This window comes from Bufo bufo, chromosome 2 (assembly GCF_905171765.1).
Source record: "Bufo bufo chromosome 2, aBufBuf1.1, whole genome shotgun sequence".
In the NCBI taxonomy this organism is placed as follows: Eukaryota; Metazoa; Chordata; class Amphibia; order Anura; family Bufonidae; genus Bufo; species Bufo bufo.
The window spans coordinates 595,775,762-595,919,940 of record NC_053390.1 but is presented as its reverse complement, the minus strand read 5'-3'; the positions used below and the strand labels follow the sequence as shown (position 1 = coordinate 595,919,940).

Sequence of the window (144,179 nt, the reverse complement as noted above, 5' to 3'; positions counted from 1 at the left end):
TTGACTTGGCCATTGCATAACATTCCACTTCTTTTCCTTAAAAAACTCTTTGGTTGCTTTTGCATTATGCTTTAGGTCATTGTCTATCTGCACTGTGAAGCGCTGTCCGATGAGTTCTGAAGCATTTGGCTGAATATGAGCAGATAATATGGCCCGAAACACTTTAGAATTCATCCTGCTGCTTTTGTCAGCAGTCACATCATCAATAAATACAAGAGAACCAGTTCCATTGGCAGCCATACATGCCCACGCCATGACACTACCACCACCATGCTTCACTGATGAGGTGGTATGCTTAGGATCATGAGCAGTTCCTTTCCTTCTCCATACTCTTCTCTTCCCATCACTCTGGTACAAGTTGATCTTGGTCTCATCTGTCCATAGGATGTTGTTCCAGAACTGTGAAGGCTTTTTTAGATGTCGTTTGGCAAACTCTGATCTGGCCTTCCTGTTTTTGAGGCTCACCAATGGTTTACATCTTGTGGTGAACCCTCTGTATTCACTCTGGTGAAGTCTTTTCTTGATTGTTGACTTTGACACACATACACCTACCTCCTGGAGAGTGTTCTTGATCTGGCCAACTGTTGTGAAGGATGTTTTCTTCACCAGGGTAAGAATTCTTCGGTCATCCACCACAGTTGTTTTCCGTGGTCTTCCGGGTCTTTTGGTGTTGCTGAGCTCACCGGTGCGTTCCTTCTTTTTAAGAATGTTCCAAACAGTTGTATTGGCCACACCTAATGTTTTTGCTATCTCTCTGATGGGTTTGTTTTGTTTTTTCAGCCTAATGATGGCTTGCTTCACTGATAGTGACAGCTCTTTGGATCTCATCTTGAGAATTGACAGCAACAGATTCCAAATGCAAATAGCACATTTGAAATTAACTGTGAACCTTTTATCTGCTCATTGTAATTAGGATAATGACGGAATAACACACACCTGGCCATGGAACAGCTGAGAAGCCAATTGTCCCATTACTTTTGGTCCCTTAACAAGTGGGAGGCACATATGCAAACTGTTGTAATTCCTAAACCATTCACCTGATTTGGATGTAAACACCCTGAAATTAAAGCTGACAGTCTGCAGTTAAAGTACATCTAGTTCGTTTCATTTCAAATCCATTGTGGTGGTGTATAGAGCCAAAAATGTTAGAATTGTGTCGATGTCCCAATATTTAATGGACCTGACTGTATGTATATACAGCTAAACCTGCCAATAACCTTAATACAGTTCCTATGTTTGTGTGTTAAAGACAAAAACTTCATGTTTGGATGTCATAAAACCAGGGCTTTTTTTCTGGCGGAACGCACCGGAACGGCGTTCCGCCACCTTTTGACATCGCAGCCTGCGATGTATCAGCGGGGAGGGACTGGGGGGAGGAGCTGGGGGCCGGTACGTTCACTGTGCTCCGGCCCCGCAGCTCCAGTAGAGACTTATAAAATGTGTAATTAAATGAAAAATGATTCATGCTGCCCCCTCAGTAGTATAACTTTCAATATATTGTATTCACAGGGCTACTGTTATCGTAATGCAGGCCGGCCGGACACGAGCGGCAGCGTCACTGACTGACGTCACGTGCCTGCGCCGCCTACTTTATGAATGAAGTAGGCGGCGCAGGCACGTGACGTCAGTCAGTGACGCTGCCGCTCGTCTGCCCGGCCGGCCTGCATTACGATAACAGTAGCCCTGTGAGTACAATATATTGAAAGTTATACTACTGAGGGGGCAGCATGAATCATTATTCATTTAATTACACATTTTATAAGTCTCTACTGGAGCGGCAATGGTGGGTCTGTGGATGACACTGTTATGGGGTGGGGGTCTGTGGATGACACTGTTATGGGGTGGGGTCTGTGGATGACACTGTTATGGGGTGGGGGGTCTGTGGATGGCACTGTTATGATGTGGGGGGGTTTGTGGATGGCACTGTTATGGGGTGCGGGGGGTCTGTGGATGGCACTGTTATGGGGTGGGGGGGTCTGTGGATGGCACTGTTATGGGGTGGGGAGGGTCTGTGGATGGCACTGTTATGGGGTGGAGGGGGGTCTATGGATGGCACTGTTATGGGGTGGGGGGGTCTGTGGATGGCACTGTTATAGGATGGGAGGGTCTGTGGATGGCACTGTTATAGGATGGGGGGGCTGTGGATGGCACTGTTATGGGGTGGAGGGGGGTCTGTGGATGGCACTGTTATGGGGTGGAGGGGGGTCTGTGGATGGCACTGTTATGGGGTGGAGGGGGGTCTGTGGATGGCACTGTTATGGGGTGGGGGGGTTTGTGGATGGCACTGTTATGGGGTGGGGGGGTCTGTGGCTGGCACTGGTATGGGGTGGGGGGGTCTGTGGATGGCACTGTTATGGGGTGGGGGGGTCTGTGGATGGCACTGTTATGGGGTGGGGGGTCTGTGGATGGCACTGTTATGGGGTGGGGGGGTCTGTGGATGGCACTGTTATAGGATGGGGGAAGTCTGTGGATGGCACTGTTATAGGATGGGGGATCTATGGATGCCATCCCCAGATCCTCCACCCCATAACAGTGCCATCCCCAGATCCCCCATTAACAGTGCCATCCCCATCTGGGGGGTTTCTTTGCTGGGCTGGACTTTTATAGCCCCCCCCCAAATTTTACTTGCATCCCTGTTCTCTAAAGGGGCGGTTATAGGGGGCGGTCCTAAGGGGTGGGTAGGGGGGCGGTCCTAGGGGGTGGGTAGGGGGTGGTCTTAGGGGCAGGTAGGGGCGGTCCTAGGGATGGGTAGGGGCGTGGCCAGGGGAGGGTGGTGAGTTCCACCACCTTTTCTCTGAGAAAAAAAGCCCTGCATAAAACTGTTATATATTGTGTTCACTCTAATTCTCCGGTCATGTGATCTGGAGCTTTGTCTTGTGGCTTTTGATCACCAGATCAGAAAGTCTCGCGTTACTTGGCTTGACTAAGAGCAAGTCACATGACCTCTATTCGTGCATTGGCACAAGATTTAAATAGCTTACCGATAATCAGACCAGCCCTCCACTCTATCTTGCACGCCGATACTACCGCTACTCTGGCATCCTCACTACACCATGATGGACATTTGCTTTAAGGTCTCCCACCGTAACAACAAGTATTCATCCCTGGTGGCATGCAAGTAACCGGCCGTGATGGCCGAGACTAGCATCAACCATTTGCTTATTGGCGTTATATAAATAGCGGTTTCTCCCATATATCGATCACAGTGTGGGCGTATTCAATTATCATACTGTATATTCACATTGTGTATCGCTCTTTTTTTTGCAGTATGACATCTGCACGGGGAACTGCATTTAACTATAACATGCATTTATACTTTAACGCCATATGTGCCATTATTGTGTTATAGTTATGGGACGTTTTGTACTGTGGGGAAACACCCAATGACACTTAAATTCTGTGCATTATCCATTGATATTTGGCATTAGCTTTATGTTTCTATCGGATGATTACTAGACCTGGCCCTGATTCATTTGAATAAGTAAGATACATATGTGAACAGCTTGGTATTTATAATCAGCATATAATCAGCTCAGAGAGTATGTTGGGTCTCAACCAGTCACATATTGGATCACGGTGGAGTGGGAATCATACCTTTTTTATCTTAGGGAGTAGAGTTGAAGTCAGCTTTATCTTTGTAACTTATACTGATCATTAGTATTTAATCAGGTTAGTGTGAAGACATTTGGTGTAGGTTTTGATTAAACTTGCATCAGCTTGACCTTGATATGTAATCAGCATGTAATCAGCCTACAGAATATGTAATCAGCAATTAACTAGCTCATACAAACCGTTTGACTTAGATATGTATTCAGCACGCATTTAACATATATGGTCAATTAGTTGGACCTAGATATGTATTCAGTATGTATCCAGCCTATATTGTCAATGTTACGACATCTGGTGCATAATTAACCACGTACTAGACCTCTGTCGTTGTAGGCAGGGTCTATAATCTTAGGATCAGATATAGGGGCAGTGCCCAAGATCTACATTATCTTTACCCTTGCCGACAAGACGATGGACCAATTCACATTTGACCGTGATAATATTGTTTAGTTGTTATTTTGGGGTGTTTTATATGATATAGATCCTAATAAAGGTTATGTTTTAAGAGGGATAATCTGTGAATTTTAATTATTATATTACCTCAATGATTACACCCTTTGACGGGTAATTGTCCTAGCTGTGAGTTCACAGAAGCAGAAAAGATAATATGCCTTTAAGATTCATTATATAATGAAAGGAAAGCTAGGGTAGCGTTAAGGCCTGACAATTAGTGCCAGTGATGTGAACGGCAACACAGCTAGTCGGAAGCCTCCTCCTAGCGCTGTAAGGGCTCATTCACCTGACTGCGCCACGTTTTGTGATCCGCAAATTATGGAGCCACAAAACATGGATGCAGCCCATGTGTGTTCCGCAATTTGCGAAACGGAATGGCCGCCCATTATAGAAATGTCTATTCTTGTCCTCAAAACAGACAAGAATAAGAAGTGTTCTATCTTTTTTGCGGGGCCACGGAATGGAGCTACGGATGCATACAGCACACGGTGTGCTGTCCGCATTTTTGCGGCACCATTGAAATTAATGGGTCCGCACCTATAGCTGGCCAGCTAAGACCTGTGCTAGGTTGCTAATATAGCTTATACAGTCAGGTCCATAAATATTGGGACATTGACACAATTCTAACATTTTTGGCTCTATACACCACCACAATGGATTTGAAATGAAACTAACAAGATGTGCTGTAACTGCACACTGTCAGCTTTAATTTGAGGGTATTTACATCCAAATCAGGTGAACAGTGTAGGAATTACAACAGTTTGCATATGTGCCTCCCACTTGTTAAGGGACCAAAAGTAATGGGACAGAATAATAATCATAAATCAAACTTTCACTTTTTAATACTTGGTTGCAAATCCTTTGCAGTCAATTGCAGCCTGAAGTCTGGAACGCATAGACATCACCAGACGCTGGGTTTCATCCCTGGTGATGCTCTGCCAGGCCTCTACTGCAACTGTCTTCAGTTCCTGCTTGTTCTTGGGGCATTTTCCCTTCAGCAAGGGAAATGCATCCTGAATCGGATTCAGGTCAGGGGATTGACTTGGCCATTGCATAACATTCCACTTCTTTTCCTTAAAAAACTCTTTGGTTGCTTTTGCATTATGCTTTGGGTCATTGTCTATCTGCACTGTGAAGCGCTGTCCAATGAGTTCTGAAGCATTTGGCTGAATATGAGCAGATAATATGGCCCGAAACACTTTAGAATTCATCCTGCTGCTTTTGTCAGCAGTCACATCATCAATAAATACAAGAGAACCAGTTCCATTGGCAGCCATACATGCCCACGCCATGACACTACCACCACCATGCTTCACTGATGAGGTGGTATGCTTAGGATCATGAGCAGTTCCTTTCCTTCTCCATACTCTTCTCTTCCCATCACTCTGGTACAAGTTGATCTTGGTCTCATCTGTCCATAGGATGTTGTTCCAGAACTGTGAAGGCTTTTTTAGATGTCGTTTGGCAAACTCTGATCTGGCCTTCCTGTTTTTGAGGCTCACCAATGGTTTACATCTTGTGGTGAACCCTCTGTATTCACTCTGGTGAAGTCTTTTCTTGATTGTTGACTTTGACACACATACACCTACCTCCTGGAGAGTGTTCTTGATCTGGCCAACTGTTGTGAAGGATGTTTTCTTCACCAGGGTAAGAATTCTTCGGTCATCCACCACAGTTGTTTTCCGTGGTCTTCCGGGTCTTTTGGTGTTGCTGAGCTCACCGGTGCGTTCCTTCTTTTTAAGAATGTTCCAAACAGTTGTATTGGCAACACCTAATGTTTTTGCTATCTCTCTGATGGGTTTGTTTTGTTTTTTCAGCCTAATGATGGCTTGCTTCACTGATAGTGACAGCTCTTTGGATCTCATCTTGAGAATTGACAGCAAAAGATTCCAAATGCAAATAGCACATTTGAAATTAACTGTGGACCTTTTATCTGCTCATTGTAATTAGGATAATGACGGAATAACACACACCTGGCCATGGAACAGCTGAGAAGCCAATTGTCCCATTACTTTTGGTCCCTTAACAAGTGGGAGGCACATATGCAAACTGTTGTAATTCCTAAACCATTCACCTGATTTGGATGTAAACACCCTGAAATTAAAGCTGACAGTCTGCAGTTAAAGTACATCTAGTTCGTTTCATTTCAAATCCATTGTGGTGGTGTATAGAGCCAAAAATGTTAGAATTGTGTCGATGTCCCAATATTTAATGGACCTGACTGTATGTATATACAGCTAAACCTGCCAATAACCTTAATACAGTTCCTATGTTTGTGTGTTAAAGACAAAAACTTCATGTTTGGATGTCATAAAACCAGGGCTTTTTTTCTGGCGGAACGCACCGGAACGGCGTTCCGCCACCTTTTGACATCGCAGCCTGCGATGTATCAGCGGGGAGGGACTGGGAGGAGGAGCTGGGGGCCGGTACGTTCACTGTGCTCCGGCCCCGCAGCTCCAGTAGAGACTTATAAAATGTGTAATTAAATGAAAAATGATTCATGCTGCCCCCTCAGTAGTATAACTTTCAATATATTGTACTCACAGGGCTACTGTTATCGTAATGCAGGCCGGCCGGGCACGAGCGGCAGCGTCACTGACTGACGTCACGTGCCTGCGCCGCCTACTTTATGAATGAAGTAGGCGGCGCAGGCACGTGACGTCAGTCAGTGACGCTGCCGCTCGTCTGCCCGGCCGGCCTGCATTACGATAACAGTAGCCCTGTGAGTACAATATATTGAAAGTTATACTACTGAGGGGGCAGCATGAATCATTATTCATTTAATTACACATTTTATAAGTCTCTACTGGAGCGGCAATGGTGGGTCTGTGGATGACACTGTTATGGGATGGGGGTCTGTGGATGACACTGTTATGGGGTGGGGGTCTGTGGATGTCACTGTTATGGGGTGGGGGGGTCTGTGGATGGCACTGTTATGATGTGTGGAGGTTTGTGGATGGCACTGTTATGGGGTGGGGGGGGTCTGTGGATGGCACTGTTATGGGGTGGGGGGGTCTGTGGATGGCACTGTTATGGGGTGGGGGGGGGGTCTGTGGATGGCACTGTTATGGGGTGGGGGGGGTCTGTGGATGGCACTGTTATAGGATGGGGGGGTCTGTGGATGGCACTGTTATAGGATGGGGGAAGTCTGTGGATGGCACTGTTATAGAATGGGGGATCTATGGATGCCATCCCCAGATCCTCCACCCCATAACAGTGCCATCCCCAGATCCCCCATTAACAGTGCCATCCCCATCTGGGGGGTTTCTTTGCTGGGCTGGACTTTTATAGCCCCCCCCCAAATTTTACTTGCATCCCTGTTCTCTAAAGGGGCGGTTATAGGGGGCGGTCCTAAGGGGTGGGTAGGGGGGCGGTCCTAGGGGGTGGGTAGGGGTGGTCTTAGGGGTGGTCCTAGGGTTGGGTGGGGGCGTGGCCAGGGGAGGGGGGTGAGTTCCACCACCTTTTCTCTGAGAAAAAAAAGCCCTGCATAAAACTGTTATATATTGTGTTCACTCTAATTCTCCGGTCATGTGATCTGGAGCTTTGTCTTGTGGCTTTTGATCACCAGATCAGAAAGTCTTGCGTTACTTGGCTTGACTAAGAGCAAGTCACATGACCTCTATTCGTGCATTGGCACAAGATTTAAAAAGGGTACCGATAATCAGACTAGCCCTCCACTCTATCTTGCACGCCAATACTACCGCTACTCTGGCATCCTCACTACACCATGATGGACATTTGCTTTAAGGTCTCCCACCGTAACAACAAGTATTCATCCCTGGTGGCATGCAAGTAACCGGTCGTGATGGCCGAGACTAGCATCAACCATTTGCTTATTGGCGTTATATAAATAGCGGTTTCTCCCATATATCGATCACAGTGTGGGCGTATTCAATTATCATACTGTATATTCACATTGTGGATCGCTCTTTTTTTTGCAGTATGACATCTGCACGGGGAACTGCATTTAACTATAACATGCATTTATACTTTAACGCCATATGTGCCATTATTGTGTTATAGTTATGGGACGTTTTGTACTGTGGGGAAACACCCAATGACACTTAAGTTCTGTGCATTATCCATTGATATTTGGCATTAGCTTTATGTTTCTATCGGATGATTACTAGACCTGGCCCTGATTCATTTGAATAAGTAAGATACATATGTGAACAGCTTGGTATTTATAATCAGCATATAATCAGCTCAGAGAGTATGTTGGGTCTCAACCAGTCACATATTGGATCACGGTGGAGTGGGAATCATACCTTTTTTATCTTAGGGAGTAGAGTTGAAGTCAGCTTTATCTTTGTAACTTATACTGATCATTAGTATTTAATCAGGTTAGTGTGAAGACATTTGGTGTAGGTTTTGATTAAACTTGCATCAGCTTGACCTTGATATGTAATCAGCATGTAATCAGCCTACAGAATATGTAATCAGCAATTAACTAGCTCATACAAACCGTTTGACTTAGATATGTATTCAGCACGCATTTAACTTATATGGTCAATTAGTTGGACCTAGATATGTATTCAGTATGTATCCAGCCTATATTGTCAATGTTACGACATCTGGTGCATAATTAACCACGTACTAGACCTCTGTCGTTGTAGGCAGGGTCTATAATCTTAGGATCAGATATAGGGGCAGTGCCCAAGATCTACATTATCTTTACCCTTGCCGACAAGACGATGGACCAATTCACATTTGACCGTGATAATATTGTTTAGTTGTTATTTTGGGGTGTTTTATATGATATAGATCCTAATAAAGGTTATGTTTTAAGAGGGATAATCTGTGAATTTTAATTATTATATTACCTCAATGATTACACCCTTTGACGGGTAATTGTCCTAGCTGTGAGTTCACAGAAGCAGAAAAGATAATATGCCTTTAAGATTCATTATATAATGAAAGGAAAGCTCAATGACACAGCAGAAACAACAAAAAACATAGAGTTAAACTGTTGTTGCTGGGCAGGAGTCTTGACCAATCACAGCCAGCCTCACACACAGCCTGTTTGGGAATTTTCCCTAGCAGGAGCTGCTAGAAATCATTATTCAGCAAAGAGAGAAACTGAACAGACATTCACTCCACTAAGAGCTGTGTTTTATGGAAGCAGATAGGCTAAAATAGGTATTTTAAACAGTTATATAATGTTCCTACTGTTAATATAGTGATTAAAACTGTATACTGAACCAGTTAAATGTGTGTTTACTTACTGTTCCACCAATTGCAAACTACAAATACCATACAAACAATTGCAACCATTCAAATTCCATATTGCAATCCAAATTGCATACAACCATACCAGATCATACTCAACCAATCTGCAAATAGTTACTGCTAACTGCATACTGCAAATTGCGATCAAATTCAGCAAGTGAACTATTAGTTAGACCTCAGATATACCTCTCAGAGAGATCATAAAGTGCTTAACCCCTTAGGGACGCATGACGTACCGGTACGGCATGTTTCCCGAGTCCTTAAGGACCCATGACGTACCGGTACGTCATGGCTTTAAAATGTGATTGCGGCGCCGCGGGGGTTAATCGGAACGGGATGCCCGCTGATATCATTCAGCAGGCATCCTGTCACAACGCCGGGGTGGTCATGTGACCCCCCCGTATCGGCGATCGCCGCAAAACGCAGGTCAAATCAGACCTGTGGTTTGCAGCGCTTTCTGCATCAGAAACTTTAAAATGCCCAAAATATAGATTTTTCACCCCCCCTGCACCCCTGAATGATTTTTTTGCCGGCGGGTGGTGCAGGTGGGGGGGGTTGCAGGCGGTGCGGGCGGTGCGGGAGGCGGGTGGTGCGGCAGGCGGGATCGCGATCCCCCGCCCGCCTCCTCTTAAATATTCATTGGTGTCCAGTGGGAATACCAGAGTGTCAGCACATTGCTGACACTCTGGTATAAACGGCTGACATCTGTGCTGTGATGTCAGCCGTTTAACCCTTTCCATACCGTATATAACCCGCTGTATGGAAAAGGTTAACAGTCAGGGAGCTCCCTCCCTCTCCCATCGGGGGGCTGCTGTGCCTTTGCAGCCCTCAGACAGGATGGGGTAACAGAGGGAGGGAGCCCCCCTCCTTACCCTTCCCCGTCTGCTCAGTTGTGGCAGACGGGGAAGGTTCCCATGGCAACAGGACGCCTTCTCAGGCATCCTGCTGTCCATGGTGCTGAACAGATCTGTGCTAAAGGCATAGATCTGTTCAGACAAAGTCTAAGTAAAATACAGTACAATACATTATATAGTGTACTGTACTGTATTATGCAGACATCAGACCCACTGGATCTTCAAGAACCAAGTGGGTCTGGGTCAAAAAAAAGTGAAAAAAAAAGTGAAAAAAGTAAAGATAAAAAAAAACATATTTATCACTGAATAAAAAATAAAATACAGTACACATATTAGGTATCGCCGTGTCCATAACGACCTGATCTATAAAACGGTCATGTTACTTTCCCCGCATGGTGAACGCCATAAAAATAAAAAAATAAAAACTATGAGAAAATGAAAATTTTGCCCACCTTACTTCCCAAAAAAGGTAATAAAAGTGATCAAAAAAGTTGCATGTACGCCATAATAGTACCAATAAAACCATCATCTCATCCCGCAAAAATCATACCCTACCCAAGATAATCGCCCAAAAACTGAAAAAACTATGGCTCTTAGACTATGGAAACACTAAAACATGATTTTTTATTTTTTTTTATAAAATCATTGTGTAAAACTTACATAAATAAAAATAAAGTATACATATTATGTTCGCCGCATCCGTATCGACCGGCTCTATAAAAATATCACATGACCTAACCCCTCAGATGACCACCGTAAAAAAAATTAAATAAAAACGGTGTAAAAAAAGCTATTTTTTGTCATCTTACGTCACATAAAGTGTAATAGCAAGCGATCAAAAAGTCATATGCACCCCAAAATAGTGCCAATCAAACTGTCATCTCATCCCACAAAAAATGAGACCCTAACTAAGATAATCGCCCAAAAACTGAAAAAGCTATGGCTCTCAGACTATGGAGACACTAAAACATGATTTTTTTTGTTTCAAAAATGAAATCATTGTGTAAAACTTACATAAATAAAAAGTTGTATACATATTAGGTATAGCCGCGTCCGTGACAACCTGCTCTATAAAAATACCACATGATCTAACCTGTCATATGAATGTTGTAAATAACAAAAAAAAAAATCGGTGCCAAAAAAGCTATTTCTTGTTATCTTGCCTCACAAAAAGTGTCATATAGAGCAACCAAAAATCATATGTACCCTAAACTAATACCAACAAAACTGCCACCCTATCCCTTAGTTTCTAAAATGGAATCACTTTTTTGGAGTTTCTACTCTAGGGGTGCATCAGGGGGGCTTCAAATGGGACATGGTGTAAAAAAAAACAGTCCAGCAAAATCTGCCTTCCAAAAACCGCATGGCATTCCTTTCCTTCTGCACCCTGCCGTGTGCCCGTACAGCAGTTTACGACCACATATGGGGTGTTTTTGCAAACTACAGAATCAGGGTCATAAATAATGAGTTTTGTTTGGCTGTTAACCCTTGCTCTGTAACTGGAAAAAAAAAAAATTAAAATGGAAAATCTGCCAAAAAAGCGAAATTTTGAAATTGTATCTCTATATTCCATTAAATCTTGTGCAACACCTAAAGAGTTAACAAAGTTAGTAAAATCAGTTTTGAATACCTTGAGGGGTGTAGTTTCTTAGATGGGGTCACTTTTATGGAGTTTCTACTCTAGGGGTTCATCAGGGGGGCTTCAAATGGGACATTGTGTAGAAAAAAACAGTCCAGCAAAATCTGCCTTCCAAAAACCATACGGCGCACCTTTCCCTCTACGCCCTACTGTGTGCCCGTACAGTAATTTACGGCCACATATGGGGTGTTTCTGCAAACTACAGAATCGGGCCAATAAATATAGCATTTTGTTTGGCTGTTAACCCTTGCTTTGTTACTGGAAAAAATGGATTAAAATGGAAAATTTGCCCAAAAAATGGAAATTCTGAAGTTTATCACCATTTGCCATTAACTCTTGTGGAACACCTAAAGGGTTAACGACGTTTGTAAAATCAGTTTTGAATACGTTGAGGGGTGTAGTTTCTAGAATGGGGTCATTTTTGGGTGATTTCTATTATGTAAGCCTCACAAAGTGACTTCAGACCTGAACTGGTCCCTAAAAAGTGGGTTTTTGAAAATTTCAGAAAAATTTCAAGATTTTCTTCTAAACTTCTAAGCCTTGTAACATCCCCCAAAAATAAAATATAATTCCCAAATTGATCCAAACATGAAGTAGACATATGGGGAATGTAAAGTAATAACTATTTTTGTAGGTATTACTATGTATTATAGAAGTAGAGAAATTGAAACTTGAAAATTTGCAATTTTTTACTTCATTTTTGGTAAATTTGGTATTTTTTTATAAATAAAAATGATTTTTTTTTTTACTTCATTTTACCAGTGTCATGAAATACAATATGTGACGAAAAAACTATCTCAGAATGGCCTGGATAAGTCAAATCGTTTTAAAGTTATCAGCACTTAAAGTGACACTGGTAAGGGACTCAGGCTGGGAAGGTTGATCTTGGGCCTCAGCCGAGGCTTGGATTCAAGGTTGGGGTCCCTGTTTATGGGAGCTCCTACTAACACAGCCTACCCCAGCAGGGGGGTGGCTCACACTCACTAGAACTTTCCTTCCTCCCTCTGAAGTAGGATGTGGGAACATTCCACTCCTCCTCAGATAGGGGGAAGCTAGCCTGGAATGGTCTATTCCAGCCTAGGAATACTTAACTAGCTATGATCCTGTTACATACTGCTGCCACCTGCTGGTGTACATTGAGATTACAGCAAATACATCAAACAGGCCTAGAAAATGCACATTATGGAGAGAGTGATGCAAACTTATACCAGATGACAATATACATACACTTAACATTATGAAGCAGGGGAACAGAAGTTTAGTGACATACTTTAGGATGTTACATACCCTGTTACTTTAAGTGAAGCCGTCCTCGGCGTATGCTAGGATAAGAGGAATAAACTCTGGGTACCCAATATGATACAAAGCACTGCGTGAATATACATATAAGACATTACATTCGTGGCCAAAAGTTTTGAGAATTACATAAATATTGGAAATTGGAAGAGTTGCTGCTTAAGTTTTTATAATAGCAATTTGCATATACTCCAGAATGTTATGAAGAGTGATCAGATGAATTGTATAGTCCTTCTTTGCCATGAAAATTAACTTAATCCCAAAAAAAACTTTCCACTGCATTTCATTGCTGTCATTAAAGGACCTGCTGAGATAATTTCAGTAATCGTCTTGTTAACTCAGGTGAGAATGTTGACAAGCACAAGGCTGGAGATCATTATGTCTGGCTGATTGCTTTAAAATGGCAGACTTGACATGTTAAAAGGAGGGTGATGCTTGAAATCATTGTTCTTCCATTGTTAACCATGGTGACCTGCAAAGAAACGCGTGCAGCCATCATTGCGTTGCATAAAAATGGCTTCACAGGCAAGGATATTGTGGCTACTAAGATTGCACCTCAATCAACAATTTATAGGATCATCAAGAACTTCAAGGAAAGAGGTTCAATTCTTGTTAAGAAGGCTTCAGGGCGTCCAAGAAAGTCCAGCAAGCGCCAGGATCGTCTCCTAAAGAGGATTCAGCTGCGGGATCGGAGTGCCACCAGTGCAGAGCTTGCTCAGGAATGGAAGCAGGCAGGTGTGAGCGCATCTGCACTGGTGGCACTCCGATCCCGCAGCTGAATCCTCTTTAGGAGACGATCCTGGCGCTTGCTGGACTTTCTTGGACGCCCTGAAGCCTTCTTAACAAGAATTGAACCTCTTTCCTTGAAGTTCTTGATGATCCTATAAATTGTTGATTGAGGTGCAATCTTAGTAGCCACAATATCCTTGCCTGTGAAGCCATTTTTATGCAACGCAATGATGGCTGCACACGTTTCTTTGCAGGTCACCATGGTTAACAATGGAAGAACAATGATTTCAAGCATCACCCTCCTTTTAACATGTCAAGTCTGCCATTTTAACCCAATCAGCCTGACATAATGATCTCCAGCCTTGTGCTTCACTTTTGGAAGATGGCCTGGTGTCAAGAAGGGCAGCAAAGAAGCCACTTCTCTCAAAAAAAACCATCAGGGACAGATTGATATTCTGCAGAAAGTATGGTGAATGGACTGCTGAGGACTGGGGCAAAGTCATATTCTCTGATGAAGCCACTTTCCGATTGTTTGGGGCATCTGGAAAAAGGCTTGTCCGGAGAAGAAAAGGTGAGCGCTACCATCAGTCCTGTGTCATGCCAACAGTAAAGCATCCTGAGACCATTCATGTGTGGGGTTGCTTCTCATCCAAGGGAGTGGGCTCACTCACAATTTTGCCCAAAAACACAGCCATGAATAAAGAATGGTACCAAAACACCCTCCAACAGCAACATCTTCCAACAATCCAACAATAGTTTGGTGAAGAACAATGCATTTTCCAGCACGATGAAGCACCCTGCCATAAGGCAAAAGTGATAACTAAGTGGCTTGGGGACCAAAACTCTGACATTTTAGGTCCATGGCCTGGAAACTCCCCAGATCTTAATCCCATTGAGAAATTGTGGTCAATCCTCAAGAGGCGGGTGGACAAACAAAAACCCACTAATTCTGACAAACTCCAAGAAGTGATTATGAAAGAATGGGTTGCTATCAGTCAGGAATTGGCCCAGAAGTTGATTGAGAGCATGCCTAGTCGAATTGCAGAGGTCATGTAAAAGAAGGGCCAACACTGCAAATACTGACTCATTGCATAAATGTCATGTAATTGTTGATAAAAGCCTTTGAAACGTATGAAGTGTGTGTAATTATATTTCACTACATCACAGAAACAACTGAAACAAAGATCTAAAAGCAGTTTAGCAGCAAACTTTGTGAAAACTAATATTTGTGTCATTCTCAAAACTTTTGGCCACGACTGTACATAGACAAAATATTTAACGGTTTCCTCAAGGTTCCTGCCCGCTAGAGTAAGGTGTCCAACACATAGTTTCCTTCTCTTGGTATAACCAGTGAACCTATAACTGCACAAAGCAAACATCACTGACTGACTTTGTATGTTCTGGCCCTAAAACATCAAAGAAAGCATGGGGGTGTCTTTACTCCGTAATCCCACCATTGTGTAATGGAATGCCCGCAAATGAAAGGGTGGCTTTATCCTGTATTCCCTTCCCTGCATCATAGCCTGAAGAAATTTGGCTTATAGCACGATCACTATGATGTCTATGAGGAAGCTAGAATATATGGCTCTAAGGTTTGAGGCGCCTTACCTTAGGCAAACGCTCAGAAGGGGAGAAATTTATCGTCTCCATGTCTTCTGAAAGTCACAGGAGGAGGGCAGTACGTTCCCATGGATCTCCTGGAAATGAGACACCTCCGGATGGGAACAATCTGGAACATAAAAGAAGCGGGAAGTAGCAGCCTAGGGCTTCTAACGATTCCCGAAGCAGCAGGGGTACCTGTGAAGTAATTAGACCTGTCAGGACTTACCACTTGGTCCTACCCTGGGTACCTATGGGTATATATCACCGGGTGTAGGCCATTAGTATTCAATGTCCCTCTGATGACAGTCCATATGAAGGGGGAGAGAACAAGAGCTGTAAAAAGGCACACTTTAAGCAAGTTGCTACATTTTTGTTAAGTGCAATGATCACAAACAGTGCATAAGTTCACATTGTGGCACCTAGAAAGATACTACACACAATGGGCAGGATACTTAAACGTTACATAACTGTAAACTGTTACAATAGTGCAAAAATATTAAAGTAGGAAATCACAAAGAGCTCAGGTATCATGTTTGAGTCTTTTCTTTGGCACAAAGAGCTCAGGTATCACGTTTGAGTCTTTTCTTTGGGTGCAAGCTTTTATGTTGCAAACATTTGATATAAAATAGTGCAAATTTTATAAGTGCAAGGATAGGCTCAACAGTAACTGGAGTCCATATTCCTGGAAGTGCTTGAAGTTGCAGAATCCTCTGGAAACTGATAAAAGTTCTTTGCAATCCACAGGGCAAAATAGTTAATTGTAATCCAAAGGGTTAAAATGTCATAAAATAGCAGCAACAGGCTATCAAGTAACCTGAGAAAGGGGATAAAACGGTTAACTTGGAGATGAAAGGGTTAAGTGCTGATGGGGGGAGTCCTAACTAGCATGACCATCTGGATGAGGACAAACAATGGCAACCTGGAACAAAACGGTTAAAACACACAAAAATGCCAAACAGGTCCTCACCCGTCAGGTAGCAGTCCACGGAGTGGCTCCCAGAACAATGTCACTTGTTGGTTTTCTTTATGATGGGGACACCTTACAGGTAGGTGTCCAGCTCTTCATCACTGCTAGAGCTGCTAAACCTCATCAGAGGTTGCTCTAGCCTCTGCTGGTAGCTGAGGGTAGTGTTGGTAGTGGTGCGCCACTGCCCTCTACCGGTGGCTGCAGGGATTGGCTGTGCCGACAGCCTGGAAAATGCTGCAGTGGCTTGCTGTAAACCGGAATCCACAGCCGCTGCAGGAGCTGGCAGAACTTCCGGCTGCATGGGTGCAGGAAGAGCTGGAGCAGTTTGTTGGGGCTGCTTCCAAGGGATCACGTAGGGGGGCATGAAGCATGGCTGGACCTTGGGATTAAAGGTCAGGAGGCTGTTATTGATCTGTCCCACTCTCAAGGTTGGTGGTGGCGACAGGTCTGGAATCAGAGGTGCAGGTTCAGGTTGGGACTTCTCCCTGAAGTGCATGCGACCATCCGGGGCCTCCTGTAGACAACGGGTCCTGCCCGCAGAGCCTGGATCCTCCTGCTAGGTCTCTGGGGTAATGGCAGGGGAAAGTGGCTTGTCCAGGAGTGTGACTCCGGCGGCAAAAAGTCCTTGCATGGACCGTATGGGGGTAAATTCAATCTGGTCCCCTGAGTATAAATTATGCCGGGCCTGGGGCAAGTAGTGCCTCTTCACGGACCTTCGGCCTACAAACAGTTCCGTGCCGGAGTGACTATCCTGCACAAAACCCACCCCTCATTCCACTGAGAACCACAATATGGTCCCAGTTCTTCTAGTGAGCTTGGGGTCTCCGGGCTGGGGGTTGTCAATCACCTGCTTGACCCATTCTTCAACCGCGGATTTATATTCCCATGCGGTCTGGGCGAATGCAGTTATCTCATGGGGTACTTCAGGGTTAAGGCTGCGGAGCTTCTCATAGCTGGGCGGCGGAGTGGAATCACCAGCCGCCTCCGCCGCACCAGTGGGTGGTAGTGGCGTTGCAGGCCTCAGGCTGATGGCGGGTGATGGGGTCTCTGGACGTGGCAGAGGGACGGACACGGAGCGGGCCGGGGCCTCAGGGAGCGCGGCAGCTCCTACCTGAAGTTGCGACCGGGCGGCCAGTTCCGGTGCCTTCTGCTGGGCTTCTCGGGATTCTGCTGGGCTTCTGCTGCTCCGCAGACTGGTTACTGACTGGGGTGGCGACGTCAGCGACGTCCTCCGCAGGAACAGGCACGACGTCCACTTCCATCCTCATAGGTGCGTCGCCTTCTGCTGGAGCACTTGATAGGGCGGAGGGATCCACAGCCTCCGGGAACTTGGTTAAGTCCGAGTCTTTGTCAGCAGGAACCGGGACTTCAATAGCGGTCTCCTCCGGAATGCTGGGCAAGGTAAGCGGGACATCTGTCTTGGCTAGGGAGGAATCCACGGCCTCCGACATGGTAGCGAATACCGAGGGCCCACTTTTCTTTATTATCTGTGAGACATGGATCTCAGGTGGACGCTCCTCATATACCGCTTCTCCACAAATTGCCATCTGGTTCCACCGAGGTTGAGGAAACGCCATCTTAGTGACTTCTTCCCTCCGGCAGATAGCAGGTTCTAAGGACGCAGCCCAGGGGGTGGAGATTTTATCACCTCTGCTTGCACTAGAAAGTTCACTGGGGGCAGTCTCACTTTTTCCCACTCCCAGGGGGGCGTATTCGACATCTTCGCGCCTTTCTTGAAAGGGTGTTGCTAGATTTTCCTGCTTCTGGGGGGCGTAAACAGCATTTTTGCGCTCCTGAGAGGGCGTTCCTTTGTTCCTTTGTCTCTGGGCATGAAGATGAGGCGCCATTTTAAACGAATATGGCGAATTCCACAATATCGAATTAACTCTTTGTATGCAGGAGCGCACGTCTAGCGCTTTCTTGGCACAGCAATACAAGTAAGAAAGTCAATTTTCAGCAATTTTTGCACAATCTTCAGCCCTTATTATACTGTGAAACATGCGGTTTTAAGTCCGTTTTTAGCGCACAATTGGATGCAGTTCTGTTGTTAGGGATGGACACACAATTCAATCCGATCCTGTTTGTGACGCCATTTGATGCAATGAGCAGGACACTGGGTCAGTGGGGATGCTATACAGTGGGTCAGTTTATATGTGTATAAGTTTGTGACGCCAGTTGCAGCTTGCGCAGGTACTGTAGCAGGGCCCTTTAAGATGTAATAAGCTCATGTACCAGGTGAGGAATGCCAGAGGGGGATATTGTCTCTGTATAGTAGGTATAGTAGTGTCAACGGTGTCTCCTACCTGTGGTACGGCTGGACTCCTGTATCCCAGCTCACATGCAACAAATTGAGTGCTGTTAATAGGAGTAATTGAGGAATGATGGGATTCCACACAGATAATAGGGTCAAACTTGTCTTTACTTGGTGATATGCAGCTTTGATCCATACAGTGTACAGCAATAGTCTAGGGTCCCAGCAGGTTTTGGCAATATGTGGCAGGAATTTATAAGTATTCTGCATCTAATGATATGCCTAGTAGATCTGGCCGGTATCTATATTCTGCTCTGTCTTTAGTCTGCTTAGTTTGGGCCTGACTAGCTGGTGAGGTAATTATCTTCTCTCTGTCTTAGAATCTTTACTTACAGGACTGCTCGCAGGGTATGATGTCTTCTTCCTGGAGATCTATATGTCTGTATATGGCTGCTTTCTTGGTCTACCAGCTGAGGTAAGGGACTCAGGCTGGGAAGGTTGATCTTGGGCCTCAGCCGAGGCTTGGATTCAAGGTTGGGGTCCCTGTTTCTGGGAGCTCCTACTAACACAGCCTACCCCAGCAGGGGGGTGGCTCACACTCACTAGAACTTTCCTTCCTCCCTCTGAAGTAGGATGTGGGAACATTCCACTCCTCCTCAGATAGGGCGAAGCTAGCCTGGAATGGTCTATTCCAGCCTAGGAATACTTAACTAGCTATGATCCTGTTACATACTGCTGCCACCTGCTGGTGTACATTGAGATTACAGCAAATACATCAAACAGGCCTAGAAAATGCACATTATGGAGAGAGTGATGCAAACTTATACCAGATGACAATATACATACACTTAACATTATGAAGCAGGGGAACAGAAGTTTAGTGACATACTTCAGGATGTTACACAAGTGCTGCCAAAAACTACAAGGAAGAAGCTAATAAAAAAGTACACTGAATTAATGTTACTGATATTTAGTATGCGCAAACGTTATACAGGAGATGTAGCGCTGGTAATGTCGCTGTCACCAGCGGCCAAACAATTACACTGAATGTCAGAGATGTTTAGGCTGCGCAAATGTAAAATAAAAGATGTAGCAGAGGTTGTGTCACTATCAGAAGCGGCATTAACAATTGCACGCAATTTAGCGTAGGTTGCTCAAATAATATATATTACAGCCAGATACAACTATAGTCCTTAAAAGGACTTTTGGGTCTCTAACAAGTTTTTTCACTAAAATATTACTATTTCACTCCCTACACTATGTGTCCCTTCTTCAGCACAGCTCTCCCTGACTAAGACTGAGCCGAACACGTGTCATCGGTGCTATATAGCACCCGATGATGCGTTCCGGCCAGCAAATCACTGTAATGCCAGTAGCCAACATGGCTATGGCATTACAGTGAGTGCCAGTACCTCCACGCACATTTATTGGCTGTGTAGCAACCAACAAACGTGCAGGGAGGAGACCCGAGTAAAATTAGTGTTCGGCAGAGCATGCTCGCCCAACACTAGTTGTGATGCCAGCACCATGTGTAACGCCCCAGAGGTGCATTACCACTATCTGCTCCCCTCTACTATATCCTACGGTTAACCTAATGACATCCCCTGTATTAATTTCCAGGGCCTGCAAAATGTGTATTCCCATTTCCATTAAACTGTAATGTTTAAGTGTAATGTGCCTGGTTCACCAGCAGATGGCAGTATAAATGGCAGAGCTACCTTGACTAGAATGTAACCTTCTTTCCATTTTATTTTCCCCCTCTAGGGAGGAGTTTAGCTAGTTAGAAGTCAGAATAGAGTACCCCCTGCTAGGGGAAGGCTGTGTCCAAGCCAGCCAGAGCACCTTCAGCTCTGCTTGATCAGGAGGCCAAAAGCCAGGAAGAAAGCCCCCTGGAGAAAGCTAAAGACAGAACAGACTACAGAAAGTTAAGTATAGCAGAAAAGAAAGGAAAAGATTCCTATTTAATCCTGTCAATACAGCAGAGCCAGAGAGCAACAGATGTAGCAGAGCCGAGTGTGTTTGCCTGCCAGAATGTATGCCAAAGCCTGCTGGTAACCAAGACAAAGTTGGAAGCAGAGGTCGCAATAACACCTGTACAAGCATCATTGACTCCTGTACAGGCCATTTTACTCCCTGTAAAAAGTCTAAGGCGTACCAATACGCCTTAGACTTTTCCCCCACATTCATCAGCGCAGTGAGCGCTGTGAACGGCACAGGCAGCGCAGTGATGCTGCCTGTGCCTGAAATAATCAATAGAAAAGCTCCGTATGGCAAGGAGCTTTGTTATTGGTTGGTATGAGTGTGCGACGGATTGAATACAGGTCTTGCAGCAGGGGAAGCCGTCGGAAGCTGGAAGGAGCAGGGGCCAGCTCCCATGGGTGGCTGTAGTAAGGAGAGCAGGGTGCGCTGGAAACATGGCAGGGCCACTGGAGAGCTAAGGAGCAGCGGACTTGCGTGACTGGTCTGAGAGAAGAGCTGCCCCCAGGCCTGTGACCCCCCCGGCCGTGTTGTGGCAGAGAAAAACCTGACCTGTCTGTTGTCAAGTAAGTGATTCCCCCCTCCCCCAATCATGGTTCCGTCCAGTCTCCCAGTTCTCTGCATACCCCTCTGCTTCCTCGTCCTGTCCACCTTGTTATCACCCCATAACCAGCACCCCCCTCCGGCTGCAGGAAAATGAGAAGCATAGTCTCTAAGTGTGTGCAGAATAGTTATCATGAGGACGTGACCTACAGAAATACAAGGGGAGACACAAAATCTAATAGGATTTTCCCCCACACTAGTGAGCCTGCTCCCCCCTCCTCCTGTCACCCACTAGTGACCCTGCTTCCCCCTCCTCCTGTCACCCCACTGGCCATCCATTGCCATGTCCCCCACTCCCCCAGTGCCATCAGATCAGCCCCTCCATGTCCCCCGGTGCCATCATATCAGTCCCTCCATGCCCCCCGGTGCCATCATATCAGCCCCTCCATGTCCCCCGGTGCCATCAGATAAGCCCCTCCATGTCCCCCGGTGCCATCAGATAAGCCCCTCCATGTCCACCATTGCCATCAGATAAGCCCCTCCATGTCCCCCAGTGCGATCAGATTAGCCCTTCCATCTCCCCCAGTGCCATCAGATCAGCCCTTCCATGTCCCCCAGTGCCATCAGATTAGCCCCTTCATGTCCCTCACTCCCCCAGTGCCATCAGATCAGCCCCTCCATGTCCTCCAGTGCCATCAGATCAGCCCCTCCATGTCCTCCAGTGCCAGCTGTCCCCCTTCAGTGCCATGGCCCCAGCGCGAGTCAAATAAAATACTTACCTTTCCTGTAGGGGCACCGCTCCACAGCAACTTCCTTTTCTTCTCCGCGCGCTGCACTGGAACCTGATGTCACACAGAGTCGGGTTATAGTGTGCGCTTACGTGCACTATGACCTGAAGATGTGTCAGGAATCAGTGCAGCGCGGTACGAGCCGGCGGGTGACCACGGAGCGGTAAGTAATAGCAAGCGCTTCACTCCAGCTCCGTGGTCACATGACACAAATGAATCCTCGAAACCAAAAATTTGCATCAATGATTTTTTGGTGTCAAATTACTTGATTCAATCGAGTAATCGTTTCAGCCCTACTGGTGACCCTGCTCCCCCCTCCTTCTGTCACCCCACAGGGAAGAAGCTGAACAGACTCAGTCGACTATCATGGAGTCTGTTCAGTTTACGTTTGTGAATTGTCTTTTTACCAGACCAAAAAGTGCTGCATATAAGGCTTTTTTGTTTGGTCTTTTGACAGAATCTGCAACAGAGGCTCCAAACGCAGCCTCAAATGCAGATGTGAGCAAGTGTAGGCCTACGTATTATGCATTTGAATTACTGAAACTTTCGTACTCCTCCTCGGGTAAAAATAATCCTCAAAAATGGTCAGGAATATTTTTACTCTTCTGGAAAAAACGTAGTGCGCCTCTGGTTGGAAGATTGTTTTCTGATGAACGTTTATTCAAGTAAAGCTGTTATCAACTTCAATGCAAGGTCTGGACTCCATTTATTTCATCATCCCCTTCATCAACTATCCCTTTTTCTGCTTCGCACGACAACGCCTGGGGTTCCAGCGTATCCAGGTAGGAGCACCGTGACACGTGCAACACCATTAAGGGACATTTAGGCCCCCTACACCACTCCGGCATTTCTACACTGGGTATCACCACCTACAGTATCACTAAAAGGGGCCCTGTGCCCTTGTTGCTTCATTACAAATGGCGTCAAGACAAAACTATTGACCTTTTCCCTCTTAAAGGGACCCCCTAGCGGTGGCGTCCATGCGCCGCACATGCAATGCAAATGTAATGTGGTATAATGAGACCGGTGTTGGTACAACAAATCCACAGTATTTTACTGAAGCCGGCCCACAGATGATCCACACAAGCACTATTCACATGAAATGCAGTCTTTACAGCCGATTCAAGTAGTTGCCAAAGGTTTTATATGGAGGCTAGCTTGTCTCAGACTAAAATTGGTGTCTCTGTAATCGTACTGACCAGCAGAATAAACATAACATGTCATTATTCCCACACAATTATAAAATTCAAAAAGCAATGGCAGGATTGCCTTTCAAAAAGTGAAACTAATTTATGAGGTGTCACAATCTGTCTTAGGCTTCCTGCACACGACCATATCAGCTTCTGCGGTCCGCAAATTGCAGATCTTCAAAACACGGATATCTGCAGAGTGCATGACGCCATTTTTTTATGACTCCTGCAGAAATGTCCTATTCTTTTCCGCAAAACGGACAGGAATAGGACATGTTTTATCTTTTTTGCCGGGCCGCGGAACAACGGTGTGCTGTCTGTATTTTTTACAGTCTCATTGAGGTGAATCAGTCAGCATCCAATCAGCAAAAGCTACGACTGTGTGCATGAGCCCTTAAAAGCATGGAAATTCAAGTGTAGAAAATAGTGTTTTTTTCCAAATTTGCTGTAAATTTTGGATTTTGTATAAAAAAAAAAAAGGTAACACATTATTGACTCAAATGTAGCGCTAACATGAAGTACAGTGTGTCAGGAGAAAACAGTCTCAGAATGGCCTGGAAAAGAGGAAGCATTACAGAGTATGACACATGTCAGATTTGCAGAAATAGGCTGTGACGGGAAGGTGAAAAATGACTGTCAGGAAGGGGTTACACTCGATACTGGTGTATGCTCTTTGAATCCTGCTCAGTGGCTATTGTATTGTTTCAAGTACAACAGGGTCTGTGGTATTGTTTCTGTTTGTAGTGTATTGCCTGGACCATCTCCACCTGTTACTTTCCTACAAAACAGGTTTTTGCTTTCCAGGATGACAGTCTCGATGAAAAGTTGTCTGCGAGGCAGAACCGAGGGTAGGAGGAGTTAGATCTGGGAAAGTATGTAAAAAAGGGCACAGAATCCCGAGAGGTGGGAGTGCACTGCCAGTGACTATCAGCATTACACCCATTGCTCAGGCAGACAACATCACACAAGCAGATAGCAGGAGATTACTGGGACCTCAAGCTGTGGTCTCCACCTGGACATCTGGCTTGTGGCTTCATTGTCCTGCATATTACAACCTAAGGAGGAGTTTTACCTGCCTCTTATTTTCACCTTGATCTCAGTCATTTAGTGGGCACACATCAAGGACACTTTACGACTTCTCTGCCTACTGATCCTATTGCCTGTGGAAACCTGATCAATCATATGAGGTAAGACACCATCCTAGTGTATTTCATGTAACTGTTACAGATATTGAATTTTTTGAACCCATGGACATATTAAGGGCTTGTTCACATGACCGTGCCGTGTTTTGCAGTCCGCAATTTGGGGAACGGAACGGACGGCCCTTTATAGAAATGCCTATTCTTGTCCGCAAAACGGACTCATAATTTTTGTGGGGCCATGGAACGGAGCAACAGATGCAGACAGCACACGGAGTGCTGTACTCATCTTTTGTGGCCCCATTGAAGTGAATGGGTCCACACCCGAGCGGCAAAAAATGAGGCTCGGATGCGGAACCGGACCACGGTCGTGTGAATGAGCCCTAAGAATGTATTTAACTCAGTGATATAGCACTGACATATTCCGCGGTGCTTTACAGACATTAGCATTGCTTTCTGTCCCCAATGGAGCTCACAAACTAAGTTTCCTATCAGCGGGGGAAAAATGTGAGGTGGACTGTGGTTTCTATGGTCTACTAAAAGCCAGTTTTGATAAATCTCTCTCAGTATGGCTAGAAACTACAGTACCCGGAGGAAACCCACACAAACATAGGAAGAATATATAAACGCCATGCAAATCTTGTCTGTGGTCAGATTCGAACCCATGACAGCACGGCAAGGTGCTGCCTACAGGTCATTTTCTGCACAGAAAAAAAAATTCTGTAATCTCATACACTTTGCTGGGACGGTACTCCCCTGTGGTTTTTTCACACGGGAATCAGTGCTGAAAAAACACTCATATTCCACAATGTATGTAGCGCCTTAGGGTATGTCAACACATGACGGAAATGCTGCTGATATTCTGCAGCCTTTTTTGCTGAAAATCCACATCAGAAAAAATGCACCAAATGGTATGTTTTTTGTTGCAAATTTCATTGCATAAATGCTGCTGATTTGACGTAGGTTTCTCTCTTTGCAATGGCGTTCAAGCAACCAGTCCTGTATGGAGGCTTGCTTGAAGTACTCCAAGGGGATTCAGCACTCTGCCTAAGGGCTCATGGACACGGCCGTGCCCGTATTGCGGCCCACAAACAGCGGGTCCGCAATATTCGGGCATTGACTGTGTGCACCCCGCATCACGGATACGGACACATTCACTTGAATGGGTCCGCTATCCGGAAGGTCCGGTGCGGAACGGAGGCTTGGAACTCCGTTCTCTCTGTGCCTCCGCACTGCAAAAAAGTAGTGCATGTACTACTTTTTTGCAGTGAGGACAGATCACGGACCCATTCAAGTTGAATGGGTCTGGATCCGTCTGCGGAATCCACACGTATGTTGCCCGTACATTGAGGACTGCAACTTGCCTTGTGCATGAGCCCTAAGCGGCATTTATCACACCCAGCCAGCATCCTACTCCGTATTGACGAGGGGCAAGCACCCTGCAACAGCTGTCTATGGATGGGTATCTGGCCTGGATATATTCCCTTGTCAAATCCCAAGGCTTGTTGGAAAGTCGGATTTTGACTCATAAGGAGCCACTTCCAAGAGGTGGTGCTTGTGAGATGATTCTCTTCCTTGCATAATCTTTGTATTGCAAAGGGTAAAATCTGCGGCATAAATTGACATAATGCAGATTAAAAATCTGCACACGGGTCAATTTCTACAATAGATTCTTTCAGATATAGTTTTATTTGGTTTTACTTGGTATTATTTTTTTTCAACTTGTGACTTGGTTTCAGTGGATAAGTCATTTACCAGGGTATGAATTTATGGGGTCGTTTATCAAACTGGTTTAGTTGTCCATAGCAACCAATCAGATTCCACCTTTCATTTTCCAAAGGAGCTGTCAAAAATAAAAGGTGGAATCTGATTGGTTGCTATGGGCAACTAAGCCAGTTCTACTTTACACCAGTTTGATAAATGACCCCATCTTAGATCACAGTCTTTATTCATTGTCATTACATTTCTATATATTACTGACCACTTGTAGACTACTAGATATGTATTTGTAAGTATTAGCGATTAATTCGGCTACTACTTTGAACCTACCCCCATTTCTTTGTAGTTACATGTCATCATTCTACACACTATTTTTGAGTATTGCTTAAAGGGGTTGTCCGGGATCAAAATTATTTTTACAAAATACATTAGTTAATAGCTGTTTCAAGGTCCCCCCAGAAGTTTTTATGTATTTTCCAACTTCAGCCGGGCTCCGACAGTCCCCCACTGCTTGTTGACATCTCTGTTTATGTGTGCGGTAACTTCCTGCCGCACTGCTGTAAGGGTGTAAGCAAGATTTACCAATGTTATTGAATGCAGAGTGTAAATTGCCTGCTATAATTCGTTTGGTCAGTAGATGGCAGCAAAGGACTAAGCTACATTGACGTTTACCATAGAGAAAATTCTTATATACATTTACCTTGCAAAGTCAAAATACAGATAATTTAGGTGCAGGCTAGGACAGAAGGGTTATGGCGAACTGTAATTGCAGTTTTGAGACTGCACTTGGCAAATCACTTCCTGCATCACACTCTCCCCAGGAAAGTGAGGAGTTCTGGTGCAGAGCAGGAAGGGGAGTGAGTCTCTGCTGTGTAATGCTGAGGACATCAGGAAGAACTTGCTGTGGAGCTTGGAAGAGGAATTTTGGCTTACAGTGGATTCTGACTACAGCCCCGAGGGAAGATTCAACGTGATGAATACGGGTAGCACATAGCTGTACGGTCCAGTTCTGGAGTGGACCAGGGGAACAAGGAAAAGTACCAAGAACTTACCAAACCACCAAAGAAACTGTAAGTGCGGCTCTGCCATGTCACACCTCGTTGAACTGCACCAGTGACACTTTGGGGATATATAAGAAAGCAGCAAGATACAGACTTCACTTTGTTGGATTACAAATAGTATTGCGCAATACTTAAGGGTGCACCCCAAAGACAAAGCTCGCTCAGGAACATTCAGGCGCAGCCAGGCTGCTTTATGGACTGTGGGGGAATATTTCACAATAGCTAGTTTAGCGTTAGGAAGTATTACTGTTAGGCCCCTTTCACACGGGCGAGTATTCCGCGCGGATGCGATGCGGGAGGTAAACGCATTGCACCCGCACTGAATACCGACCCATTCATTTCTATGGGGCTGTTCACATGAGCGGTGATTTTCACGCATCACTTGTGCGTTGCGTGAAAATTGCAGCATGCTCCTCTTTGTGCGTTTTTCACGTAACGCAGGCCCCATAGAAATGAATGAGGTTGCAAGAAAATCGTAAGCATCCGCAAGCAAGTGCGGATGCGGTGCGATTTTCACGCACGGTTCCTAGGAGACGATCGGGATGGAGACCAGTTTACTATGCATTCTGTATTCAGAATGCTATTATTTTCCCTTATAACCATGTTATAAGGGAAAATAATACAATCTACAGAACACCGATCCCAAGCCCGAACTTCTGTGAAGAAGTTCGGGTTTGGGTACCAAACACGCGCGATTTATCACACGCGAGTGCAAAACGCATTACAATGTTTTGCTTTCGTGCGGAAAAATCACGAGTGTTCCCGTAACGCACCCGCACATTTTCCCGCAACGCCCGTGTGAAAGAGGCCTAACTCTTTGATTTATGCTCTGTTGTTATCCTGTTTATATATGCCTAGCCACTTATCCCTTACTACTGTTCAATAAACTTTACTGCTGAATAAGAACCGTTGTCTGTGTCTATGTGGCATCGTGTACCCTCTGTACCTGTGGACCTAGCTCTCGGTCTTCTTTCACTGCCTTCTGGGTCCCAGAGCAGCGTCGCACGATTTCTGGTGTCTGTCTGCTCCTCCGTGCATCCGCCCCCCCCTAATTTATATGCCGCCTCCTTCAATGATGATAAAGCGCCCTGCCCGGTGATGTCACCAGACCAGAGGGGCGTGGCTTAGCGCAGTTTGTTGCCGCCTAGTTACCGCCCATACATGCGCTGTGAATAATTACTGTGGCTGACGGTGATGTCACTGGGCTCCTTGTGAAGTGGAAGAAGAGGCTTCGCTCTGCAGAAAGGGACCAGGTACGTCACTGACTCTTAGAAAAATTTTACTTTTGGCTGAGATTTTGTGAATTGCAAATAGGGCATCAGAAATGTCTGTTAAAAGGTAGGACATGCATGAGTGTAATATTTAGGGGACTGTTGTGCACATACAACAATGTCTCCAATCCCGGAAAACCCCTTTAATGCCATCTGCAGTCCCCCACTGTTTTGTGGATATTGCTTTCTTTTTTATCCTAATGTTTTCAATAAACATTTTATTTTTATACTACATTTGGTTGGTGCATGAGTTTTTTTTTGTTATACATGGAGTCAGGAGGCATTCTACCTGGAGACATGCACTCTTCGCAATCTGCACAGATTGAAGATAAGAATTTAGAGGGAGATTTATCAAACTGGTGTAAAGTAGAACTGGTTAGTTGCCCTAGTTTCCCCCAAACTAATACTTTAAAGACATTAGTAACTATATAGCAGAGTCCATTGTGAGAAAGTAATCTTAATGTATTCTAAAGGAAGAGACTGCTGATGATCCTGCCATCCCCGTCAGGCCTCTTGCACACGAACGTTGTGTGTGCATTCCACTTCATGGATGCGGAATCATTCACTAGAATAGGTCCGCAATCACGGAGATGCAGAACGGAAGCACGGATCGGAACCCCACAGAAGCACTACGGAGTGCTTCATTGGTGTTTCTGTCCGTGCCTCTGCACCACAAAAAATAGAACTTGTTCTATTTTTTTGTGGTGCAGATGGATCACGGACCCATTCAAGTTGAAGGGGTCTCTATCCCTCCCGGCCGCCGCACGGACGTTGCCCGTGCATTGGGGACCGCAAAGTGTGGTCTCCAATGCACGAAACGGACCCACAACGGCCGTGTGCAAGAGGCCTAAGCCAGTGCAAATTCTTAGTGATCTCACTGATGTGTAAATCTGTGAAATGGAAGAAAAGTTTATCATTTTGCAAAGATTGTGTAAGACCAGTCGTTAAGCAGGTTCTATATAGCTGTGGCTACTGGGACTTTATAACTTAAAGTTCAACGTTCAGTAAGTAGGGTTTGTGAAATGCACATGACAATCTCTTTCTAACAAATCTAGAACCAGCCCTGTACCTCACATGGATCCAGAGATCTCCCCATTCACTGCTCCAATAGTTCTGCTAGATTCTCTTCACATGGGCAGCTCAGGGGACATGTCCTTTCTGCTGCAGCTCCCTTACTGTAACTGCCACAGCTTCTAACAGAATGTATTGCTGGTAGCTAGGGATGAGCGAGTAGACTTCGGATGTTTCGCATAAAACTTAGTTCTAATACTGTATGAAGTAGGACCTCCGTACAATATTAGAATGTATTGGATCCGATGAGCCGAGACTTCATAAATTAATTTGTACTGTAGAAAAACATTTCCCGAACTCGGGTCTGGTTCCAAGTGGTACTTTGGAACCGAACCCGAGTTCGGGAAATAGTTTTATACATTACAAATGAATGTACTTCTCCTGCTCTGTACACTATTAGAATGAAGTTTTATGCAAATTGGCTTCGGATATTTCATCCGAAGTCGATTCGCTTATCCCTACTGGTGGAGATTTAAATTGAGCATGTTTTACCAGCTCAGCGAGACGGACAAAAAAAATAAGAAAAAGAACAAACAGCAGGTGGCGCTATATAAATACTTTTTCTTTAATACCTCAGTGGCTATAGGAAAGTATGCAGATCTGGGTGCTAGTTTGAGAAATGTAGAATATGTTTCGTTACACAACCCCATTGCCAGAAACATTACAGTGTAATAATAAGAATAATAAATGCACACCTTGTCATAAGAGGGTGAAGAGATCAGACTTTATTTAGGTCATTTCCAATACTCTATCCACATTTGCAATATATCCCTGATCTTTCCTCTTTTTTTTAATCCATTTTAGGCTACTTTCACATTTGTGTTGTTAATTCCTCTGCCAGATCTTAATACTGGAATTAAATGGATCAGTTTTGATTTTCCAAACCAGGATGCGTCCATTCCGTTAGGGCTCATGCACACGACCGTATGCCCTCCGAGACATATGGTCCGTGAGCGGGCCATATGTCACGGAGCAGCACGCATCGTATGATCCTATGAGTGCAGGACAATAGCCCCGCGGGCGGCCCGATGCGCACAGTATCATAGTAACCTATGATGCTGTGTGCTCCCGTGTGCACCATGTATGCCGCTTTGGGACATATGGCCCGCTCACGGACCGTATGTCTCGGAGGGCATATGGTCGTATTCATGAGCCCTTAGGATGAAGTTGTGTGAAATCAAAACGGCAAAAACAGATCCCTCACTAAGTACATTGAAAGCCAATGGGTGATGGATCCATTTTTTCAGGCTCCTAACGGATCTCTTTCCATTCAGAATTCTAAATGGATCTCAATACTGGAAAACAATAATGCAAGTGTGCCTTATTCCTCTAGCCCTTTTATCCCCTCACCTCACACAGGTCTCCCAGGTTTTTTGATAGTTACGCCAAAAAATTATTAAAGCACCTTTAATTACATCACCTCCAAACTGTTGCAGATCATTACATACACCCACCGCATCAGCCTTTTCACAGTGACATCTATCTAAAAAGAAGAATTACATGTCCTAGCAACCATCAGTGAAAGACGCTTTGCACCTGGATTGCATCTGGATGCAATGTGTTTTTAACGGAAGTTCACTTCTATGGTGCCAGGGCTGCGTCAAAAACACAGAATATACAACCTGCTGCGATACTCATGTACACAGACCCATTGAAATGAATGGATCAGGATTAAGTGCAGAAAACTTGCTCGTGTGAAAGAGGCCTTAATAGTGTTGGCAGGTCGTGTTGAGCGCGAATATTCGAATCGCAAATATCGCTACTTCGAGAATTTGTGAATATTTAGAATATAGTGCTATATATTCGTATTCGCGAATAGTGTTGATTGCAAATTTATCACAAATTTATCGCAAATGTCTGCAATATATTTGTCTGAGCTTAGCAACAAACATCCCTAGAAACCAATAGGAAAGTTGCCTACCCTTTAGTGTTGATTGCAAATTTTCGTATCGAGAATTTTCCAATTGCCGATTTTCGCAATCAATACAATAATGATGAGATCACAAATTCTCAAATTCGCGAATATTTGCAAAATATCGCAAATTCGAATACTGCCCCTGCCGCTCATTGGCAGGGGATGAGCAGCGAAGAGTAGCAGCTGCGGTGATGGCGGCAGCAGACATATGGTACATGTTGGCAGGCAGACAGACATCGGCAGTGGCATGATGGCAGTTTTTTTCTGCTAAAACCTTGACGCTTTGGAGCTAGGTAACACTGAATAAGGCCTCATGCACACAAACGTATTTTCTTTCTGTGTCCGTTCCGTTATTTAGTTTTTGCGGACCATATACGGAACCATTAATTTCAATGGGTCTGCAAAAAAACTGAAGTTACTCAGTGTGCATACCATTTCCATATGTCCGGATTTCCGTTCCGCAAAAAGATAGAACATGCCCTATCATTGTCTGCATTCCGGACAAGGATAGTACTCTTCTATTAGGGGCTAGTTGTTCCGCAAAATATGGAATGCCCACGGACGTCATCTGTAGTTTTTGCGGATCCGTTTTTTGCGGACTGCAAAATACATACGGTCGTGTGCATGAGGCCTAAGTGTAAGTAATTATAGTGTTTTTGAATGTTTGATTTGTTGAAAAGCCTAAAGTTTTCCATAGTTAGATCTTGGTCAGGGAAGCCCCAACAAACTACAATAAAAGAAGCGCTGATCAGACAAGTTGGATTTTTTTTTCCACCCAGGGGTTTCCGAACAGATAAGCAGCATAGACGGATGCCAGCTGACACTCAATCTATGTATTTTATTGGCTGATAGCGTTTTGGCTGTTGGCCTGAAGATATCAATAGGCACATTATGACACCATAAAATACGTTAATAATTGACTCTTCTTGTCTTGAAACACTTGTAGATAGCTATATCTATAACTTACTACTTTATCATAATTTATGTTTTCTTTTTATATTTTGCTCTCACACTTGTGTGTGTTTTGTCAGGTGTCAAACACATTATTGCTGTGGATCGTAGGGGCTAGACAATGAGAAGCATTGACTGTAGAATCATGCCGGTCAGGACTGGAAAGATGCTAAGTGTGAGGCAACACTTTTTGGGGTGTTTTTTAAGGCTCTGTGTGAACCTACCCTGTGTATTCTAAAATCATAACAAAATGTGACAGATAATACTTTTCTACTATTCTTTTTTGGATCAGTTCTTGAAGACTTCTGTACCCTGGTGATTTTATGGCATGTTCTGCTCTGTTTAGTGCCTCTAAATCCCCATCAAAATCAGACATTTTTAACATGTTGCGTCATTCCATCAATTACTGTCTATACTGTATGTTTACATCATCTCCAGTGAAAGGCACAATATCATATCTGTGGTACTGTCAGTTATATTATAATCCATATTTCTTTAGTACATTCCAATCTGTCACCAGTTTCCTGCTGTCCTCCTCACTCACATGCCAGTGAGTCCCCATATTCATGAGCTCATGGCTCTCCCCGCCCTCCTGCCTCGGACAGGTTTTTCCATATGAAGCGGCAGCAGGTGGGCGGGAAAAACCAGGAGCTCATGAATATGGGGACTCACTGGCATGCGCTGGAGGTGTTCAATACAAGACTTTGGTAAAATGGCTGGATCAGTTAAAGAAAGTGACCCAGCAAAGGGGACCTGTCACTAATTTATGTTGTCCTTACTTAGAACACCATAAAACTGGTGACAGTTTCCCTTTAATAAGTATCTCGGCCACTCAGCGATTACTCTGTTTATCTCCACCATTCTCAGGTTTCGCATGTCATTCTCTCAGTGACCTCTAGCCTGTTTTTTTTTTTCTATATTGCTCTCTATCAGCCTTCATCTGACTGCCATCTTCTAACTGTCATTTCCCTCTGAACGTTGGCCTAACTCCTTCTATCTCACCCCCCCTTCCTCCATGGGAGTCTCTCACACGTCCATACTCACACTTCTGCCCTCCCTATGGTTGCTAAGGTGAGATTTTATTTGTCTATATATTCCCAAGCCCCACTTTAAGGTTCCAATCACCCAACTGCATTTTATTTTTATCGGATGAGGACCCATTCGTTTCAATGGGACCACAAAAAAATGCGGACAGCACACCCGTGGGCTGTCCACATTTATATGTCTATTCCGCGGTCCCGCAAAAAAGATAGCACATGTCCTATTCTTGTCCGTTTTGCAGACAATAGGCATTGTTACAAGCAAAGAAACGGATGCAACATGGACGTAATCAGTATTTTTGCGGACCGCAAAATACATACGGTTGTGTGAATACACCCTAACTATATTGTGCACACTTTCAATTGCTTGAACCAATATAGACGGTAATGGACAGTAATTGTACAGTATAGACAGTAATTGACGGAATGATGCAGCACGTTAAACAGCCAATATCATCACCCATACTTTAATACAATAAATACAGTACAATTATTACTACCCTCTTAAATATAGATTCTCTATTAGGTCCCTTATATATCTTATAAGTTGGTGTTTCCCTTCCCCTTAGGCATTATTGTAGCAGATTTCTTCGAATGTTTTATGTGCTTCTGCTGGCCTAGAGAGCGCAGTAAAGGAAATAGCACAACCTACAGTGATAGATGCTGATTAAAAATCCTCATTACCCATATTATCTCATTAACTTATAAGTAAAGTAAAGCCACAAGGAGCTAAACTGTAGCTATACTATATACGACTAATTTCAACCCTCTTAACATAGATGATATGCACATGTTCTCAGCAACAGTCATTTAACAGTTCAGCAGATCAACTTATATGATATCGATATTGCCATTGCAACAGGGTCAACAATACACTGAAAAGTTCTGTTCTTATATGTTGAATGAATGTTCTTCTGATGAACTAAGGTTTTGATGGAGCATTTGTTACACAAGGCCCAAAAATTTTGTTTTCAGTTTTCTAAGGCCGTGGTGTGTTTTGCGGTCCGCAAATCACGGATGGCGTCCGTGCGCGTTCCGCAATTTGCGGAACGGCACGGACAGCCATCAATATAAATGCCTATTCTTGTCCGCAAAGTGCAGACAATAATAGAACGTTATATTTTTTTTTAGCGGGCCACAGAACGGAGCCGGACAGCACACGGAATGCTGCCCGCATCTTTTGCGGCCCCCATTGAAGTGAATGGGTCCGCATCCGAGCCGCCAAAACTGCGGCTCGGATGCAGACCAAAACAACGTCCGTGGCCTAACAGGAAGATCTTTCGTCCGACTACCGGCCGATCACCAGTTAGGTAAAATGATTGCTTGTTGCTGCATTTTACCAGACGAACATTCGTTATAGTTGAAATATTCCACCTTTATTAACGGTCGTTTAATATGTATGAGCATCTTAAGCTATATGACGCTTGGGAAAGGATTGAAGTCTTTCCCACTTCATGCTGTTGTAAAAGAAGGTCACTATTATGATAAGATCCATTTTCTAGCTGATGATGTGCCACTTTTCCAAACTAAATAATGCATAGTAACACTGTGATTGCACTTATGTAGACACTCCTGAATAGTAATATAATTAGGAGCAATAAAAATTTAATACAAGAATTAAATGTGATGCATCCATGCTATAGAATTATGGGTTTGTCAGCTTCTCCATTCAACATTGACGTCAAGGAGACAAATACCTTGGTGTAACCTCATTTGGGGTCGACTTACAACAATCGCTGTGGCTTCCCTGCGCGATTCTTATCAATGATCTTTGGCTCATGAATTTGTACTGCGTTTAGTCTATTGACTTTGTACTTTTCTGTTGACTTTTGCTGGTATATTTTATTCTGCACAGAAATATCACTGTGTGGTATTAACGGATGTGATAGCGGCTTGCCATAGCCAAGGAGATCTTTTTTTTGTCAAGTTAATAAATTCGAATGTTCACAATCTAAATGGCGTTGCATATTATGTTTGATAAGTTTCAAGATCTAAAGAGGGTTTGAGGAGTTTAGTTTGAAGAAAAGCTCCTAAAGTCTATTGAATGGCAAAGACAACCATACAATATTACTTTATCCTAATGCATATAATTGTGAATCAGATCAGAAATTGTAAAGGTGCACATGACCACAACCCTGCTTCTCAAACTGTTGCACATTAAAGCTACATGCACACCACCGTATGTTTTGCAGTCCGCGAGGACAGCATAATATAGTGACAGACCTGCTGATTTCAGCCGTCCATCTGTACAGTGATGTCAGTCAGTACTTCAAGACTACTGACACGGTGAACCCCACAGCTGACCAGTACGATGAGGGAGATGAGTCCAATGGTGCTCATTGTCTTCACCCTACCCTGCCTCTGGACGACGACCGATGACAGGATTATGGCACAAGCAATGGGGTTATGGCACAAGAAATGGAAGGTATCTGTATTGCCTGTAGGTGGGGACAGACACGGACAGAGAGCCCTGACCTAGAACCCAGCCCACTTTCTCTACCTGCTTTCAGTTCAAGCCCTCTGTAGCAAGACCGCAACTGGTGAAGAGACAGACAAAAACTAAGAGACAAAAACAACACACAGGGATAGTGGCACAAAAATGAGTCAGAACCAGGTGGACAATGCAGTACAAAAATGATAGACAGAGAGTAGTCAAAAGACAAGCTGGGATGAACAGTACGAATCAAGTGAGACAGAGAGTGGTCAGAAGACAACCTGAAGTCAAAGGCACAAATAAATCCAAATGAATCCAAGAATTAACCCACTGCTAATCTGTTGGGAGAAGCAGAGCATTACATCCTGTTGCGAAGGATTATGTCGAGTCACCAGGGAGCGTGGCTACGAAGTGCGTCTCTCCCGCTGTGGTCACGCCAAAGCTGGACATCTCGCCGCTGGAACCTGGATAGGTAAGTTTGCGACAGTATCCTTATTTTGCGAATCAGTGATATGGTCGAGCGCATGAGGCATTATTCTGATTTCATATAGAGGTAAAAGGATTTTTTTCTTCTGGTGCATTTCATACAAATCCATCTGTAAAAAAATAAAAATGTAAATATGTAGAATGATCCATCAGATGCAGTATGAACAGTGCTATTCTGCCCTGGAAACATTGAGCTTCATTAAAACAGTAGGAAGACAGTCTGCCTATTTGAATTTTGATAAATGAGGCCCATTGATTCTAGGGGAGAATAGCTGCATAGTAATGGTACCAGAGGGAGCATGGGACACGGGCAAGCTGAGTGCATGGGGTCTAATACATAGTGAAAGTGCTGTTGATACTTAAAGGGGTTGTCCTACAAAAAAATATTCTACAGTTTTCAAACCAGCACATGGATCTGAATACTTTTTGTAATTGCATGTAATTAAAGATTTAGCATAGCCACTGAGCTATTCAATAAAATCTATCTGTATAGCGCCACCTGCTGTTTGTTTTTTCTTATTTCTTTGACCTGCTTACGGAGATGGCCCCAAATGCTCGGTTTCGTCCTTCGACTGCCTCCTGAGCTGTGGTAGGGAGAGCATGGACACATCTCATCAACTGCAGCAGAAAAGACACTCTCCTTGAGCTGCCAGCTGTATATAAATCTAGCAGAGCAATGAATGGGGAGATCTCTGGATCCATGTGAGGTACAGGGCTGGTTCTAGCATTGTTGGAAATAGATCAGGTACTAATAAGATGCCTAGTTTTCTTTTCTTTTTCAGATTTTTTTTTTTTTTTTTACATTAATCATGGGATAACCCCTTTAAGCTGGTATGACCATTTCACTTAATTTTTTTAAACATAAATAAATGTCTTACTTTTTCTTCGCTGCTGTTAATTTACTAGCTGATCAGGCAGAGCCCCCATTTATTGAATGCCTTTCAAGTACCATACAAAAATCATATCCGCGCATTGCTTTTTAAAGGGGTTCTCTGGCCTAAAACTTTATTTTGCTAAAAAAAGAACTAACCTGTGGAGGAAAGAGTATTACTAATATACTTACCTTCCACAGTGCAGCTGTTCTTGCGATCTGGATCTTGGTCACGTGGTCCCTCTAGCCATCTTTTCTCTTCTTCCGGACAAAGTCCGTCTCCCTGTCTTCCGGTCCTCTCTTCCTTTCTCTAGCAGGAGACTGTTTGTCACTAATGACGTCACTGCCTTCTGCTGGAGAAAGCTCCGCCCGGCCGTCTACACAGCGCACTAGGCTAAATGCTAGTGCACATGCACAGTACCGCCATCTGTACCGTACAGGCTTCTATGTGAAGCCTATATTTACTCCTGCATAGTGCGATGTAAGCAGAATGGCACAAGAGGGGCACAGAATGGCACTGTTATGGGGGCACTGTGGACGGCACCGTTATGGGGGCACTGTGGACGACACCGTTATGGGGGCACTGTGGACGACACCGTTATGGGGGCACTGTGGACGACACCGTTATGGGGGCACTGTGGACGACACCGTTATGGGGGCACTGTGGACGACACCGTTATGGGGGCACTGTGGACGACACCGTTATGGGGGCACTGTGGACGACACCGTTATGGGGGCACTGTGGACGACACCGTTATGGGGGCACTGTGGACGACACCGTTATGGGGGCACTGTGGACGACACCGTTATGGGGGCACTGTGGACGACACCGTTATGGGGGCACTGTGGACGACACCGTTATGGGGGCACTGTGGACGACACCGTTATGGGGGACCTGATGATAACACACTGTTATTGGGGTCCTGCGGATGACACACTCTTATGGATGCACTGCAGATGACACACTGTTATGGGAGATCTGCGGATGACACAATGTTATGGGAGATCTGCGGATGACACAATGTTATGGGAGATCTGCGGATGACACTTATGTGGGATCTGTGGATGTCACTGTTATGGGCGCTCGATATAAGTAATAGGGCTCGTACACAGAACCGTATATATTTTGCGGTCTGCAAGTCGTGGATCCACTAAATGTGGTTACTGTCCGTGTGCGATTCACATTATTTTGCAGTCCCTTTGAGTTCTATGGGTTTTAGATCTGCATTATGAGGACCAGAATAGGACATGCTCTAATTTTCACAGAACTGACACACGGATGTGGAAAGCACATGGATGTCGGTGTGTTTTTTACATCCGTATGTCAGTTCCAGTAAAAACAGAACATGTCCTATTCTGGTCCTCAAAATGAGCACCTCGAATCCATCAAACTCAATGGGACTACAAAAATGTGGATCGCAAAATGGATACGGTCGTGTGCATAAGGGTTTAGATACACAGCTCAGCAGGCAGGATCATACTAAATGGGATTAGATACACAGTTTAGCAATGTCAGTGATGGGATTAGGTACACCGCTCTGCACGCTGTATCACACAGGATAGGATTAGATACAGATGTGATTGGATATGATGCGTTCATCACACTCTGGAGATGGTGAGGGCAGAGCCTGTGGATGGGATTAGATACATAGCTCAGCAGGCTGTATCACACATTATAGGATTAGATACAGATGTGAGGGCAGAGCCTGTGGACGGTCAGCGATGGGATTTAGACACTGGGTGATAAGTAGATTCATGTCTCTGTGCAGAAAGATGGACACAGGAGTTATAGTTAGTGTAGCAGCTTCATGCAGAGCACTGTGGGGGGCGAGTCCAGCCTGTGACTCATCACTGTGCAGTGCAGCCAGGCTTGTGTATCAATAAAGTTATGTATTCAACAAAACAAGAAGGGAAGTAAACAGACCTGCCAGGATAATGTGATGTCTTCTAGGGGGGGGGGGGGAAGGAAAGCTCAGACTTGAAAAACTGGTATTGGGGGCCTATGTTTGCATGGTGAGGGGTGTTAGGAGCATATAAAAAGAATTTTGATTTTGGGAGCAGACAACCGCTTTAATACATTTTTTAGATATTTTAGTATAATTAAATTTATATTTGTCAAGTTTATTAAAGGGAGTCTATAACATCATTTTCACCAATATAACTAACAGCATTGCCCCACAGAAGATTTCAAACACATTCCAAGTGTATATAGTATATATTTTGTGTCTTTATTCCATGTCCAGAAAAAGTGCTTTTATTCTGCTGGAAACAGCTCCCAAGTGTCCGGCTGGACGGGCTTTGCTGTTCCAAGTACCCAAAGCAAACCAGATTAAAGAAGGAGGGCTGCTTTAGCTGCTCATATTTTGGGATTGGTAGCAGCTAGAGATAAAGGCCTGGTCTTGTTTGAAAACTTTATATGAATTATCCCAATCCCAAGATATGAGCAGCTAAAGGCCTCCTTTATTCTGGTTTGCTTTGGACACTTGGAACAGCAATGCCCGCCCAGTTTACACATGGCCAAATCAGATTTTTTTTTTGGGGGGGTGATGGGAGGCAGGGTAGCATTAAGTTTTACAACTCAAGTGTCATGCTTTATTTTTATATGTCCTACCTACAGGAGAAGGAGATAACAAGGGATTAGATGATATGTGTAAAGGACTGTTCACACAGTTTTCTACCAGCTGAATGTTGTTGCAGGCACTGTGCTGAAATGCAGCTTAGTCATTTCTGCCTCCCATTCTTTTCAATTGGGGGCAGTGCTAAAGATCCCAGAGTGGCCGCAACCACACCAAGAAGGGAGATGTCCTGTGTCCATGCAAAAAGTACACTGAAAGAAAACCACTGTGTGAACAGCCCCTTAGGTTATAAAGAGTTTTTCAAAGCATTATTGGTACTAATAGGATGGGGTTGGTGTAGAGGGGCATTATTAGACATTAATGGGGACCTTATAAGGAAATAAATACCTAGGACACTATGAGGAGATATACACTGCTCAAAAAAATAAAGGGAACACTTAAACAGCACAATGTAACTCCAAGTCAATCACACTTCTGTGAAATCAAACTGTCCACTTAGGAAGCAACACTGAGTGACAATCAATTTCACATGCTGTTGTGCAAATGGGATAGACAACAGGTGGAAATTATAGGCAATTAGCAAGACACCCCCAATAAAGGAGTGGTTCTGCAGGTGGTGATCACAGACCACTTCTCAGTTCCTATGCTTCCTGGCTGATGTTTTGGTCACTTTTGAATGCTGGTGGTGCTTTCACTCTAGTGGTAGCATGAGACGGAGTCTACAACCCACACAAGTGGCTCAGGTAGTGCAGCTTATCCAGGATGGCACATCAATGCGAGCTGTGTCAAGAAGGTTTGCTGTGTTTGTCAGCGTAGTGTCCAGAGCATGGAGGCGCTACCAGGAGACAGGCCAGTACATCAGGAGACGTGGAGGAGGCCGTAGGAGGGCAACAACCCAGCAGCAGGACCGCTACCTCCGCCTTTGTGCAAGGAGGAACAGGAGGAGCACTGCCAGAGCCCTGCAAAATGACCTCCAGCAGGCCACAAATGTGCATGTGTCTGCTCAAACGGTCAGAAACAGACTCCATGAGGGTGATATGAGGGACCGACGTCCACAGGTGGGGGTTGTGCTTACAGCCCAACACCGTGCAGGACGTTTGGCATTTGCCAAAGAACACCAAGATTGGCAAATTCGCCACTGGCGCCCTGTGCTCCTCACAGATTAAAGCAAGTTCACACTTAGCACATGTGACAGACGTGACAGAGTCTGGAGATGCCGTGGAGAACGTTCTGCTGCCTGCAACATCCTCCAGCATGACCGGTTTGGCATTGGGTAATGGTGTGGGGTTGCATTTCTTTGGAGGGCCACACAGCCCTCCATGTGCTCGCCAGAGGTAGCCTGACTATCATTAGGTACCGAGATGAGATCCTCAGACCCCTTGTGAGACCATATGCTGGTGCGGTTGGCCCTGGGTTCCTCCTAATGCAAGACAATGCTAGACCTCATGTGGCTGGAGTGTGTCAACAGTTCCTGCAAGACGAAGGCATTGATGCTATGGACTAGCCCGCCCATTCCCCAGACCTGAATCCAATTGAGCACATCTGGGACATCATGTCTCGCTCTATCCACCAACGTCACGTTGCACCACAGACTGTCCAGGAGTTGGCAGATGCTTTAGTCCAGGTCTAGGAGGAGATCCCTCAGGAGACCATCCGCTACCTCATCAGGAGCATGCACAGGTGTTGTAGGGAGGTCATACAGGCACGTGGAGGGCACACACACTACTGAGCCTCATTTTGACTTGTTTTAAGGACATTACATCAAAGTTGGATCAGCCTGTAGTGTGTTTTTCCACTTAAATTTTGAGTGTGACTCCAAATCCAGACCTCCATGGGTTGAAAAAATTGATTTCCATTTTTTATTTTTGTGTGATTTTGTTGTCAGCACATTCAACTATGTAAAGAACAAAGTATTTCAGAAGAATATTTAATTAACTCAGATCTAGGAAGTGTTATTTTTGTGTTCCCTTAATTTTTTTGAGCAGTGTATATACAGTACAAGGGCACTATGAGGACATGTATACAGGGAGCACTATAAGGCTATTGTAGATAATGGGGTATCTAAGGGGGGCATTACATGTCCAGGGGGGCACTACAGATGGGCATTATAAATACTGCGGGCACTGTGGGGGGCATATTATATACCGAAGGCCCTGCAGGGGTTGGCATAAAAAAAAGCCTATGAAATTGATCTGTTTTAATGGCCATTACAAAGTGATGCAGAATGGACGATAAAAATGAATAAGCGGACAGAAAATGTATACATACACTGATGCAAAATGGCCATGAAAACTGTCACATGTATGTACAGTAGCCTTGGTAAAAAGTAATGGTGCTCATCAGAAATGAATTAACACATCTGAGATGGCAGGTAACAGACGTGCGGTGCAGAGGGGAGGGAAGAGGAGTACCCTTCCACTAGGGAGAGGGAGGAGTGGTGACCCCTAACTCATCTGACACTGGCACCTGGCTGCCTGACGTCCTTAGATGGGCTGCTAACCTGTACGCCGATCACGTGCCTTGTCCCTGGCTTACCCTGAAATAAGCCCTAGGTAGTGTGAATAGTGCAGTGGGAGCACTAGTCCTCACCACTGACACCTAGGGTAACAACACAAACACAATCAACAATCCCCCAAGGGAGACAACAGGAGTCAACTGGCAATCCAACAGCTCCAGTTCCAACGGCTCCACAGCAACAGTTGTCCACCTCAGGTCAGAATAGGAGATCTGGAAAGAAGGTCTATATCTGGCAACAAGGGAAGCAGAAAGGGAGAATATATAGTAGCTGGGAATGGCTGACAGAAGAGCTGAAAGGCAAAGCTACAGATTCCTAAATGGGACAAAAAGTATCGCAAGCCTAAGCAGGAAAATCTGGACCGGAATCCATTCTCACCATTAGGTCATGGAGAAATCCCTTGAGAAACCGAACTCGTAGCCACCCGCTGCGACCTTCTGACCACAGGCACAACAGGGGTAGTGATAGGTCGTGACACTCTTGTGACATGAATGGACTGCATAGTTCAGATTTCCCAGAGTTCCCCTACAAAGCTCAGGTTATGCTATAAGGCAGTGTTCCTCAACTCTAGTCCTCAGGGCCCACCGGCCGTTAAGTTTTTCCGGACTTGCTTAGTATTTAGCAGGTGATAAAATTAGTGTCAATGCATCAGGACTTACCACAGGTATTCATTCTGTGGGATATTCTCAAATCATGACCGACAGTTGGGCCCTAAGGACTGGATCTGGGGAACTTTGTACATTTCTCAGAAGCTTCCATGATGAATTTAGCTTCTCTTTTCTTGTGTGAAAACCATCATCTTCTCTTACCTACAGTACATAAAATATGTTTCCAGTGTCTTATTCTAAGTGTTTTTCCACTCACAAATGTTCTCTTTTCTTATGCTATTTTCCTGTTCTACTGGATTTTAGCTACTTGTTTATAAGCAAACACAACTTCCAGTTCCATGTGGGTCCTAAATATACAGTAAATCAAACCACAGACAGTATCACAGATGCCATCTGTGTATAGTCTATTTGTTACTAATCCATTGCGTAAAAAATTCATTAAAAGTTGTGTGGCGTAAAAACATCACAAGTGTTGTTACATGCGACATTTTGTGACAAAAGTCTCAAATTTTGTGAGCCTACTCATACCACTTTTGAAAGTGGCGTGATAAATCGGTTAGGTTTCAATGGCTCAGTGCCCGTGCTGTGGACCATGCAAACCCATTGACTTGAATAGGTCCTCAATCCGCAACATACGGCCAAAGATAGAACATGTTCTATCTTTTTGCGGTGCTGAGGTATGACCAGGAAGCCCACGGAAGCGCTTCGTAGTGTTTCCGTTGGCTACCGATCTGAGCCTCCACTCCGCAACAGATAGGTGAAAACACTGTTAATGAAATTTATTTTATAAGCCATGTTCTGTTTGCTTATTAAGCATTTTTTATCACTGAGCTGTCTGACTTATTTCAGTAAGACATTGCAATACATGCAGGATAATAGTTGCCAATTAAAACCAAATGATAATTAATGTGACAAAAAAAATGTTGTGCTATTATATACCTGGGTCTGATTGTAGCTTCAGCGACCTGATCTGGTGATAATTCGCATTTTACGACATAACTCCTCCTAAATGGATTTCTGGTTTGCACCAACATCCTTTAAAAGGGTTTCCCGGTTACTGATAATGATCTATCCACACGATAGTTCAGCAATATCAGATGGCAAGCATGTAAACAGTGAAGAGAATGCAGCGCTTGCAGGAGTGCTGCGTTCTCTTCATATGGCTGATTGGTGGGGGTGCTGGCAATCGGGCCACAGTCAGTCTGACATTGATGACCTACCCTGAAGATAGCTCATCGGTATAGGAAAATGGAAAACCCCTTCAAGCTCCATAACAGTCTCATAAATTTTTGAAAAAACCTCCCAAAATTTGTATTCTTTTTTTTTACTTGAAGGTTTAAAGTTGGAACACAACTCATGTGATTTAAGTGCATTTTAAACCCTTAGTGACATAACTAATATTTGCCTTAAAGAGGACCCGTCACCACTCCTGACATGCCCGTTTTAATAGCTTTATGCATTCTCCATGTAATTCTGGAGCATCCATTCTTATGTCTCTATGTTGTGCCATTCCTCTATTATTTCTACTAGAACTTATGAATGAATTGCAATTAGCCTTCAGTAAGGGTACAGGGGGGGGTAACTAGTTGGGGGCGTGCAGACCCACTCTATCCAATCAGTGCTGCCATTTTCAGACTGTGCAGATACCCTCCCCCAACTGGTTACCTTCTCTGTACCCGACGGAACCGTTTTCACTGACACAATCTGACAATAGAAAACGGATCTGTCCTCCATTGACTTTCAATGGTGGTCAAGACGGATCTTGGCTATGTTAAAGATAATACATATGGATCAGTTCTGAACGTATGCAGCCGGTTGTATTATCTGAACGTCCATGACGGAGCCGCACAAAACGCGAGTGTGAAAGTAGCCTTACTGAAGGCTAATAGCAATTCATTCATAACTTCTAGTAGAATTAATACAGGAATGGCACAACATACATACATAAGAATGGATGCTCCAGAATTGTTATTACATGGGGAATGCATGGGTACTACTTGGAACCAAGACTTCGCGAAGCAATAACTCCGGCTCATCGGAGCCAATACATTCTGATACTGTACGGAGCTCCTGCTCCGTACACTATTAGAACAAAGTTTTATGCGAATCGACTTCGGATGTTTCATCCGAAGTCAATTCGCTGATCCCCAATTATTTCTTTGGGGGGAGAGATAAAAAATAAATAAAATAAAAACAAACCATAGACAAAGACGATAAAAATTGTAATTTTACTTTTGTGGGAATTTTTATTTTTATGGTGTTCATCAATAACATCTGTGGGTCAATATAATTATGACGATGCTGAATTTATGTTGGTTTTATTACGTTATAATAGTTGCACCGTAAAAACCCTTGTTTTTACAAAATCGGTTTTAAGTTGCTACATTGGAAGACCCAGAAATTTTTTTTTTTTTCTGACAACATAACTGTGTGAGGGTTAGCATATTAGATTCCTCTCTTGAGAAATTCTTTATTGCTATTACTGTAGCATGAAATGGTCATCGCTATAGAAGCGGTAGGCATATTGTGTGGTAATGAGAGAATATTTTTTGATGTTTGTGTGTGGGGTGCAAGTGTTTGGTGTGACTTATTTGATGCCCAGATCTGGATGATCATCAACGTCTGGGTCATGGTTTTAATACATGGCCTAATTTGCCACAGAAGGGTGATAAGATGTGCGCTCATCTTCTCACTCCTTTCCTAAAAAAAGACCCCCCTCATATGTCCTAATGAGAGCACAGTATGCTCTCTGATTGATGGAGGAGAGAGGGATAGGTAGATTGCACAGAAGTCATGTCCCTTCCTCTGGGGTCATGAAAGTGGAAGTTTTTTTCTCTTCTACTGCAGGCTGTCAGGCCCCCTGGCCCTCCTCCTCCAGGCTGGCTGAGATTACAGTCACCTGAAAGGCAGAGGCCTGCTTTAACCATTCACATGTTGGGCTGTCTAGCAGCTAGATAAGAAGATAAGAAATATGAAAAAGCTGCATGGAGATGGCCATGTGACCACAGCCTAGAACGGAATATAGGAGCAAAAAAATGAAAGTATTATATTACAGAATTACAGCTACATTCATAAATGATCATTTTAACCCCCTGAAAGTTTTGCTCAAACTCTGCTATGGCTTTCAGAACAGGACCTAATGGTTCAGCTGGTGCAGAACTCAGTCAACAGGGTGAGGAGCGGAGGGATGCTTTAACCCTTTATATCTCAAGTTCGAAGTCAGGAGTGAAAGCAGCTGGAACCTGCTTTTACTTTCAGCTGCTACCACTCCCAACCCGATTTCCAAAGTATGAGGAGATAATGCAATTCTGATCTTGGCGTGAAAGAGCTGTTACAATGTTTTTTTTCTCAGTATGTTGATGGCCATCCTGTCAGATCTGTGGGGCCTGACTCTCAGCACTCACTCTGATCAGCTGTTTGAAAGGGCTGTGGTGCTTATGTAAAGCTGCAATACCCTGCACGCCAATATTAAGTACATGGTGTGCAAGTAGAGAGACTACAGGAAACAATGAAGGTTCTGTAGCACTTGCATAAGGTCCCATCTAACAGCTGATTGATGTGCCAGGAGTCCGAATCCCACTGATCCGATATTGGGGATAGGTCATCAATATCTACCCGGTAGAAAACAAGAAAAGCATATGCTCTTGGAGATTTGTTTTTCACCTGTAAGGGATCGCTCTCTCAAGCAGGACAGCGATGACAGATTCCTCCTCAGACAACCAGCAACCCCAACGTACGTTTCACGCAAGCTTCTTCAGGGGGAAGTGTGTATGAAGCTTGCGTGAAACGTACGTTGGGGTTGCTGGTGCACCACTCAGGTACCTTTTTATGGCTTTGTAGTGAACTATTCAGCTTTAGTTATCTATGTACTCTGTGACATTTGCACTATGCACTTTATATTTATATTTCTTGTACAGTGTATGATATTTCTACTCAGTTTTTATAGTTCTGCCTGATTATATGCATTTTTGACATCCTGTTTGGCCCATATGCATAATATATGCTATATATACATATTCATTGTTTGAATTCATCTGCCATTTCAGGATTAGTCCTCAGTTGTGCTCCATGTCATCTTGTGTGCTCCTTGTTCACCATCATACTGTTCCCCATGTATATTTTATTGTCATTTGTCTCGTATGGAGACGCTAATAAAGTTTATATATAATACTTTTGAGTGCTAGCCCTGTCTTTCTCTTTTGGTGTATTACTATGCGTGTTGGCTTTGCACGGGTACTCACTATTGTGAGTCATTTACTATTGGTGCTGATGTGATCTAGCTTGTATAGAGGCTGGGTCACATGGTGCACCGGCCAATCACAGCCATGCCTTTACTAGGCATGGCTGTGATGGCTTCTAAGTGCCCACAGCTTAAAAGCTTGTTGATTGGCTGCCCTGCAGCCTTTCAACAAGTTTTATTAAATGCCCGAACACCAAACTCAAACCCGAACCTTTGCTGCAAGGTTCGGGTCTGGGTATTCGAACTCGCAAAGTTCAGTACGGACCCGAACTTTGCTGTTCAGGTTCGCTCAACACTAGTAGTGACACAAGGTGTGCCATGAGTTCAAGGTCTTATGCACGTGAGGGTATTATACAGCTATGTACAACCTCTGAGCATGTATGGGAGGCCATACTGTAAACTTTTGCCTCCCATATAAAATTGGAAGCATAAAGAGGTGATTTCTATTAGATTCATATAGAATTTGCCCAAATTTGCTAACATAATGCATACAGTATATTGTATACCTTATTCACATACACTGGAAGAAAAGCTGGAAAAATCCATGAGACTAATGAGCATACACATTTTCTGGTGGAGTTTACTTGGAAAAGTTATGGATTAACCACTAGCCACAGAAGAAATCCTAGTGTCAGCTTTAGATTGCTGCTGCAGATCCTCTTGTTAATGCATATCAGATTTACCACAGGCAAACCCTCAATTTAGGCCTCATGTCCGCAAATCATGGATCCACTAGTAGCTATATAGTGAGCCTAATGCTCATCCAATGCCATAGCCTAATATAACTAAATAAATGGATGGCTCTTAAAGGGGTTGTCTCACTTCAGCAAATAGCATTTATTTTATAGGGGCGATAAACACAAGGCATTTACTAATGGATCGTGATTGTCCATATTGCTTCCTTTGCTGGCTGGATTCATTTTTCCATCACATTATACACTGCTCATTTCCAGGGCTTATGACCACCCTGCAATTCAGCAGCAGTGGTTGTGCTTGCACAATATAGGAAAAAGCACCAGCCTATGGGAGCTCCCACAGTCCCGGCCACCAGAGAGGCCAGCTCCTTTTCCTACAGTATGCAAGCACGGCCACCACTGATGGATTGCAGGGTGGTCATAAGCCCTGGAAATGAGCAGTGCATAATGTGATGGAAAAATGAATCCAGCCAGCAAAGGAGGCAATATTGACAATCACAATACATTAGTGATTGCCTTGTATTAACTTTCTATACATAATTAATGCTATTTGCTGAAGTGAGACAACCCCTTTAAGGCTTCACCATTAGGGTAAAATCTCATCTGCCCATAAAATTGTTCAATAGATTAAAAACGATAAGTCTAACACAGTTATAATAAAATTAACAACAATTGATAGTTAATTCTGTATTATTTATGTTGGTCAACATTGGTGTTACCAAGTAATGTTCAAAAATTCACGTTCAAAGTGTTCTTAATAATAAAATATTTGGCAATAATGCTCCACTGACCACTTAGAAGTTCACACTGTCCTATATTACTGATTTATATATTCCATCCCCAGAAGGTTATTGGAGCGATGTATACCATTTGCTGAATAGCAGAGATGTCTTGGATGTTCAGGCCTTTAGGTCTGTATAACTGGTAGACTTCATTCATATTTTGGGACTGGTGCATGCACACTGGCGGTTAAAGGACACAGAGTCCATGAGGATCAACTGAAACTGTAGTTGGTAACTACTGTGCATTCCACAAAGGAGTTGTGAGTGTGCAGTGTGAAATCTCAAATAACAGCCATTTTTAATCATTACAGCCTAGGCTGTATGGCAAATTATGCCATCTACTGTACATGACATCAGTGTTGAACTGGCCTACCAAAGTACCAGAGGATCCTCCGGTGGGCCCAGGCTTTGACACCATATTAAACCCCAAAGATCCAGAAGGCAAAAGCATTTGGACCTGCCTTTGGAGACAATAACTTGCCACTAGGGACTATTTCTTTAAATCAAGATCTATTAGACTTTATTGATGATATAGGGTTTGGGCTCTAAGAATAATTTCCTTTGGTGGGCCCCAGGAACCCCAGTCTGAACCTGCATGTCATCGTTTATTACAAGGTTGCCCTAGATCTAGGAGCTACTGACCAAACTGTTTTAGTAATTTGTGCTTGGTACTTCTCTGTAAAATTTCCATCAGTACAGAATATAATTCTAAATTGATTATTGTTTTGCTTACATTGTCTCTCTTTTTGACAACAGCCATGAAGTCTACTGCATCTGTTACTCTACTCTTGTGGTTCACTTTTGCAATAGGAAAGGCCGCCAAAATTATCATTGTTCCGCCAGTATTGTTTGAAAGTCACCTGTATATATTCAAGACGGTGGCCACTGCACTACATGACAAAGGCCATGAATCTGTCTTCCTGATTTCAGAAGGAAGGGACATACCACCATCGAGTCATTATCAAGTTCAACGCTATCCAGGGATATTTAACAGCACCACATCTGATCAATTTCTCCAGTCTAAGATGAAGAATATATTTTCTGGGAGGTTCACAGCATTAGAAATGTTTGACATTCTGGATCATTATTCGAGAAATTGTGATATAATGGTGGGAAACCAAGAGCTGATGAATCGTTTAAAAAAAGAAAACTATGACATGGTGATTGTCGACCCAAATGAAATGTGTGGATTTGTCATAGCCAATATTTTGGATATAAAATATGTTGTATTTTCTACTGGACTATGGTTCCCTGTTGAGGTTGGTGCCCCCGCACCCTTATCGTATGTCCCAGAGTTCAACTCACTCCTCACTGATCGCATGGGCTTACTGGAAAGAATAAAGAATACAATAGTTTATTTAGTTTCTCGATTTGGAATAAATTTTATTGTCTTACCAAAATACGATAAAATAATGAGTAAGCACAACATTCTGCCTGCAAGATCCATGTATGAGTTGGTACAAGGATCCTCTCTTTGGATGCTTTGCACAGATGTTGCCCTGGAATTTCCGAGACCTACTCTCCCTCATGTTGTCTATGTTGGAGGAATTCTCACCAAACCAGCCAACCAGCTACCACAGGTAAGAACTGGATAATTTGAAACGATGCATGATAATTTTGGCCTTAAAATGACTTTTACTGCTAGTTTCAATAATAGTAGAAAGATTAATCATAATTTTGCTGTCACATCAATGGATAATCCAACCGATACAGTATTGCCAGCCTTGCTTGGAATTACCCGTACACTTTAGTGCCGTCTACATACTGAATAGTTTTCTGTATATAGGAACCATCAGAAAAAGTACATTTAATACCTTTTATTATAACTCATTGTAAGTATTAGGCCATACATTAAAGCAGAATACCATGAGTGATACTTAAAGGGGTTGTCTTATCATGGCCAATTGTCACGGTGGGAAGTGGGGGAAACTCCCCACCGTATTATGCGAGCTGTTACTAAGCCTGGACACAGGGAAAAGGTGCAGGTCACCTCCTACTGCCACCCTAATCCTTACCCTGATCTCCTGACCATATGAGCGCCCCCCTAAAGGTGGGAGGGCTCATACACTGGAACCTGGATACTGCTGACCCTAACGGTCCCTTGCATAGGGGTCAGGAATAGGAGACAACCGGTTCCTCAAGGACACAGATGAACCGGAGTCTCCAGTGGCCTAGTAACAGATGGAAGAAAGATAGAGCCGCAACTGAACGGCAGGTAAGCACCAGGTAAAACAACACACCAGAACAACAAACACTTACCTGGCACAGCAAAGATGGATCAACGACAACCAAACAACCTGGAATCTCCTGCAAACACCGGATGCAAGCTGGCTCCAGGCAAGGCTGCTCCTAAACTTTAGGTTCACCCCTCCGGGAATCCAATGGGGCCCCCTTCCGGAGGCAAAGACAGACAAGGGGATGACTAGTAACCATGCCAGGCATAACACCAAACATGCGAGACATAGTACACCAAACAAGACATCACCACACACCCATAACATAAACCCACACCAAACACAACAACAGGTAAGGGTAGGGGATAGAACAAAGAAACAAGGGGGTGACATTGATGTTCAACTAGGATGGCCCTAAGACTGGACAGATGGCATCCAGAACCATCAACACTGCAACACACACACACACACCAAGGCTGGAGACAAAACTCAATCTCAGGCTCAAAACACAAGGATAAATAGAGCCTAGAGTCCACACCCAGTTCCACACCAAGGAAGACATTAACCCCATGACCACCAGAAGGAGGAAACAACTTAAAGGGTAAATGCTCACAAGCATAAAAAGCAACACGTTGCCGCAGGCTACAGCTAGCATGGCAACCATGTTACAGCGCACACCAAAGGCCGTGACAACAATGGGGACAAAGGCCGTGACAACAATAGGGACATATCGCTAGGATGTGCCCCCATTGTCTTATAGGTACGGGTACCACCACTGGGACCCACACCTATATCGAGATCGGAGCCCCGCAAGTGAAGGAGCGCGCACTGCGCATGCGCAGCCCCCTCAGTTCATTTTCTATGGGGCCGGCGAAAATAGCCGCGCGCTGGCTCTGCTTTTCCGTCGGCCCAATATAAATGAATGGGAGCGGGGGCCACGCATGTGCGCTACGCTCCCATTCACTTTTATGGGGAGCCGGCTTGGTGTTGGCTGGACCGGAGTCCTCCAGCCACCACATTGCGGGGCTCCTTTCTCGATATAGGTGCGGGTCCCAGCAGTGGGACACACACCTATAAGACAATGGGGGCATATCCTAGCGATATGCCCCCATTGTCCATAATGATACAACCCCTTTAAGACCTTATTCACATTTCTGTTTTTCATGGATGTGTGCTATCCGCATTTTCTCATACCCATTAATTGTAATGTGTTTGTTCACATATCAGTAGTATTTCATTGGCCACAGATCAGTGGGAGACATGCACTACTTTGAAGTCTTTGTGTCTGTGAAAAACCACTGACACAACACGGATGGCATCCGTGTTTGGTCCATTTTACACTGACCACTGGTAGGAGATGCTCTAGAAATAAATTTTCAGCTGAGGAGTGTCCGTGGAATACGTATTGCACATGGAGGGCAAAAAACACTGAACACACTGACCAAACACGGATCCTTCACAGACATCTTCACAGATGAAACACGTATGGATGTTCCATGGATGTCAAACTGACATGTAAATCTAAACAAGGCCTAATTGTGGTTTTATCCGCAAAGATCTGTGTTTGGCCCGCGTGTCCATTTTTTCCCCTCCTTATGGCATCTGTATTTCACGGACATTTCTCAGTTGAAAATTAATTTCCAGAGCATCTCCTACCAGTTTTCAGTGAAAAGCAGACAGAACACTCCATCCGTGTTGTGACTATTCATGGACCCATAGACTTCAATGGGCATGTTTGTTCCACATCACAAATCAAAGTAGTGCAGGTCTCCATGGTTTTTTCACTAACCCACGGTCAGTAAAAAACTACTGATATATGAACAGGCACATTAAAATCAAAGGGTTCCAGAACAAAATACAAGTGTAAAGCCGAATGCACACGGCCGTGTTCCGCGGCTGTGAGCGGTCCGTGGTATGCCAGCCTGGATTGCTGCTGACAGCAGGAGCACACGGCGTCATTGGTTGCTATTGCGCCGTGTGCTTCATGCCGCCGCTGCACTACAGTAATACACTCATATGATCTATACAAGTGTATTACTGTAGTGCAGCGGCGGCATGAAGCGCACGGCGCAATAGCAACCAATGACGCCGTGCGCTCCTGCTGTCAGCAGGAATCCAAGCCGGCATACCACGGAAAGCTCACGGCCGTGTGCATTTGGCCTAACTCATATACTCCCAAATTGGAACCAACATTTTATGCATTTATTTTCAGGCTCCAATCTTTTGTTAGCTTTTTTATCTATGGTAATTAATCTATAATTTCTATTAAATGAAACAATATATTATATTACTCTATATGCATTTTGATGCAATATTTTTCACATCATATTTGAACACAGTAAAATGTTTTAGAATAAAAAGCATTCTGTCCGGAAGATCATTGGATACACCCCAGGTAGGAATTCAAGTCTATGTAGGAGAGAGTTAGGGCTCATGCACACGACCGTTGTTGTTTTGCGGTCCGTTTTTCACGGATCCGTTGTTCCGTATCTGAGTTTTTTTTTTCTCTGATTTAAGTCCTCTTCTGTTCCGTTATTCCACAAAACATATCCGTATGGTTTCCGTATGCGATCTGTTTTTTGCGGATCGGAAATAGAAACAGTAACTTATTAATCACCAAACACATGAGCAATATGGGCTGGGCATAGCATTTCTACAGTATGGATCCGCAAAATTCGGATGAAATACGGATGACATACAGATATGGTCTGTAATTTTGGCGGACCCATTGACTTGAATGTGGCCTCGGACTGTGATTTCCGGACAATAGGACATGCACTACTTTTTTGAGGAACGGAAATACGGAAACGGAATGCACACGGAGTACCTTCCATTGTATTTGCGGATCCATTGAAGTGAATGGTTCTGCATACTGTCCGCAAAAAAACCCAGAATGGAAGCGGAAAGAAAATACGTTCGTGTGCATTCGGTCTGCAAAAAACGGATCCGCAAAATATACGGATGACGTCCGTGTGCATTCCGTATTTTGCGGAACAGAGCAGCTGACCCCTGATAGAACAGTACTATCCTTGTCCGTAATGCGGACAATAATAGGACATGTTCTTTTTTTGCGGAACGGAAATACGAACATACGGAAACAGAATGCACATGGAGTAACTTCCATTTTTTTTTGCGGACCCATTGAAATGAATGGTTCCGTATATGGTCTGCAAAAAAAACGTAACAGACACGGAAAGAATATACATTCATATGTGCCTGAGCCCTTAATGTAACTCAAACTGTCCTTTGGCAATAAATGACTCACACGGTTTATTAAAATATTCCATAAAGAACATACAAATAATTGCCTTGTCTTTTTGTCACAAGTTTTCAGATCAAACATTATATCTCACGCTAAACTAAGGTTTAACCCCTTAAGTACCGGGCACATTTTTGGTATTGCATTTTCGTTTTTTCCTCCCCACGTTCCAATAGCCCTAACTTTTTTATTTTTCCATTCACATAGCCATTTGTGAGCTTATTGTTTTTGTTGGACAAGATGCATTTTTTAATAGTACCATTTAATTTAAAACATGTCTTTTAAAATGGGAAAAAAATTCTTTGTGGGCTTAAATAAAAATAAATAAATATATATATATATATATATATATATATAATTCCACTAAGGTTTTTGGGGTTTTGACATCATGGTGTTCACTGTGCGCTAAAAATGATATGACTTCCTTATTCTGGGGCTCAATATGAATTCAGCGATACCAAACTTGTACAGTTTTTTTTTTGTTTTACTAATTAAGGCCTCATGCACACGACCGTTGTGTGCAACAGTGTCCGTTGTTCCGTTTTCCGTGATTTTCTGCGGACCCATTGACTTTCAATGGGTCCGTTGAAAACTCGGAAAATGCACCGTTGTTCATCCGCGTCCGTAATCCGTGTTTCCTGTCCGTCAAAAAAATAGGACCTGTCCTATTTTTTTGACGGACAATGGTTCACGGACCCATTCAAGTCAATGGGTCCGTGAAAAAACACGGAGGCAAACAAGATTGCATCTGCGTCCATGATCCGTGTCCGTAGGCTACTTTCGCACAGATGGATCTGCAGATCCGTCTGCAGAGAGCTTTTTCAGATATGAGTTTTCACATCGTGAAAACTCAGATCCGACAGTATAGTCTAACACAGAGGCGTTCCCATGGTGATGGGGACGCTTCAAGTTAGAATATACTAAGAACTGTGTACATAACTGCCCCCTGCTGCCTGGCAGCACCCGATCTCTTACAGGGGGCTTTGATCCGCACAATTAACCCCTCAGGTGCCGCACCTGAGGGGTTAATTGTGCGTATCATAGCCCCCTGTAAGAGATCAGGTGCTGCCAGGCAGAAGGGGGCAGACCCCCCTCCCTCCCCAGTTTTAAATTCATTGGTGGCCAGTGCGGCCCCTCTCCCTCCCTCCCCTGTATTTAACTCATTGGTGGCCAGTGCGGCCCCCCTCCCTCCCCTGTATTTAACTCATTGGTGGCCAGTGCGGCCTCCCTCCCTCCCCTGTATTTAACTCATTGGTGGCCAGTGCGGCCCCCCCTCCCTCCCTCCCTCCCCTGTATTTAACTCATTGGTGGCCAGTGCGGCCCCCCTCCCTCCCTCGTATTTAACTCATTGGTGGCCAGTGCGGCACCCCTCCCTCCCTCCCCTGTATTTAACTCATTGGTGGCCAGTGCGGCCTCCCCTCCCCCCCTAATTTAAATCCCCCCCCCCATCATTGGTGGCAGCGGAGAGTTCCGATCGGAGTCCCAGTTTAATCGCTGGGGCTCCGATCGGTAACCATGGAAACCAGGACGCTACTGCAGTCCTGGCTGTCATGGTTACTTAGCAATTTTAGAAGCATTATACTTACCTGCGCTGTCTGACCGGCCGGGCGCTCCTCTTACTGGTAAGTGACAGGTCTGCGCTATAAGCAATGCGCCGCACAGACCTACCACCAATGATGGGGGGTGGGGGAGGCCGCACTGGCCACCAATGAATTAAATACAGGGGAGGGAGGGGGGTCTGCCCCCTGCTGCCTGGCAACACCCGATCTCTTACAGGAGGCTATGATACGCACAATAAACCACTCAGGTGCGGCACCTGAGGGGTTAATTGTGCGGATCACAGCCCCCTGTAAGAGATCGGGTGCTGCCAGGCAGCAGGGGGCAGTTATGTACACAGTTCTTAGTATATTCTAACTTGAAGCGTCCCCATCACCATGGGAACGCCTCTGTGTTAGAATATACTGTCGGATCTGAGTTTTCACGATGTGAAAGCTCATATCTGAAAAACCTCTCTGCAGACGGATCTGCAGATCCGTCCGTGCGAAAGTAGCCTACGGACTCTGATCACGGACGCGGATGGCAATCTTGTTTGCCTCCGTGTTTTTTCACGGACCCATTGACTTGAATGGGTCCGCGAACCGTTGTCCGTCAAAAAAATAGGACAGGTCATTTTTTTTGACGGACAGGAAACACGGATCACGGACGCGGATGAACAACAGTGCATTTTCAGAGTTTTCAATGGACCCATTGAAAGTCAATGGGTCCGCAGAAAATCACGGAAAACGGAACAACGGACACGGATGCACACAACGGTCGTGTGCATGAGGCCTTAATTAGTAAAACAAAAAAAAAAACTGTACAAGTTTGGTATCGCTGAATTCATATTGAGCCCCAGAATAAGGAAGTCATATCATTTTTAGCGCACAGTGAACACATGATGTCAAAACCCCAAAACCTTGGTGGTATTATATATATATATATTATTTTTTTTTATTTAACCCCACAAAGAATTTTTTTCCCATTTAAAAAGACATGTTTTAAATTCAATGGTACGATTAAAAAATGCATCTTGCCCCACCAAAAAATATGAATGGAAAAAGTTAGGGCTATTGGAACGTGGGGAGGAAAAAACTAAAATGCAATACCAAAAACGGGCCCGGTACTTAAGGGGTTAAACCTTATTTTAGCGTGAGATATAATGTTTGATCTGAAAACTTATGACAAAAAGACAAGGCAAATATTCGTATGTTCGTTATGGAATGTTTTAATAAACCGTGTGAGTCATTTATTGCCAAAGGACAGTTTGAGTCACATTAAGGGCTCAGGCACATATGAATGTATCCGGTAAGCAGTCAGTTCACTCGAATTCACCTTTTCTCCAGGGAACCTTATGAGAAATCAAGGTGCCGCCAATAGTGAAGTACAATCACAAAAGGTTCCAACTGCAAGGTTTTTATTATACTCACAAGATGGATAAAGTAACAAGCAGTGTACACAAATCATTCACCCGACCCGGGTTTCGCTTTAGGAAGCTTCGTCAGGGGCATCTACTCCGCCTACATAGAGGCGGTCCTTATATACCTGCCGTTGATAAGCTACTACACCTTTTTAAAATCATCATAGCCCTTACGGCCCAATACAAAAAATCCGTAAAATACATCAAATACAATCATAAAACAAATATCACAAAAAGACCTCCTTTGGGTCACCAAATTACTGGTTTAACTATATTGCAGACCAATCTGGATTACTCCAGACTAATCGCATATAAACATATAAATCTTAAACCATGCGATCATATCGATCACATCCGAAGTATCATACATGATCGCATGGTTAACACAATGGAGAAGGGCGGTACTAGGTATAATTGACCAAGGTTTGTAACCAACTATGTAGGTGGTGACGTTTCAGCTATCCATGAATGAGGGAATAGCCTCTTAGGCTGGTTTCACACGGGCGTAGCGAATTGGGGTCGGATGCGTTCAGAGTGCGTTCAGTGAAACTCGCACTATTTTGCAAGCAAGTTCAGTCAGTTTTGTCTGCGATTGCGTTTAGTTGTTCAGTTTTTTCCGCGCGGGTGCAATGCGTTTTGATGCGTTTTACACACGCATGATAAAAAACGGAATGTTTACAAACAACATCTCTTAGCAACCATCAGTGAAAAACGCATCGCACCCGCACTGACTTGCGGATGCAATGCGTTTTTCACGCAGCCCCATTCACTTCTATGGGGCAAGGGCTGCGTGAAAAACGCAGAATATAGAACATGCTGCGATTTTCACGCAACGCAGCACTGATGCGTGAAAAACAACGCTCATGTACACAGACCCATTGAAATGAATGGGTCAGGATTCAGTGCGGGTGCTATGCGTTCACGTCACGCATTGCACCCGCGCGGAAAACTCGCTCGTGTGAAAGGGACCTAAGAGGTGTGTTTTTTGTTTCATTGGATAGATATTGTGCCTTTAAGGTGGGTGGTTAGTGGTGAGCAGGAGAATGTTGTGTGATTAGGATGTGATCAGTCCAGATATGCTTGTGTATTTACCCTGTGAATTAACCATGGGATTGCTGGTGCTAATGTTATGTGATCCAGTTATTTTATGCGGATACATGTGATCAGTTTAGATATAGTCCTGTGTTAATTATAAGAATGTTGGCACATGGGATTGGTCCAGATATGTCTCTGTGTTAACCATGCGATCATGTATGATACTTTGGATGTGATCGATATGATCGCATGGTTTAAGATTTATATGTTTATATGCGATTAGTCTGGAGTAATCCAGATTGGTCTGAAATATAGTTAAAACAGTAATTTGGTGACCCAAAGGAGGTCTTTTTGTAATATTTGTTTTATGATTGTATTTGATGTATTTTACGGATTTTTTGTATTGAGCCGTAAGGGCTATGATGATTTTAAAAAGGTGTAGTAGCTTATCAACGGCAGGTATATAAGGACCGCCTCTATGTAGGCGGAGTAGATACCCCTGACGAAGCTTCCTAAAGCGAAACCCGGGTCGGGTGAATGATTTGTGTACACTGCTTGTTACTTTATCCATCTTGTGAGTATAAGGCCCCTTTCACACGAGCGGTTCACATGAGCGGTGATTTTCACGCATCACTTGTGCGTTGCGTAAAAATCGCAGCATGCTCCTCTTTGTGCGTTTTTCACGTAACGCAAGCCCCATAGAAATAAATGGGGTTGCATGAAAATCGCAAGCATCCGCAAGCAAGTGCGGATGCAGTGCGATTTTCACGCATGGTTGCTAGGTGACGATCGGGATGGAGACCCGATCATTATTATTTTCCCTTATAACATGGTTATAAGGGAAAATAAGAGCATTCTGAATACAGAATGCATAGTAAAACAGCGCTGGAGGGGTTAAAAAAATAATAATCATTTAACTCACCTTAGTCCACTTGTTCGAGATGCCGGCATCTCCTTCTGTCCCCTTTACTGAATAGGACCTGTGGTGAGCATTAATTATAGGTCAAGGACCTTTGATGACTTCACTCCGGTCATCACATGGTACGTCACATGATCTTTTACCATGGTGAATCACCATGGTAAAAGATCATGTGACGTACCATGTGATGACCGGAATGACGTCACCACAGGTCCTGTTGCTGCACAGAGATCAGATGAAGCCAGAAGGAGTTGCCGGGCCGCAAACAAGTGGACTAAGGTGAGTTAAAGATTTATTTTTATTTTTTTAACCCCTCCAGCGATGTTTTACTATGCATTCTGTATTCAGAATGCTATTATTTTCCCTTATAACCATGTTATAAGGGAAAATAATACTATTTACAGAACACCGATCCCAAGCCCGAACTTCTGTGAAGAAGTTCGGGTTTGGGTACCAAACACTCGCGATTTTTCTCACGCGAGTGCAAAACGCATTACAATGTTTTGCACTCGCACGGAAAAATCGCGGGTGTTCCCACAACGCACCCGCACATTTTCCCGCAACGCCCGTGTGAAAGAGGCTTAATAAAACCTTGCAGTTGGAACCTTTTGTGATTGTACTTCACTATTGGCGGCACCTTGATTTCTCATAAGGTTTCCTGGAGAAAAGGTGAATTCGAGTGAACTGACTGCTTACCGGATACATTCATATGTGCCTGAGCCCTTAATGTGACTCAAACTGTCCTTTGGCAATAAATGACTCACACGGTTTATTAAAATATTCCATAACGAACATACGAATATTTGCCTTGTCTTTTTTCATAAGTTTTCAGATCAAACATTATATCTCACGCTAAAAAAAGGTTTAACCCCTTAAGTACCGGGCCCGTTTTTGGTATTGCATTTTCGTTTTTCCTACCCACTTTCCAATAGCCCTAACTTTTTCCATTCATATAGCCATATGTGAGCTTATTTTTTTGTGGGGCAAGATGCATTTTTTAATCGTACCATTGAATTTAAAACATGTCTTTTTAAATGGGAAAAAAAATCTTTGTGGGGTTAAATAAAAAATAATAATATATATATATATATATATAATACCACCAAGGTTTTGGGGTTTTGACATCATGGTGTTCACTGTGCGCTAAAAATGATATGACTTCCTTATTCTGGGGCTCAATATGAATTCAGCGATACCAAACTTGTACATTTTTTTTTTGGTTTTACTAATTAAGGCCTCATGCACACGACCGTTGTGTGCATCCGTGTCCGTTGTTCCGTTTTCCGTGATTTTCTGCGGACCCATTGACTTTCAATGGGTCCGTTGAAAACTCTGAAAATGCACCGTTATTCATCCGCGTCCGTGATCCGTGTTTCCTGTCCGTCAAAAAAAATTATCTGTCCTATTTTTTTGAGGGACAACGGTTCGCGTACCCATTCAAGTCAATGGGTCCGTGAAAAAACACGGAGGCAAACAAGATTGCCATCCGCGTCCGTGATCCGTGTCCGTAGGCTTCATTCGCATAGACGGATCTGCATAGACGGATCTGCAGAGAGATTTTTCAGATATGAGTTTTCACATCGTGAAAACTCAGATCCGACAGTATATTCTAACACAGAGGCGTTCCCATGGTGATGGGGACGCTTCAAGTTAGAATATACTAAGAACTGTGTACATAACTGCCCCCTGCTGCCTGGCAGCACCCGATCTCTAACAGGGGGCTGTGATCCGCACAATTAACCCCTCAGGTGCCGCACTTGAGGGGTTAATTGTGCGTATCATAGCCCCCTGTAAGAGATCGGGTGCTGCCAGGCAGCAGGGGGCAGACCCCCCTCCCTCCCTCCCCTGTATTTAACTCATTGGTGGCCAGTGCGGCCCCCTCTTCCTCCCTCCCCTGTATTTAACTCATTGGTGGCCAGTGCGGGGACTCCGATCGGAACTCTCCCCTGCCACCAATGATGTGGGGTGGGGGGGATTTTAATTAGGGGGAGGAGGGGAGGCCGCACTGGCCACCAATGAATTAAATACAGGGGAGGGAGGGGGGCCGCACTGGCCACCAATGAGTTAAATACGAGGGAGGGAGGGGTGCCGCACTGGCCACCAATGAGTTAAATACAGGGGAGGGAGGGGGGGCCGCACTGGCCACCAATGAGTTAAATACAGGGGAGGGAGGGCCGCACTGGCCACCAATGAGTTAAATACAGGGGAGGGGGCCGCACTGGCCACCAATAAGTTAAATACAGGGGAGGGAGGGGGGCCGCACTGGCCACCAATGAATTTAAAACTGGGGAGGGAGGGGGGTCTGCCCCCTCGTGCCTGGCAGCACCTGATCTCTTACAGGGGGCTATGATATGCACAAATTAACCCCTCAGGTGAGGCACCTGAGGGGTTAATTGTGCGGATCAAAGCACCCTGTAAGAGATCGGGTGCTGCCAGGCAGCAGGGGGCAGTCATGTACACAGTTCTTAGTATATTCTAACTTGAAGCGTCCCCATCACCATGGGAACGCCTCTGTGTTAGAATATACTGTCGGATCTGAGTTTTCACGATATAACTCAAATCCGATGGTATATTTTAACATAGAGGTGTTCCCATGGTGATGGGGACGCTTCAAGTTAAAATATACCATCGGATTGGAGAAAACTCTGATCTGATGGTATAATAGGGACTCCTGACTTTACATTGAAAGTCAATGGGGGACGGATCCGTTTGCAATTGCACCATATTGTGTCAACGTCAAACGGATCCGTCCCCATTGACTTGCATTGTAATTCAGGACGGATCCGTTTGGCTCCGCACGGCCAGGCGGACACCAAAACGACTTTTTCCATGTCCGTGGATCCTCCAATAATCAAGGAAGACTCACGGAAGAAAAAACGGACACGGAACTACGGAACCCGTTTTTGCGGACCGCAAAAAAAAACGGTCGTGTGCATGAGGCCTAAATAAAATAAAAACCTTTTGAAAATCAAGGAAAGGTGACTAAAAATGGCAAATCGCATGTTTTTCTTCTTTTTTTTCCATTATGGCATTCAAACGGGGTGAATAGGATTTCTACACTCTACATTCTGAGCTATGCCTTCATGTAGAAAGCCTTGGCAGGCCTGGAGCGCTTTAACAGCGTCCAGGCTGCCATGGCAACCAATCGAAGTCCTGCGATTTCACTGCGGGAGCTCCGATCGGAAGGCAGAGGGAACCGCATCCCTCTGACTTCACTTACAGGTACTGCGATCAGCGTTGGTCGAGGGGTTAAATGTCGGGGGCAGCACAATCGCCGCTCCCTGTCAGTGTGGCCAAGTGCTGGCTGTATGGTACAGCCGGCACCTACCGTGTATAGAGCGGGCTCACTGCAGAGGACTGCTCCATACATCCCCTGCACCACCATGACGTACTGCTAAATCATGGGGGTTGAAGGGGTTAAGAGATAATGACGGCTTGGCGATATTTCAACAATCTATGTTATCTCTCTAGGTTAGACTAGTAAAATAAAGCTTGATCTGTTCACCTGAAGGACAGATACTCAGAAATCCCCACTATGACATACATTTGTTTCAATGGCATATACAGTAGTGGAAAAGAATAGTAAGATTTAAATAATGATATGCCCACACTATTATGAAACTGCCATAGACAGGAGGGTGTAGCAGAAATGAATTTGTCGTTGAACTCTTTCTTTTTCTTTCAAACATCCTGCTCTCTATTAGGCCTCTTTCACACTTCCGTATGGCTATTTCAGTGTTTTACGGTCCGTTTTTCACGGATCCGTTGTTCCGTTTGGCATATATAGTATACAGTAAATACATAGAAAAAATAGTGCTGGGCATAACATTTTCAATAAATGGTTCTGCAAAAACGGAACGGATACTGAAGACATACGGATGCATTTCCGTATGTTTTTTTTTTTTTTTGCGGACCCATTGACTTGAATAGAGCCACGGAACGTGATTTGTGGGAAATAGTAGGACATGTTCTATCTTTTAACGGAACGGAAAAACGGAAATACGGAAACGAAATGCATACGGCGTACATTCCGTTTTTTTTGCGGAACCATTGAAATGAATGGTTCCGTATATGGAACGCAAAAAACGGCCCGCAAGACAGAAAAAAAAAACATTAGTTTGAAAGAGGCCTTAGGCTATACAATTCTTTCCATCTATGTATCTATCTAGGTATCGAAACAGCGGTTTTCTTAGAATTCATTCATCCCTATAATTTTTAACTGTGCCCCAATTTGCATGGATTAAAGGAGTTGTCTGGGAATACATATAGGGTCATTTATCAAATTGGTGTGAAGTAGAACTGGCTTAGTTGCCTATAGCAAACCAATCAGATTCCACCTTTCATTTTTGACAGCTCCTTTGGAAAATGAAAGGTGGAATCTGATTGGTTGCTATGGGCAACTAAGCCAGTTCTACTTCACCCCAGTTTGATAAATTACCCCAATAATTTCTAAAACAGACCAGAAGATGGGATCAAAGCCCGCGTGGAGGCCCAGAGTGGCGGGGAGCAGGTAAGTAGGGGAGGCAGGCTGCCAGCACCTGTTAGAAATTATGTATTCCCAGACAACCCTTTTAGGCCTAGTTCACACGATCGTTTTTTTTGCGAGTGTACGGGCCGTTTTTTTGTGTTCCGTATACGGTCCGTATACGGAACCATTCATTTCAATGGTTCCGCATTAAAAACGGAATGTGTTCCGTAAGCATTCCGTTTCCGTATTTCCGTTGTTCCGTTCAAAGATAGAACATGTCCTATTATTGCCCGCAAATCACGTTCCGTGGCTCCATTCAAGTCAATGGGTCCGCAAAAAAAACGGAACACATACGGAAATGCATCCGTATGTCTTCCGTATCTGTTCCGTTTTTGCGGAACCATCTATTGAAAATTGTATGCCCAGCCCAATTTTTTGTATGTAATTACTGTATATGTCATACGGAAAAATGGAACAGAAAAACGGAACTCAAAAACGGAACAACGGATCCGTGAAAAATGGACCGGAAAAAACTTTAAAAGCCATACGTTCGTGTGAACTAGGCCTTAAGCTCATGCTTCTTTTCTGTCCTTTAGGCCTTTTTCACACGGGCGTGTCCGGATTAGGTCCGGATGTGTCCCGGTGCATTGCGGCAAATCCGCGCGAGTAGGAACGCAATTGCAGTCAGTTTTGACTGCGATTGCGTTCCGATGTTCAGTTTTTATCGCGCGGGTGCAATGTTTTTTGCACGCGCGTGATAAAAATCTGACTGTGGTACCCAGACCCGAACTTCTTTACAGAAGTTCAGGTTTGGGTTAGGCTACTTTCACACTTGCGTTCGTGGTTCCGCTTGTGAGTTCCGTTTGAAGGCTATCACAAGCGGCCCCGAACGGATCCGTACGGCCCCAATGCATTCTGAGTGGATTCGGATCCGCTCAGAATGCATCAGTATGGCTCAGTTTCACCTCCGTTCCGCTCAGCAGGCGGACACCTGAACAAGTAGATTAAGGTGAGTTAAATTATTTATTTATTTTTTTTAACCCCTCCAGCGCTGTTTTACTATGCATTCTGTATTCAGAATGCTATAATTTTCCCTTATAACCATGTTATAAGGGGAAATAATAATGAACGGGTTCCCATCCCGACCGTCACCTAGCAACCGTGCGTGAAAATCGCACCGCGTCCGCACTTGCTTGCGGATGCTTGCGATTTTCACGCAACCCCATTCATTTCTAAGGGACCCGCATTACGTGAAAAACGCACAAAGAGGAGCATGCTGCGATTTTCACGCAACGCACAAGTGATGCGTGAAAATCACCGCTCGTGTGCACAGCCCCATAGAAATGAATGGGTCAGGATTCAGTGCGGGTGCAATGCGTTCAACTCACGCATCGCATCCGCGTGGAAAACTCGCCCGTGTGAAAGGGGCCTTAGGGGCCTTAATATCATTCTGAATACAGAATGCATAGTAAAATAGGGCTGGAGGGGTTAAAAAAAAAATAATAATAATAATTTAACTCACCTTAATCCACTTGTTCGCGCAGCCGGCATCTCTTCTGTCTTCTTCTTTGAGGAATAGGACCTTTGATGACGTCACTACGTCACATGATCCATCACCATGGTGATGGATCATGTGATGGACCATGTGATGAACGCAGTGACGTCATCAAAGGTCCTATTGCTCACAGATGAAGACAGAAGAGATGCGGGCTGCGCGAACAAGTGGATTAAGGTGAGTTAATATATTTTTTTTAACCCCTCCAGCACTATTGTACTATGCATTCTGTATTCAGAATGCTATTATTTTCCCATATAACCATGTTATAAGGGGAAATAATACAATCTACACTACAACTAACCCAAACCTGAACTTCTGTAAAGAAGTTCAGGTCTGGGTACCACAGCAAAACACATTGCACCCGCGCAATAGAAACTGAACATCGGAACGCAATCGCAGTCAAAACTGACTGCAATTGCGTTCCTACTCGCGCGGATTTGCCGCAATGCACCGGGATGCATCCGGACCTTAATCCGGACACGCCCGTGTGAAAGAGGCCTTATAGTATTACTCTTTCTGAAGTCTATCGGTGGACGTTGGCAGCCATCATATGCCAGATACATATGTAAGATTAGAATATCCACCCCGGTCCCAGCATCCTTTATAGACCAGAGCATGTTCCCCTCATGTCTGACTATGGCTTCGCTCACAAGTCGTCGTGAGAAGGGGCGGGGCCTAACACTGCATTCACTTCAATATTGTTGGAGCCAGATGCTAGATAGTGAATTAAGCTCTAAGTGCAGCTCACAGGGTGATTTCTGGGGGATAAGAAAGTATCCACTATAGGACAGCACTAGGGTGTATGCAGTCTACCAAGGGCCAGGTGATTCAAGTGAGCCAAAGCCTGGGCTCAGGTGGTCAGTCCTGGAGGTTTGGCTAATTTATATTATAGTGCAGTATCGATCTCTATTTTTTGAGTGCTGTGGGTTAAAAGAACCAGAGCCCACGTGCACTGTTAGAGATCGAAATACTTCAATACGTAGAAGCCTATTGATAAATATATCCCGTGGCATATGGATGAGTATAGGCATATATAGATAGTGTGGACTGGTTACCCCATACACCCTGAGCAGTTGTAATTAAAGCTGCAGATAGCCATCTTACTTTTATATGCGATTTCAATAAAAAAATTAAAAAAATTGGTTATAGTTAACAGATTTACAAACTGATAGGCGTTAACCTCTATATAATTCCTTCAGTTAATTATAGTGACACATACTCTATGCCCTCTGTACAGTATATAGTGACACATGCTCTGAGCACTCTGTATATAGTGGCATATGCTCTGTGCCCTCTGTATATAGTGCCACATGCTTTGTGCCCTCTGTATATAGTGCCACATGCTCTGTGCCCTCTGTATATAGTGCCACATGCTCTGTGCCCTCTGTATATAGTGTTACATGCCCTGTGCCCTCTGTTTATAGTGCCACACACAGTGCCAGTAATGCTAGTCCCACATGCTCTGTGCCCTCTGTATATATTACCACATACTCTGTGCCCTCTGTATATAGTGCCACACACTCTGTGTCCTCTGTATATAGTGCCACATGCTCTGTGCCCTCATTATACAGAGCCACATGCTCTGTGCCCTCTGTGTATAGTGCCATATGCCCTGTGTCCTCTGTTTATAGTGCCCCACTCAGTGCCCCTAATGCTAGTCGTACATACTCTGTACCCTGTATATAGTGCCACATGCTTGGTGCCAGTTATAAATAATGCCACTTATATGTACTCCGCCTTTATGTATAGTGCCTCTTATATGTGTCCCATTTATATATAGCACCTCTTATATATGCCCCTTGATGTATAGCACAACTTATATGTGCCTCTTTTATGTATAGCACCTCTTATATGTGCCCCCCTGTATGTATATTGACTCTTATATGTGCCCTCTTTATGCATAGCGCCTCTTATATGTGCCCCTTTTATGTATAATGCCTCTTATATTTGCCCCGTTCATATATAGTGCCTCTTATATGGCCCCATTTATGTATAGCGCCTCTTGTATGTGCCCCCTTTATGCATAGTGCCTCTATGCCCCACGTTTATGTATGGCACCTCTTATATGTGCCCCTTCATGTATAGTACCCCTTTTATGTATGGCATAGGTGCCCCCTGTAGGTATATTGCCTCTTATATGTGCCCGCTTCATGTATAGTGCCATTGTATGTGCCCCCTTCATGTATAATTCCACTTCATGTATAGTGCCTCTTACATGTGCCCCTTTATGTATAGTGCCTCTTATATGTGCTCCCTGTATGTATAATGCCTCTTATAAGTGCCCCCTTTATGTATTATGCCTCTTATATGTTCCTCCTTTTATGTATCTTGCCTCTTATATGTGCTCCCTGTATGTATAGTGCCTATTATATGTGCCCCCTTTATGTATAGTGTCTTTTATATGTGTTCCCTTCATGTATTTTGCCTCTTATTTGTGGCCCTTTATGTATAGTGCCTCTTATATGTGCCCCCTGAATACAGTGTACACACACTGTATTATAATAGTAACATAGTACATAAGGCCGAAAAAAGACATCTGTCCATCCAGTTCGGCCTGTTATCCTGCAAGTTGATCCAGAGGAAGGCAAAAAAAAAAACTGTGAGGTAGAAGCCAATTTTCCCCACTTTAGGGGAATAAAAAATTCCTTCCCGACTCCAATCATGCAATCAGAATAACTCTCTGGATCAACGACCCCTCTCTAGTAGCTATAGCCTGTAATATTATTACACTCCAGAAATACATCCAGGCCCCTCTTGAATTCCTTTATTGTACTCACCATCACCACCTCCTCAGGCAGAGAGTTCCATAGTCTCACTGCTCTTACCGTAAAGAACCCTTTTCTATGTTTGTGTACAAACCTTCTTTCCTCCAGACGCAGAGGATGTCCCCTCGTCACAGTCACAGTCCTGGGGATAAATAGATGATGGGATAGATCTCTATACTGATCCATGATATATTTATACATATTAATTAGATCTCCCCTCAGTCGTCTTTTTTCTAAAGTGAATAACCCTAATTTTGATAATCTTTCAGGGTACTGTAGTTGCCCCATTCCAGTTATTACTTTAGTTGCCCTCCTCTGGACCCTCTCCAGCTCTGCTATGTCTGCCTTGTTTACAGGAGCCCAGAACTGTACACAGTACTCCATGTGTGGTCTGACTAGCGATTTGTAAAGTGGTAGGACTATGTTCTTATCACGGGCATCTATGCCCCTTCTGATGCAACCCATTATCTTATTGGCCTTGGCAGCAGCTGCCTGACACTGTTTTTTGCAGCTTAGTTTACTGTTTATTAAAATTCCTAGATCCTTTTCCATGTCAGTGTTACCGAGTGTTTTACCATTTAGTATGTACGGGTGACTTGCATTATTCCTTCCCATGTGCATAACTTTACATTTTTCAGTGTTAAACCTCATCTGCCACTTATCTGCCCAAGCCTCCAATCTATCCAGATCCCTCTGTAGTAGCATACTGTCCTCTTCTGTGTTAATTACTTTACACAGTTTAGGGTACTTTCACACTTGCGTTGTTTGATTCCGGCAGGCAGTTCCGTTGCCTGAACTGACTGCCTGATCAGGCAAACTGTATGCAAACGGGTGTCATTTTTTCTGACTGATCAGGCATTTTTCAGACTGATCAGGATCCTGATCAGTCAGAAAAATGCCTGATCAGTCCGAAAAATGCATTGCAATACCGGATCCGTTTTTCCGGTGTCATCAGGCAAAACGGATCCGTTTTTTTTTTTTTTCATTTTTAAAGGTCTGCGCATGCGCAGACCGGAAGGACGGATCCGGCATTCCGGTATTTTGAATGCCGGATCCGGCACTAATACATTCCTATGGAAAAAAATGCCGGATCCGGCATTCAGGCAAGTCTTCAGTTTTTTTCGCCGGAGATAAAACCGTAGCATGCTACGGTTTTCTCTTTTGCCTGATCAGTCAAAACGACTGAACTGAAGACATCCTGATGCAAACTGAACGGATTACTCTCCATTCAGAGTGCATGGGGATATGCCTGATCAGTTATTTTCCGGTATAGAGCCCCTGTGACGGAACTCTATGCCGGAAAAGAAAAACGCAAGTGTGAAAGTAGCCTTAGTGTCATCTGAGAAAATTGATACTTTACTATGCAAGCCTTCTACAAGATCATTAATAAATATATTGAAGAGAATAGGGCCCAATACTGACCCCTGAGGTACCCCACTAGTGACAGTGACCCAATCTGAGTGTGTACCATTAATAACTACCCTCTGTTTTCTATCATTAAGCCAGTTACTTACCCACATACAGACGTTTTCTCCCAGTCCGAGCATTCTCATTTTATATACTAACCTTTTTTGTGGTACAGTGTAAAATGCTTTGGAGAAGTCCAGATATACGACATCCATTGATTCACCGCTGTCAAGTCTAATATAATATTCGGTAGAAGCTAGAATGCAGTGGGTAACAAAAGGTGTGATGTCACAGGCTAAATGTTGCTGATGTTCTTGTGGTAAGAGGTATAATAGATGTAGTATATACAGTAGTGTTGATCAAGCACCAAAGTGCTCGGGTGTTCGGGTGCTCGGGTCGAACACCTCGGGATGCTCGTGTGCTCTACCAAGCACAATGGAAGTCAATGGGAGAATGGGAGAACCCGAGCACTAAACCAGGCACCCCTTGCTCTGAAGAGAGGAGGGTGACTGGTTCATAGGAAAAGGTCAGAAATTGATGGAAACAACACCGAAAGGGTTCGCGAACAGCATGGGGAGGATGTCTGGATGGATCTTGGACTCCCAGGTCGCTGCTGGGAACAATGTTGTCCAAGTAATACGCCACTTTTACAGACTGACAATAATACGCACAAAACCGAAGATGAAATTGATTTTAGAGCAAAAATTGTTAGGAAACATTCTTTCCTGTATATTTACTTGTATATAAAGTGCAAGTGTTGCCAAAAATTACAAGGAAGAGGCACTCCGATACAACCTGTATATTACATAATGGAGGGCCTCATTCACATTGTGGTACAATTGTTCAGGTAGTGGGACTCCTACACTTACAAAGCCTATGCACTAAGTGAAAGGGCTTCCAAAAATTACAAGGAACAGTCACTCCAATACACCCTTTATTACACATAAAGGAGGGCATCATACAGCCTTGAAAAATTATGATTGATGTCCTGCTGGTGACTCTCAAAAACATTAGGAGCATGGGCCTGCTGGTGACCCTCTAACAGATTAGGGGTGAGGGCCTGCTGCTGAGCTGACCATGTAAAACATTAGGGGTGAGGGTCTGCTGCAGAGCTGACTCTCTAAAACATTAGGGGCGAGTGCCTGCTGCTGGTCTGAGCATCGAAAAAATTATGGGCGAGTGCCTGCTGCTGAGCGGTCCATTGAAAATATTATGGGCAAGGGCCTGCTGGTGAGCTGACCCTCAAAAACATTATATGTGAGGGCCTTCTGGTGAGCTGACCCTCTAAAAGATTGTAGACGAGAGCCTGCTGGTGAGCTGACCCTGTAAAACATTATGGTTGAGGGCCTGCTGGTGAGCTGACCCTCAAAAACATTATATGCGAGGGCCTGCTGGTGAGCTTACCCTCTAAAAGATTGTAGGTAAGAGCCTGCTGGTGAGCTGACCCTATAAAACATTATGGTTGAGGGCCTGCTGGTGAGCAGACCCTCAAAAACATTATATGCAAGGGCCTGCTGGTGAGCTGACCCTCTAAAAGATTGTAGGTGATGTCCAAAATGCGTAAAACACGTGGGTCACGGGAAAGGCAGCCTAACATAAAGTCAGCCATGTGTGCCAGAGTTCCAACAGGCAAGACTTTGCTGTCATCATCAGGATGACTTTCAATCTCCTCATCCTCCTCTTCTGCCCATCCACGCTAAACAGATGAAATAAAACTTTAATGGGTACTACCCTCTGTAGGCAACCATCTCCTGCTCCTCCTCCTCATCATCCAATTTGCTCTGAGAAGACCAACTGAGGGTGGTCTGGCTATCACCCTGTGTAATGTCTTCCCCCATTTCCACCTCTTCCACCAGCAAAGCGTCGACCTTAATTGTGAGCAGCGAGCGTGTGAGTAGACACAGAAGTGGGATGGTGACGCTGATAATAGCGTTATCGCCGCTCACCATCTGTGTTGATTCCTCAAAGTTTCTTAAAACCTCACAGAGGTCAGACATCTATGCTCACTCCTCGCTTGTGAAGATCAGAAGCTGACTGGAAAGGTGACGACCATGTTGCCTACTGCCCTCTGCTGCTCACAAAGCCTGGCCAACATGTGGAACATGGAGTTCCAGCGCATGCTCACGTCGCACAACAGTCGGTGAGCTGGCAATTGTAAGCGCTGCTGCAGCATTGACAGACCGGCAGAAGCTGTCACACGGCACACCTTCACCAGTTGCTCAGACAAATTGGGGTAGGTTTTGAGAAACCGCTGAACCACTAAGTTGAAGACGTGGACTAGGCATGGGATGTGTGTGAGCTTGCCGAGCTCCAAAGCTGCCACCAAGGTTCTAGGTTGAGTGGCGAGAGAACAGCTCAGTCTGGTCTCTTATCCCCTGCCATAGCTCTGCTGCGGTGTGCTGTTTGTCACCTAAGCAGATCAGCTTAAGCACGGCCTGTTGACGCTTCCCTCTGCAGTGCTACACTGCTTCCAGCTACCGACTGATGGCTGACTGGTGCTGCAAGAGGATAATTCTGAGATGGTAGTGGAGGAGGAAGAGGAGGAGGAGAAGTGGGGGTTGGAGCAAGGTGGTGGCAGAAACCCTGATGGAATTAGGGCCTCAATCCTTGTGTCATTACCCCATCCCAGGGTATGACTCGCTCCCGGCCTCCACAATGTTTACCTAGTGTGCCGTCAGGGAAATGTAGCGTCCCTGGCCGAAAGCACTTGTCCATGTGTCAGTGGTTAAGTGGACCTTCCCAGTAACTGCGTTGGTCAGGGCATGGGTGATGTTACGGGACACATGCAGGAGTAAGGCGGGCACAGTGTCCACAAGCCTAAATGGCAACATTTCCAGAGCCAGTAATTTGGAAAGTTGCACATTTAGCGCTATGGCCTGTGGGTGAGTGGCTGGGTATTTGCGATTGCGTTCAAATGCCTGGGGTAAGGACATTTGTATGCTGCGCTGGGACACGGAAGTGGATGCGGTCGCTGATAGTGCTTGCTAAGGTCCAGGTGCAGGGCGGGAGGCATCCTGGCCTGCGCCTTTGACAGGGGATTGGCCAGCATGTAACACAGGGGAAGAGGAGGCAGTAATGTGACCCGCAGACACAGATTGTGGACCCAGGCATTCGGCCCACCTATTACGGTGCTTTGATGCCATGTGGTAGATCATGCTGGTGGTGGTGAGGTTGCTAGTGTTCACACCCCTGCTCATTTTCGTATGACACAGGTTGCAAATTACAATTCTTTTGTCGTCTGCACTTTCCTCAAAAAAGCGCCAGACTCCGGAACACCTACCCCTTGGCAAGAGAGATTTCATCAAGGGTGTGCTCCGGGGAACAGTTGCAGGCCTGCCTTCTCCCTTTTGCCACCCCACTGCCTCTTCCAGCCTGTTGCGGTGCTGCGGATCCCTCCTCCTTTGTACTGCTATTCTTGCTCGGCTTGCCACCTTCCCAGGTTGGGTCAGTGACTTCTTTGTCCACCACCTTCTCTGCCACTTCCTCACTCTGGTTGTCCTCCTGACTTGTTCACCTAACAACAACCTCAGTTATTGACAACTGTGTCTCATCTTCATCATTAACCTCTTGAGACACTAATTGCCGTTGACTTATTGGCAACTGCGTCTCATCATCAGCATCCACCTCATGAAACACTAATTGCCGTTCCCCCCTGTCATCTTCTTGTGACTGTGGATGCTCAAGAGTTTGGGAATCAGGGCACAAGATCTCATATCCCTATTCAAGCGGGCTTGTTGAGAGGCCCAAATGAAGGAATGGCGCTGAAAAGAGCTCCTCGGAATATCCGAGTGTGGGATCACTTGTTTGGCAAGACTCTCCATGGTGGGAGGAAGGAGGATCAGGGTGAGGGTTGTGTTCACTAGACTTTTGGCTACTGAGACTGGACTTGGTGGAAGACAGGGTGGTGCTTAACCGACTGGAAGCATTATCTGCTGCAATCCAAACGACCACCTGGTCGCACTGGTATGACTTTGAGAGCGTTGTCCTGCGCCGCCCTGAAAACTGGGACATGAAGCTAGGTATCGTGGATGATTGTTTTTCTTGTGTTCTGGCAGCAGGCACAGTTTCACGCGCCCAGGGCCACAGCCTCTGCGCGCACCATCACGGCCACTTCCCTGTCCCTCACTGCTCGCCTTCTTCATATTAAATGTTATAGATGCTTGAAAGTATGTCACACGTACAGTAGCGTAGGATTTGTAAGTGTATGCACAAAAAAATAAAAAATTTTATTTGGGATGTGGAAACGTCACACAGGAGATATACCGCAGATAATGTCGCTGATGTCAGCAGCGGCTAATATAAAATTACAGGGAATGTCACAGGTATTTGGGATGTGGAAACGTCACACAGGAGATATACCGCAGATAATGTCAATGCTGTCACCAGCGGCTAATAAAAATTACAGGGAATGTCACAGGTATTTGGGATGTGGAAATGTTACACAGGAGAAATACCTCAGATAATGTCGCTGATGTCAGCAGCGGCTAATATAAAATTACAGGGAATGTCACAGGTATTTAGGATGTGGAAACGTTACACAGGAGATATGCCGCAGATAATGTTAATGCTGTCACCAGCATCCTTGTGTACAGATATAGTATATACAGCAGTATGCTGATATGTGCAGTACTAGGTATAAATTACACCTTGTATATTACATATCAGTACACTGCTGTATAAACTATTTATCTGTACATATTGCATATATTATACCTCGTAGATGACGTATCAGTACTCTTTGTGTATACTATGTGTAAGGTGCGAGCAGGGGTAGGTTCCTTACTCAACGACAGACATGCGGCGTCACTACATACACATAAATATACCATATACATGGTACACATAAATAAATACACTATATATACACTACACATGAATACCACCCAACTAAGTAGCTAAACTATCAACAGCGTGCATTAGGGTTTAGGTTAGTATTAGTGTTAGTATTAGGATTAACATTAAACCCCTATAATAACCTCCCTAATGCCCAGGCCCCTCATATAGATTATACTTACCCCGCTCCCTGGCACCTGCATCACTTCTGATCCCCGCAAGGCTCGTCGAGTGGCACTAATGCAGTGGCCAGGTACGGGTGGATAGGATAATATTCTGTACTTGTCGTGACGCCAATAGCAGCGTGCAAAGGGTACTATCCCAGGGCCCTTCCAAGGTGTTATAATGCACGTCCTAGATTAGGAATGCCAGAGTGGTGTAATGGCCTATAAGGTCTCTATAGTGTTGTGGTAGTTGTGTCACGGTGTCTCCTACCTGGGTACAGCTGGACTCCTGGCTCCTGGCTCACTTGCAATAAATTTTAGTGTAGTGATAGTAGGAGTAATAGAGGAACGTGACAGAATAAATGATGTCTAGACCTTTAGATGAAGTTCAAACGTTGCTTTACTTGAACTGACTTGCATCCAAGCAGTATACAGCTTTGGTCTTTTGGTCCCAGCAGGTTTTGGCAATGATTGGTAGGAATGTATACTTCTGCTTTATATGTGGAGCTTGCAGGAAAAATGTGGCTTGGTAGCTCTGGGGCTTGTCTGTAGTTTCTGCTCTCTTCATCCAGCAGATCTAAGGGTGCTCAGACTGGGTATATGGCCAAGTCTCAGCCGAGACTAGGTCCTTGCTGTCTTCCCTATGCAGGGGAACTCCACACAAACACACCCTACCCCTAGCAGGGGTACTACCTCTAACTTCCTTCTCCACCCATGCTGCAGGATGTGGGACCAGCCCACCTCTCCACAGAGGGGGAGCTAAGCTGCAATAATCCGTTCCAGCTCAGATACACTAAAAACACAGATACACTAAATACACTAAACTGTGACAAGTATCTTCCAATGGGTTGCTGCCACCTACTGGTAACCAGGCTAATTACATGAACAATTGCATTTAACATAGATCTATATGCACATTTGTGGAAGACCTGAGCAAAATCATATCTGATGACAGTATACAGGCTCTTAGAAGATAGTAGCGGGGTAGAGGCGTGTAGTAACACAACTCTTGGGTGTTACACTAGGGGGCTTGACCCCGTCGGGGCCTGCTACTGGCTGCACCCCCCAACACTGGCCATGTGGTGGCCGTGCTTCTGATCCCCCTCAGCTGAAGCTGCATCTCCCCGTCACGTGGATCAAAGCATTAGGCGAGTGGTCAGCCAATAGCAGGCCACGATGGGGACGAGCTTCCCTATCATCACGGGTGACACTAGGGAGGCTCGTCCCCATCGCACCCTGCTATTGACTGAATCCCCTCCCACCCCCGCCGCCGGATGTTTTTATCTGCGTGACGGGGAGATGCAACGGTGACCATGCGGGGATCAGAAGCGACCCAGGTGAGTATAACCTATATAAGGGGCCTGGGCATTAGGGTTGGATAACCCCTTTAAGATCAGTATAAGGCTAAGGCCGAGTTCACTCGAACGTGTGTGACCCGTGCCCGTGCTGCGACCCGCAAATAGCGGGCCGCAATGCACGATCGCCGGCCGTAGGTACATGTTCTATCGCCGGCCGTAGGACATGTTCCATGTTTTTGCGGAACGGAAGTACGGGACGTAACCCCACGGAAGCACTCCGTAGTGCTTCCGAGGGGTCCCGTCCCGCGCGGCCGTTCCGCGATTCTGGATTTGTGGACCCATTGAAGTGAATGGGTCCGCATCCGTGATGCGGAATGCACAAGGAACTGTGGCCGTGTATTGCGGCCCGCAATTTGCGGCCACGGATCACACACATTCGTGTGAACTTAGCCTAATGTGAACTTAGCCTTACACGGCCACAGTTCCGTGTGCATTCCGCATCACGGATGCGGACCCATTCACTTCAATAGGTCTGCAAATCCAGAACAGCGGAACGGCCGCACGGGACGGGACCCCTCGGAAGCACTACAGAGTGCTTCCGTGGGGTTGTGTCCCGTACTTCCGTTCCGCAAAAAGAAAGAACATGTCCTATCTTTTTGCGGAACGGCCGGATCGCTGACCCATTAAAGTGAATGGGTCCGCAATCCGATGCGGCTGACCTACGGCCGGCGATCGTGCATTGCGGCCCGCTATTTGCAGGCCACAGCACGGGCACGGGTCACACACGTTTGTGTGAACTCGGCCTCAGGGTTAGTGGTCAGAATTAGGGGCCAGTATTAGAGTTAGGCCCCTTTCATACAAGCAAGTTTTCCACGTGGGTGCAATGCGTGACGTGAACGCATAGCACCCGCACTGAATCCTGGGGTCTGTGTACATAAGAGTTTTTTTTTCCATGAATCAGTTCTGCGTTGCGTGAAAATCGCAGCATGTTCTATATTCTGCGTTTTTCACGCAGCCCTGGCCCTATAGAAGTGAATGGGGCTTCAGTGAAAAATGCATAAAGATCGGTTCCCCATCCCGATCGTCTCGTAGCAACCATGCGTGAAAATCGCACCGCATCCACACTTGCTTGCGGATGCTTGCGATTTTCACGCAGCCCCATTCACTTTTATGGGGCCTGCGTTGCGTGACAATATAGAGCTTGCTCATGTGCACAGCCCCATTGAAGTGAATGGGTCCGGATTCAGTGCAGGTGCATTAGAGTTAGGCCCCTTTCACATGGCCGAGAATTCCGCGCGGGTGCAATGCGTGAGGTGAACGCATTGCACCTGCACTGAATCCGGACCCATTCGCTTCAATGGGGCTGTGTACATGAGCAAATTCTATATTGTGCATTTTTCACGCAACGCAGGCCCCATAAAAGTGAATGGGGCTGCGTGAAAATCGCAAGCTTCCGCAAGCAGTTGTGGATGCGGTGCGATTAGTATTAGAGTTAGGGGCCAGTATTAGAGTAAGGGTAGGGCCAGGGGCTATTCATAGTATTCAGTATATTGGGCAGACTAGGTGGGCCAAATGGTTCTTATCTGCCGACACATTCTATGTTTCTATGTTTCTTTTGTGATTAGGGGTCAGTATTAGGGTTAGCGGTCAATTTTAGTGTTAGGGCGAGAATAGGGGAGAGAATAAGGGAGGACAGTCTATACTTACCTGTCGTGGCACTGTCCCACAATGTAACGATGCAGACCCAGCTCTTCTGGCACGTCTGCTCCTGTGTAACATCGCAGGCATCGCTATAACGTCATCGTGCTGCCTACATCACATGGATGTGCCGGGAATAGCAGGGCAGGAAAACATTGGTTCTTTTGTCCCACCGGCGCTGTTGCATGGGCAATTGTCCAGTGGACGTAATTGAGTTCAGGGGCCGCGGCCCTGAACATCTGGCCCAGCTCGCCCCTGGTTCTAACCCAGCTTTCCTAGCACCTTGAAAGGCAAATCTGCCTTGCTTTGACACTATTTAAAGCTTAATTCACATTTCCATCAGTGATTGTGAGCCAAAACCAGGACTGGAGCCTACAAAGACATAAGGTATAATGGAAAGATCTGCACCAGTTCTGTGTTTACAGCCACACCTTGTTTTGCTCACAATCACTGATGGAAATCACTGACCAAAACACTTCCGTGTGAATGAGGCTTTAACACCTTAAGGACCCCAATGTACGGCGCTGGTGGACGTCACTGAAGGACCAGCGTCATTGACCCGGCAGTCATTGAAAGCCGGGCCCCTGCTGCATACGCCGGCATCAATGAAAACAGGCATGCAGAGCATGCACGGGTGCCCTACGCATCTTCATCGGGTCCCCGTGCTGCAGTGACAGGGACCCGATGGCAGAGAAGGCAGCCTGATGTCTTCTATGGAAGCCTGTTAGATCCAGCCCTTAGGCCTCTTTCACACGACCGTATGGCTTTTTCAGACCGTTTTTCACGGATCTGTTGTACCATTTTTGTTTCCGTTGTATTTCCGTTTCTGTTCCGTTTTTTCCATATGGCATATACAGTATACAGTAATTACATAGAAAAAATTGGGCTGGGCATAAAATTTTCAATAGATGGTTCCGCAAAAACGGAATGGATACGGAACACATACAGATGCATTTCCGTATGTGTTCCGTTTTTTTTTGCATACCCATTGACTTGAATGGAGCCACGGAATGTGATTTGTGGGCAATAATAGGACATGTTCTATCTTTCAACGGAACGGAAAAACAGAAATACAGAAACGGACAGCATACGGATTACATTCCGTTTTTTTTGCGGAACCATTGAAATGAATGGTTCCATATATGGACCGTATATGGAACGCAATAATAAAGACCCGTAAATGAGAAAAAAAAACCTGTCCTGTAAAAGAGGCCTTAGGATGGGTCTCACAGGCAGGCATAAAAGCTGTCATGCAATGTATTACAATACAGGATGTATTGTACTACATTGAGAGGAGATCAGACCCCAGAAGTTGAAGTCCCATAGTGGAACAAAAATAAAAAAGTAAAAAAAAAGTTAAAGTCTTTTTCATAATAAAAAAATAAAGTTTAAAGTAAAAAAAATAAAAATTTCCCAAAATAAACCACACATAAAATTGTAAAAAAAAAATGAAAGAAATATATAAAACCAGACATATTGGGTATTGCCACGTACGTAACGACCAGCTTTAAAAAAATATCACATGATCCACCCCCTCACCTGAACTCCGTAGAAAAAATAAAAGCTATGCTAAAACAATAATTTCTTTGTCACCTTACATCACACACCAAGCGATCAAAAAAGCGTATGCCCCCCAAAATAGTACCAATCAAACCATCACCTAATCCGGCAAAAACTGAGCCTCTACATAAAACAATTGGGGGGAAAAAAAACACTATGGCTCTTAGAATATGGAGACATTAAAACATGATTTCTTTTTTTTTGTTTCAAAAATGCTTTTATTGTGTTGAAAAAAAAACAAAAAACAGACATATTAGGTATGGCCGTGTCCATAACAACCAGGTCTATTAAAATATCACATGACCTAACCCCTCAGATGTACACCGTAAAAATAAAAACGGTGTCAAAAAAGCAATTTTTTGTCACCTTACATCACAAAAAGTGTAATACCAAGCGATCAAAAAGTCATATGCACCCTAAAATAGTACCAATCAAACCGTCATCTCACCCCGTAAAAAATGAGGCCCTACATAAGACAATCGGGCAAATAATTTAAAAAACTATGGCTTTCAGAATATGGTGACACAAAAAAATGCTTTATTATGTAAAACTGAAACAAACAAACAACCAAGTAGTCATATTTGGTATTGTCACGTCAGTAATAACCTGCTCTATAAAAATAGCACATGATTTAACCAGATGAACATTGTAAAAAACTAAAAATAAAAACGGTGCCAAAAATCATATGTACCTTAAAATAGTACCAACAAAACTTCCACCTTATCCTGTTGTTTCGAAAATGGGGTCACTTTTTTAGGGTTTCTACTCTACGGGTGCATCAGGGGGTCTTTAAATGTGACATGGCAACTTAAAATTATCCCGGAGAAATCTGCCTTCGAAAAACCACATGGCGCTCCTTTTCTTCTGCTCCCTGCCGTGTGCCCGTACAGCAATTTACGATCACAAATGGGGTGTTTCTGTAAACTACAGAATCAGGGTAATAAATATTGAATTTTGTTTGGCATTTAACCCTTGCTTTGTTAGAGGATAAAAAAGGATTAAAATGGAAAATCTGTCAAAAAAGTGAAATTCTGAAATTTCATCTCCATTTTCCTTTAATTCTTGTGGAACACCTAAAGGGTTAACAAAGTTTGTAAAATCAGTTTTGAATACATTGAGGGGTTTAGTTTCTAAAATGAGGCCATTTATAGTTGGTTTCTATTATGTAAGCCCCACAAAGTGACTTCAGACCTGAACTGGTCCTTTTAAAAATTGGGTTTTGGGTTTTGGTTTTGCTTCTAAACTTCTAAGCCTTCTAACGTCCCAAAAAAAAAGTTGACATATGGGAAATGTAAGGTAATAACTATTTTAAGAGGTATCACTATCTGTTTTAAAAGCAGAGAAATTGAAATTTTTAAAAATATTTGGCAATTTTTTAAAAAAAATTATAAAGAAAAATGAAATATTTTGACTCAAATTTACCACTGTCATGAAGTACAATATGTGACGAGAAAACACTCTCAGAATGGCTTGGATAAGTAAAAGCGTTTTAAAGTTATCACCACATAAAGTGACACGTCAGATTTGCAACAAATTGCCTAATCCTTAAGGTAAAAAATGTCATGGTCCTGAAAGGGTTAAAGAGCGAGGAGGAGGATTTATCTTGGTAGATTTAGTATTTTGCAATCTATTACAGCTTTCCATGGCTTTAACTTAGCTTTCCCTTAGCCACACATTGCCTTAAAAAATAACTGCGCCCAGCGATAATCATTAATTTGTTACCCAGCTTTCCCAGGACCCTTAAAGTCAATTATGTCTTGCCAGGCTTAGACTGGCCCAGAGGGGTACAGGTGAATCTCCTGGTGGGCTCCTGAGCAAGGTGGGCCCCTTGTCTTCTACCCCCTGCACAAGTGACACATAACACAGTAGACTTACTGCACTACATATAGATAGCCAGTGTACACCATCTCAACCAGCCTAAGTTCATATAAAAAACTGGGTAGAATATTTAAGAAACTCCCATAGTTTATTATTATAGACACATTTATGTCTTATATAGGTATAGAGTCAGGTCAGCCAGTGTCCTCCTTTACAAGGGACGTGCCTTCTCAAAGTTGCTGCAGGGATAATCAATCATCTTGTAGTGTTTTGCTGCTGTGTTAACAGGTAATATTTGGAAGTATTCGTATGGTGGGCGCCCAAAATAAATTTTTCTGGTGGGCCCTAGACAGCCCAGTCCGACACTGTGTCTAGCTATGCTACAGTCTGGAGGATTTGTCACTGGGATTCTTACTCAGATTTTCCAGGCTCCTGGCAGGCAAATGCAGCTAGGTATTCTATAATACTGGGGATTTACCAATTCCTAAATAGGCTGATCTAGCATTCTGCATCCTGGGAAAGCTGGATAACAACCTCTGCGGGACGGTGATGGGGGTTTATTAGTTATATAAAATTCACACACTGCAGCTCCGATATGCTGTGTTCATCTATCATATGGTACCAGGGTTACATAATCTGTTGTCACCAATGCAGCTTTTCCAGGACCCTGAATGCCAAGCTGGTCTATGGTCTGGTATATGAAGGGATTTATCACTACATCACTCAATTTTAACACCATATTTGTTGGGGTCAAGTATTTTGTGCTAATTAAATTCTTAGTATATTTTTATGGCAGTCAAAACAAAATTTTTTAAGTGATGTAGAGTTCCAAAATCCCTGCACAGATAGGACTAAAGTGTTTTTCCCAGAACCAAAAAAAGGTGAAAAGTGTGCAATTGCTGCGGGTCGCAACTATCATGAGAACAGGGGTGTACTGTCCTGTCCCACCTTGGAGGTCCAGTGGTGCTGCAACTATGCAAAGTCTATGGGACAGACGAAGATTGCAGAGCACTGTTCTTGGCTGTCTCAGTCAGTAGACCTTGAGTGAAGCAGCAGTGACCATTTTTGTGATTTCCAGTCCATTCAAATGGGACCAGCAGTGGGCCATCTCTATACAAATATATAGCAATATAGTGAATATATTCGTTATTTAGAATTTTCACATAATTTTTTCCTATCTGTACAGTTGTTTGCATACTTCTCCCCGACAAGCTTCCCCGTCACCATGGGAACGCCTGTGGGTTAGAAAATACCATCGGATCTGAGTTTTCCCTGAGATTGTGAAAACTCAGATTTGATTGTATATTCTAACCCACAGGCGTTCCCATGGTTACGGGGACGCTTGTCGGGGAGTAGTATGCCAAAGTGGAATAACAGTACACATTGGAAACAAAAAAGACAAATATTCTAAATAACGAATTTATTCGCTCTATTGCTATAACTTCGTCTTTTAGAATATTACGAATATTTTAAAAAACGAAGTTATAGCAATAAGGCGAATATTCGTAAAATACACATATAGACTGCAACTTAGCTAATATAGTGCTATAGTATTTTTTTTAATAGTGTACATAAGTTCAGAAGAGGCAAAAAAAATTTGACAAAAAAAAAAAAAAGATTATAGCACTATATTAGCTAAAGTACAGTGTATATCTGTATTTTACGAATATTCTCTATATTGCTATAACTTCGTTTTTTAAAATATTACGAATATTCTAAAAAACTAAGTTATAGCAATATAGAGAATATTCGTAAAATACACATATTAGCCTAGCCATAGCCATAGGAAAGTTGCCTTATACAGTTAAAAGAAAAATCGCAATAAGCAAATAATTTAATCGCATATTATTCGCAATAAATAGAATAATGATGAATATTCGATTTAGACGAATATAAGACGAATATTCAATCGAATATTCGCGAAATATATCGCGAAATCGAATATGGCACCTCCCGCTCATCACTAGTATTTAGGAGCTTACTACAAACAGTTCATATAGTAAACTCAATAATAAGACACTATGCCATGAGTATGTAAGCTTTCCCTAGTGGTGGATGCAAGCAGATATCATTTTATAACAGACCCTTTTCCTTTTCCCCAATAAACTTTCCTTACCTAATACTGTACATATTCAGGTGAACTACCAAATTTATCACAAATGCTTTTTGTGCATCTTTTCATTTGCATTTTATTTTAGACATTTTATAGGGCATATTTTTATTCAGTCTGGCCACCATTTATAAGTTTTCAGAAAATCCAGTTCTACCCAAACCGAAAATATGTGGTGTCAGGAAAATGTCATTGATCAAAAAAAGCAAATACCTGTTGTTTTACCTGTTTTCTCGGTCAAAGTGAAATATTTAATTTGACATATTCTTATGACATGTGAAGTATTTGTACTCACTGTACAATAGAACCGCAAGGAATAACTAGATACGTTTTCACAGTCCATTTTATTTAATATGATTTAATTGTAAAGAGCTTCAGGTGTAGATAGTATGTTCACACGTACTTTTATTGTGCCATGAGATCAAAAAACAAAATTATGTGTGCTTCAAGGGTAACCTCACACATGGCTTACTTTCCAAAACAGAAAAATCTGCTTCAGAAAATTAAATATATACTCCTATTGGCAAAACCATACAGATACAGAAAATTATTAAAATTTCATCCACAGCATTTCTGCTTTGGATTCAATGCAGTGTGAAGTACCGTACCGAACACCACCTCAAATCCGTAAACCATATGTGAATGCACCCTTACTGATTTAATTTTTGGGTGTGTGGTTTTTGCAGGTGAAAGATCTTAAAACAGGTTTTTCATGTATTAAAAAATGAGCTTCTATTTCATAGTGGTGGTTTGTCCAGGTTTAGCTTCAAAGGTCTTTTAACAGCCTTCATATTCACAAACCAGTGGCCTCAAGTTTTTAAGTAATGAAGGTATGTGGTTTGGTTGCATGAGGAATGATACAATATTTTCTCTTCTCTGTGGGTTTTCTTGTGCTGCTTTAGATGTGATTTGTTCTCGAACATGCGATTACAGGCGCTATAGACATTTTCTTAGGTGCAAAATATTTTTAATCTTCTATCTCATTTACCTACATGGTTCTGATACTGATGAGTAGAGATTCGATTCAAAAATTTGATTCAGATGCTTCAATAAATTATTTAAGAAATTCGCTTCGCTCCAAATTAATTTGTCACGAAGCACATTAAATCATTTATATCTCGGCCTGCAGGGAGAGTGTATTTCGGTGTACATAGATGTGCATTGCAGCAACATGCATAGCTAGTCCTTTCTGGTATGGTATGGCAGGCAGGTCTCATACAGTATATGGACATGGGCATTGTTGTGCAGGCCACCAACAGTCCTAGCTAACCCATAGCTAAACCAAAAGAAAAGCATACAGCAGTCTATAGTTAAAAAAAAATAATAATTCAGTTCGAGTTCGGGAAACGTTCAGACAATACACTGGCTGCAGGGCAGGCCAGCACCTCCAAGGCATAAAGGGAAAGCTCAGGCCATGTGCCCAATTTGGAGACCAAGAAGTTGAAGGGGGCAGACCCATCAGTCAGTACGTGTAGGCGTGTGCACACATACTGCTCAACAATGTCGCACGTCCCCGTGACGTCCACGATCCAATTGGATATCTTCTCTATCAACTTTTAATGTTCTTTTCTGTGCCTACCATGGTGATCACGGGTAGCGGGGAATCGGGGTTCCAGGCCAGAGAGGGAGCGTGAGAAAGGGATACCACATCCAAGGGAGGTCAATGGATGAAATTAAATGTGATCGAGTGGAAATGTGGGGCAAAGTATTGAAGCAGAAGCTTCCAAGTAAAGTAGGGGGCGCGCAGCAATTACGCACTCCTGACTCGGGGAGGTAGTGACGATAAATAACAATACAGGACTCTTAAGATGCCCTGTTATTGTAATGATTAATAAAAAATTACAGGAAATGTCACTGTTAGACAGGAGAGGCCCTGCTGCTGCTTTGTTGACTCTAGATAACTTCTGCCTGATCGCACGTCCCCGTGACGTCCACGATCCATTTGGATATCTTCTGTATCAACTTTCGATGTTCTTTTCTGCGCCTACCATGTTGATCACGGTTAGCGGCAAATCAGGGTTCCACGCCAGAAAGGAAGCCTGAGAAAGGGATACCACATCCAAGGGAGGTCAATGGCTGCAATGTGATCGAGCTGAAATGTGGGACAAGTTATTAAAGCGGAAGGATCGAATGATAGGAGGGGGCCCGCGTCAATTAAAGACGAATTTTAGAAATTTAAGTCCCTGTCACCTATGAAGAGCAGGGTTTTTTCATCACAAAAATGGGTTAATGTCACCCACCCATGGAACATTGAAAATTTCGTGCCCTGTCAACTATGCAGAGCAGGGGTTTGTATACGGCAAAATTGGTAAAATGTCACCTGAGAATGTAACAGACTATTTTTGCAAATTTAGGTCCCTGTTACATAGAAACATAGAATGTGTCGGCAGATAAGAACCATTTGGCCCATCTAGTCTGCCCAATATACTGAATACTATGAATAGCCCTTGGCCCTATCTTATATGAAGGATGGCCTTATGTCTATCCCATGCATGCTTAAACTCCTTCACTGTATTTGCAGCTACCACTTCTGCAGGAAGGCTATTCCATGCATCCACTACTCTCTCAGTAAAGTAATACTTCCTGATATTACTTTTAAACCTTTGCCCCTCTAATTTAAAACTATGTCCTCTTGTAGCAGTTTTTCTTCTTTTAAATATTCTCTCCTCTTTTACCTTGTTGATTCTCTTTATGTATTTAAAACTTTCTATCATATCCCCTCTGTCTCGTCTTTCTTCCAAGCTATACATGTTAAGGTCCTTTAATCTTTCCTGGTAAGTTTTGTCCTGCAATCCATGTACCAGTTTAGTAGCTCTTCTCTGAACTCTCTCCAAAGTATCAATATCCTTCTGGAGATATGGTCTCCAGTACTGAGCACAATACTCCAAATGAGGTCTCACTAGTGCTCTGTAGAGCGGCATGAGCACCTCCCCCTTTCTACTGGTAATGCCTCTCCCTATACACCCAAGCATTCTGCTAGCATATACTGCTGCTCTATGACATTGTCTGCCTACCTTTAAGTCTTCTGAAATAATGACCCCTAAATCCCTTTCCTCAGATACTGAGGTTAGGACTGTATCACTGATTTTATATTCTGCTCTTGGGTTTTTTACGCCCCAATAAACCCCTGCTCTACCTATGCAGAGCAGGGGTCTATTCACGGCAAAATTGTATTCATGTCAGCCACCAATTGAACAGACGATTTTACAAATATTGGGTCCCTGTCACCTATGCAGAGCAGGGGTTTGTATATGGCAAAATTAGTAAAATGTCACCTGACAATGTAACAGACGGTTTTTTGAAATTTAGGTCCCTATTACCTATGCAGAGCAGGGGTTTATTCATGGCAAAAATGGTAAAATGTCACCCAAGAATGTAACAGACGCTTTTGTACCCTGCTCTCTCTTTTGCTGTGCTTGTGCCTCTGTGCGACCACCGCCTCTTCCTCCGAACTAGACAGGTCACTTGCATGACCTTGATTTCATGTGGGGTCTAGTATCTCATCATCCTCCACATCATCTTCCACCCATTCTTTACCCCTGCCCTCCTTGTCGGTCTGCAGACTGCAGAAAGCCGCAGCAGTACCACAGCGGCGCCTGTGTTTTGTCATCATCAGAGACGTGAGGCGGTGGTCTTCCAATGTCCTCATCCTAAAACATAAGTGGTTGGGCATCTCGTCCACTTCTGGTGCAGGGATATGTGGATGGCCCACGGAAACCCTGCCAGCAGAGTCATCAAAAAGTATAACAGACTTCTGCATGACTTGGGGCTCAGACTGCTTGCCTGATATGCAAGGGGGTGAGTTGAAGGACAGGTGGCCATGGGCTGTAGGTGCCAACTCTGATCTTTCAGCAGGGGACTGGGTGGGAGACAATGCAAAGGAACTGTAGGCACTGTCAGCCGCCTAATCTACTATAGTATTAGTCTGTAATTGTTCTGGCCTACCAAATAATGCTGAAGGTTCTGTCACCTACTCACACCTGGAGAAGGGGTTTCACTTGTGCGTGTAGCCGGCACAGATCGACCACGTCCTCTCCCTGCAACAGGAGTTCCACCAGCAGCACCACGACCGGGACCACGTCCCCTATTTGACGCTTTCCTCATTCTTTGCATTCACCCAACAAACTAACAGATGGTTTATGTCAGGCGACAATGTAACCGCCAATAGTCAACACTTAAGTTCACTAAGGGTAACGCCGTGCTGGTGTCATAAAGATGAAAAATTTCTTGAGGTCAGTGTGACAGGCAAATTTTATACAATTACTTCACGGTCACAAATTTTTTTAATTTGTCAACCAACAATGTAACAGCAGTATTGACTGGTTGTATTTGACTGTGACAAATGCAGCAAAGGCCCCAAATGTAGTGTCTTGCACAAAATGGGTGTTTTTTTAAAACCAGAATATAACAGCAGTATCTAACGCTTGTATTGGACTGTCAGAAATGCAGCAAAGGTCGCAAATATATTACCTTGCCCAAAATGGGTGTTCTTTTAAAACCAAAATATAATTGCAGCATTTAAAGCTTGTATTTGACTGTGACAAATGCAACAAAGGCCCCAGATGTAGGGTCTTGCAAAAAATTGGTGATTTTTTAAAACCCAGTATATAATTGCAGTATTTAAAGCTTATGTAGTAATAGGAAAATGAGCGAGCACTCATACACTTGGCAACCAAATTGACATGTGCAGAAAATATTTATTAAATCCCCATAAAATACAAGTAATAAAATTTAAAAGAACAATGTAGCAATAATATACAACATTACAGTCACATATATTGTGGTAGATATGATCGATATTATATTCGATAAAAATATATTCGAAAGAAATATTCGATAAATTGAATGGTAGAAAATTCAATGTTGAAATATTCGATACCACTCAATAGTGTCGATAAATTCAATAATATATATCACACCAAAAAACTTCAAGTATATGCTGTTATTTGGGAAGAGGGGGTATTATCTTCTAGCGCTCTATCCCAATTTGGGAAACTGAATGTCACTGAAAATGTTGTAGGTGTATTCACTGGGAGCGCAATATGTTCATAAAGAGTCCACAGGAATCCTGATAATGTGAAAAGTCTCTTATAGCATATCCTTTTAAGGTCGATATGAGCTTTGAATCAAAGAAAACTTTAAATCGATATTTGGCTTACCGTCTAGCATCTGTTGTCTCCCTATTGCTTCAATGAAGCTTTAAATATTTGCCGACTTATTCAGTCACTCCAAACAGCAAGCTGGTTTAAATTTCGCGGGAGTTCCAAAGATCGGGGAAGTTGCCACTCTGTTCCGCAATTTCCTTTGGTGCAGCTTTCGACGATAAGAATAGTTTATCCTTTACTGTAGAAATTTTCTTCTATATGGCCATACAGTATTATCGGAGGCTTTTCAATGCAGGTACATCACTTGTTTCACCATACGCGTTACGGGTAGATTCACTCTCCCTTCCTCAGTGGTCAAGTGTCTGCCTCAGATGTAGGGTCTTGCAAAAAATTGGTGATTTTTTAAAACCCAGTATATAATTGCAGTATTTAAAACTTGTATTTCACTGTGACAAATGCAGCAAAGGCCCCAGATGTAGGGTCTTGCAAAAACATTTGTGTTTTTTTTAAACACTGAATATAACTGCAGTATTTAAACCTTGTATTTGACTGTCACAAATGCACATATGCTGTGCTGGTGCACTGAACTTGCACAAAATGGCCGCGGACGCCCACCTAACTAACAGACGGATAAAAGTTTTTTTTCTGTGTCACTGGGCTCAGGGCAGAGTAAAAAAATTGTGCACTGCACCCACAAAACAAAATCGTTGTAGATCACTGAGTTAACAAGCACTTCTGATAACAGATTCTTTCCTATTCTCTTCCTCACAGTGACAGCAACAGCATCCTATCCCTACACTAATCAGAGCAGAGTGACGTGCAGCGCTACGTGACTCCAGCTTATATAGAGGCTGGGTCACATGCTGCACTGGCCAATCACAGCCATGCCATTAGTAGGCATGGCTGTGATGGCTTCTAAGGGCACACGAGTTAAACGCTTGTTGATTGGCTGCTCTGCAGCCTTTCAAAAAGCGCCATTAAATCGCCGAACACCGAACTCGATCCCAAACTTTTACTGAAAAGTTCGGGTTCGGGTCCGGGGTCCAAAAATCCTAAAGTTCGGTACGAACCCGAACTTTACAGTTCAGGTTCGCTCAACCCTAATGCAGATCTTTTCATGATGCCTTATCTGAGAGTAGGATTTGCTCCTGATTTTGGCTCACCATACAGTAACTGCTGGAATTAACTAAACAAATAACTGAAGTGTGAACTCAGCCTTACAGGATAACGTCAGGTATAATGTACTTAACTGTGAAGTGGCCAAATATTCTACTATAGAGTGAAAGAGCTGTCTCATTTTACATTGTCTGCTGTTTCCACATAGATTGCTAGTTAACCTGTTCTGTTAGCCACTGATTCTATTAAAGTGGGAAAGAGCTGTCTCACTAACTGTTTTTGGGGTATACACATAGATTGCTTGATAACCTGTTCTGTTAGGCACTGATTCTACTACAAAGTGAAAGAGCTGTCTCATTTTACACTGTCTGCTGTTTCCACATAAAATGATAGATAGCCTGTTCTGCTAGCCACAGATTCTACTTGGACATAAAAGGGGTCCCTTGCTCAGTGAGATCCTCTTTAGGTAGTCGCACTCAGGAAAACATCTCCCTTAACTCTTTAGCTATGAGTTTGGCTGATGTATGTCGCAGTGGCACCTCCTCCGGGTACCGAGTGGCATAGTCGAGGACGACCAAGATGTCTTGGTGCCCTCTAGTCGACTTCGGTACTGGGCCTATGAGATCCATAGTGATTCGCTCGAACGGGACCTCAATAATTGGGAGAGGCACCAGGGGGCTCCGAAATTGTGGCTGGGGGCTATTTATCTGACAGGTTGGGCAAGACTTACAAAACTCTTCTACCTCTCTGAACACACTGGGCCAATAAAACCGCTGTAGTTTCCGGTCCTGCATTTTCGGCCACCCCAAGTGATCCCCATGAACATGTTGGTGGGCAAGCTCCAATACGAGCTTGCAATACGCCTTGGGCACCACCAGCTGTTCAATATGCTCACCCAGTAGTTGGTTTACCCGATACAGCATTTCCTGGTGAACGACAAAGCGGGGAAACATCGTCTCGGCCCCAGGTTTTTGTGGTTCACCATCAATTATTACCACATTCTCCCAGGCCCGGGATAAGGTTGGGTCCCGGTGTTGTGCTGTTCTGAAATTTTCACCGGAGACATTGAGGTCTGCCAATTCAGGACCCGGCAGCAAGTCCTCAACATCTCCTACACTCAGCTGGGTTGTCTCCTCCTCTTCCACCCCTACTGCTGGCCCTCCGGCCTCGGGTTCCCAGGGTTCTGGCCTCCTGCCCGAGCCAGGCCACTCTGCTGAAGTTACCCCTGACTCAGGGGCATCAACAACTCTCCCAGCCGTCCACAGGGCCGGGAAACCTGGAAAGTGCCTCCCTATTGTTAGTTCATAAGGTAAAGTGGTGTCTCCCACTTCTACCTGGCACAGGTGGTTATTGTCTATAGTCTCTGGGATACCTGATGCACACAGCTTCCTGGCATACAACTCATTGCGATATCCATATCATGGGTTCGCCCTGATGGGGACAGTTGGCCTTTACATGCACCTGACACCGCCATCACATTATCGGAGCCGGGTCTACGGGGGGTACACCCCTGGCGGGCTTGGTTGGCATAAGTCTCTGGGTCTGGCATGGAGATTGCTGGGGTTTGGCTGCCCCCTCCCAAATGAACCCCCTTTCAAATTCCTGGTAGCCTCATAGCATTCCACCAGGTCCAACATCTTAAGAGCATTACCAGGAGACACCTGGCCGATCCAGTGGAGGGGGTACGGCAAAGCCCTCCAGAACACATCAGCCAACAGACGGTTCAACATAGCAGTGGGACTCAGCACGTCAGGTTGCAACCGTTTTTGAAACAATCACATGGCTGTGATGGCTTCTAAGGGCACACGAGTTAAAGGCTTGTTGATTGGCTGCCCCACAGTCTTTCAACAAGCGCCATTAAATCGCCGAACACCGAACTCGAACCCAAACTTTTACAAAAATGCTCGGGTTTGGGTCCGGGTACAAAAAACCCTAAAACCCTTTACAGTTCGGGTTCGCTCAACCCTATAAAATAGATAGATTGATATCCGATAGATTGATATCAGATAGATAGACTGATTGAGATAAATATTAGATAGATAGATAGATAGATAGATAGATAGATAGAGTGACACAGTAAGGGGTTGTGTCTGGCAAGGCAGGTATTTTCCTCCCAGCATGTGCGGCTGGGCTGATTTCCAGCCAGGTGAGGTCAAATACCGGACCAGAGTTTAAGTGCCTGTCGGGGTTTTGGCAGCACCTGGCTGTCCTTAAAAAGGCAGCTGGGCTGAGCAGAGATCTCTCTGTTTTTGGGATCTGAGGCTTTGTGCCATGCTGGAGGGCTGAGACCCGCACGCTGGGGAAACAGGCCCCCTAAAGCTTGCTGTGGACTACTGGAAGCAGAACTGCCAGCAAGGTGAATTGTGTTATATGAACTTTCCATTGTGTGTGAATTAACACCAAGACTGCAAAGTTACGTCCTGTTTTGGGCAATTGCCTTAAGTGTGAATAAACACTGACGTTTTGAGTTAAGAACTTGTCTTTTACCTCTGTACTGCGCCCGCTTACCCTATCTACCAGAGCAAAACCCCACAATAGATAGATATGTGTGTGTTTGAGGTTTTATTTTACAGACTTCTACTACAGTCTATCTTCCAAAGGTAGACTTTTTATCGCTAATAAGTAGACAGTGCTACCCAGGACATTAGCACCATTATTGATTCATACATTTCTCAGATAACATGTGCACTCATTACTGACCTATGTACACAATGTGAAAAAAAAGGGATAAAAGCTTTAAAAACAAAGTAAAAATGTCACATAATTAAGAAATAGAAGAGATATTAAATGTATAAGGAGCTTAAACAGTAACTTTCATTTATTTCATAAATTACAGTGTGGTATAGACAACGATAAGAAACCTTGCAATATATTTTATAAGAGACAAATGCTTCCTGATCCTATCAGACTCGTCTCCTGAGCTAAAGCCTGCATAACACAGGCAGATCAGCAAGCGATAGTCGGGAGGGAAGGGTTCACTCACAGCAGTAGCTTGCTAAGTAGCAGAGGAGACTGCTGCTATTACATGCAGCAATATCCTCCGCAGCATGGGGAGAAATGATCACTATGCCTTCGCTCGTCCCCATACTTTATACATGTCTCATTCCCATGGTTACGGCCACCCTGCAATCCATCAGTGTGGCTGTGCTTGCATACTATAAAAAAAAGCACCAGCCTATGTGCACTTCCATGGTCCCGATTACCAGAGAGACCAGTATTTTTTCCTATAGTGTGCAAGCACGACCATCTCTAATGGATTGCAGGGTGGTCATAACCATGGATATGAGTAGTGTAGAATGTGATGGAAAAATGAATCCAGGCAGCAAAGGAAGCAATATGGACAATCACAATACATTAGTAAATGCCTTGTATTCACTTTCTCTACATGATAAATGTCACCTTTTGAAGGGTCAAAACCCCTTTAAGTTTTAAGGAGGTTGAGAATTTTTGTTCTGTGACGTGCTTTTACATGGACCATGGATCAGAACAATTATTTGGAACCAATATTCCTAGGGACCATGTTTCCCAGTAATTGCCCTGTGTAATAGTGCTGTCAATCACCCAATGAACAAGCAAATACTTGTTCATCAGGTGATTTACATAGCTTATGCAGAACCAAAATTATTTTTTGCTGGCAGGAGATTGTCTAAACAAGGATATGCTGTTGGCAAGCTGTAAATCTGTATGGGGGCAAATAATGGTGGTGAAAATCCCCTACAAAGGGGATGATTTCTGCATGTAAATGCAGCTGTTATCTCGACTTAACTACTGTATCATGCAAAGATTGTGAACAAACAATTCATTCCCAATTATTGTCTATGCACTGGTCCATAGAAAGAAATATGTGCTAACATTCCTTTGTGAATGCTCAAATAGAACTTTAAAGGCATTGTCACATTGTTTAACACTGATGACCTATCCTCAGGATAGGTTATCAGTATTTGATTGGTGGTGGTGGTCTAACTCCTGGCACCCCAGCTGTTTGACGAGACCAGTGTGCTCCATTGAGTGCCATGACCTCTTCCTAGGCCAGTGATGTTACGTTCATCGGTTACATGGCATAGAGGCAGCTCAGTTCCATTCAAATAAATGGATCTGAGCTGCAGTACCAAGCACAGCTGCTCTCCAGTGGATAGCCCTTTGCTGAGTAAGCTGCATGGAGGTCACTACACTGGTGGGAGTCCAATCTCGCTTGCAAAACCTGCACAACTCATCCCCCTTTGCCCTGATTTTCAGCTCTAGCCATTCCCCACATTAATGCTATACACAAAAAATCTTATGCCTTTCATGAGCAGCCAGGAGATGTTCTGCACAGATAATGTGCACAAATGGCTGGGAAAAGACTGCTGCTGCCAATCAAAGCAAAACTCAGTGCACTTGCCAAAATTGGCCACAGTTATGGTAGCCTTTTACATGTGGGTCCCTGCACCATTTTGGTGTTGTGACTACTGATGCTGCTACAACACAGCTCCTGCAACCCATTGCCAGACTAAGCCCCCATGACTCTGGGATTTATCACCCCACAGGCTCCACAACAACAGCTGCCGTGTGAACAGATCATAAAAGCTCACCTTTCCATGTATTCTCAGAAAGAAGACTTGCCAGGATTAGGACTCCCCTTGCGGTTCTTGCCAACTCATTTGCATACCAGATCAAATAAATTTTTCTCTGCAGTAAAAAAGTTCTGAATGGCCACCAAGTTGTGTCTGAACATATTTATAAGCACTCTTACAAAGAAAGAGCTGGGGGCCATTAGGCATAAATCTTCCTTTAAAAAGTGGAAAAAAGGAAATTTTCACAAGATCGATATTTGGTCAGTATTTTGCATCTGTATTTGGTCAGTATTTGTAATCCAATTATACCTTTTCCCTGTGGGTTTTACTCCTGGGTTTGGTTTACAAATATTGCCCAAATATTGCCTAAGGATGGGGACACGCACAGGAGTGGCCACATACAGCTGAAAACCATAACACCATGCAATTGGTCCGATTTCCAATTCAGTTGATAATGGGTTCATGATTTTGCTCATAATAACAGCTTTACCCAAAAAATTGTGCATCCTTTAGCATATGAAGTTTCATAAGTAAAATGTGGTACGGTATGACAAATTTTCGTGGTTAATTTCTTACAAGGGCTCTAAAAGTTACCCCTTCTGCTGAAAATGCTGAGTCCTTGGCGATCTTCAGCTGTCACTTACAGAATTAACGGAGTGCAGACTATATGCCTGGCCTGCTACTCCATTAGGATAGGGGAATAGGACCCCCATTCTCAGGAAGTATAGGGGTCCCAACTGTTGAATACCCACTGATCAGTTAATTACTTCCTATCCTGTGCATAGGGACTAACTTTCAATGACTTTAAAACTTGTCAAAACCCCTTTAAAGGGTACATACAGTACCTATCATTTTAACAATTGTCTGACATGTTATAGTGATGTCAGAAGTTTTGATCATTGGGAGTACAGGTGCTGAGTTGCTCCTCAGATTCTGTTTAACACTTGGTTCCTCATAAAGGGACAGATAAAAAGAATTATATCGCTCAGCCAAGCACTAGCAATTTTGGGGGCCTCAGCACATAAACCCTCACCAATCAACATTTCTGACGTGTCAGTAGTTTTCTAAAATTTTAGATACCAGTATATCCTTATATGAATCAATGCTCTTTTTTTTCTTTTTGATGCAGAGTTCCAAATTCCTATTGACATGGAGACCTTTTTAAAAGATAAAAAGATGGAGTTTAGGGGTTTACTGCATACTTTGTTATTATTGAATTCAGTGTATAGCAGATATAACCAAGGGAAAAGATAAAGTAAGGCATATGCATAGAGTTGTGAAAAGTTTTAAATTAAAAAGAAAACAATGGTCTTCAATGGTGGGCATTTACTATAAAGCCCCTGGCCTTAGTATTCTTTCTCTGCAGAAGCAGGAACTCCCAAGTCATGGATGTTCACCCTATGAAACATACAATCTTTAAAGGCTGGGCTTACACTGTGGCTTTGACCACAAGCATCATGCAACCGAACATATCTGTGTTGCAGTGCAACCCTACATCGTGACTCAAGTTGGCGTGACTGCAACCCAATGTGACTGTGTAGCCCCAACCTTAAAGTGTCACTGAATGTTTAAAAAACTTTTGATATAACATAGGGGCTGAGTTGAGCGGACACCTGGATGTTCGGGTTCAACGGGTTTGGCCGAACTTCACAAAAAAGTTCGAGTTCGGGACACGAACTTGACCCAAACCCGAACCCCATTGAAGTCAATGGGGACACAAACTTTGGAGCACTAAAATGGCTCTAAAAATGTCATGGAAAGGGCTAGAGGGCTGAAAATGGCAGCAAAATGTGGTTAAGAGCATGGCAAGTGCTCTGCAAACAAATGTGGATAGGGAAATGACTTAAAATAACATAAAATATGTAGAAATAAAAAATAATAGTCTTGATCTAGGAGGAGGAGGTCCATATGGAGTAGGAGGTTGAGGAGGCGGTGGATGTGGCGGTGTAGGTGGAAGCGGCGGTGGAGGCGGAGGAGGTAGCCAACACTGGTTTTTGTTTTTTATTTTATTTTTACTTTTTGTTCCAATTTGGGTAGACCCCAAAACATTTGGAAATATAAAAAATAAAACAAAGAGAAAGTGTGCTGGAGTACAACAATGGCTGGGTGAGGCTGGTATACATGTTTATTCTGCACAAGGTACGGACAAGTCCTGTGGGATCCCTGCCTGGTTCATTGTAATGAACATGAGCTTCTCCACATTGGCTGTGGACAGGCGGCTGCGCTTCTCTTTGATAACCTCCTCCTGCCGTGCTAAACAAACGTTCAGACAAAACACTGGCTGCAGGGCAGGCCAGCACCTCCAAGGCATAAAGGGCAAGCTCAGGCCATGTGCCCAATTTGGAGACCCAGAAGTTGAAGGTTGCAGACCGATCAGTCAGTACATGTAGGCGTGTGCACACATACTGCTCCACCATGTCGCACGTCCCCGTGATGTCCACGATCCAATTGGATATTTTCTCTTTCAACTTTCGATGTTCTTTTATGTGCCTACCATGGTAATCACGGGTAACGGGGAATCAGGGTTCCATGTCGGAGAGGGAGCGTGAGAAAGGCATACCACATCCAAGTGAGGTCAATGGATGAAATTAAATGTGATCGAGTGGAAATGTGGGACAAAGTATTGAAGCAGAAGCTTCCAAGTAAAGGAGGGGGCGCGCAGCAATTACACACTCCCGACTCGGGGAGGTAGTGACGATAAATAACAATACAGGACTCTTAAGATGCCCTGTTATTGTAATGATTAATAAAAAATTACAGAGAATGTCACTGGGGTATTTTGGATTTTGAAACGTTAAACAGGAGAGGCCCTGCTGCCGCTTTGTTGAGTCTAGATAACTTCTGCCTGATCGCACGTTCCCATGATGTCCACGATCCATTTGGATATCTTCTCTATCAACTTTCGATGTTCATTTATGTGCCTACCATGGTGATCATGGTTAACGGAGAATCAGGGTTCCACGCCGGAGAGGGAGCGTGAGAAAGGGATACCACATCCAAAGGAGGTCAATGGCTGCAATGTGATCGAGCTGAAATGTGGGACAAGTTATTAAAGCAGAAGGATCGAATGAAAGGAGGGGGCGTGCTTGAATTAAAGACGAATTTTAGAAATTTAAGTCCCTGTCACCTATGCAGAGCAGGGGTTTTTCATTGGCAAAAATGGGGTAATGTTACCCACCAATGGAACAGCCGATTTAAAAAAAATTCGATCCCTGTTAACTATGCAGAGCAGGGGTTTATTCACGGCAAAAATTGTAAAATGTGACCTGAGAATGTATGAGACTATTTTTTTTAATTTAGGTCCCTGTCACCTATGCAGAGCAGGGGTTTATTCATGGCAAAAATTATAAAATGTCACCTAAGAATGTAACAGATGCTTTTGCACCTTGCTCCCTCTTTTGCTGTGCTTGTGCCTCTGTGCGACCACCACCTCTTCCTCCAAACTGCACACGTCACTCGCATGACCTTGATTCCATGTGGGGTCTAGTACCTCATCATCCTCCACATCATCTTCCACCCACTCTTCACCCCTGCCCTCCTTGTCAGTCTGCATACTGCAGAAAGCCGCAGCAGTTGGCATCTGTGTTTCGTCATCATCAGAGACGTGCTGCGGTGGTCTTCCCATGTCCTCATCCTGAAACATAAGTGGTTGGGCATCAGTGCACTCAATCTCTTCCATTTCTGGGGCAGGGCTATGTGGATGGCCCACAGAAACCCTGCCAGCAGAGTCATCAAAAAGCATAAGAGACTGCTGCATGACTTGCAAAGGTACTTTATGGGGGGGGAAAAAATGATTTTTTTCACCCACAATTAAACAGATGGATTTAACTGATTTTGTTTCACTATCACAAATGCAGTGCAGTGCGCAAATGTACTTTTTAGCAAAAAAATCTAACAGATGGATTTACTTGGATTGTACTTTACAGAAAAAAATGTGAATATGTCACCCCCTGGGTCCCTGAACTCACAGACGGATTCCCTATATTATTTTGCCTTCCCCTGGCACATTTGCAGTGCAGGTGCACTTAAAAAATGGGTATATGTTGCCCTCTGAACTAAAAGAACAGGATTAAATTATTGTTCCTGGCACATATGCTGTGCTGGTGCACTGAACTTGCACAAAATGGCCACCGACGCCCACCTAACTAACAGACGGATAAAACTTATTTTTCTGTGTCACTGAGCTCAGGGCAGGGTACAAAAATGTTGCATTGCACCCACACAAAAAAATCGCTGTAGATCTCAGAGTTAACAACAAGTTCTGATAACAGATTCTTTCCTATTCTCTCCCGCACAGCAGCAGCATCCTATCCCTACACTAGTAAGAGCAGAATGACAAGTGGCACTACGTGACTCCAGCTTATATAGAGGCTGGGTCACATGCCGCACTCTAGAAACTCTATAGAAATTTTACACAGGACTGCTCCTTGGGCAGAGCTAGTTTATAAGAAGCAGAAAAGGGGACAGAGTGTTCTATTACCTAGAGCCATTGACCCAATATCAAGCAACATAAAAGTTTTAATATGATGCAAAACAGGTAAGTATACAGCTTTAAAGGGAACCTGTCACCGGGATTTTGGTTATAGAGCTGAGGACATGGATTGCTAGATGACCGCTAGCACTTCCGCAATACCCAGTCCCCATAGCTCTGTGTGCTTTTATTGTGTAAAAAAACAGATTTGATACATATGCAAATTAACCCGAGATGAGTCAGAGCTTGAAAATATGACTCTTTTCTGGTCACACAAGTAAGATATGACTCTTTTATGTTAATTTGCATATGTATCAAATAGTTTTTTTTACACAATAAGAGCACACAGAGCTATGGGGACTGGGTATTGCGGATGTGCTAGCGGCCATCTAGCAACCCATGTCCTCAGCTCTATACCCAAAATCCTGGTGACAGGTTCCCTTTAACTAATATTGAATGTGAAAGGCTGAGCAACAGTCTTCTGCATGCAGTATAAAATCTTGTAGTCTGGTGCACATGTTTTTTTTTCTATAGGGAGAGGGGATACGCAGCTAACATATTAGACAATACTTATTTCTAAGGGTTCATTCACATCACCGTTTAGCTTTCCGTTCTTCTGATCCATCAGAAGAAGAGAGAGAAAAAAAAAACTGGATCCTGTAAAAAACGGATCCTGTTTCATCAATTATGCATAGGATCAGTTTTTTTTACAGGATCTAGTAAAAAATAAAACGGATCCTGTTGCATCAGTTCTCATCCATTTGAGCCATTTCCATCTGAGATCTGCAGGACTTTTTCCCATCTAAAAAACGGATCTCAGAAGGAAATGGCTCAAACTGGTTCAACAGGATCCGTTTTTCTTACAGGATCCTTTTTTTTTTTTCTCTCTCTACTTTTGATCAAAATAACGGAAAGCTAAACAGTGATGTGAATGCACCCTAAGTTGAACAAAGGATACGGCGTGTTAAATAGGACTTAGCAGCTCCCCTAACATGATATATTTTCTCAGACCTCTGCTTTGCTGTTTTGTTATTCCTCCTAGAAATGTATGAATACATTGACAACTGGGTGTCACCAATTGGGGATGCATCTCTCCAAATGATGTGCTTCTCCAATTAGTGCCGACAGTGCCAGATTGTGTAAAGACACGCTCCTTTGACAAGGGAAATTGTAAATCTCAGTTACCAACTTAGGGTATTTTCACACTAGCGTTTTCAATTCCGCTATTGAGATCCATCATAGGATCTCAATAGCAGATAAAAATGCTTCAGTTTTGTCCCCAATCATTGTTAATGGGGACAAAACTGAACTGAACGAAACGGAGTGCACCAGAATGCATTCCGTTCCGTTTGGTTGCGCTCCCATCGCGGATAGAATAATGCTGCAAGCAGTGTTTTTCTGCCCGCGATGTGGTGCGGAGCAAGATGGATCCGACACAATAGAAAACGGATCCGTCCCCCATTGACTCTCAATAGTGTTCATGACGGATCCGTCATGGCTATAGAAGACATAATACAACCGGATCCGTTCATGACGGATACATGCGGTTGTATTATTGTGACGGAAGTGTTTTTGCAGATCCATGACGGATCCGCAAAAAACGCTAGTGTGAAAGTAGGCCTTATACATAAATGTAGGAGAAATACCAGAGAACTGATGCCAGGCTATGATATGAGAAATAAACCTCCACTATTGTTATTTCATGTGGAAAACAGATGTGTCCAGAGTGATAACAGGTCCTCTGTAAACTCCAGTATGCCAAATTTTGTTGCTCCCGAAAGCAGTAGAAAAATGAGGATTCCCTCATACATGTAAAGTAGATATCACATACTGCTGACAATTATCTGATACAAGCAGAAGGCTTTGCACGGGTATATTTAATCTATTTCATTTTATGTTTCCATGTGTCGTAAAAAGATATCAACAGTTTCCCCCATAACAGTGATCTCTACAGTACCCGTTTTTTTAGCAATGACCTCCACAGTACCCGCCCTTTTAACATTGACCTTCACAGTGGCCGCCCCTTTAAAATTGACCTCCGCAGTGCCTGCCCCTTTAACAATGACCTACACAGTGCCTGCCCCTTTAACAGTGGCCGCATCTTTAACAGTGACCTGCACAGTGCCCACCCCTTTAACAGTGACCTCCACAGTGCCTGCCACTTTAACAGTGACCTCCACAATGCCCGGCCCTTTAACAGTGCCTGCCCCTATAACAGTGACCTCCACAGTGCCCGCCCCTTTAACATTGACCAGCCCTTTAACAGTGACCTTCACAGTGTCCGCCCCTTTAACAATGACTTCCACAGTGCCTGCCCCTTTAACATTGACCACCTCTTTAACAGTGACCTTCATAGTGGCCACCCCTTTAACAGTGACCTCCACAGTACCCGCCCCTTTGACAGTGACCTCCGCACTGCCTGCGCCTTTAATAGTGACCTCCACAGTGACTGCCCCTTTAACAGTGACCTCCACATTGCCCGTCCCTTTTATAGTGACTGCCCCTTTAACAGTGACCTCCACAGTGCCTGCCCCTTTAACAGTGACCTCCACAGTGCCCACCCCTTTAACAGTGACCTCTGCACTGCCTAACTCTTTAAAAGTGACCTCCACAGTTCCCGTCCCTTTAACATTGACCACCCCTTTAACAGTGACCTTCATAGTGGCCACCCCTTTAACAGTGACCTTCACAGTGCCCGCCCCTTAAACATTGACCACCCCTTTAACAGTGACCTTCATAGTGGCCGCCCCTTTAACAGTGACCTTCACAGTGCCCGCCCCTTTAAAGGTAATTTCCACAGTGCCCGCCCCTTTAACAGAGACCTCCACAGTGCCTGCCCCTTTAACAGCGCCCGCTCCTTTAACAATGACCTCCACAGTGCCCGCCCCTTTAATAGTGACCTCCACAGTGTCCGTCCCTTTAACAGAGACCTCCAAAATGCCCGCCCCTTTAACAGTGACCTATTCTAAAAATTAGACTATTGCGGATTCTTTCCTATTCTCTCCCTCATAGCAGCAGCATCCTATCCCTACACTAATAAGTGCAGAGTGACGTGTGGCGCTAAGTGTCTCCAGCCTATATAGAGGCTGGGTAACATGCCACAATGGCCAATCACAGCCATGCCATTAGTAGGCATGGCTGTGATGGCTTCTAAGGGCACATGAGTTAAAAGCTTATTGATTGGCTGCCCTGCAGCCTTTCAAATAGCGCCATTAAATCGCCGAACACCGAACTCGAACCCAAACTTTTACTGAAAAGTTTGGGTTCGGCTCCAGGGTCCAAAAATCCTAAAGTTCGGTAGGAACCCGAACTTTACAGTCCTTAGACCCCGATCAATTGCTAAAACACTATAGGAGACAGGATCAATAGAAAGCCTACAGGCTCATCTCAATTCTGTCTCCTGCATCAAGGAGAGCAAGGGCACTTCTATCTACTCGTTCTAGCGATCGGTGGGGGTCTCAGCACACAGATCCCCGCCGATCAAAACTTTTGGCATGTCACTATGATATATCAAAAGTTATTTTTATGTTCTGTGAGTCTTTAAACTAAATATCATGTTATCTACAATACATGAGATTATGATTAGACTTCACACAAGGTGGTTTATGCTGTAATTTTCCATTATTTATTAAAGTTAACCTCAGACTCAGTTTCCAATGACATTGGTAAAACATTTTATTTAAATACCATCAAGCACCTAGGAAAAGAAAACACATCTGATGATGCTTGTACTTTTATTGGCATGACCATAATAACTTTACAAATATGTGTATTGGTCTTCTGCTCTGATCATTTAAGATTCTCAAGTAATCAAGTCTTTTTAATGCACTGTTTTCCATTTAGTATTTCGCAGTGTAACCCTGTACTGGTTAGTACCAGCTGAAGCCTCGATCAGAATCTGCAGCTGTATATTGAAGTACCACAGTCTGCATAGAATAGCCAAGTGATGATTCAAGCATTCAAACAAAGAGCACACAGTGCCATGAATCAGTCCCTTTTTGTCTTCAGTTTGGACTTTCACGACTTCCTCATCTACTTGGCTGAGGGCGAATAGATAAGAACATTGTTGTTAGTTTGTCTTTGAGTTTAAATGATGATGTTTCATATATGTGCACAGTATAACAATTTTGTAGTTTTAATTGTGAAAAACACCAAATAAACAGCCTTCTCTGAATTTTGCTACAATGACATCTGTCTCCTGACATTGGGGTAGGATGTATTAGGTAGCAAGTACCGGTAAATGTAAGGATCTGTGTGAATTTGATAGTAGCCAAGTTGTGATGGTTAGACGACTGGGTCAGAGAATAAAAAAAACAGCAGATCTTGTGCAGTATTCCAGTGGTTAGTAGCACCTACCAAAAATGCTACAAGGAAGGACATATGGCGACTCTCAAGGTTTCAAGACTTTTCTTGAGCTGCACTTTCTCTGGAATTCGCTACTCAGAAGATCAGATTAATTGGGAACATCCATGGTTCTAATAATGCCCTAAAAGCACATCTCTGTAGGCAAGCCTATTGTTACAATGGAGGTCTGTGCCTGCCATAGCACTGCTTCTTCCAGTGGGTATGAACACCACTTTTCTCACATCCTTTGGCACTCTAGGTCTTCGGAGGCTCAGACCGACTGGTACTCTCTTCCTCCTAGAGTAGTGCTGCCAGCTTACTCTGGCTCATAAAGGGCCAGTGTGGGCACCTGAATCTTCCTCAGCCCATGGCTGGTCACCCAAGGCTTGTTGCCATGTGAAACAGTGCCTAAATAATAGGTTCTTATCTGCTACTGTCCTGCCAAGATGTGCTGTTCTACGTTCATCTGCCCGTGTACGGAATTCTGCCCGTTTCCCAGATTTGACCTTTCCTGCCTCACCTGAAATCTGTCTGATCTCCATTCTGACCCTGAGCTGCCTGCCCTGACTTTGGACTGCTTATCGGATAGCAGACAATCAGCCTGTCCCTGATTGTGTTTTTGCCTTTTTCCTCAATGTTCGACACTGGTGTCTCTTGACACCTGGGTCACCTCACCTGTCACTTGAACAGAGACTACTCTGATAGGTAGCAGCCTAATGGTTCCTTGGTAGCTGAGTCTAGATCCCTATATAAAGGTTAAAGGTGGAAAACCAGGGGGGCCACTTAAGCAACGCCCTTGAGAGAAGCTCAAGGTCAAATCACTTCAAGTGACACAGTGGATCCTCACCTAATATATTCCATAATCTAAATTCTTCTATGTTTACCTTCTCTATTCTAAGTTCAAATTTACCCTTTTCTACATTATTCCACAGGACCTGATCAACTCATCACTTCAACAGTAACCCTTACGTTTCTTGTGCTTCCCACTCTTTATGTACAGACACACTTCCTAGCTGACAATTATGCAAATTTACATGTAGTACCCTGTTTTATAAAAGATGGCTGGAACATTGTATAAAACAAGCACTTTTGTGTCATCCGTATTTCCTCATGGATTGCACGCCCTTGAGAGTTTGAGTGTATAATTAGTTTTTTTATTCTGTAATGTCTAATTTTGTCTGTATAAGTACCTTCTAATTTGAAGAGTTCAGTGAAATATGTAGGAGCAAAACCGAAAGTGTTGCGTTTATATTTTTGTTTAGTGTATGTTTCTATGACTGACTAGTTGCGATGTTGTCACCAGACTGTAGACAGACCGGCTGCAGTGTTCACACAACACTGGGAACTGCCTGACCAGCTTTTACACTAGCCTGTGGTCTGGCCAACTGCAGTGACTGACCAGTGAAAACATTTACACAGGACTGTGGACAGACTGACCGCAGCATTTACTCTAGACCAGGCATGCTCAATCTGTGGCCCTCCAGCTGTTGCAAAACTACAACTCCCAGCATGCCCGAACAGCCTACAGCAGGGCCTTGTGGGAGTTGTAGTTTTACAACAGCTGGAGGGCCGCAGGTTGAGCATGCCTGGTCTAGACTGTGGGCTGAGCGTAGGCAGTATTTACACTAGACAATAATAAATTTGGCATACTAAATTTCTCCCCTAATATATAAGGAACATATAATGAACTTCATTTTTGGCAGGGAGGCAATTTATTTTTGGGTATAATGCATGTGGGGCCCTGGTCCAAGTTTGCTCTGGGCCCATAAGACTGTTTACACCACTGCCTGTTCATACTGAATTGCTTATCAGTTTTAAGTTTCTGATGGGACAATTGCTGAAGTTTTCTACTGTCTCGCTCCAGGGTTAGATTCACAGCAATATTGTTCATTACTTCTGTATGAACTTCTCTATGCTGCTGCTTGTGTCTGAATGAAAGCTACAGTAATACGAGGTTTTATTAACCAGTTTTATATTAATATGCTATGTCTACAGTTGCTGGCTTTAGTTGTATACTTTATGGACTTTAAGATCATAAACTCAGATTGCAGCATATCAGGTAGAAGAGCAGAAATTCCACTGTGTTCATTTATGTGCATCTCCGCACCAAATCGGCATTAACATCTGCGAGTTACTCACAAATTTTGTTGCAGATTTGATTCATTGAAAAGGGTTAAACCTGCCCCAGAAATTGCACAAAAAATTTACATGCTGTGGATTTAACAAAGTGAAAAGCAGATTGTGTACATGAGATTTGCCTAATCTCATTAACTTTGCTGGTTGTGCTGTTTCCACATGAAAAACATGCATAATCTGCACCATGTGCAGGTATCCTTAAGGGAACCTTTCATAAAATCTTTCTTATACCATATTTATGCTTCACTGACCTAGATTCCAAGGTAACAATAAAATATAATCTAGTATTTACCCAAATAGGTAAGGCATATAAAAAGTTTGAAAGCCTTGTAACCTTTTTAAATAGTCCAACGTACTGTGACATAGTTACCAGGAGCTGTTTACCATACCTAGATCACAAGAACATTGACCAGCTTTGAGTAGTTAAAAAACTGCTCCCAAATTATATGGATTATGTGTTAAAATAGTTCTGTGAAGTATATAAAGTGGCGACTTAATCAAATATTTCAGCTGTGATGTTAAGTTGGGTAGTTTAAAGGGTATGTTTAAAAATATATATATACATTTTTGCATATGTTACTGCTGCAGCAGCATTATGCATAAAGCAATCTTTAGTTTCTTCACATACCACTGTTTTCCTTGAGTTTTTCCCTTAGTTATGGCTGTTTAAACATTTACAATATGAGGACCTTCTCAAGATGGCTCCTCTGCCAGTTCTCTAAGGCCAAAACTGCTTTCCCTCACTTCCCATACACACTTGCTGTAGCCAGCAGCTCCCTGCCAGCCAATCAGATTGCATTACTGAGAGACACGCCTCCTTATTCTGAAGCCTAATGCAGCCATGCAGTGTAAAGGACCGCCCCTCTGTCTTCTGTTTATACTAAAGGGAAGACAGACAAGCCCTAGCAACCGTCTTTTAAGGGAGCAGTGGAAAGGGACAGAGGACATTAATGAAAGCTGTTACTATAAGGTGTGAGGAATGTAAAATTATTGTTTAATGTCAGCCATGATCTCATTCCAGCCATCTGCTGTCAGATAGCAGAGGTAGTGAACTCCACAGGGGTTCTGGCTTCAAGGAGGCCACATGTGTACAAATTCACGCCTCAACCAGCCAGCACGGAGGCCAGCTAATCCTACAGTTAAACCTCTCTGTAGGGGGTCTCAGCCCTTGCCCAGATCTATCATATCCCTCAGACATCATGGAACCGGCGATTCATAAGGAATTATGAATCACCCGTCCAACACAGGCATAAACCAGATATATATTTGTGACCCTGTGGCCAAGACAAACATGGCCCTGCTTGTAGGTTGGTAATAGGCGGCCAGGGAGGGGAGATATACAGATATCCCCACAGAAACCTAATAACGGTACCATGTTTGGGCGTGTATTTTTCTGAAGGGGTGTCACACTGCATCACATGTTTGAAATGGGACCGGGAAACGGATTAAAGGATTACAGTAACTATTTTTCATCAACCCAAAGGACTCATCCATCTGGTAAACTGACATTTTTGCTCTGTTTAATCCTGTTCGTACCATACTACCTGTATTTGCAACCTATGACCACTGTATATATTCTTGATGTGTATAGTGTTATATCTAGTGAGCCCCTATATAATTTAATCTTGTACTGTCTGGTATCTCGATCATGAATCTTCACGTCCGTGTTTAGGCATAGTTATACTCTACTGCGGGTTGGTTTCTCAACCTATATAATCCCGTTAGCGGATCGGACTTATATCAAACGAGAAACTGGTGGCAGTCTACCCGAGCTGAGAAAGCACTGTTTCACTGGGGCATTGAAAAGGCTCCCTCAGCTTGTTGCCTCTCTGTGCCTGCGTGGACAGGATATGTCTGTGTAAACTGTATCAAGCTGACCTTACCTGCTCCTCAGGGACGGCATAATGTCATGCCTTGGTAACCAGTGACTATAACGTATCTCACTGGCCCGACGTATTTGACGTTAGTAGGTGTACGGTATTTGTCACATATTGGTGGCAGCAAAGTGGGAGATACTAGTGTGTGTGAGTGTGGGACCCATACTCCCAGACACTAAAGACTACCAGCAGTAGCTTTTTGCCGCTGGAGTCCTAAGATAAGCTCAACACTAGAAAGTCTGAGTGCAAATACAATAAGGTGTGTGTGCATCAGATTTCAGACTGTGTCAGTGATCATCCGTGGCAATGATGGCCAGTAACACAAGAAGCAAGGCTAAGGAGATGGCCGAGGCTAGGAACGGTGGCGGGGAGGAGGCACTCCAGATAGGGGGCCAAGAGGAGGTGGAAGGCAACTTTATTCAAGGTGAGGGGGAGCACAGCCAAAGCTCCCCAAGGAGCCAGTTGCCGGCGGTGAGGCCCGCGGTGGGCCGCACTCCACCTGCCCATCCCCCCAGCCAGGCAGGCTCGGCTGCTCTCCTACCAGCTGCCCTAGTCCATCTCGAGGCCGGAGACCAGGCTTTCTACAAGATCCTCATGGCAGCTGCAGAGCATCGCGAGCAAGCAGAGGCTGCAGAATTTCGTGAGCAAGCTGAGCGTGAGCACCAGCTACAAATGCCCAAGCTCCAGCTCCAACTCCAGCAGCCCTTTCCCAGCCCGATGTGAGTCTCCAGAAATCCGGAGTCCAAAACTGCTGGCGGAGGACCTCCCCCTGCTGGACAAAGATGGGGACTTGGACACTTTCTTGTTGGCGTTTGAGACTGCCTGCCATCAATACCAGTTGCCGGAGGACCAGTGGGTCAGATTCCTAACACCACGTCTCATGTGAAAAGCCCTTGAAATCTTCGGGTACCTTCCCTGTGAGACCATCCTGAGCTATGAGGACATCAAGCAGACTCTGGTCCTGCAGTACAACTTGACCCCTGAGATGTACTGGGAAAAGCTCCGGAGTTTGCAGTAGGGTCCTACCCAGAGTTGGGCCGATCACATGCGGGCCCTGCTGAGAGTGGTTGACCAATGGACCATGGTATTGGAGCTCACCACCGTCCAACAGCTGAAGGAGCTCATCGCGATAGAGCAGTTCTTGTGGAATTGGCCGGAGGACCTCGAGCAGTACCCCCGTGACTGGAAGACAAAGGGGGCCTCTGCAACAGCAACCCTGGCCGACGAGTACACTAACAACAGGACTTCAGAGGCCCGGAAACCTGTTGGCTGGAGAGGGGATAAGACACACTCTGCCCCGCTGCCCCTACCCCTAGGCCCAAGTGGGCACTGTCCCCGGCTTCCCTTTCCACGTCGGTGGGGGAAAACCGACTTTGACACCTCTCTAAGCAGTCAGGACACTTCAAGGCCATGTGTCCCCAGCGCCCGAGGGACGCGTTCCAGTCATCGACCCGCAAGCCGTCCGCTGTGTTGTGTGTGGGTGGTCACCGAGGGCCAGGCCGTGGCCATGGGACTTAGAGACACCGGCGCTGAGATGAGTCTTGTATGGCCTGAACCGGTGGCCCCCCACGATTTATTGCCCGGGAGATCTATTTGGACTGGGGCGCCAGTCGAGGAGTAAGGGAGGTGGGGGTATCCTCAAATATCCCTGCCAGTGTTTTGCTGGGGACAGACTTGGGCGGCTTGTGTCTAAGTACGTGGCTGCTGACACCTCAAGGTCCTATTCCCCAGAATGTGATGCAATGTCCACCCCTGTTGGTACTGATACTGTACATAACATGCCTGTTGATGGTGATGTGGGGGTGGGGAATGCAATGTGTGCCTCTCCCCTCAGTGAGGAGGGGGTCATTAACGACAGCTGTGCTGAGGCCCCAGGGTGTGTCCTGCAAGCATGCTGGAACCTGTTGTCCTCAGGTGTGGTGACTGAGGGGACAAGCAGGGGGCAGGCAGCTGTGGAGGAGACAAATGAGGCCAGGGCTGTCCCAGAAGTAGGGCTCCCAGGTAAAGCCTCAGTGCAGGGTTCCTCCACAACCAGGATGTTAAAGGGCCAGGTTAGTCCGTCTGGACTGGCGACTTGGTTGAAAGCCGAGGGGAAGCAGGCACTACCAGTGGTGGCAGCAGCCATAGCTGCTGTCACATGCAGTGGGAGTGCTGGGGCCCTAGAGGCCCCTCAGGGGTCTGATGGCTTTCCCCCTTCAGACCAAGTGGCTGCTGAGTCAGATGGAGGCCAGGAGACAAGTCCCGAGGACCTGAAAGAGGACGTGGCAGTCTCGTCTATTCTGGCCACGTCCGATCCGGTCAGGAGTTTCAGGCGGCATTAGTGGCTGACGCCAGCCTGAATGCTCTCAAAGAGCAGCACCAACCAGTTACCAGTTACTTCTCCAGTTGGCCTTCATTGTGATTGCGCCCAATATTCGTGCAACCTGAACAGGTGAGCACAATTAACCCGCCTGTGTTTGAAGGACACTGTTTATTTGACATACTCACCCTATGAGCGCCTTTTTCTCACCGTGGCCATTTTTAGCGGGTGGGGAAGGCAGGGCCATGCCCCAAAGACCCACTGGTAACGCTGCCCATAATTGATAAGCCTTTCAGGAGGGTGGCTGTGGATCTGATTGGACCGCTGTCTATTCCCAGCAGCTCCGGGAAATGCTTCATATTGACGTTAGTAGATTATGCTACCCGGTACCGGTAGCCTTGTCATCCATTTGGGTCGACAAGGTGGCCACCGCCTTGCTGGAGATTTTCTCCAGAGTGGGCTTTCCCTAGGAAATGCTCACTGACCGGGGACCCAGTTCATGTCACAATTGATGGAGTCCTTCTGTAGGCAAACATAGGTGCAACATCTGGTGACCAGCCTGTACCACCCACAGACCAACGGCCTGTGCGAATGGTTTAACGGCACCTTAAAGCAAATGATTAAGTTGTTGGTTGACTCCCATGGGTGTGACTGGGAGCAGTACCTCTCACATCTGCTGTTCACCTACCGGGAGGTACCACAGGCCTCCATGGGGTTCTCCCCCTTCAAGCTCCTGTATGGGCGACGTGTGCGGGGGCCCCTGGCTCTGGTGAAAGAGGCCTGGGGGGGGGGGATGTAGCCACCCCTGGAGTGACGATCATCGAGTATGTCATGCGCTTTTGGGACAAGATGCAGGCCTTGTTGCAGCTGGTGCATGGTAATATGAAGCAAGCCCAGGCCGACCAGAAGCGATGGTACAACCAGAATGCTTGTCAAAGGACCTATCAGGTGGATCAAAAGTTATGGGTACTGGTCCCTGTACCTCAGGACAAGCTTCAGGCGGCCTGGGAAGGCCAGTACCTTGTGCACCAGTGCCTCAACAACGTAACGTTCCTGGTCACTCTAGACCACGTCAGGAAAGGCTGAAGGCCTTCCACGTGAACATGATGAAGGCACATCATGAGAGGGAGGCATGTGCCCTCCCTGTATGCAACCTTCCAGAAGAGGGGGAGGAGGAGACCCTCCTGGACATGCTCGCCCAGGTGAAGGCGGGTGGGTCCATCGAGGATGTAGAGGTGGGCCAACAGCTCTTGAAGGGCCAACCATCCCAGCTGTGGGCCACCCTTCACCCCTTCCGGGAGTTGTTCAGCAACAAGCCCGGAAGGACGGAGTTGGCCGTCCATCACGTGGACACCGGGGATCACCCCCCAATCCAGCGTTCAGCATATCAGGTCTCCTTGGAGGTGCAGCAACACATGCGCCAGGAGATTGACGAGATGCTGAAGCTGGGGGTCATCCAGGCATCCAACAGCGCTTGGGCCTCGCTTGTGGTCTTCATCCCAAAAGAAGGACCGGACCACCCGGTTCTGCGTGGACTACAAGGGACTCAAAGCTGTCATGGTCACCGATGCGTACCCAATGCCACGCATCTATGACCTGCTTGATCAGTTGGCCGGGGCCCATCATGGATCTTGGTATTGGCAGATTCCCCTGACCTGTGAGGCACGGGAACGCTCTACCTTTATTACCCCCTTCAGATTGTACGAGTCCACTGTGATGCCGTTCGAAATGAAGAATGCCCCTGCCACTTTTCAGCGGATGGTCAACACGCTGCTTAAGGGACTTGATGGGTACGCGGACGCGTATCTGGATGATATTGCCATCTTCAGTCCCACATGGGAGGATCACCTAGAGCACCTGACGCAGGTGCTCGGGAAGATCCGCCAGGCAGGCTTGATCATAAAGCAGAAAAAGTGCTAGCCGGGCATGAGCGAGGTCCACTGGGCCACCGGGTAGGCGGGGAGGCCATGAAGCCAGAGCCCAGGAAAGTGGATGCCATCGCATCCTAGCCCACCCCCCAGGACCAAGAAACAGGTGATGTCCTTCCTGGGCACCGCCCGTAATTACAGATCTTTTGACAGCCATTGACAGACTAACTCAGGTATACATGCCTAGCTCTAATAAACTAGCAAATAAAAAAAAAATATGACAGTTACCCTTTAAAGCTTCCTTCAGTTAGTGAGATTTTAAATAGTGATATCCTCTTCTTTATTGATAATAATGTCACAAAATATAACTTTTTATTTAAAAAGGAAACCAGAAAACAAAAGCAAACTTTACATATGATAAGGGGATGTGATCCTGAACTTGGTGCTAAATTGAAATTGTCTGAATGCACAATAAAAGACTAAAATAAACAGTCCCTATGTTCACATGCTGCTGTCAGGCCTTGATGGAGTATCTTGTAATTAGTTTTTTATGTTATGCATATTTTACATATGTTAGAGATATCAACAGATTTCAATCTTAGTTATTAGCATATGACAAACCAGAACTATTCAGATTGATATATTGTACATCATATATCTATACTGGTGTCAGAAAGAAAGTTTATAATATCAAATATCACTTTCCTAAAAATGGCAGACATCCACAGTGCTTGAGGTCTATGAGGCTGAATGGCGGGAACAGGAGCCAGAGGCTCCCATGTAGAGATGGCCTTGCAGTTCGCCCGGCGGTCGTTTCACGGCGAACTTTGCGTGTTCGCGATTCGCCGAACATGCGAACATATGGAGAAATTCGTGCCCGCCATATTCTTTTACAATATGAAGAACTTTGACCCATGACACATTCATCAGGTGGTAAAGGACTAGTATAAGTGTGCTATCGATATGTGTGATACACAGAGGGGTGCGATATACTTTTATAATGAGTCAAAAAAACATAGATCTATATAGTGATCACTTGGAAGTCTAGTGGCTAGGGGCTTACTAGGGCCATTTTTATATAGGGTAAGGTTCCCGACGTGGTCGCTCTTATCAGAGCGGGTGGTCTGTGGTTAGGCTATTAGGGCCAGAATAGCACCCCCTGTAGGGCAATATCAGGGACAGTTCTTTGTCCACCCTGTCCTTCAATACCACATCATCATCTAGCCCAGGGATGGATGTTTTTTTGCTTTCCCTCCTGGATTCATCGATGTACACTGGAACCCCCCAGATTGTGGTAGGACATATGGTTTCTGATTTGGTGCCGCCTAGCACCTGATTTAGTGCCGCCGAGCACTTGTTATTGCCTACCACATCTATGCTTTTTGCTTAACTTTAATAATTAAATTTATTTTCATTTTGAGGGATAACTTTTCCATTCACACGTCCGCAAAATGGGTCCGCATCCGTTCCGCAATTTTGCAGAATGGGTGCAGACCCATTCATTTTCAATGGGGCCGGAATGTGCTGTCCGCATCCGCATTTGCGGATCCACATCCGCATTTGCGGATCCGCACTTCCGCAAAAAAATAAAACATGTCCTATTCTTGTCCGCAATTGAAGACAAGATTAGGCATTTTCTATTATAGTGCCGGCGATGTGAGTTCCACAAATTGCGGAATGCACATTGCCGGTGTCCGTGTTTTGCGGATCCGCAAAACACTTACGGACGTGTGAATGGACCCTCATAGTAACATTATTAAAGGTTTCGTTTTATCTTTATGTATATTCTAATGGATTGCCTTCCTTGTACAATGTTATAATATACTTTCTATGTTAGAAAGTATATTATAGTGCATTTGTATTGTGCGGCAGTTGTGTGCGGTTCTGCTGCGATTCTGCAGGTATATAGAGGGACAAGCGTTATTGGAACACATAATTTCTACTGGTGTGATATACCAGTCGTCCCACAAAAAAACTGATTGAAGCGGGGTGTTATATACCAATTTACTTTCTTCATAGTGCATTTGGGTACTGTATAGTGCATTTGCGCATGCGCATACGCGAAAATTATATTGCCGATATTTCGCATTGAAAAAAATTATGAATGGAGATTGCAAATTCGAATAATACATCTAGTATGTCACTGTCCATGTTGTGGGACTATTTGTGCACTTCTAGTAATTATTTCTTGGCTGCAAATATGAGCTGAAGGTTTTTCAGGTTCGCCCGCCATTAAAGTGAATGGGACCCTCCGCGAACTTGCGGTTCGCGAGCATTCGATCGCGTTTGCGTGATCGTGTTCGCGAACCATCCTGGCAGATGTTCGTCCATCACTACTCCCATGCACCGCCATAAACTGCCGCCCCCTCAGAGGCAGGTCGGTGCTACCTATATCTATTAACAGTGGGACCAGGACTGTATCAGTGTATAATTATTATTATTATTATTATTATTATTATTATTATCATCATTATTTAGGGTGATTTTTACTGCTGATTTATTCAGTATTTATGTTGTGACCCATTAAATTTTAAATTTTTACTTTGTTGCTTGAAGCCAGTCATTTGTATATTACATATACAAACGGAAAATGCAAATGTGATCGCACACTACATCCAGCACTCTGCCCTCCATGCTGGATGAGACATTGGTTTATATTTTGGCCAAAGCATAGTAAGCCACTCACCGCGTCAAGGCTGTCTCATGAGTGGTCCCTAACTCTTGTTCCTACCTGTTCATGGGCCATGACAGCCACATAAAATCCAACCCCTTATTTGTATATTACAGCCTGTCACACTGTATTGCCATTGTCATGTGTTTTAATCGCCGACCCCTCACAGTGTTAAACATCCACCTCGATTATGAACATATTGATAAATGTGTTAATTTTTTTTGTCTTAAGGATTTTCAAACATTGGTGGACAATGTGGATGAACATGGCTTTGTATTGGTCTCATTTGGGGCAGGAGTAAAATTTTTATCTGAAGACATAGCAGAGAAACTAGCAGGAGCCCTTGCCAAATTGCATCAGAAAGTCATTTGGAGGTAAGATGTAACTACATTTGCACACAATAGAATTAATATAGTCTAGTCTCACCTACACCAAGCAATTATACCTTTTGGTTTTCAAACAGAGCTGGAGAAATAAGATCTGAAATCTGTAATTTGTGAGCATAAGGAGAAACGTTTCCGCTATATAATATACAAGGTGAATTTTTTATACTTGAAGATACCAGTATTAGCAAAGGAATGCAATTAACAATAGTTCAGTCCTGCATATGACTCCTAGAATGCAATCTAGTTGAGGTAATATCATGTTGCCATTAACTCTATTGCACCAGTAGAGGGGGTTTTGCGGCTCCTTGCAGTCTTCTATTCTTGTAACTACTGCAGCCTCCTTTCCTACAGTCAGGTTCCTGGCATTTAAATGCTATGCAACATTTTTTTTAATGATTGGATTTCACTCATTTCGGGCTAAAAAAATATTTTTTTAATTGGTCTTTATTAAAACTTGTCAGCCATTATTGAGATACAGGGGTTAAAAATCAGTCTGTTTGCAGAGTATCACTTCTCAGTCCCATCAGCTACCAGCTCAAATGAACCATTATTTCTAATCTCCTGATCTCATAAACACTCATTATAGCTAAATTCTTATCAAACTAACATGGACAGATAGGCCATAGACTCTACAGGGAAGTTTCCCGGTGGGTTGATGTCCAGGGAGCCACTTAATCCCTCCTCTTGGCCATCAGCAAGGTACATAAATATTAATGCTCTCAGCATTAATTAATGTAGGAGCATCAGGCACTTATGCAACTGGCCAGTGGCCGCAGGTACCCTCCTAAATTCACTTACAGCTCCATATTGATACAGCTTCATACAGTGGAGCGGGTGGAAGTATTTTGCACTGCACTGTGGTATTTGGTTTTCCAGAGGCAGTATTTTGTGCTACACTGTGCTATTTGGTTCTGCTAATGCAGTATTTAGTGCTGTACTGTGATATCTGGTTCTGCTAGGGCAGTATATTGTGCTACACTGTGGTATTTGGTTCTGCTAATGCAGTATTTAGTGCTGCACTGTGGTATCTGGTTCTGCTAGGGCAGTATATTGTGCTACACTGTGGTATTTGGTTCTGCGAATTGCTGACTTTGCTTACTTCTGTTGTCTCACCTTCTGTCAATTTGGACCCGACTACAACATGAGTCCACTTTTATTTATTTTTTTCCAGGGCCACTTTAAGTTTCCAGTCCGCCCCCGCAAACTAATAAGAATATGGCTTTAATGTGATACAGACTGATTTTTAACCCTTAGTTCTCAAAAATGGCTAAAAAAATGTAATACTCTCATAATCTTTTTTATTTTTTAACCTTCTCTTTGTGCCATATAATCACCAGGGACTCCTCTGTCCTACTTCTCCTCTGGAACCCCTTTGTAGTCAGCCCCAGGACCCTAAAGAGGGCCCCACCGCTGTATGTTCAGTAAGCAGGCTGTTAAGGTAAACCAGGTTTTGCCCAAACAGCAGCCAGTGTCATAATGACACAGAATATAATGTACTAGTATACAGGACTATGCTCATGCATTATAAGACAAAGATGCAAAATAGTAATCCCTTAATGAAATGTAAAAATGTAAAGATCCACAATTTTTTTTTATTATGTAATACAAAAGGCATTATATGAACCAAAATTCGACACATATTAGGCATTCACACAATTGTAATAACTTGAAAAATTAACTCCATAAAGACCAAGCACCATACATGTATGGCTCTTGGTGCTGGGATTTAGTCTGGGGCTCTGTACATGTATTATGCTTGCGAATTGGCCTTTGTCCAAAGCTCCAGCAGGTTTACAGCTTCTGCTCCCAGCTGCCGCTCCATCAGAAACTGTGTAAGTTACATTCCAAGTCTACGCCATCGACTGGCTGTTGTAGACTTGAGTTTCTGGTTCACAGCGCCAGAGGTGTGCCTAAGTTATTAAGCGGTATCAGCCTCTTAATAAATTAGGCGCATCTCACTCCGGTGCATCTCACTCCGGATCATGACTGGTATATGGGGGGGTAGAGTTCTCAAATAGGTGGTCTTTTAAAGGATTTTCACTGTACTATAAGGTTAGGAACCCTGCCAGAGTTTACAATCTATTTTAACAAAATAACCAAAATGAAATACCAAGTGCAAAAGAAAAGAGTTAGATAGTAGATATTTTGTGTTGGCATAAAGTCCACTTTGAGCATTAGCCGGGGTATCAGCTCTCTGCTGTATTTACATATATTTATACTGATTACATTTTTGTGCAGTTACCGTATCTTATATTTGCATGCAGAAAATCAGTAATGGGACGTTAAGGTGCAGTATTAATTGTGTGACCTACAAAAGTGTCCTATCGTCTATACTTTTCAGCAGAGGAATATTTCACAGTAATAAACTAGAGTTACTCAGCAATAATACTTCTCTCTCTCTCTCAGTGGTGTACATAGAGAAGTAGGTCTGTAAAGAATAAATCAAGGCAACTGGACTTACTGTAGATTTCTTGAAAACGTTTCACTCGTTCTTCCAACGAGCTAAATATGTAACTGAATCAACATCTAGTAATTATACCCAGCATGGGGTCAGAGGTCATGATTCCGTTACATATTTATTCCCAGAGAATTCTTGTACAGTCACTCAGAATTGAGAAAGCTCGTTGGAAGAACGAGTGAAACGTTTTCAAGAAATCTACAGTACGTCCAGTTGCCTTGATTTATTCTTTACAGATATACCATGGCCTGAATAAATGAGAACCTTCACAGACATAGAGAAGTAGGGGCCCCATAGCAAGCATCAAACCAGGCCCCCCACACAGGGCAGAAGGGTTTCTGCCTAACCCTTTTCAATGACCCTTAGGCCATTTTTTCACTGACTCATTTGCTAAAAGTTGTTCCTTTAGATTTAGAGAGTAGAGTCCTGACCAGGTTTTCACCTCCAGTAGAAGAGGAGATAATACCAACTAAGACTGGGCCCCATCTTCCCCTGGGCCCCATAGCAGTCGCATGGTCTGTGGCTATGGTAGTTACGCCCCTGCTCTCTGCCCATAATGAATGGTATTTTCTTTATTTAGGTTTACAGGACCCAAGCCTAGGAATTTAGGTAACAACACAAAACTGGTGGAATGGTTACCTCAGAATGACTTGCTCGGTGAGTACATATTACATGATTTATCAAATATAAATAGAAAGGCAATTATTTTATACCAGTAGCCTAAATGTCAAAGGGTTGTACAATATTATGTCTCATTCACATGTCAGTGTTTAAGGACTCGTTCACAATTCTGTGTCAGTGTCACGTCCGGGGAAAAAAGCGTAAGTGTTTCATCAGTGAAGTTGTCCGTGTAGGATCCATGGTTGGTCTGTTTTTACCATCCGTGTGTCATCCGTAATTCACTGACGTTGCTCAGCTGAAAATTAATTTCCAAAGAATCTCCTATTAGTCTTCAGTGAAAAACGGACATAACACACACACAACACGGATGTGTGTCAGTAATTTTCATGGACCTATAGACTTCAATGGGCGTGCTTGTCCCCGTGATTTTTGTTACTGACCCACGGTCAGTAAAAGAATATTGAAATATGAACAGACACATTTAAATCAATGGGTATGTGTGCTGTCCGCAGAAAATGTGGACAGCATATGTCAGTGAAAAATGGAAATGTGAATGAGGCCTTAGTCAGTAATTTCTATCAGTGATTGTGAGCCAAAACCAGGATGTGGCATAACAGGTGGAGATCTTTTCCTTATACCCAATATCTGTGTAGCCTACACTCCTGGTGTTGGCTCGCAATCACTGATGGAAATCACTGACCAAAACACTTACATGTGAATGAGGCTCTAGGCAAACATGGCTGCTTTTGTCCACAAACGGCATTATTTCTGACCACAGGGAGGGTCTGATATTGCACTTCAGCTCCGTGGAAGTGTAGCTTCAATACCAGACACAACCTGTGGACAGGTGCAACGCTGTGCTTGAAGCAAAGCAGCCATGTTTTTCTAATCCAGTACAGTACAATCCCTTTAACCACTTCATGACATCCGCTGTACATGTATGGCAGATGTTGGGTCTTTAAAGATGGCGTCCACTCCATAGCGCCATAGCTAGGAAGTAGCCGCTGTTTCATACAGCAGACACCCGAGGCTAATGTCCGTGACCGGAGGTAATGCCGATCGCAGACATTTAAGGCTACTTTAAGGCTGCCGGAATAAATGTCGGACATGTTGTAGTTTTCTTCCGGCAGCCTCTCGCCGTGCGCTGCCATGCCTCTGCTGGAACTCCGCCCCCTCCCCATTGTAGTCAGTGGGGACGGAGCGGCAGTCCGGGGGCACACTTTCACTAGTGGCAGGACGGATCCGACAGGCTGTTCACCCGACGGAACAGCCTGCCGGACGTCTGTGCCGCTAGTGTGAAAGCAGCCTAACCCTCTCAGATGCCGTGTTCATATGTGATCACGACATCTGAGAAGCCAGAAACCCAGAAGGGCATGTTTTATGGGCTTGAACGCATCCCCCCGGTGTATATTGCAATTCCGACCAGCAGATGGTAGCACTGAATTATAATATAGCATTAGCTATGTCTGTATAGAATAATGGAGAAAATTCCAATACCCTATACAAAGTTGTGGTCCTTATGGGGACCTAAAAAAAAAGTTAAAGAAAAAAAAATGAAAATTCAAATCACCTCCTCTTTCCCCAAAATTGAAATAAAGATACTTAAACAAGTATGGGTTGCCTGTAATGAGACAAATCCTTTAAAATCTTAGGGGATCATTACCACTATTTGGTATATTTAAGGCACAGATTTTGTCGCAAAAGTATTTTGCAGCATTCATTATTTTTATTAAAAGGTTTTTTTGGTCAATCCAAACTGGTGCAAGAGTTTTGGCCCTCCTTCCCTCAGTACCTTGTGGCCAGGGGCAGGGAACCACATAGCCTTCCTGCTGCTTGAGGCAAAAATTGAAACACCCACCCCTCTCCCTCCCCCTCCCCATGCCAAATTCTTGACCTTCCCTCCAGCCAGAGGTGTAACTTGACCAGCTTGCACTTTCTATAATACCCGGGTCCTTGGGCCCCCTCGGGCTCCTGGGCCGGGTAGTGACTGCTATCTCTGATCCCTCTATAGCTTTTCCCCTGATTAGCCTGTAATTCTGTTTTGTAAGTGTACACGCTGAATTGTTAAGTGCTGCACAATATGGTGGTGCTGGCGCTATATATAAAAAACTTAATAATAATAATAATAATAATATTATTATTATTACCATTTCCTGCTTCTGCAGACTGATCAGTAAGCAAAGACTTGCAGGGACTGAGATGCACCAGACCAGGAGCATCTCTTATTTTATACTGATTTAGGCCTCTTTCCCACGGACGTGTGCTCCCCGTTGCCGTATTGCAGACCGCATTTGCGGATCCGCAATACACGGGTGCCGTTCCGTGGGCATTTCGCATCATGGATGCCGACCCATTCACTTCAATGGGTCCGCAAATCCGGAGAAGCGGAATGGTGCGGAACGGAACCACGGAACGGAACCCTACGGAAGCACTACGGAGTGCTTCTGTGGAGTTTCGTCCCGTACTTCCATTCCGCAAAAAGATAGAACATGTCCCATCTTTTTGCGATCCGCTGCAGCTGCCCCAAGGACTGTGCTCGTGCATTTCGGCCCGCATTTTGCGGGCCGCAGCACAGCCACGGGGCGCACACGCCCTTGGGAAAGAGGCCTTAAGCTTGTCTTTTTTTTTCTTAAACTTTTAGGGTGCACTCACACATGGCAGAATTTTCCACCAGAAAATTTGCAATATCAAGACTTCCCCTACGTTATCCTATAGATCTGAAAAAGGTCTTTCCCTGCATTGTGTTCTGCTGCAGAATTTACATTCTGCAGCGTAAAGAATGTTATTTTGCAGATTTCCTGTATGAGAATCTCTCTATTCAATTCAATGGGAAACTGATTTTGCGCAGTAAAATGTTGCTGAAAAATTGGATTTGTCGCTAATTTTTAAGCAGTAATTTCCACTGCAGGATCAGTTTAATGGAATTGGAAGAGACTCGCACAGGAAATCCGCAACAAAATCCACACTATAATTTACACCAAAAAAATCTGCAACCTTGTTAAAATTCTTCCATGTGTGTGCACCCTTAGCTGCCAATTTATTAGATTTTTTCTAAACATAAAAAACATGTTTGGCATTTTTCTTTATTTTAAATGATTTACTCATTATTATTATTAGCGATGAGCGAAGTTTTCAAAAATTAGATTCGGCTGCCTCGCTGAACTTTGACAAGAAATTTGATTTGTTACAAATTACTTCATAATGAATCACATTCCATTATGCAATGACGGGAAACAGTGATCGCGACACCCCCTGTCATTTAACCGCTGAGATGCCCCGTTGAATGCCGATCATGGCATTTGAGAGTCACATTCAGCCTATCAGGGATGTTAATCAGGAGTTTATCAGGGGTTAAAAAAAAAACATCATCCAGTCGTCATCATGCAGGGCAGACGTGGGGACATCATCATTGATGACTTCACCACTCCTTGCCCAGCATGATGACATGGTGACATTACACGTTAGCGTGTGCGAGAATTGGCGCAATGGCCTCTTCGCAATTTCTTAGTAACATTTCAATCACCCTGGCTGTTTCTGTGCAGTTTTCTTAGGTATTTGCTTACACTGCAGCAGTTCTGACACATGAATGCAGCACTAGCTACAATTATTATATTCATTTGAAACTAGATTGGTTAATACAGTAAGGGCTCATGCAAAAGACTGTGTAGGTCCAATGCGGACCCATTTACTTCAGTGTGGCTACAAAAGATGCGGACAGCACACCATGTGTTGTCTGCATCCGTTTGTGCGTTCTGGGGCACCTGCAAAAAATAGAACATATCCTATTCTTGTCCATTTTATGGACAAGGATATGATTGTTCTATAGAGCAGGACATTCCGTTCCGCCAAATGCAGAATGCATACGGCCTGTATCCGTGTTTTGCGGATCCGTGATTTGAGGACCCAAAAACAACAACGGTCATGTGTATGAGCCCTAAAGCTGTTGATCTCATTTATGTTCCAAAATACGAATACTAATCTATGAAATCATATACAGGCAAATGTTTTCTTTGTAATTTCACTACAATTATATTGTCAAAAAATGTATAAAGCAGCATTGTTTCATGTCATTTCCTTCTAGGACATCTAAAAATTAAGACCTTCCTTAGCCATGGAGGACTGAATGGTATTTTTGAAGCCATGTACCATGGGGTTCCGGTAGTTGGAATCCCTCTTTTTGGAGACCATTATGATACTATGACAAGAGTGCAGGCTAAGGGTATGGGAATTTGTCTGGATTGGAGTCGGATGACGACGGAAAGTCTATATGAGTCCCTCTCAGATGTTATCCATAATCCCAGGTAGCAAATACTGTACTTGTAAAACATGCCAAAATCATGTATGCCAGTGCTTATTTCAAATTGTAGTATTGGCTGCCTAAGTCATCTCCAGATAAAAATAAACTTGGAAATCGAATTATAAGCATATACTCATGTGATCCTACAGATGGATTAGCATCTCAGGCAGCAGACAGCAATTCACATCACATACAATAATAATAAAAATAATAGCAAAGATAAAAAAATACATCAAAATCTGACCCTCAAATGATTTATACTTCAGATCAGACCTTAATGTGATTAGCAGCCAATGAATGACATGGCACTCAAAGATGGTTGCTACCAAGGCTCAACACTCCTTGAGATGTCATAAGATTTCTTAGGTGCCTAATAAATTAATGGGAGTCTGAGAGCTCTTGTGGGAGTCCAGGAGATTTCCAATATTTTATTTCTGGGACCATTATGCCAAGTATGATTTAGATTTATCTCATTTTTCATTCCCTTATGAATCTAAGAGGCACCAGAAATATCTAGTGGTCATTTATCTCCTAAGCTCATGAACATTAATGATACATAAAATAATAATTTGAAATGTGTCAGATGACTAGCTTTTGCAGATGTCTGGGATGCTTTAGGGTATGACCACATTGGACAGATTTTCTGCTGAGGAATTTCTACCACCGATTTAACAGCAATTTTGCTGCTGGTGTGTGAACCCTATGTTTTGTAAAAGATAAAAATCTACAACATAAATTGACAATTGAGATTTAGAAGCTACAACGCCAATGTACAATGCAGATTTTCTAAAACTCCTATTCACTTGCTTATCCTTCCTATGTATCAGGATTTTGATATGAATGAAGCATGGATTCGTAGGGCAGGAATACAAAGCTCAGTTCTGGGCACCAGTTCATAGAAAGTATGCCCTGGAGCTGGAAAATATAGATAAGTGCAACAAAGCAGATAAGGGGCATGAATGGTCTTGGTAAAAATAATTTTTATTTAGTATTGAGAAGAGATGTTTAGCTTGATTTACTTATATAAATATATAAATGACCCGTACAGAAAATATGGCGAAAAGCTGTTCCATCTAAAATCCCTTCAAAAGACAAGAGGGGCACTGCCTCCGTCTGGTAAAGAAAAGGTTCAGTCTCCAGAGGCATCAAGGCATCTTTACTGTAAGAACTGTAAATCTGTGAAATAGACTACCTCCGGACGTGGTCAATGTAGATACAGTGGACAGTTTTAATAAAAAGGCTTAGATACTTTGTGGCCTGTTTAACATGTCACGTGTTGTTTGTTATATTTGGTACATCTTTACACCTGACACTTTTGTCTTGGAATGCTTCTCCAGTTTTTTATACCACCCCTACTGGAGTGAGTTTGTAACTTTATTTTTTTTTAAGTTGCATTGATAAATCTGGAGTGATGCTAGTTAACATAGATAACCACACACACTTCCCCACCCACTTTTCAAAACTGAAGTGAGTTGCAATAAGTGCAATATTGCAATATTGTGCAAATAAGTCCAAAATGTTGCAAAACATTTCCCCGCCACACATAGAATCTTGGCCTCCAACCCCCTTCCCTTAATTTGCATCTCCTCCTATCTCTTAAAATTAATGAGAATATATCTTATTTTCAACCGTACTATGTAACTATGTTGAACATCACTGTACTTTGTCAGCTCCAGACAACTAATCGGATTTATGTTCCATCCAATGATTTTAAAGTTTATTTTCTGCTTCTTCTAATAGTTATCGACAGCAGGCACAGAAGTTATCAAGAATTCACAAGGATCAGACAGGTCATCCTGTCACCAGGGCAGCTTTTTGGATTGATTATGTCCTCCGGCACAATGGAGCTAACCATCTTCGTGCTGCCACCTATGGTGTTTCTATTGTCCAGTACTTCTTGGTTGATATTGTTTTCCTCACAGTGATTGTTGTTATTTCAGTATGGTATGTGCTTTCTAAAATCAGGAAATATTTGTGGAAAAGCAAAGTTACAGACCATATCACCACCAATGGATTCTACCATAATGGCCTATCAAATGGAAAGCACAAGAAGAACAATCACATTAAGCATAAAGAGAAAGTTAAATGAACCAACTTAAAAGTATATTGAAGGAACCACTGTAACACGGATTCTAACTCTTGTCAGTACTACTGGAGTCTTCACTGCATACATGGAAATACACCTGCATAGTAGGCCTTGGCACCAATGACCATTCACTTCAATCAGCATTTATTTCAAGGTTATTTTTTTTTATCTACTGTACGAGCACTGAATGACTTGAAGTTTAGTCCATACTAACATTTATAAACAGTAAATCTGTTTCTCTCAATAATCTGCATTAGACCTCTACAAAAACATCCATTTTTTTACTAACACATCCATGATATTACACAAACTAGAATATCAAAAACTGTGTGACAGATCTAATATTTTGTAATACACGCTGTGTGAATGTGCTTAGCTCCTACTTGTTCTATGTAAACTATATAAAATAATTACATTTACTTGGCCCTAAACAACTATTTATATAAAAAAGTACATGTGAGTTTATATGTCAGTTGTGATATAGCTACCTTTTGCATTCCTTTTTATTGCTTTTGTTGGTGTAGTACATTTTTTACATTTATAACACTCCATCCAAGCTAGGTAGTAAAATGTACTATTAATCCCCTAAGAGAATGATTTGTATATCTTATACATATGTAACCAACAGAGTTTAGCACGTGCAAAGCTAATCTTAAATCAGGTCTCCAGGCAACAGATATTAATGGTGGCCCAACTCCCAGCACCCCCACAATCATCTGTTTTGACTACCACAGTACTAGTATGTAACAGTGTACACTGTGTAGTTTCCCACACAAGCATACTGAAATTCAGCTACCTTTCACCTGAATGGGAGGTGAGCTGCAGTACTCCAGCATGGCTACTACACTGTATATGGAGCTGTCTGACTCAATTTCTATAAACTGTTTATTGCACCCCAAAACATCTGATTAGTGGGAGTGCTGGGTATTAAGCCCTGAGAGATAGTCTAGAATGCTACTCTAGATGGGGTACTCTTTCCAATTATGGAGAACACCTAGCATGCATAGTGTGTGTGTGGAGTTTTATAAGTCAGGCAATGTCCCTCTGGGTTTCTGGGAAAAATTCAAATTAGCTTTCCTAAGCCTATGCTGATGCCAGCAGATGTAAGATGCACTAATTTTCATATATTTTTGACTGGTTTACTCAATGTCCTCCATAAGAAGAAAGTACTCCAATAATGGCCTTTCAGGCAGCCAAGCAAACCTTCTTAGCTGCGTTAGAGTAGTTACTCACAAAGAGCTGGAGTCCTCAGTATTCCTTTCTTTTTGGAAATGAGACTAACTTGCATGTCTGTTTTGTAGACAAGGATTATGTGGGGACGAAAAAATATTAGGAGAAAATTGATCTGTGATGCACAAGGAGATATGTATACATACTAGAGATAATCAAATCAATTTGGAATTGATCCTGATTTATTTTATTTTTGGGGGGATTTTAACTAGAGTAAACTTCTTCAAATTAGTTTTAGGTTCGATTTGTCAAACGTTTTTAAAAGTTCACTTCACGCCCGAATTGATTCTGGACTAATCAAATGTGTTCCAATTAGCCTAAAAATTGGTATATAACACCTTCTAGTCTCAAATTTTTTCTAAGAAGCCTCACCAAATAAACACGAGTCTAGAAAAAGAGAGATACATAATATTCAACTGAAAGTGAGGCATGCATCCAATACTCTATCTAAAACAATAAAAAAAACTAGAATATCCCACAGAGGCTTACACTTCTCTCAATGAAACACAAGCTAGCTCACTTTTCAGAAGAACAAAAGAACCATAATGTCTTAAGAGAAAATTGCTTTGCTTAACTGACTATACTTGAGGGGTACTTTTGCAATGCTCTTTATCATTAGGGAGACCAACAATATTAACAGCTAAAAATTTGCATATCTTAATTCTGCTGGCATTAGACAGGATATACCATCTTTTTCATTTTCTCAGGCAACCAAATTGCATAACTTTGGGGTTCTGGGAAAGATATTCAAATGAGTTTTCTTCCAAAAAAGAAAAGAACACTAATTTTATATCATGCCAGAAACATTATTCTTATATTCTTCCTAGAAACCAAGAATACTCATCATGCATATTTATTGGTCTCCTTAATGCTAAAGAGTACCTCAAAGAGTAACCCCCAAGGGCAGGCTGCTAAGCAAGGCAACTTTCTTTTGAGAGATTTTTTTTTTCTTTTGTACTTCTGGAAAAAGAGCTAGATTGCATATCTCAATAAAAATTGTATTATCTGGGGTGGGTCTTCTAGTTCTTTAATTTTACTTTCAGTTGGATATTATAGTCATTCTCTAGTTTGTCCAAAATAGATTAAACAAAAAAATAGAGGGCACAAGTATGCATGAGAAGTATCAGAAGCCAGTTAATGTTCCTCTGGCTTTCTTGGAAAAATATGAAAATTAGCACAGGAAAGATAATTTGTACATCTTTTCCAGAAACTCAGAGAGGCATTGCCTGGCCTACAATAGTCTACACACATACTAGGTGCTCTCCGTAATGAGAAAAACTAACCCTCCAGACAATGCATATATCTTGCAGAGAAACCCAGAGCAACATATAAGGATCCCTCTCCTTCCTCCTATTATTTGCCCAAGATGAATCACAAAAAATGTTTGGTGAATTTTTGTGACATTGATTTTCTCTTATACAAGATCAAATAATATGAAGGCTGACAAGTTTGCAATTGGTTACTTTAACAAGAGGACGACTAGAAATCAATACTCAAAACATCCACTGTGGGATGCAGTGATTGTATTTGCACCTGGTCCCCCCTTTATCTGATTGGTCCATTGGCCAATCTACCTCATAGGGTGACACCTATAATATAATATAATATTATCAATGACATATAATAAGTGAAAGGGTGGTACAGATTTAGCAGCTGCCCCAGGAGCTTTAAGTTCTACCTCTGATTCTATGTACATACACCCAAAGGGCATGCAAATTATCTCCCTCCCAGAAGGAAGAAAACTGTCTCACTAATGTTACCTATTGGTAGCTACCCTGTTAGTCATGGTTTGACCTAAATAAGAGCCTTGAAACTTGACTTTATTAGCTTAACCGGACACCCATTTGAAGATAGCTGTTTCATGTCTTATGCAACTCAACGGTACAGAGCAGGTTAGTGGTTAACTAGACAAGTTGCCTTTGAAACAGCTCTTAGGAGTACTGGTTCTCATTGAAGAGATTAAGCTGATGTATATAGTTTTACAGGCTGTGATCCTAGGGGGAAAAAAAGGATGCAAATAATCTCGCCTCCATTGAGAAGAAAACCGTCACTCTAATTTCACCTATGAGTAGCTACTGAATAAGCCAATATATTACATATAAAACCGCCCTGAACACGTAAGTCCATCAAGTTCAACCAAGGCTTATATCCATAGTCACATTTTAGGACTCTGTTATTAGTTTGACATTAACTTACAGGGTAGATATCTACAGGAGGCACTAGATGAGAGCTGATTTTCATACTTTTTCGCATGGAGCTTTGCCTCTAAGACTCCATAAGACTACATACATCATCTGAAACTTCTAAGCCTAAGAAATTTCCCTTATAGTGTTACTCATGTAAATTGCTACCTCAGTCTGTGTTAATATAACGTCACAATTTGTTACTTAATTCTTGATATAGCAAAATAATCAGTCTGAAAAAGCATATTGGAAAGATGTTCTATGTACAATATATCTGTCATTATATACTTTTTTTTTGTACAAGGCTGCTTTCTTGTAAAAAAAAGTGCCACTCTTATTGTTTGGCTGTGTCTGGTATTGCAGTTCAGCCTCTTACTATACCTGAATCGGGCTGAGCTGCAAAACAACTCAAAGCCCACGCACAAGACTGGCATAGTTTTTGAAAGAAGGTACTTTTGTCACTCAACTCATTTTCTGAGACATTTTGGATAAATCCAGATGTTTTATACATAGTAACATAGTATATAAGGCCGAAAAAAGACATTTGTCCATCCAGTTCGGCATGTTATCCTGCAAGTTGATCAAGAGGAAGGCAAAAAAAAATAACCTGTGAGGTAGAAGCCAATTTTCCCTACTTAAGGGAAAAAATATTCCTTCCCGACTCCAATCAGGCAATCAGAATAACTCCCTGGATCAACAACCCATCTTTAGTAACTATAGCCTGTAATAATATTACACTCCAGAAATACATCCAGGCCCCTCTTGAACTCTTTTTGTGAACTCACCATCACCACCTCCTCAGGCAGAGAGTTCCATAGTCTCACTGCTCTTACCGTAAAGAATCCTCTTCTATGTTTGTTTAGGATGTCCCCTTGTCACAGTCACAGTCCTGGGGATAAATACCGTATTTTTTACCCCATAAGATGCACTCTCCCCCCCCCCTAAAATAGTGGGAAAACGCTAGTGCGTCTTATGGGGTGAATACAGGGCAAAAAAATATAAAATGTGCAGCGCGTTGCACGGTACATCGCAGGCTGCGCTGCATAGAAACAGCAGTCTGCGATGTGCCAGACATCCGTGTACCTGGAGAGGGAGAGCCCAGCGGCCGCAGCACGTGCTTGTAGATCAGGATGGCTTCTGGGTGGTAGGGTCAGGTGGTGTGGCTGGTGCAGGGTGACTAAGAATGGCCGGCCCGGTCTGGTGGAGGTTGGAAGCGACCGGCCGGCTGGCCGGCAGATTTGCAGGGAGACGTTGATGGGAGCATGGGAGCAGGCAGATGAGGGGCGGAGCAGGCTTTCCTGCCACACATGCCTGCTCCGCCTCTAAGTCTACACATATGCCTGCTCCTGTGTAAGTGCCGTGGCATGAAAGCTGATAAGAGGCTAGGGGCTGATAATAGGTATGAGGGCTGACAGGAGGCATGGGGTCTTATAGGAGGCATGGGGTCTGATAGGAGGCATGGAGGCTGATGATAGGAGGTATGGGGGGTGATTATAGGAGGCATGGGGGCTGATGATAGGAGGCATGGGGGGCTGATCTGAGGTCTGAATGGGGGTCTTATTTAGATTGGGGCTCTTAGCTGAGGTCTGATTGGGGTATTCACATTGGGGTCTGAGCTGAGGTCTTATTGGGGTCTTATTAACATTGGGGGTCTGATTGGGGCTGTCATCTGAGTTCTAATTAACATGTGGGTTAATGGTAGTCTGACCTGAGGTCTAATGAAAAATATTTTTTTCTTATTGTCCTCCTCTAAAACCTAGGTGCATCTTATGGGCCGGTGTGTCTTATAGGGCGAAAAATACGGTAGATGATGGGAGAGATCTCTGTATTGACCCCTGATATATTTATACATAGTTATTAGATCTCCCCTCAGTCGTCTTTTTTCTAAAGTGAATAACCCTAATGTTGATAATCTTTCAGGGTACTGTAGTCCCCCCCATTCCAGTTATTACTTTAGTTGTCCTTCTCTGTACCCTCTCCAGCTCTGCTATGTCTGCCTTGTTCACAGAAGCCCAGAACTGTACACAGTACTCCATGTGTGGTCTGACTAGTGATTTGTAAAGTGGTAGGACTATGTTCTCATCACGGACATCTATGCCCCTTTTGATGGAACGCATTATCTCATTGGCTTTGGCAGCAGTTGCCTGGCCCTGGTTTTTACAGCTTAGTTTGCTGTTCACTAAAACTCCTAGGTCCTTTTCCATGTCAGTGTTACCGAGTGTTTTATCATTTAGTATGTACATGAGCTGCAAAATGTTTATTCTTAGGAATACATTGGACTGCAAACTCCAAATATATGCACATTTAAAGGGAGTCTGCCACCAGATTGTGACCTTATAGACCGCCTACATAGCGCTCTAGCATAGCAGTCTATGATTCTAATGGTACCTTTGATGTTTTCTTGTGAAGTTCCCCCAAGGCAAAAACTGACTTTTATTCATATGTAAATTAGGGCTCGCAAGTGCCCAGGGCGGCGTTCAGCTTGTTGGTGCCCAGGCTCTTCTGCCTCTTTTCGTCATATCCCCGCCCCAGCCTCTTCCTCTGCCCGCCTCGTCCTCCTTCTCTGCAGCGAGATCCCGCGCCTGCGCTATCCATTGCTTGGCCGGGGCATGCGCACTGCGATGCCCATTGTGGGTGTCTCTGGTCCGCCTCCTTGCCGCTGTTTCTCGCCGTTGGCCGGCGCATGCGCAGTAGCTACTGCGATGCCGTTCTCACAATGGGCATCGCAGTGCGCATGCCCCGGCCAAACAATGGATAATGCAGGCGCGGGATCTCGCTGCAGAGAAGGAGGATGCAAAGGAAGAGCGGGGCGGGCAGAGGAAGAGGCTGGGGCGGGGATATGATGAAAAGAGGCAGAACAGCCTGGGCACCAACGAGGTGAACGCCGCCCTGGGCACTTGCGAGCCCTAATTTACATATGAATAAAAGTCCGTTTTTGCCTTGGGGCAACTTCACAAGAAAACATCAAAGGTACTATTAGAATCATAGACTGCTATGCTAGAGCGCTATGTAAGCGGTCTATAAGGTCACAATCTGGTGACAGACTCCCTTTAAAAAGGATTTGTCAGAAAGTTATGCCAAGTGCACAAAGCAAAGAATAAATACACGGGGAAGAGAAATATGAAGAACATTTATCAAACCACACGTCAGGTTTTTGGTGTAAAAATGTTGCACAACTTGTCAATTGCAACTTTTTTAAGCCACACCACTTTTTAAAATGGTCAATGTTTTGAAAACTGAGATTAGACCTAGAAAATGGCATATTTAATTTAAAAGTCGCATCCTACACCAGTCTGCTCCCAGGTGAATTTTGTAAGTGGTGTAGTTGCACCAAATACATGACAACTGTGCACCATTTCATACAGATGTAACAGAGTTAACAATGACAGCCACAACATGTTAGCTAGATGGACTAGATAACTACAAATGACTAGGCCCCACAGCAACTTCTTCCCAACCCCTAACTCATGTGCAACCCCCTAGATCACATGTCTTAGGCAAAGCTCAGCCACAATGAAGTGAATGGAACTGATCTGAGATACCAAGCACAGCTGCTATACTGTGTTTGCAGAGAGAAGGCCGCGGCAGTAATGGGAGCGCTACTGCCTTCTCAAGCAGCTGATAGGTGGTGGTCTCGTTTCATAGACTGATCAAAATATATTTTATAAAAATGTCACCACCTTCATAACATACTGATGTTTTTCATATTGCTTGCAACTTACCTACTCTGGTGGTTCTCAAGTTTTGCAATCATCATCAAAATATTCATAAAGGTGCTTAAAGAGTATGTATTGTTCATTCTATAATAATTGTAAGTGACCTTAGGGTTGTCTAACACTGGCCCATGTATGGAAATTTGCAGAGTTCCACTACAAACAGCCATAAAGTAGCATCACCCTCCTGTTTGTTGTGGTCTGTTGCCTATTTCCTACTTTGAAGAATGTTAACTCACTAACTCACTTCACTATCTAATATAGAGGAGAACCGCAAACCATACCATGCTCGGTTTATGATTTCATAATTCCTGACAAGTATTGTAAAGGAGACTGAGACCGTTTTTTGTAAGGCTTTTATCTTTCAGATAAAAGTACCCTGTAAATATCACATAGAAGTAGGTTTGCTAAGAACATGGACTGCATACAAAGGATATGTACATAGTGAACAGTGCTTATTTATTAATTTTATTGATTTTTCTATTTCATTATACTCCACCAGGAGCTTAGGATGCACATGTATGTCTTACTGTAGCACAAATAAGTAAAACACTTCTAATGTGGCAATGATTGGTGAAGAGAGTTTTTGAATGTACAAACATTATTTTAACACTGATATAAATTGAAAATAAAACTCACATCAGTGTCTCTAATGTCCTGTATCTTGATAGTGCTGGTTCTCACATTACAAACTAAAAGCAGCATTTATTTGTATGGCCGCCTTTATGTTTCGGTACAATGGCTGATTGATTGTAATACATCACTGCTGAATGAAACACTTGTGTCCACAAAAGAACATTGTGCAACTAGGACAGAGGCTATTTTGTAACATTAAATTAATATAAGAAATATAGGAAATATACAGCATTTCACCACAAATGTACCACCCCAGATGTCTACAGCTGCATAAAACGGAGTCACAGTTTAGGAAAGGAAATTATGCTTTTTATATAACTGGTAGTTGAAAAGTGTACCTTGCCTTTTGAACAGCTTTATTAAAGGGATTCTGTCATGAGATTTTACCCCTATAACCTAAACATATGCTCATGTCCGGAGTAATAAGAAGAATCCTAAGCTGGCCTTATTAAACTTCACTGTGGCTCTATTTGCCCAAAAAACAGGTTTTTATAACCTGTCAATCACTCACTGAAGGTGCCCAAGGGAAGGTCCGTCAATACAGGGTGCCCGGCCGCACCCCTCACCATCCGGTGCCCAGCGCCGCCTTTCCTGTCTTCTGCACTGCCTTCTACAGCTCAGCGCCACCTCCGCAATCCTACCCGTCCCTCTGCCAGATCCCGCGCCTGCGCACTAGGCTCAGCCTGATGCGCCGCGGACTACTGGTAGCGGCTTCGTTGAGCGAAGTGCGCATGACAGAATTCCTTTATTCTTTACAGTTCAGGGTGTCTATAGCACTTTGGATTCCGTACACCTGTACACAGCTGAGATGTACAGATGGAAGAGTTTTCAACTTAAAAGGGTTTGCCACTAATATAAATATCACCATTTATCAAAACTGCCCTATTCTAAATGTATTAGCCTACTATTGTACCCTGTTGTAAGAAACAGCCTACCGCAAGTGTGAAAGTACCCTAAGTCAGTTTTAATTTCAGTTCTTGTTGGTTACGTCCTGTAGCGGAGTCTTGTAATATAGGAGGTACATGCTCACGGCGCTTTTTTTTATCTTCCCTTTGATAACCACTCCTCTATGTGCAGTGTCAGTTACAGTGTTGGTTATGGATGGATGGATAGATGATAGATAATAGACAGATAAACACAAGGATGAAATTTGCTCTAACAAATGATGGACTTTAGGACAAGTTGTGTCTGTTATAATAAATTCACGAAGTAATAGGAGCTACAGTACTTGATGAAAATAAACTTTAGGGTCCATTCACATGTCGGCAAAATGGGTCCGCATCCGAATTCATTTTCAATGGGGCCGCAAAAGATGCGGACAACACACTGTGTGCTGTCAGCATCCGCAATTCCGTTCCGCGGCCCTGCAAAAAAATAGAACATGTCCTATTCCTGTCCGCAGCCACGGACAAGAAAAGTAATTTCTATCATAATGCCGGCCATGTGTGGTCCGCAAAATGTGGAACGCACATGCCTGGTGTCCGTGTTTTGTGGCTCCAAAACAGTTGCGGACTTGTGAATGGACCCTTAGAGAGAAAAGTAGTTTATTGCGTAATCCCTTGAAGTGTGATATCATGTCAGAAATGCCATTGAAAAAGTCAATTAACATTTTCTTGCCATTATTTACTCTCGAAAGCTTGTTAGCTATGATCTGACAGTGTAATACTGACGCCGATCACCGAATGAATGAGCAAACGCTTGCTCATCGGGTAATCGGAATCTTCCAGCAGGTTTAAAAATGAATGTTTGCCGGCAGCATATCATGCTCTGTAATCACGATCTGATGACGATAAACAGTGATTCAGTATACAGATGAGCAATGGCATTAGCAATCGCTCCTCACCATACTGTAGAGGGGATCGCTGCATATAACTGCAGTGGTGTCCTCCACCAGCGAGCAGGCGATTGACGGGAAGAAAAGCTTCCCTCCCGACAATCGCCTAGAAAGATGATCTGCAGGTGTAATATAAGCTTAAAGGGGTTCTCCGGGAATTAAGAAAATGAAAATATGTAAATATTACTCTATTATAAAGTAATTCCTAAATACCTTTCAATAGTTATAATGGCAAATTTTATCTAGGAAGCAATGATTAGGAGAAAAAAAATGGCCGCTGTCCTATTTGTACAAACAAAACCTGTCCTAATCACACAGCAGGACAAGTTACTTCCGAACACTGAGGTAAAGATCTGCCTCATCCTTCTCTCTGCTCCACCTGTCAGGAATTATGATCCTGATTACAGTTTAATATTATATTTAGCTAAATCTTTGTGGGAATGGAGTTCATGAGGAGACATGAAGTACAGAGAGGACGGACAGGACAGATTGTGGTAATGGAGACTACATACAAGAGCTGCTGCTCTTTAGCCACATCTGCTCATGAACTCCATTCCTATAGAGATTTAGCTAAAGATCGTATCATCTTTATTCAGGATGATAATCTATGACAAGTGGGGTAGAGAGGAGGATGAGGCAGCTCTTTAGCTCAGTGTTGTGAAGTAAATTGTCCTCCTGTGTGATTAGGACAGTTTTAGTGTGTACTAATAGGACGGCGGCCATTTTGTTTCTACTAATCATTGCTCCCTAGACAAAACAAGCCATTATAACTAATGAAAGGTATTTGGGAATATATTTATCATGAAGTAATATTTAAGTATTTTCATTTACTTAATTCCCGGAGAACCCCGGAGAATCAAGATCAGGATTGTTGCATCTGTATGCGGTGTACAGATGTATAGATGCCATTGTACTGCAGGCATAAGGGCAGCATGAACACTGTACTGGCAGGATCAGTACAGGGTCTCCTGCACTGATGTAACAGAGCTTTTAGCAGAGCAGGCACGGGCAGGAACAGTGATGTGCTATGCAGAGCTCCTGCCTGTGTCTGCTCTTCTCAGCCAAAGCCTCACACAGCACATGGGTGCAGGGGAACCCAAAACGCTATAGACTCCTAAGCTTCGAGTGCCAATAAAATAGAAAGAAATAATAAAGTGTATTAGAAAAATTTATTATAAAAGTTTTAGAATAGTTTTTAATAAAGTTTGAAAAACTAAGTTACAGTTTAAACATATCAGATTTCTGAATAAGGCTTCTTATGACAAAAACATAAATAACATAAAAAGACATCAAAAGAAAAATGAGGCATTGAAACAAAACTTGCTACCTTTCCACTATTCTACATAACATGCTGGGTTGCTTTATAAATGCTTTTCCTGACCCATCATTTCAGTTACATGCTGTAAGAAAACTATTTTATTCTAAAGTTTTTTCTAGTATATTCTAAAACTACACTTGGCTCCACTGAGTGGCAAAGGAGCTAATCCTTGGGGATGGGGGCAACCAGGGCACTTCAAACTGCAGATCTGTGGCAGAAATCCGAGGGTCAGCCATGCATTTTTGCCACAGTAATACTAGTCAGAGTTTAACCCTTAGAGCCAAATTGCTAAATCACATGCATGACAGCAAAATAAAGCTAAACCACTCCAAATGGCAAGCAGAGAAGTTTTGAATGAATCTGTTTGTAGGTATGGAGAGAATGACATGAAATTGCTCTGTATTTGCAGAGTAACTTAAATTATTATGTAGATTATAATGTAACCTCCAAATAGTTGAGGGGGATGAGGGGGGGGAGAAAACTAAATGAAAACTTAGCATTTAATAGCCTCTTGCATTCTTTTATTATGCAGATTACACAGATATATTATACATCATGCATTTTCAGTTACAGACAAATCCGTCACAAAATCCATGACTTAGGCTACTTTCACATATACGCTTTCCCATTCCGCTATTGAGATCCATCATAGGATCTCAATAGCGGGAGAAAATGCTTCGGTTTTGTCCCTATTTATTGTCAATGGGGACAAAGCTGAACTGAAGGGAATGGAGTGCACCAGAATGCATTCTGTTCTGTTTCATTGCATTCCCATGACGCACACAAAAGTGCAGCAAGCAGCGTTTCTGAGTGCGTCCTGGGATGCGGAGAAAGACGAATCCGTCATGACTCACAATGTAAGTCAATGGAGACGGATCTGTTTTCTATGACACAAAAAAAACAGGATCCGTCCCCATTGACTTACAATGGTTTTAGAGATAACGGATGCAGACGGAGCATTATTGCTGATCCATGACGGATCCAGCAAGAACGCAGATGTGAAAGTACCCCTTACATTGGGACTTTGATGTGGATTTGCAGCAGAATTGCTGCAGATTTCACCCTTCACATTTTATTGCAATGCAAAGGGTAGTATTCACAATTCCATGACCAGGACAAATCCACTTCAAAACCACTATGTAAGACATGAGGATTTTGTGGCAGATTTGTCGGTAGTGGAAAACTATGGTTTGTTTGAAGGCACTGTAAGAGTTCTAGACATCTAGTAAACTAGCAATGACTCCAGGAATGTCTAGGACTGAGAAGCCTGAATCCTAGTTATTATGCATGGCATATTGATCAGTTTGAAAAACCAAGCCCTTCGTATTATCTTAAACATGACTGGCCATTGCTGCATAAGACAATTAGGTCTGATACTCCTTTGCCTCTAAAAGCCCACTGCACTGGGTCATTGCACCCAAATCACACACAACTATATTATGAATCTGTGAATTCTATTTTATATGGAGACATATCTTATTCTCTCTTTCTTTTAACGAATTTGGTATCTGTGAAATAAATTGTGGCTTGCTCCATCACGTGCCATATTATGGAGTATTGCTTCTTGTGGAGAAAACAGTGCCAGATGGACGCCCTTTATGGTATTACATAGGGTGAATTTAGCTCAGTGGTAAAGATCCATACAAATGCCATACAGAGTCCAGATCTAGAATTTTTCTAAAACTCAGAAGTAATACAAATGGATATAATCCAGTGTGTTTACTGATAAGGTAAAGCAGTAATAGATCCTCTTTTGGCACAAGCCTGTAATTACTGTATTATTACAATAGGATTATTGATTCATGGCCCTGCCTTTACACTAAACACGACTAATTAAAGGATTACTTTCAAAGAAATCTGTGCTGACTACACTCCAAGTCTGTGTCTAAGATGATTGCAATAAAGAAAGAATTGTGATATTAACATCACATTTTAAGGGCTCATGCACACGACCGTATGTATTTTGCAGTCCGCAAAAAACGGATCCACAAAAAATACGAATGACGTCCGTGTGCATTCCGTATTTTGCGGTACAGAACAGCTGGCCCCTAATAGAACAGTACTATCCTTGTCCATTATGCAGACAATAATAGGACATGTTCTATTTTTTAGGAACGGACATACAGAAACGGAATGCACACAAAATAACTTCTTTTTTTTTGCGGACCCACTGAAATGAATGGTTCCGCATACGGTCCGCAAAAAAAACTGAATGGACATGGAAAGAAAATACGTTTGTGTGCATGAGCCCTAATTGATATTGTTAAAAGGACAACATAAAAATTACTTGTAATCTACTTCTACAAGTTCCAACTTGGCCATCCTAATTTCTATTGTATATTTGAAAAAAGCAAAACAATGATGAAAGTGGATATTAACATTGTTTCTAAAGTTTAGAACAGATTGGACCTTTGACATGCAGTAATAGAATAAAACATTTCTTCACAACATTTATGACAACTCTGTGTAGATTTTGTTAAACTGCTTCCCGATGGTCCACTGAAATCAGGAATATCAATTCTTCTCTTGATTCTGTCATCCTAGCAATGCTGTTAATCTAAAATAACAATGTGTTCGATTCCACATTATGTCACTATACAGTAAGCAGATTAAATGTATCTTTATCTACAAGCAGAATATGGACTATATACAGCAAACAGTGACAATTTTCTCATATTTCCTATCTGTTGATCACCTTCACTAAAGAGTCCGCATTTTGTTCCATTTGAAATATTATTTAGCAACATTTAAAATGTCTCAAATTTGGAACATTTAAGTAATGTATAATCTGTTGGGGGAGTCAACAGCATCTATTCATTTTCTCTGTAGCACCACCGCTTTACATAGGTTCATTGGACTGTCTGTGTAATGAATGCAGGCTTGGACTGGCTTACAGGGGAACAGGGAAATCCACCGGTGGGTCGCTTAGCATGATGGGCCCCCAGTCCCCCCCACCCCTTGCATAAGTGGCATATGACTGACTGTCCTACAGAGAAAGGCCTCATGCACACGACCGTTGTTTTATTCCGTGTCCGTTGTTCCGTTTTTTCCGTGATTTTCTGCGGACCCGTTGACTTTCAATGAGTCCGTTGAAAACTCGGCTAATGCACCGTTTATCATCCGCATCCGTAATCCGTGGTCCCAGTCCGTCAAAAAAATATAACCTGTCCTATTCTTTTTCACGGAAAACGGTTCGCGGACCCATTCAAGTCAATGGGACTGTGAAAAAACGCGGAGGCACACAAGATTGTCATCCGCGTCCGTTTTTTTCCTATTATTTGCATGGCGAACTTGACTTAGACTTTTTTTTACTTTCCTTCATGTCTGGTGATCCTCCAAAAATAAAGGAAGACACACGGAAACAAAAACGGAAACGGAACAACGGAACCCCATTTTGCGGAACGGAACACAACAACGGTCGTGTGCATGAGGCCATATGGGTATAGAGAAAATAAAAAAACAAGGGTTAATCCAATCTAATAGAGGACTCCAAGAGATAGGATATAACTAGAGGTGCCAGTGGATGGAGGATAAGGATAAAGGAGCAAGAAAAACAAGTATAGCAAGGGAGGCAGCTAATGGGGTGTTCACGCTGAAAGAGATCAGTGTGTAAATGAAAATAAGAAATAGTGACTAAACTAGTCAAAGAGGTTACACCCCTATGAGAAGCGCCAAAACTCAAGAGTGTTTCAGAAAAAACCAACAAGGTGGTCAAGAGAGTATTAGCTAATAAATAATGAGAGTAGGGTGTCCACCCTTTACAAGGTGACCCAAGAAAAAAGGGGGAGTCAGTGAACAATAAACTCACTACTAGAGCACACCTATAAAAACAGTTGGTGAAATATAATCACATATAATATAATAGCCATATAAAAGTATATTGGAATAGCCAAAGGTAGTGATAAACTCACTTTACGGGGGGTGGCCAGCTGGATAAACTCAAGACACCAGCAAGGACCAACAACCCCCCAGCCAGGAGCGCCTGTAGAGAGGCAGCCTACAGCATCTCAACCAGCATAGGCATCCATATAAAAAACGTATTTAAGAAGCTAACCAGTTTATTATTATAGACACATCAGATGGCTGAGATGACTTGTAAATAGGTACAGAGTTAGGCCACAAAGTACACTCTTTACCCAGGAATCTTCAGTGTCTTACTGCTTTCTGTCGCTGTCCAAGCAGGTAGCATTTGCATATAGTTATACAGTAGGCCCCTAGACTGAATTTTACTGGTGGGCCCTAGCCATCCCAGTCCAACACTGATACATGGGCATGCTGAACCCTCCATATTAAGGCTAGGGCTACACAGTGACATTGCACCTATCAATTGTTAATGGTGTTGCAATGCGACATGCAACATACTGCAACAGTCGCCCAAAATTCAGACCTGATGGATTTCGTGTTGCAAGTTGCATCTGACTTTTACTTCATTGACTTTAAAGGCTATGTACACCTTTGGGGGTGTGACAAACTGCCATTTGCCACTGGGCATTGTAGAGGACTGATGGCTAGCCTCCTGCCCTACGATTATGGCCCCAGGACATATTACCCTTCAAGAACAGAACTATGCCGCATGTCTGGACTGTTCTTAGGACCGAACGCGGTCAGCGGGGTATACTAAAGAATCTATGGAACTGTTTTGGGCAGGAAATTGTGCTTGCGGTCGGTCATAAAGGACTTCACTTAACTTTTGATCCGCTGAAGGGATTTGTGTGATTTTTGGGAGTGTTTATGTTTGATGTATGCAGAGTTTAAATATGTAATTTTTATGGAGATGGAATGTATGGTTTTAAAGTTACAGTGTATGTTTAAAAACTGTGTTTTTACTGTCTGTGATAGTTATGTTAATCCATAATTATATCACAGACAGAAGAGAGGATTTTGTGTATTCGGGTGGTGATTCCTCTCCTATTGTTCCCACATGTGTATTCGTGGTTTCCCTTTGTCCTGGGAGATAATTGAATTGTTCTTCGAGTGTCTCCAGGGCAGAGAGGAGGAAACCATGATGCATTGTGGGGACCTGCATAAATACGGGCGGGTAGCCCTCAATAAAGAGTTCAGCTCAGTTCATGTTTTTCTAACCCTTCAAAACGCAGCCTTGTCTCGTTATTGGAGGGAATTGCTGCATCACGCTGGGGATTGCTATGTTCTGCATATTCCCTGGAGGAGAGATCTTTCCCACACGGTCCTGAATGCTGGAGGTTCATTCAGGGTGGAAGGAAGACGGCGCGGCTCCAGTTAAGCTACGGCGGTTGTGGAGTCTGCGGTGGTTGTGGTGTCCAGTGCGGTGCTTGTGGTCCTCGGCGCAAGCTAGGAAGCGTCCATTAACGGAAGCGGATCCGTTACAGGGGGCAATTGGAATATGGAATCCTTTTTTCTGTACAGAGCTGAAATGCTCTATTAGCACCCTTTGGATTTTCTGTGTTTTCCATCAGACCAGGAGCAGACGGGCTCCTAATCTCTAGCCTAACGATCACTGTTTCCAGTCTGACTAATAGATGAAGACACCCAGATATTAAAGGGGTTATCCAAGACTATAAAATGCTCCCCCATATGGCAGGCCCCTCGGGGGGGGGGGGGGGGGAGAAGCCAATGGCAGGCGGGGATGGGGACGAGCCTCCCTAGCATCGCGGGTGACACTAGGGAGGCTCGTCCCCGTCACCTCCTGCCATAGGCTGCTCCCCCCAACATCAGATGTTTTCATCCGCGCATGGGGAGCAGCGCAGGGAGTGGGGAAACAGGTAAGTATATTCAATGTGAGGGGCCCGGCATATGGGGGAGCATTTTATAGTCTTGGATAACCCCTTTAAATGAGTTTTGTCTGGCCTCAGGATAGGGCATTAATGTCAAATCAGTGAGGATCCGACATTCGAAAAATGATCATAGCTGCAATCAGAAGACATTGTGCATTATGTAGTGGTCATGACAATGAACTGTAGCTTAGCCATTCATGTGAATAGGAGCTGAGCTGCGGTACACTGGCACAGAAAACTACACAGTTTTGGTAATCTCACATTCTAAGCAAATGAAAATTTTAACAAGTAAAAGAAAATGACATAGTATCCGCTACAAGCGGGAACACATGTAAATACAATAATAGGTAAGACATGTAATTAACATGTGAGTGATCATAATTAGGGATGAGCGAACCCGAACTGTATAGTTCGGGTTCGTACCAAATTTTGGGGTGTCCGTGACACGGACCCGAACCCGAACATTTTTGTAAAAGTCCGGGTTCGGGTTCGGTGCTCGGCGCTTTCTTGGCGCTTTTTGAAATGCTGCAAAGCAGCCAATCAACAAGCGTCATACTACTTGCCCCAAGAGGCCATCACAGCCATGCCTACTATTGGCATGGCTGTGATTGGCCAGTGCAGCATGTGACCCAGCCTCTATTTAAGCTGGAGTCACGTAGCGCCGCACGTCACTCTGCTATGATCAGTATAGGGAGAGGTTGCAGCTGCGACGTTAGGGCGAGATTAGGCAGATTAACTCCTCCAAAAGACTTCATTCTGTGATCGATCTGCAGCTGTGGATCATTGAAGTGCTATTATTGACTTGCTCACTTTTTTGAGGCTGCCCAGAGCGTTTTTAGATCACTTTTTTTCTGGGGTGATCGGCGGCCATTTTGTGACTTGTGGTGCGCCAGCACAAGCTATCACCAAGTGTATTTAACCATCGATAGTGTGGTTATTTTGTGCTATATCCTACATCAGCTGCAGGCTGAGCCTGTGTCACCGAAGTGCATTTAACCACCTCCGGACCGCCTAACGCAGGATCGCGTTCCGGAGGTGGCAGCCCTGCGCAGAGTCACGCATATATGCGTCATCTCGCGAGACGCGAGATTTCCTGTGAACGCGCGCACACAGGCGCGCGCGCTCACAGGATCGGAAGGTAAGAGAGTTGATCTCCAGCCTGCCAGCGGCGATCGTTCGCTGGCAGGCTGGAGATGTGTTTTTTTTTAACCCCTAACAGGTATATTAGACGCTGTTTTGATAACAGCGTCTAAAATACCTGCTACCTGGTCCTCTGGTGGTCCCCTTTGTTTGGATCGACCACCAGAGGACACAGGTAGCTCAGTAAAGTAGCACCAAGCACCACTACACTACACTACACCCCCCCCCGTCACTTATTAACCCCTTATTAGCCCCTTATCACCCCTGATCACCCCATATAGACTCCCTGATCACCCCCCTGTCATTGATTACCCCCCTGTCATTGATTACCCCCCTGTAAAGCTCCATTCAGACGTCCGCATGATTTTTACGGATCCACTGATAGATGGATCGCATCCGCAAAACGCATCCGGACGTCTGAATGAAGCCTTACAGGGGCGTGATCAATGACTGTGGTGATCACCCCATATAGACTCCCTGATCACCCCCCTGTCATTGATTACCCCCCTGTCATTGATTAACCCCCTGTAAAGCTCCATTCAGACGTCCGCATGATTTTTACGGATGCACTGATAGATGGATCGGATCCACAAAACGCATCCGGACGTCTGAATGAAGCCTTACAGGGGCATGATCAATGACTGTGGTGATCACCCCATATAGACTCCCTGATCACCCCCCTGTAAAGCTCCATTCAGATGTCCGCATGATTTTACGGATGCACTGATAGATGGATCGGATCCGCAAAACGCATCGGGACGTCTGAATGAAGCCTTACAGGGGCATGATCAATGACTGTGGTGATCACCCCATATAGACTCCCTGATCACCCCCCTGTAAAGCTCCATTCATATGTCCGCATGATTTTTACGGATGCACTGATAGATGGATCGGATCCGCAAAACGCATCCGGACGTCTGAATGAAGCCTTACAGGGGCATGATCAATGACTGTGGTGATCACCCCATATAGACTCCCTGATCACCCCCCTGTAAAGCTCCATTCAGATGTCCGCATGATTTTTACGGATGCACTGATAGATGGATCGGATCCGTAAAAATCATGCGGACGTCTGAATGAAGCCTTACAGGGGCATGATCAATGACTGTGGTGATCACCCCCCTGTCATTGATTACCCCCCTGTAAAGCTCCATTCAGATGTCCGCATGATTTTTACGGATGCACTGATAGATGGATTGGATCCGCAAAACGCATACGGACGTCTGAATGAAGCCTTACAGGGGCGTGATCAATGACTGTGGTGATCACCCCATATAGACTCCCTGATCACCCCCCTGTCATTGATTACCCCCCTGTCATTGATTACCCCCCTGTAAAGCTCCATTCAGACGTCCGCATGATTTTACGGATCCACTGATAGATGGATCGGATCCGCAAAACGCATCCGGACGTCTGAATGAAGCCTTACAGGGGCGTGATCAATGACTGTGGTGATCACCCCATATAGACTCCCTGATCACCCCCCTGTCATTGATTACCCACTGTAAAGCTCCATTCAGACGTCCGCATGATTTTTACGGATCCACTGATAGATGGATCGGATCCGCAAAACGCATCCGGACGTCTGAATGAAGCCTTACAGGGGCGTGATCAATGACTGTGGTGATCACCCCATATAGACTCCCTGATCACCCCCCTGTCATTGATTACCCCCCTGTAAAGCTCCATTCAGACATCCGCATGATTTTTACGAATCCACTGATAGATGGATCGGATCCGCAAAACGCATCCGGACGTCTGAATGAAGCCTTACAGGGGCATGATCAATGACTGTGGTGATCACCCCATATAGACTCCCTGATCACCCCCCTGTCATTGATTACCCCCCTGTAAAGCTCCATTCAGATGTCCGCATGATTTTTACGGATGCACTGATAGATGGATCGGATCCGCAAAACGCATACGGACGTCTGAATGAAGCCTTACACGGGCGTGATCAATGACTGTGGTTATCACCCCATATAGACTCCCTGATCACCCCCTGTCATTGATCACCCCCCTGTCATTGATCAACCCCCTGTCATTGATCAACCCCCCTGTCATTGATCAACCCCCCTGTCATTGATCACCCCTCTGTAAGGCTCCATTCAGAAATTTTTTTGGCCCAAGTTAGCGGAATTATTATTTTTTTTTTCTTACAAAGTCTCATATTCCACTAACTTGTGTCAAAAAATAAAATCTCACATGAACTCACCATACCCCTCACGGAAACCAAATTTTTTAGACATTTATATTCCAGACTTCTTCTCACGCTTTAGGGCCCCTAGAATGCCAGGGCAGTATAAATACCCCACATGTGACCCCATTTCGGAAAGAAGACACCCCCAGGTATTCCGTGAGGGGCATATTGAGTCCATGAAAGATTTAAATTTTTGTCCCAAGTTAGCGGAACGGGAGACTTTGTGAGAAAAAAATTAAAAATATCAATTTCCGCTAACTTGTGCCAAAAAAAAAAAATTTCTATGAACTCGCCATGCCCCTCATTGAATACCTTGGGGTGTCTTCTTTCCGAAATGGGGTCACGTGGGGTATTTATACTGCCCTGGCATTCTAGGGGCCCTAAAGCGTGAGAAGAAGTCTGGTATCCAAATGTCTAAAAATGCCCTCCTAAAAGGAATTTGGCCACCTTTGCGCATCTAGGCTGCAAAAAAGTGTCACACATCTGGTATCGCCGTACTCAGGAGAAGTTGGGGAATGTGTTTTGGGGTGTTATTTTACATATACCCATGCTGGGTGAGAGAAATATCTTGGTCAAATGCCAACTTTGTATAAAAAAATGGGAAAAGTTGTCTTTTGCCAAGATATTTCTCTCACCCAGCAAGGGTATATGTAAAATGACACCCCAAAACACATTCCCCAACTTCTCCTGAATACGGCGATACCACATGTGTGACACTTTTTTGCAGCCTAGGTGGGCAAAGGGGCCCATATTCCAAAGAGCACCTTTAGGATTTCATTGGACTGTCTGTGTAATGAATGCAGGCTTGGACTGGCTTACAGGGGAACAGGGAAATCCACCGGTGGGTCGCTTAGCATGATGGGCCCCCAGTCCCCCCCACCCCTTGCATAAGTGGCATATGACTGACTGTCCTACAGAGAAAGGCCTCATGCACACGACCGTTGTTTTATTCCGTGTCCGTTGTTCCGTTTTTTCCGTGATTTTCTGCGGACCCGTTGACTTTCAATGAGTCCGTTGAAAACTCGGCTAATGCACCGTTTATCATCCGCATCCGTAATCCGTGGTCCCAGTCCGTCAAAAAAATATAACCTGTCCTATTCTTTTTCACGGAAAACGGTTCGCGGACCCATTCAAGTCAATGGGACTGTGAAAAAACGCGGAGGCACACAAGATTGTCATCCGCGTCCGTTTTTTTCCTATTATTTGCATGGCGAACTTGACTTAGACTTTTTTTTACTTTCCTTCATGTCTGGTGATCCTCCAAAAATAAAGGAAGACACACGGAAACAAAAACGGAAACGGAACAACGGAACCCCATTTTGCGGAACGGAACACAACAACGGTCGTGTGCATGAGGCCAT

General features: G+C 43.8%; 1 protein-coding gene across 1 annotated transcript; it reads left to right on the top strand.

The window, feature by feature from the left end:
• The first annotated feature begins 24,028 nt into the window (after positions 1-24,028).
• On the top strand, positions 24,029-124,813 carry UGT8 (UDP glycosyltransferase 8). Its single transcript, XM_040418283.1, has 6 exons — positions 24,029-24,314; positions 49,258-50,081; positions 113,195-113,337; positions 116,388-116,464; positions 120,510-120,729; positions 122,466-124,813. Exons 2-6 carry the CDS (start codon positions 49,260-49,262, stop codon positions 122,812-122,814), a joined length of 1,611 nt encoding a protein of 536 aa, XP_040274217.1. The 5' UTR covers positions 24,029-24,314; positions 49,258-49,259; the 3' UTR covers positions 122,815-124,813.
• The last annotated feature ends 19,366 nt before the right edge of the window (positions 124,814-144,179 follow it).

Coding starts and splice junctions, on each gene's coding strand:
- UGT8 (XM_040418283.1), top strand. CDS start 49,260: ATGAAGTCTACTGCATCTGTTACTCTACTCTTGTGGTTCACTTTTGCA. Junction 50,082..113,194: donor CAGCCAACCAGCTACCACAG/GTAAGAACTGGA, acceptor TTTTGTCTTAAG/GATTTTCAAACATTGGTGGA. Junction 113,338..116,387: donor CATCAGAAAGTCATTTGGAG/GTAAGATGTAAC, acceptor TTCTTTATTTAG/GTTTACAGGACCCAAGCCTA.